The sequence below is a fragment of the Martes martes genome (assembly GCF_963455335.1).
Source record: "Martes martes genome assembly, chromosome: 9".
Classification (NCBI taxonomy): domain Eukaryota; kingdom Metazoa; phylum Chordata; class Mammalia; order Carnivora; family Mustelidae; genus Martes; species Martes martes.
Genome location: NC_137896.1, coordinates 102,775,337 through 102,915,387, shown reverse-complemented (window position 1 = coordinate 102,915,387; position 140,051 = coordinate 102,775,337). Strand labels below are relative to the sequence as shown.

The window sequence follows — 140,051 nt, the reverse complement described above, 5'->3', positions numbered from 1 at the left end:
CTCTCAAGATGCTTCTCTGCAACCTCAGCTGACAATGCCCTCTGTGAAGACACCAAGGGGGATGTTGACATTGGCCCTCCAGTAGTCTCAAAGACCATCCGTCCTCAGGTGGCAGAGCAGGACTGTGTTCCCCGCAAAGTGGCCAAACACGTCATTCTCTCCCACCGCAGCACTCCAGAGTCAATGACAGCACTGCTTGCTCTCATAATCTGACAAAATCTCTTAAGAAAGCAAATCTAGCTTCTACCTCTAACCTCCACTCCTGGGGGTCCAAACCACAAACCCGGAAGTTTCAGAGAACAGTCATCTCCTGTTATCTCCATCATCCTCCCATTCTCTTCTGCTAGCATTTGAGGTATCCCCTTGGTCAGAACATGGAAGCCCTGGTGTAGACTCCTACAGGCAGCCACTTTACTGCACTTCTGCCATGTCCTCCAAAGAAGCATGGATTACCTTGAGGCCTCCCGAGGTTGCATTTTGGATACAGATACAGGTGTATCCAGTATTATGAAGTAGATCTCTTCTGTTGGTGTACTTACCCAGTAATTAGCAAAATTCTCCATATTTAATTGGTGTGCCAAAAAAATGAATAAAATCCCTATTTGTCCCTTTTAATCTATTTGTGACAAAATATACAAGTTTCTGCATTAGCTATTGCTGCATAACAATATTGCCACAAAATGTGTGGGTTAGAATAATATATATTTATTATGTCACAATTTCTGTGGGTCGGGAGAGAGACGTATATGGATCTTCTGCTTAGGCAAGGCTGCGATCAAGGTGTTGCTTGGCGTATGGTCTCATCCAGGGCTCTGTTGGGGAAAGTTCTGCTCCCAGGCTCACTCAGAACTCAGTTTCTTGTGGTTATAGGACTAAGGGCTTCAGCATTTTGTTGACTGTCAGCAGGAGGTTGTCAGAAACTAGAGGCCACCCACAGTTCCTTGCCACTTGGAGTTCCCCAATATCATCAAAGCATGCAAGCCAAGAAGGCAACAGCGCTTACTAGCAAGAAGTCAGTCACAATACCACAAAAGTGACATCTAATCACCTTTGAGGGTTAGAAGGAAGTCACCCTCAGGGGTGAGGGAGCATTACATAAGGAAGCAGGGAGCACTGGAGGCCTTCTCAGAAGCAACCCACTGCTGTCTCCAACATCTATCTGGTAACTATAAGGCCTTAGACTACCCAGTTTAACTGAGAGTGAAATGTATGCCAGGTTCTTCCTCTCTTCTGAGCCCTTGCTGCTACCCTCCTCTGCCCTTCCTCTCTGGGCCTGCCCAGGGCCCTATATCTGCCTCTCTACCAGGCCTGTACTGGGCCCACAGCTAACCACATCCCACCCTCCAGTTCTCAACAACTTCATAATCTCAGAAACTATGAGAGGACTTTGGTTAAAGCCAAGTTTTCAGTGTTTTAACTACTGCAGAGGAGAGACAGACTGCTTCTCAAATGCCTGAAATCATATGTGACTTTTATAAATTTGAAGAAAAAGGACCCAAAAAGTCAGGGGACCATTACCAGTTCATTTACATGGTAAGTGAATAACAAGAGGTACAATTAATGAGCTATAACATAATGCTTTCTGAACGTATTCAGTTTTCTAAAACATAGTTCGCAAATGTGAAGTCAACTCAAGGATAGAGGTTAGGATTTATATTTGAAGTAGAGTGACCAATCATCCCAGTTTTCCCAGGACTGGGGTTTCCCAGGACACAGGACTTGCAGTTTTAAAACCAGACGTCCCACATCAAATGAGACTACTGTCACCCTCAATTGAAATGACAAAAGACAGGCTTTATACACAGCTGAGCAAACCCTTACTTTCTTGGATCTTGGGTATTGGGACAGTTCAGGGACATGAACCCCTATATATAAAACAGCATATAAAATACAGTGTCTTCTCCATTTCAAACACATGGCTTGCCTGGATGATCCAACTTTATGTCTCACAACGTCTTTGCAAAAAACACTTGAAAGATCAGGAACAATTTTCAACATTGCATTGAGCAAAGAGGAAGCCTAAAAACCTAGGAAATTAGGGGTTTTATTCATTTAATCAAAGCCTGTCCCATCTTAAAGATAAGGTTCATATTTCTGATCAAAAATTTTTCTTTATCAAACAGATGGTTTACAATATTTTGATTACACAATTTGAATGTTAGCTTTTCCAATAATGACCCATTTTCCCCAAGAAAAACACAACAATCAGACAACTATAATTAGAGATTAAACTGAGAGTAGGTGGCATGTGGAAACTAAATAATAAAAGATTGTGTTCAACCATTTTTTTTTCCAAAGGCAACTCAGGTTAGTTTGATTAGTACGTTTTATAACAAGTTCTTGCTTCTCACTTCTGATTTTATTTTATTTATTTATTTTTTTATTTATCTGACAGACAAAGATCACAAGTAGGCAGAGAGAGAAAGAGAAGGAGGAAGCAGGTTCCCTGCTGAGCAGAGAGCCCGATTCGGGGCTCAATCCCAGGACCCTGGGATCATGACCTGAGCCAAAGGCAGAGGCTTTAACCCACTGAGCCACCCAGGCACCCCTCACTTCTGATCTTAACCAGCAATCCTTTACTGGTTTAGGCCTCTGAGTCTCTTTGCTATTACTATACTTGCTAAACTAGTAGGCCACAAGACTTGACATGGTGACGGTAATGGACTTCTTCATAATACAGTGAATATGTTATTGTACGGTACAGAATGGCTACCTGAAGTACAAATGGCAGCAAGCAGTCACTCTGTGGAGGGGACAACAGTTCCCATAAAGTAGCAAGCAACAATTAAGGTAGTGCTTTCTAAAAACCCTCCATGATAAAAGTATTCTTAGCCATCATTCATGCCTAACCGATCCCAGGTAGGGAGAATTTACCAAGTGAGGGTGACTAGTTGATGCTGGTTGAGAAGAAGTAACACCATATTCCGAGAACTACACAGCTTGAATTCTCACTTGCCTCTTTAATAGTTTCAGGGTCTATGTATAAGTGTGTATTTATATGTATATGTGTGTATACATATGTATACATATATACAATATATGTATACATATATAGTCTTTACATTTCCACCTCTGCAAAAAAAAAAAAAATGCTTTCCAATTTCCACAGGTAAATATGTGCTGTGTATCATTCTCTATAGCTTTTTTTAAAAGATTTTATTTATTTACTTGACAGAGAAAGAGATCAAAACTAGACAGAGAGGCAGGCAGAGAGAGAGGCAGAAGCAGACTCCCTGCTGAGCAGAGAACCTGACATGAGGCTCCATCCCAGGACCCTGAGACCATGACCTGAGCCCAAGGCAGAGGCTTAATCCATTGAGCCAGCGAGGCACCCCTCTCTGTAGCTTTTTAAGAATTCTGAAGGGTGTGAAATTTTACCCTATCTGCCTGCCACAGTTCCATGAATGCCAGTGGAAGCCAGAAAACCACTGGGTCAGAGATGAAGGATAATTTATTGCTTGCAGCTGTAACAGCCCAGTAGCCACATTATTGTGCCAGTGCCCTGAGCCCCAATTCCCAGAGTGGGGCGAGGAGGGCCACATGACAGCTGCATACACATTGGGTTGCATCACGGGAAAGGAACAGTGAGATTAGAAAAACCTTTAGTAGTGGGCAGTAAGAACATCTGCCCTTTGCTCAAAAGGAGACACAATCTCTGTCTTTAAAGGCTATAAACAAACCTGCCCTTTGCACCAGATACAGACACTATTTCTATCTTCCAAAGGAACAAGGTCAGACTGCCCCCTTGAAAGGCAAGCAGAAGTGTCTCCCAGCATGGCAAAGTACAACTCTATCATGGATCAAAGTTTCTTCCATACAGGTAAGTTAAAAGACACAGAATCTAATTTCACAACAGTTATGTATTAGTCATTTCTTGCTCTGTAACATTACCAGAAACCTAGCGGCAATCCACATTTATTATTATCTCACAGTTTCTATAGAATATTAAAATAACATGTTTGTTATTTTATACCACTAAATTTGGGGTCACTTGTTGCACAGCAATAGACATTTGGAACAGACAGTCGGTGAGGAATTAACACACATCTGAGAAAACTGTAGTAGAAATCTGTAGAAATCTATACTAGCTCCTACACCCATCCTCCCCCAAAATTCATATCCACCTAGAACCTCAGAATGTGACCTTATTTGGAAATGGGGTCTTTGCTAATATAGTCAAGTTAAAGTGAATTTATACCAGACTATGGTTAAACCTAATCCAATGATTAAAATCCTTCTGAAAAAAAAAAGAGAGAGAGAGAGAAAGAAAGAAAGAAACTTTGGACACAAAGGCATAGACACACGCAGAAGGAAGATGGCCATGTGAAGAAGGAGGAAGAGATTGGAGTCATGTTGCCAAAAGCCAAGGAACACCAAAGATTATTGGCAACCACCAGAAGCTAGGAGAGAAACATGGGATAGTTTCTCCTTCAGAATCTCCAGAAGGAACCAACCATGTCAACATTTTGATTTTGGACTTCTCACCTCCTGAACTGTGAGAGAATAAATTTCCATCATTTTAAGCCACTCAGTTTATGGTAATTGTTACAGCAGCCCTAAAAAATTAATACAGCATCTAACACTAAAACAAAAACAATAAAAAGCAACTTGGAGTAAAGGGAGAATATAGAGAGAGAAGACAACTTCTCAAAAAAAAAAAGTAAGATTTTCAAACAGATAAGAGAAGTTAAATGATATGGTAATGTGAACTAGGAAAAGTATACCATAAAAAGGAATAGCCAGAACAAAAAAGAATTCTAAGAAATTAAAAATGTAGTTACAGAAAGAAAAATATTCACTAGAACAGTTATAAAGTGAAGCTTTCCCAGAAAGTAGGACAAAAGGACAGGAAAATGGAAAGTAGGTAAGAAAATTAGAAGAATGGCCCAAGAAATCAAAATTCAAGCACGAGTTCCAAAAAGAGAGAATAGGAAAAAGAGCACAGAATCAATAAAACCACCGAAATTGTCCAGAGTGTGATTTACTTATTAAAAGGACCCACCTTTTTCTCATTCCCACGGTGAATGAGAAAAGATGTACACCAACTCTTATTTCTGAATTTCAGATACATTTTTGAAGAGATAAAACAGATCTTCTACACAAAGTGTTAGTAGTCAGAATGACTTCAGACCCATGGTAGACTGACTGCATTAAGGGCCCTAATTAAAGGCCTCCCTATATCCCTAAGCTTTGCCATGTAACTTTTTTTTTTAAAGAATTTTTTTTATTTATTTGACAGACAGAGATCACAAGTAGGCAGAGAGGCAGGCGGGGGCGGGGGGGGGGCGGGGGCGGGGCAGGGTCCCTGCTGAGCAGAAGGCCTGATGCAGGGCTCAATCCCAGGACCATGAGATCATGACCTGAGCTGAAGGCAGACGCTTTAACCCAGGTGCCCCTGCCATGTAACTTTATAATCCCTTTCTACTCTGACTATGGCCTTGGCCATATGACTTACATTGGTCAAAAGGACAGTAGTGGAGAGAACACTTGAAAAAAAAAAAAAAAAGGAAATCAGTGAGGTAACGGATGTGTTAATTAACTTGATGGAGAAAATCCTCTCACAATGGATACGTACATAAAATCATCATGTCGTACACCTGAAATATATTACAATTGTAGTTGTCAACTATGCCTCTCAATAAAGTTGAAAAAAAGAGAGGGTGGGTTATAGGGGAAAAGTTAGATGCACAGATCCATGGATAGGTAGAGTTGAGAAACAGATACACACAAATAGGGTCAATTGGTATTTTTAAATCAACTTTATTTTTTTGAACAGTTTATCAGAAAAATTGAAAAGATAGTTCAGAGAGTTCCAGTAGATCCCACAATCTGTTTCCTCTGTGATTGATATTTTACATTTATCAAGTGTAAGGTAGGTACATTTATGAAGATTAATGAACCAATATCAATACATAATTAATTTAAAACCATGCTTTATTCAGATTTCATTAGTTTTTACCTAAAGTCTTTTTTCTGTTCCAGAATCCCATTTAGGATACAACATTACATTTAAGTAGCTGTGTTTCCTTAGGCTCCTCTTGTTTAAAAGAATTTTTTTTTAAAGATTTTATTTATTTATTTGACAGAGAGAGAGAGAGAGAGATCACAAACAGGCTGAGAGGCAAGCAGAGAGAGAGGGAAGCAGGCTCCCTGCCGAGCAGAGAGCTGGGATCTCAAAACCCTGGGATCATGACCTGAATTGAAGGCAGAGGCTTAACCCACTGAGCCACCCAGGCGCCCAGGCTCCTCTTGTTTATAACAACCTTGACAGTTCTGAGGAGTACTGGTCAGGTATCTTGTTTAATGTTCAACTGGAATTTGTCTGCTGTTTTTCTTCTGATTAGACTGGGGATAAGGATTTGAGAGAGGAAGATTATAGAGATAAAGTGACATTTCATCCCATCATATGTATACCAACCACATGACTTAGTACTGATTTTAACTGTGGTCCCCTGGCCAAAGTAGCATTTGTAACTTATTACTTTATATACTTTAAAATTACTGTTCCCCCTTGAAGAAAACAGTATGTGCAGCCCTCATTTAAAGAGTGGAGCCAATTGATTTTTTTTTTTTTTACAAAGTTGCAAAACAATTCAATGGAGGAAAAAGTCTTTCTGACAATTAGAGCTGGAAGAATTGGATATCCATGTGCAAACAAAAAAAAAAAGAGAGAGAGAGAAACTTGATCTGTACTTCATACTAGTTATTCAAAATGGATCAAAGACTTAAATGTAAAAGTAAGGGGTACCTGCGTGGCCTAGTGGGTTGAACCTCTGCCTTTGGCTCAGGTCATGGTCTCAGGAATCTGTATGGATCCCTCCATCGGGCTCTCTGTTCAGCAGGGAGCGGGCTCCCCCCAATCCCCCCACCTCTCTCTGCCCGCCTCTCTGCCTACTTGTAATCTTTCTCTCTCTGTCAAATAAATAAATAAAATCTTTAAAAAAAAACGTAAAAGTAAAACTGTAAGACACTCAGAAGAGCAGAACATAGGTGTATATTTTTGTGACTTTGAATTAGACACTAATTTCTTAGATATGGCACCAGAAGCCCAAGGAATAAAAAAAAATTAGACTTCATAAAAATATTTATGATTTTGTGTTTCAAAGGATACTATCAAGAAAGTGCAAAGACAAGCCATGGAATGGGAGGAAATGTTTGCAAGTCATACATCTGCATTTATTATCTAGAATATGTGAAGAACTCAGGCGCCTGGGTGGCTCAGTTGGTTAAGAAACCCCTTCGGGGGGCGCCTGGATGGCTCCGTGGGTTAAAGCCTCTGCCTTCGGTTCCGGTCGTGATCCCAGGGTCCTGGGATCGAGCCCCGCATCGGGCTCTCTGCTCAGCGGGGAGCCTGCTTCCCCCTCTCTCTCTCTGCCGGCCTCTCTGCCTACTTGTAATCTCTCTCTCTCTCTGTCAAATAAATAAATAAAATCTTTAAAAAAAAAAAAAAAAAAAAAAAAAGAAACCCCTTCGGGACGCCTGGGTGGCTCAGTTGGTTAAGCAGCTGCCTTCGGCTCAGGTCATGATCCCAGCGTCCTGGGATCGAGTCCCACATCGGGCTCCTTGCTCGGCGGGGAGCCTGCTTCTCCCTCTGCCTGCCACTCTGTCTGCTTGTGCTCACTCTCGCTCCTCCCTCTCTCTCTCTCTCTGACAAATAAATAAATAAATCTTTAAAAAAAAAAAAAAGAAAAAAGAAACCCCTTCGGCGGGGCGCCTGGGTGGCTCAGTGAGTTAAACCCTCTGCCTTCAGCTCAGGTCATGATCCCGGGGTCCTGGGATCGAGCCCCGCATCAGGCTCTCTGCTCAGTGGGGAGCCTGCTTCCTCCTCTCTCTCTGGCAGCCTCTCTGCCTACTTGTGATTTCTGTCAAATAAAAAAATAAAATCTTAAAATTAAAAAAAAAAAGAAGCCCCTTCGGCTCAGGTCATGATCCTGGAGTTCCAGGATTAAGTCCCGCATCGGGCTCCCTGCTCAACGGAGGGTCTGCTTCTCCCTCTGACCCTCTCCACTCTCATGCTCTCTCTCCCTCTCTCATTCTCTCTCTTTAAAATAAATAAATAAAATCTTAAAAAAAAAAAGAACTCCTATAACTCAACATAAAAAGACAATACAATTTAAAAATGGGCAAAGGATTTGAAAAGACATTTCTCCAAAGAGGATAAACAAATGGACCAAAAAAATGGACATGATAAGATGATCAATATCATTAGTCATCAGGGAAATGCAAATCTCAAAACAGTGAGATACCATTTCACACCCATTAGGGTGGCTGTAACCCAAAAGTTGTACGATAACAAATGTTGACGAGAATGTGAAAATATTGGAACCCTCCTACATTAGTGGTGAGAATGCAAAATCGTGTAGCCACTCCGTAAGACAGTTTGACACATCCTCAAAAAATTTAAACCTGCAGTTACCATCTGACCCCGCAATTCTACTCCCAGGTATATACCCAAGAGAACTGAAAATATATGCTCACATAAACATTTCTACATGAATGCTGTAATAACAGCATTATTCATTATAGCCATAATATTCATAATTAATTCATAATTAATAACATCATTATTCGTAATAGTGGAAGTAACCCAAATGGCCATCAACTGATGACTGGACAAACAAAATGTGGCATATGCATGCAATGGTGTATTATTCAGCTATAAAAGGGAATGAAATCTTGATACATGCTACAACATGAATGCACCTTAAAAATACGATGCCTAATGAAAAAATTCAGTCACCAATGGCCACATGTTGTGTAATTCCATTTATAATGAAGGCCTGGAATAGGCAGAGCTCTACAGACAAATTAGTGGTTGCCAGGGACTGGGGGTTTGGACAGAGGGTGAGGATGGAGGAGCAGAAAATGACTGCTAATAGGTATGGGGTTTCTTTTGGGGTTGATGAAATGCTCTAAAATAATGATGGTTAGGGTGCCTGGGTGGCTCAGTGGGTTAAGCCTCTGCCTTCGGCTCGGGTCATGATCCCAGGGTCCTGGGATCAAGCCCCGCATTGGGCTCTCTGCTCAGCGGGGAGCCTGCTTTCTCCTCTCTCTCTGCCTGCTTCTCTGCCCACTTGTGATCTCCATTCAAATGAGTAAATAAAATCTTTTAATAAATAAATAAATAAAATAAATAATAAATAAAATAATAAATAAAATAATAAAAAATATAAATATAAAATATATAAAATATAAATATAAAATATAAAATAATAAATAAAATAATATAAAATATAAAATAATAAATAAAAATAAATAATAAAATAATGATGGTTGCACAAGTCTGTGAATGTACTAAAAACTGCTGAATTATATAGTTAAAAAGGGAGAATGTTATCCTATGTGAAATATATCTGAATCAAGCTCTTTTTTTTTTAAAAGAAATTCTTAGATAAGACACTAAAAGCACAGTCCAAAAAAGAAAAAGAAATAGTGAATTGAACCTCATCAAAATTAACACTTTTTGCTCTGCTAAAGACATTGTTAAGAGAAAGAAAAGCCAAGCCCAGATTGGAAAAGAATTTTGCAAGTCACATCAGTGACAGATAACTTTTATCCAGAATATATAAAGAATTCTCAAAACTTAAAAAAAGGAAACATACCACTTTATTCCTTGATAAAGCTTATTGTACTTAAATGAAATCTTCATCGTGATCATGGTTATAAATTGATTTATCCAATTATAACCTGGTAAAAAAGAAGACAGATTCTTAGTGAAGCTATGCAAAAAAAAAAAAAAAATTATGGTTAGGAAAGAAGAGAACTGGGTAAAGACACTTTGCATAATATTTAACCAATGTTACCATTATTCTGAGCAGTTTTGTAGATAAAGCTAACCAAGCTATATCATTAATCATAACATAATCTTTACTATACGTTTTCATTGTTAGCTTATAATCTACTTTATACTCTTTATGGGATTGCTTATTCTGAATTCCAAGGGGTCAGTTAGTACAAGATACTATATAAAGGATGTCTCATTACAGTTTGAACAAGTATGGCAGTAAAATTGGTGGTTAGAGATGAAGGAAAAAGCTTTTTGATATGTTCACTAAAAGTAGAATATTACCCATAATTAAATCAAAAGTAGGTTTCGCGGCTCCTGGGTTAAGCAGTGTATTTTCATGCATTTTTCTGCTTCAGGACTAAGAAGTCTGCAAAGCCTACCCCAGTCCTTTAGTTCAGGTTGACAGCAGTCTACGCTGACAATGTCAGTCCGTTCTGTATCTATGGTACAGTCCTTGACTGTGGTTCTTTTGGTGTTTCTTCCAAAGACCATTTCATCTCAGGCAAGAGGACCCTAAAGAGGAATTAATAGCTAGATTACCTCTAGCTATTTTGTTCCACACCCTTAGCTGTAGGCTTGTCTGGGCAGCTTGTGGCTGAAGTTAGCGGCATAGCTTTTAAGATTTCATAACACTTTATTGTTGCCCATGGAGCTTTCCCCTTAAATTGAGAGAAAAGAGAGATGCAGAAAGGGTTATTGACAAACAAGCCTTTGCAAGAGATTGTTACCTTTTGTGAGGAAAGGTTTTTTTTCTCTCTTGGACTCCCCCTTTTTTTTTTAAATTTTATTTATTTATTTATTTGACAGACAGAGATCACAAGTAGGCAGAGAGGCAGGCAGAGAGAGAGGAGAAGAGAGCCCGCTGAGCACAGAGCCCGATGTGGGACTCCATCCCAGGACTCTGAGATCATGACCTGAGCTGAAGGCAGAGGCTTTAACCCACTGAGCCACCCAGGCGCCCCTGGACTCCCTTTTTAAGATTTATTTACTTATTTCAGAGAGAGAGAGAAGGAGTGAGAGGTACAGAGGGTGAGGGAGAGAGAACCTCAAGCAGACTCCCTGCTGAGAGTGGAGCCTGACACAGGGCTTGATTCTATGACCCTGAGATCACCATCTGAGCTGAAACCAAGAGTTGGACGATTGACTGACTGAGCCACCCAGGCACTCCTTTCATACTCCCTTTTTTTTTTTTAAGATTTTATTTATTTATTTATTTGACAGGCAGAGATCACAAGTAGGCAGAGAGTCAGGCAGAGAGAGAGAGGAGGAAGGAGGCTCCCTGCCGAGCAGAGAGCCCGATGTGGGGCTCGATCCCAGGATCCTGAGACCATGACCTGAGCCGAAGGCACAGGCTTTAACCCACTGAGCCACCCAGGCACCCCTCATACTCCCTTTTAAAATGTTCACCCATACGGGGGCACTTGAGTGGTTCAGTGGGTTAAGCATCTGCCTTCCGCTCAGGTCATAATCCCAGGGTCCTGGGATCGAGCCCTGCATCGGGCTTCCTGCGCCGTAGAGAGCCTGCTTCTCCCTCTCCCTCTGCTGCTCTACCTGGTTGTGCTCGTTCTCTCTCTCTCTCTCTCTCACTGTGTCAAATAAATAAATAAAATCTTCTTAAAAATAAATACATAAGTAAAATAAAATTAAATGTTCACCCATACAAAAAGAACTACAAGCTTAGGTTTTACAGCTCCAGCCAAGGGTTAACAGGAAATCTGAAACTGAAAACACCAATCCAGCAGCTCCAACACACACACACATGCATGCGCACACACAGTCTTTGCACTCTAAGTGGTAAACAAACACATCAAAGAGCACAGAGAATGCGAGGAGATGACAGAAGTACAAGTATCCAAGTAGATGATCACAAGCTATTATCGGGGCACCTGAGTGGCTCAGTGGGTTAAGCCTCTGCCTTCAGTTCCAGTCATGATCCCAGGGTCCTGGGATCGAGCTCTGCATCGGGCTCCCTGCTCAGCGGGGAGCCTGCTTCCCCCTCTCTCTCTGCGTGCCTCTCTGCCTACTTGTGATCTCTGTCTGACTTGTGGTCTCTGTGACATAAATAAATAAAATCTTCAAAAAAAAGATTAAAAAAAAAAAGCTATTATCAATCAGATTCTGTTGTCTGCTACAATCTGCAGATTGTAATCTGTAATCTGCAGATCACCAGACAGCAGCCATTCCTGAGAAACCACCAAAACAAGACCCCTGTAATTTCAGAATGTGGTTCAGCAAATGGAATCTCATATCCTTACCATCCCCATTTTGCCAACAAACTATAAGAACTAGAAACTTCTTATTTTCAGAATGGTTTTGGCAAGCAAAATGGAGTCCTTTACGTGAACTAGTTCAGTTCTCCCTACAACTACAAAGGCAAAACACTTTGACTACTAGTATTTTGCACAAGAAGCTAAATGGAGTTGCATACAGGCATCAGCTCTGTTTCCCATTAAACTATAAAATCTAGATTTTTTTTTGAAGATTTTATTTATGGACTGAGACACAGCAAGAGAGACACAGGGAGAGAAGGAACACAAGCGGGGGCGGGGGTTGGAGAGGGAGAAACAGGCTTCCCGCTGAGCAGGGAGCCCGATGCGGGGCTCATCCCAGGACCCTGGGTTCATGACCTGAGCTGAAGGCAGACACCTAACGACTGATTCACCCAGGTGCCCCCCAAATCTAGATTTCTATGCTTCTGCTATGTTCTGTAGCCTACTGAATAACCCTCTACATCCACCGTCTCAGTGTTCCCCAGACTTCAAGTGTTGGACACTTGTACATCCAGAATGCTTTTACACTGATCTGAGACTCTGCTAAGCACCATCTGAGTGCCTCAGTGAATTCTAATGTCTAGACACTTACACATCCCAGATGTTGTTCAGCATAGTGAAGGAGTATTTTATCAACACCATCTCAGGTTTCCAAAAGTTACAAGGGTTGGACACTGGTGCTTCCAGTTTGTCATTTACTCCTCCAAATGCAGTCACTTATGTGCTCCAATACTTGTACTTCCCATATGTTGTTGGCTGTGATTTGAGCCTTTTAAACACACAATTCAAATTTGCCCTCCCCACCCCCACCACACACATGCAAACACGTGCAGATACATGAACTGAACAATTTCCAATCTGTTCAGCACGTGGAATGAGGTACCTTAAATGCCCCACTATCATGCCCCCAAAAATTCAAGAACTGAGCACTTGGCTTTCTACTGTGTTATTCAGCCTGCTGGCTGAATGAAGTATTCCAAAATTCTCTCGGCCCCATAACAAATTATAAATGCCAGACAGAGTACTTCCACTTTTTTTCCACCATGGTGAAAACATACACCACCTCATTTTTTTTTTAAAGACTTTAGTTATTTATTTGACAGAAAGATCACAAGTAGGCAGAGAGGCAGGCAGAGAGATAGGGGGAAGCAGGCTCCCCGCCGAGCAGAGAGCCCGACTCGGGGCTCGATCCCAGGACCCCGAGATCATGACCTGAGCTGAAGGCAGAGGCTTAACCCACTGAGCCACCCAGGTGCCCCACACCACCTCATTTTTATAACAAAATGGAACACTTGAATACTTGTACTGCTTCTCTTTTCAGGACACCCAATGGACTCTCTCACACGCCCAACATCACTTCCCCAGTGAACTGCAAAAGCCCAACAATTCTTTTATACAATTGTTCAATACATTGAGGGGCATCTTTAAACAGTACTATCCCTTTTCTTAGCTAGACAATTTTACTTTCAGTAAGTTTTGCAGTCTAGTGAATGGATTTTCGCACAAAAGAGTTCCCAACACCATGAAAGGAAATGCCTTTATTTCACTTTGGTAATCACTGTGCTGAATGTAAACTTTTACTTGTACCATTTCATTTTGCAATGACTACAAAAGCTATTGTACCATGTGGGCCTGGAGTCAGCTTGAGTTATTTTGCTAAAGTTCCTGTATGGCCCTGATTCCTGGTCAGGGCATGAAGCATACTGATTAATAATGTTGCTTTGTAATCATGGGTTTGTAGAGGTTCAAGCGGATTTGAACCAGCTTGTCAGCCTTGTTTATTGAAAACAGTGAGACAGATGATTTGCACCTGGTCTCAGCAAGACCCCCCCCCAAGAGGACTCTGCTGTTGAGGCTAGTTATGCCTCAGAAACATGTCTAGATGACCAAACAAAAATATAAAAATTCCTAGCTGAGCCTCTATTTCGGGCTCCCTTTTCCCCAGCTGTTTCAGGTGGTTCCTGATCCAAAAGAGAAAGTGCATCTTGCCACAGACCTTGCAGAAGGGAGGACAAAGGATCCTGTACCTGGCCTCTCTGGACCCCTTCCCATAAACTAACCTTTAACTGTGATGCATATTCTTACTTTATTGTTGTTTCTATCCATATTCTCTTTTTGTAACAAACTGTCGGAATTGGATCTGGTGAGTCTCCTTTAGCAATGGATTTCTGTGTAATTGCCAGTTAGCAGTTCTACAAGTACAGTGGCACACTCGTGTTAGATTCAGTATTCCTAGTGGATTACCTTCCCTACAACACAGGCCTCCAAGAGCTATACACTTGTACACTTAGTATATTGTTCGGTTCACTGAATGGAGACTCTTCCACGCACCATCTTTTTTGCCCAGGAAACTACAAGATGCTGTGGTTTCTTTCTTTCTTTCTTTCTCTCTCTCTCTTTTTTTTTTTTTTTTTTAAGATTTTACTTATTTATTTGACAGAGAGAGAGCACAAGCAGGGGGAGCAGCAGAGAGATAGAGAAGCAGGCTCTCCACTGAGCAGGGAGCCCGATGCAGGACTCAGTCCCAGGACTCCGGGATCATAAACTGAGCAAAGGCAGACTCTTTTTTTTTTTTTTTAAGATTTTTATTTATTTATTTGAGATAAAATGACAGAGACAGAGAAAGAGCACAAACACGGGGAGCAACAGGCAGAGGGAGAAGCAGACTCCCTGCTAAGCAGGGAGCCAGATGCAGAGCTCGATCCCAGGACTCTGGGATCATGACCCGAGCCAAAGGCAGCCACTCAACCAACAGAGCCACCCAGGCATCCCCAAAGGCAGACTCTTAACCAACTGAGCCACCAAGGTGCTCTGATGTTGGGTTTTCCTTAAGATTTGGGGCACTGGGGTGCCTGGGTGGCTCAGTCAGTTAAGCATCCAATTCTTGCTTTCAACTCAGGTCGTGATCTCATGGTCAAGAGATCAAGCCCCACATCAGGTGTGGCACTCAGCATGGAGTCTACTTGAGATTCTCTCTCTCCATCTGCCCCTCCCAGCACTGCGCCTGTGCACGTGTGCGCTCTCTCTCTCGAAAAAAAAAGAAAAAGAAAGAAAGATGTGGGGCACTCTAAGTTGACTATCTTATTGTCACCACCCAGTTCCCCAGCAAATTTTGAGAACTGAGCACATACATATACATGTTGCTCAGCATACTGAATAGAGTCCAAGAAGTCAGGGAGCTTGAAATACACAGTGTTGGAATGTCATTATATGGTATATATAATCACAGTATCCCTAAAAGGATACTGTGAAGGAGTGACTGTGGTCCAAGTACTGATATCTTCAAGGAATGAGAGAGAAAGCCCCAGGGGTCTATAGATAACTGCAGCAAACAGGGCTGGTAACGTAATGATCAAAGCCATAAACTTTAGAGACTTTAGAGACTTTCAAAGCCAAAGACCAGGGAATGGTCTTAAGGCAGGAAGGAGAACCCCACCTCAGCACTCAGGAACAAGAGGGAATGTGAGTGTGCAAGCCAAGGTTCTGCTAAGGAAATCCAGGGAACTGTGACTGGAAGACCGTGAATGGCTGCTGAGTGAGTGAGTCCAGGCTATGACTAGCATGAGGGCTCATGGGACTGGCTCCCTGAGGGAGGTTTTGTGCATATGTCCTAGGTATTGATATTATATCTGAATTGAACACTTGCTCAGTCGATGTCTGTGAAATGGTGAATGAATGAATGGCTCCCTGGCACTGAAAGAGGGATGAAGCCATTACTCAGTACATCCTCACTCAGAGTATCCTGAGGCCAAGCCAGGTGTGTAAATACTATATTGGGTGGTCTGCACTATGTGAAATTGGACAAAAGGAGACCAGCTCTGAATTGGGGGCCCATGTGTTAGACTGGAAGTAGGAAGGGGAAGTAAATTACAAACTGCATCTGGGGACAAGGCTGAAACGGTAAGTGTGGGATACCAGGAGGACAAAGAGAAGTAGGGTTTGGGTTTCCAATGGGGTGGTTGAGAATGAGTCCCTACATATTTCATATGTGCTCATGGGGAGTTCAACTGGAAGTTTTTGGGTTTTTTTTTTTATTGTGCTATGTTAGTCACCATAAAATATGTCATTAGTTTTTGATGCAGTGTTCCAAGATTCATTGTTTATGTACAACACCCAGTGCTCCATGCAATACGTGCCCTCCTTATGTACCCCAATGTTCATAGCAGCAATGTCCACAATAGACAAACTGTGGAAAGAGCCGAGATGCCCTTCAACAGACGAATGGATAAAGAAGGTGTGGTCCATATACAAAATGGAATATTACTCAGCCATCAGAAAGGATGAATACCCAACTTTTGCATCGATTGGAAGTCTTAAATCTAGTCACTGTTATGTTGAACACAGTCAGTTCAGATTGTCATCACACTGCCCCTTGATTTGGGGCATAGCCCTCTACACTTGAAACACTGGGGGTAGTCTTCCCTAGACCCTGGATGAATGCAACTACGGGCCCTTGACATTCCTTCTTTTTCTTAGGTAATTAACAGTAGGGGCTCCTCCTTGTTATACACAGACTCTTAGTAAATGTAAGATACGTAGAGGGCATTTAAGTATGGGTTCCACAGTGGTGTCGCCCTGCTGAAGTTGTACACATATAGCATTTGGGGCCAGAGGTCCTATTAGCATGGAAATATTGGTTTAGTGTGGGGGTCTAATTTTTTTTTTTTTTTGGTTCAAATTTCCCTTCACATATTTGATCACTTGAATAATTAAGACATGAAATTACAATGTCATGGACTTTCCGAGATGGCAGAGGAGTAGGAGACCTTAGTTTTGTCTGGTCCCAGGAATTCATCTAGATACCTATCAAATCATTATGAACACCTGTGAACTCAAACGGAAATCTAAGAAAAGAACTGCTACAATTCAACAAATAGAAAAGCAATCACATTCTGCAACAACATGGTGACAAAACTCACTTCAAAAAGGAGAACAAGGGGCGCCTGGGTGGCTCAGTGGTTTAAGCCTCTGCCTTTGGCTCAGGTCATGATCCCAGGGTCCTGGGATCGAGCCCCGCATCGGGCTCTCTGCTCAGCAGGGAGCCTGCTTCCCCCTCTCTCTCTGCCTGCCTCTCTGTCTACTTGTGATCTTTGTCTGTCAAATAAATAAATAAAATAAAATCTTTAAAAACAAAAAACAAAAAAACAAAAAGGAGAACAAGAGGTAGTACTAACTGACTGCTAGGGACCTAATCAGTATGGATGTAAGTAAGATGTCAGAACTAGAGTTCAGAATAACAATTATAAAGATACTAGCTGGACTTGAAAAAAGAAGACAGTAGAGAATCCCTTTCTGGAGAAATAAAAAGACTAAAATCTAATCAAGTCAAAATCAAAAAGGCTATTAATGAGATGCATTCAAAAATGGAGTCTCTAACCGCTAAGATAAGTGGGGCAGAGTAGAGAATTGGTGATATAGAAGACAAAATGATGGAGAATAAAGAAGCTGAGAAAAAGAGAGATAGACAACTACTGGATCATGAGGGGAGAATTCAAGAGATAAATAATACCATAAAATGAAACAATAATAGAATAATTGGGATCCCAGAAGAAGAGGAAAGGGTGGAGAGGGGCAGAAGGTAATTGGAACAAAGTAAAGCTGAGAAGTTCCCTAATCTAGGGAAGGAAACAGGCATTCAAGTCCAGGAGGCACATAGAGTCCCCCTCAAAATTAACGAAAATAGGTAAACACTTCAACATACAATATCTCAGAGATAAAGAGAAGATCCTGAAAGCAGCTCAGGATAAGAGGTCCATAACCTACAAAGGTAGAAATATTAGACTGGCAGAAGACCTATCCACTGAGACCTGGCAGGCCAGAAAGGACAGGCATGATTATGCAGGATACTAAATGAGAAAAATATGCAGCCAAGAATATGTTATCCAGCAAGGCTGTCATTCAGAATAGAAGGAGAAATAAAAAGCTTCCAGAACAAACAGAAACTAAAAGAATTGTGATCACTAAATTGGCCCCACAAGAAATATTAAAGGGAATTTTTTAAGTGAAGAGAGAGCCCAAAAGTAATATAGTCCACAAAGGAACAGAGTGATCTTACAGTGATTTTACAGGTAATACAATGGCATTAAATTCATATCTTTCAACAGCTACTGTGAATGTAAATGGCCTAAAACCCCTAGTCAAAAGACACAGGGTATCAGATTGGATTAAAACAAACAAGACCCATCAGTATGTTTTCTGCAAGAGACCCATTTTAGACCCAAAGACACCTCCAGATTGAATGTGAGAGGGTGGAAAGCCATTTATCATGCTAATGGACATCAAAAGAAAGCTAGGGAAGCAATCCTTCTATCAGACAAATTAGATTTTAAACCAAAGACTGTAATAAAAGATGAGGAAGGACACAATATCATAATTAAAAGGTCTATCCAACAAGAAAATCTAACAATTGTCAATATTTATGCCTCTAACATGGAAGCAGCCAATTATATATACCAATTAATAATAACATTAAAGAAACACATTTATAAGAATACAATAATAGTAGGGGATTTTAACACTCCACTCACTGTAATGGATAGATCACCGAAGAAGAAGATCAACAAGGAAAGAAGGGCTTTGAATGACACACTGGACCAGATGGACTTCACAGGTATATTCAGAGCATTCCATCCTAAAGCAACAGAATCCTCATTCTTTTCAAGTGTACATGAAACATTCTCCAGAATAGATCACACAGTGGGTCACAAATCAGTTCTCAACTAGTACCAAAAGATTGGGATCATTCCGTGCATATTTTCAGACCACAGTGCTTTGAAACTTGAACTCAATCATAACAGAAAATTTGGAAAGAACTCAAATACATGGAAGTTAAAGTGCATCCTACTAAAGAATGAATGGGTTAGCCAGGAAATTAAAAGAATTAGAAAAATTCATGGAAACAAGTGAAAATGAAAATACAACTGTTCAAAACTTTGGGATGCAGCAAAGGCAGTCCGAAGAGGGAATAATATAGCAATACAAGCCTTTCTGAAATAGAAAACTTGAATAGACCCATAACCAGCAAGGAAACTGAAGCAGTAATCAAAAATCTCCCAACAAACAAGAGGCCAGGGCCAGATGGCTTTCCAAGGGAATTCTACCAAACATTTAAAGGAGAATTAATACCTAGTCTTCTGAAGCTGTTTCAAAAAAATAGAAATGGACAGAAAATTTCCAAACTCCTTCTCTGAGGCCAGCATTACATTGATCCCAAAACCACACAAAGACCCCACCAAAAAGGTGAATTACAGACCAATATCCCTGATGAAAATGAATGCAAAAATTCTCACCAAGATACTAGCCAATGGAACCCAACAGTCCATTAAAAGGATTATTTACCACCACCAAGTGGAATATTTCTGGGATGCAAGGGTGGTTCAATATCCACAAATCAATCAATCAATGATACACTACATTAATAAAAGAAAGGACAAGAACTGTATCATCCTGTCAAGAGATGCAGAAAAAGCACTTGACAAAGTACAGCATCCTTTCTTGATTAAACCTCTTCACTGTGTAGGGATAGAAGGAGCATACCTCAATATCATAAAGGCCAAGTACAAAAAGCCCACAGCTTCTCAATAGGGGAAAAACTGAGAGCTTTCCCCCTAAGCTCAGGAACACTGCAGGGATGTCCACTATCACCCCTGTTGTTCAATATAGTATTAGAAGTCTTAGTCTCAGCAGTCAGACAACAAAAAGAAATAAAAGGCATCCAAATCAGCAAACAAGAAGTCAAACCCTCACTCTTCACAGATGACATTATACTTTATGTGGAAAACCCCAAACACTCCAACCCCAAATTGCTAGAATTCATATAGGAATTCAGCAGTGTCCCAGGATATAAAATCAATGCACAGAAATCAGTTGCATTTCTATATACTAACAAGGAGACAGACACAAGAGAAATTAAGGAGTCCATCCCATTCTACAATTGCACCAAAACCCATAAGATACATAGGAATAAACCCAACCAAAGAGGCAAAGGATCTTTACTCAGAAAACTGTAGAATATGCATGAAAGAAACTGAAGCAGACATAAAGAAATGGAAAAACATTCCATGCTCATAGATTGGAAGAACAAATATTGTTAAAATGTCTATGCTCCCTAGAGCAATCTACATATTCAAAGCAATCCTATCAAAATACCAACAACTTTTTTCACAGAGCTGGAACAAACAATCCTAAAATTTGTATGAAACTAGAAAAGCCAATAGCCAAAAGAATGTTGAAAAAGAAAACCAAAGCTGGTGGCATCACAATCCCTGACTTCAAGCTCTATTGCAATGCTGTAATCGACAAGACAGTATGGTACTGGCACAAAAACAGACACATAGACCAATGCAACAGAATAGAGAAGTCAAGACCTTCAACACTATGGTCAACTAATCTTCAACAAAGCAGGAAAGACTACCAATGGAAGAAAGACAATCTCTTCAACAAATGGTGTTGGGAAAATTGGACAGCCACATGCAGAAAAATGAAACTGGACCATTTCCTTACGCCACACACAAAAGTAGACTCAAAATGGATGAAAGGCTTAAATGTGAGTCAGGAATCCATCAAAATCCTAGAGGAGAACACAGGCAGCAACCTCTGTGACTTTGGCCGCAGCAACTTCTTGCTAGACGTGTCTCCAAAGGCAAGGGAAACAAAGGCAAAAATGAACTATCAGGGCTACATCAAGATAAAAAGCTTTTGCTCAGGAAAGGAAAAAGTTGAAAAAACCAACAGACAACCGACAGAATAGGAGAAGATATTTGCAAATATCCTACCAGATAAAGGGCTAGTATCCAAAATCTATAAAGAACTTACCAAACTCAACACCCAAAGAACAAATAATCCAATCAAGAAATGGGCAGAAGAGGGGCGCCTGGGCGGCTCAGTCGTTAAGTGTTTGCCTTCGACTCAGGTCATGATCCCAGGGTCAAGCCCCGCATCAGGCTCCCTGCTTGGTGGGAAGCCTGCTTCTCCCTCTCCCACTTCCCTGTTTGTGTTCTCTCTCTCACTGTCTCTGTCAAATAAATAAATAAAATCTTAAAAAAAAAATGGGCAGAAGACATGAACAGACATTTCTCCAAAGAAGACATCCAAATGGCCAACAGACACATGAAAAAATACTCAACATTGGTTGGGATCAGGGAAATGCAAATTAAAACCACAATGAGTTACAACCTTACACCAGTAAGAATGGCTAAAATGAACAAGTCAGGAAATGACAGATGTTGGTGAGGATGCGCAGAAAGGGAACTGCTGGTGGGAATGCAAGCTGGTGCAGATGCTGGTGCAGACGCTTTGGAAAACCGTATGGAGGTTCCTCAAAAAGTTGAAAATAGAGCTACCCTATGACCCAGCAATTGCACTATGAGGTATTTATCCAAAGGATACAAATTTATCGATTTTTTTTTGGAGGTTTTATTTATTTTTTATTTTTAAATTACTAAGACCTAAGTTTACAAAACATACATATTCTAGAATACTTTTCTACAAACATATTGATTTAAAGGGGTACCTGCACCCCAGTGTTTATAGCAGCAATGTCCATAATAACCAAACTATGGAAAAAGCCCAGATGTTCATCAACAGATGAATGGATAAATAAGAAGTGATATATATAAATGGAATACTACTCAGCCAGCAAAAGAAATGAAATCTTGCCATTTGCAATAGCATAGATGGAACTAGAAGATACTAGGCTAAGTGGAATAAGTCAATCAGGGAAATACAATTATATGATCTCATTCATATGTGAAATTTAAGAAACAAAACGGAGGATCCTAGGGGAGGAGAGGGAAAAACAAAACAAGATGAAATCAGGGAGGGAGACAAACCAAAAGAGACTCTCTTTTTTAAAAGATTTTATCTATGTATTTGACAGAGAGAGAGCACAAACAGGGGGAGCGGCAGGTAGAGAGAGAGGGAGAAGCAGGCTCCCCTCTGAGCAGGGAGCCCGACACAGGGCTCAATCCCAGGACCCTGGGATCATGATCTGCGCCAAAGGAAAATGCTTAACTGACTGAGCCACCCAGGCACCCCCATAAAAGACTCTTAAACATAGGAAAGAAACTGAGGGTTGCTGGAGGGGACTGGAGTGGGGGATAGGGGTAACTGGGTGATGGACCTTAAGGAGGGCACGTGATGCAGTGAGCACTGGGTTTTATGTAAGAGTGATGAATCAGTGATCTCTACCTCTGAAACTAATAATACACCATATGTTAATTAATTGATTTAAATTTTAAATTAAAATTTAAAATTAAAATTTAAATTTAAAAATTAAAATTTAAATTTAAAAAACTGAAATATTTAAATAAATAAATAAATTCCAATGTCTTTTAGATGCATGGCATGTGTGAAATTAATACAATAGAGCTGATATCCCACATTTTAGCTATGTTTTCCTATTTGTGGAAGTTACAAAACATAGCTGCAAATTCTTTGACACTTCCACCATCAAGAAGTGAAAGGGGGTTTATGGCTCTTCCCTGTGAGAGTGGGGTTGTACCTGCTCCATCAAGAGAGTCTGGTGAAATACAACCAAATGACTTCTGAGGCTATAGGTCTTAAAAGGCCTTACAGCTTCTACCTTGTTCACCAGAGCGTATGGCTGCTCTTGGTGGCCCAAACCACCATGCAAGACTCCCAACTACACTGAGGCCATCATAGAGGAGCCTCATTAAGTGCTCTGGTCTGTGACCTTAGTCTTCAGGTCATCCCAGCACAAGTCCCAGCACAGGCCTTTAGATCAGAGGTTGGCCAAGTTTTTCTTAAAGGGCCAGATCACAAGGTCATATGATCTCTGTCACAACTAGTCAACTCTGCTGTCATAGTACAAAAGCAGCACAAATGGCTGTATTCCAAGAACCCTTATTTGCAAAAACAGGTGATAGGTTGGCAGGCTGTTGGTTTGCTGACCCCTGTTCTAGATGATTCTAGTCCCCAGCTATTTGAGGCTAAGACCCCAGCAGAGACGGGAGAGCAGGGATAAACTATCTTCCCTGTACTCTGTCCAAATCTCTGACCCACAGAATCCATGACTCTAATATAATGGCTGTTGTTTTATCCCCACTATCTTTGGGGTGATATGTCACATAGAAATAGATATTGGAATGTTATATGCAAGGTAGCCCTCACCAAGAAAGAGAGGTTTGAGCAAACTTGAAGGAGTAGAGTTAACCAAGAGGGTGTGAGTCTGGAGGAGGAGCATTCTGAGCAAACAGTGTAATACCCTGTGCTGTCAGATTGTCTACTGTATATGAACCACAGTAGGAAAATTCTAGAACGATCCTGCTGAGATGCCCTGGTGACCCTGCACATTTCCACATAGGCATGTAGGCAGGGCTTGATTGTAGTGTTACCCAAGTCTTGACAGATGGCTGTATGATTACTCCTGGAACAAGAGCAGGGAAGCCTGGTGAGCAGCTTTTAGAAGGCAGGAACGTTGTGGCAAGCCTGTTTTTCCTTCTTCTCCATAGTTCTAGGTGAGCACAGGACTTTTCATCTCCTTCCCTCCATGCCTCCCCCTCCCTTGAAGGATACAGCTGCAGGCCCCAGTGGAAGTCCATACAAGCGCTTGGCAATAGTTTAGAGTCCACTGCTCTAGAGCCCCCACTGCTCGAGTGTGTGCATCTGGCCCCTCTGTTTTGGTGTCCTCCTATGGGGCTGGGGACACAAGGAGCTGACACCATGCTGATTTTGCTTTTGCTGTCAGTATAACCACCTGCCTAAATCCGTTTGGATTTGTTGTCTCTTTACAGCCAAATCTATCCAAAGAGGCCAGCCAGCCTAAGGTTCAGGGAGTGTTTGACAGCAAACCAGCATAAATAGAACTGGAGCAAGGAGATGAGGTCCCCTAGAACTTAGTAGGTCTTCAGCCGTTTCGCAGCAAGGAAGCAGGAAACACTGTAGAGTTTTGAGAGTTTTGAGCAGAGAAATGACAATGATCTGGCTCACGTTGTCAAAAATAACTCGGGGCACCTTGGTGGCACAAGTAAGCCTCCCACTCTTGGTTTCAGCTCAGGTGGTGATCTCATCAGGGCCATGGGATGGAGCCATGAGGCCCTGAATCTGCTTAAGATTCTCTTTTCCGGCTCCTGCTGCCCCTCGCCCTCCCTCAAAAAAATAAATAAATCTTTAAAAATAAGATAATCCTAAAAATGATTCCTTTAAGAAAATATGTAAGTGTAAGCTCCTGTTGCAATTATTAGTAAAAGTGGCTTAGATCTCTTTTATAATGGACTTTCTTTGAGGCTTCCCTCTTGGTCCTCCACACTTTATAGCTTCCAGCTGCTTTTCCACTCCTGCTGTGCGCTTTTCCCTTGATGTTCATCTCCTTTCCTGAGCCTCATCTCTCTTTGACTCCTCACGGGGGCGCAGTAAAGGATTCCGGGAGGCAACGCGCTCCTCGACGCCAGGGCCGAGTCTCACAGCTCCGGCCAGGTACCCAGGGGGGCGGCGCTCAGTGGAAAGCGGTGCCACGGTCGCCTTCCCCTCTGGGAACGTCGCCGCCAGGGTTTTCTGTGTCTTGTACGTCTGGACTGCGGGATCGCCGCGGCCCCAAGGTGCTGCACCCTCCTCTTGGGTCTGGCTAAGGCCTCGGGAGCCTTCCACTCCCCTCCAACATTTTCCCCTCTTGCTCTCTCTCTTCCATCCACAAGTGGTAGACTCCGGGCCCGCCAGAGGTCCGGGCTCTTTCTCCTCCTCACCTCCGGCCGCCCCTCCCCTCTTTTTCAGTCCCCTCCCTTTCTCTCCACTCCCGCCCCCCATCCAGGGCCGCCCAGGCTCGGCCCATGGCCCGCCCCTGCCCGCCCCTACTGTCCAGCCCGGTCCCCTTCCTTCCCCTTGGCTGCCCGCCTCTCCGCCCGCCCTCCTTCCCGCCCCCTCCCCACCCCAACTGGCTCGGGTCCGCTCGGACTCGGCCCCCGGCCCGCCCCTTTCGGCCGTAGGCACCTCCTGCCCGCGGCTCGGCCGGGCACTTCGGGGTTAGCTGTCCTGGCGGCGGCGTTGGGCTACTTTGGTGGCGCGCTGGATCCAGGACGGGCCAGGTTTAGGACGTCTGTCTGTCCCTCGATCGGGAGAGAATTCCCAGACGCGCAGCCCCGGGATGAGGCGGGCCCTGCTGCCGCTACTGCTGTGGTTCTTCCTCCCCGCGTTCTGGAACGGAGGTGAGTGCGCGGGGCCCAGGGCCAGGCGCTGAGGGCCGGGGGCTGGCGCCTCGGAGCTCGGGGAAGGGTGCGCGCCAACGGGGGCGCGCCGGGCTGCTGGGCAAGTTTGCAGACACCTCCGCACGCCCCAGGAGTGCCAGAGAGTGGAGCGCAGGGACCCCAGCAACCCACTGACGGAGCACTCAATATGGGTCGTGGGTGCGCGTCCCGGTGGAGTCAGGTAGGGGTGGGCACCGGGGGCTCCCCTTTACCGCAGAGGAGGAAATCGAACTCGGCCCGACCCGCTGCAGGTCCCGAAGTTTTCGCTCCAGAGGAATGTTGGTCGCAGATCTGGTCGGGAATGCGCTGAAAACTTTCCCCTAGACACCGTTGCGTGGTTGGACCCCGGCTCTGGCAGTAGTTCTGGGAGCCGCGGGCCCCATCTCCCGAGGGAGACTAGCAGCCTGGGGAAGTTGGGATCACATTCCTGGTGCTGCGATCGACTAAGGACGGGAGTCCGCCAGAGAGGTACAGCGGTCCAGTCTGCTCCCACTGGGTCCTTATAGGTAGTGTTAGTACCTTTTTGCAAGGACACCCTGTGAGTGTGGGGACCCTGGACTTAGGGGAAGCATTCTTTTAACCCCTATTATTGCTGAACAGAATCTAATGTGCTTGGACAGCGTCTAGGTTTGTCCCGATTCGGTCACATTCCAATATAAGGTTCTAGATTGAAAAGTGGAGGCCAGGTAAGGAGGGTTCCATTCTGCATCAGCAGCCTGTTTGGAGGCTAAGTAGCAAGTTAAAAGTTTGATCGCTGATGCATTTCAGTTTTAATTAAAACCTAACCAGGTTTTGCCAAAAAAAAAAAAAAAAAGAAAAAAGAAATGGGGGGGGGTTATTTTGAATAAACACATTCTTAGTTAAAAGTTTTCTATTTCCATTCAGCATGTGGTTTTTGTCTCTTTTGACCATGAACATGGCTGAATAGCTTTTACCTAATAACAGTCAAAGATAGTTTTTAAGAATACTTGGAAAGTTCAATTTATAGTTAAGCAATTTACTTAAATGTTTTCCTTTGAGATTTTCGTTTGAAAACTCAGTTGCTCAAATAAAAAATTCTTAAGCAGTGAACCCTCTTGTTACACATTAAATTATATATGCAATTTATAATTTGGGGCCACATAGCAATTTGAAGCAAACATCAAAAGCCAAACCAATCAAAGAACCAAAACAATTCCATTCTCCACCCCCACCAAACCCTAAAAAATTCTTCAGCATTTCTGCCAGATCCCATTTTTCATAATCTGCTGCAAATCTGTTCTATTTTGTTACTACTCAGGACTGACCATAAATAGTCTTGGAGGTATCATGAATGTGGTGAAAATTATGGGAAAAGCAACAGAAACGACAGTTTTGGTGCTTATAAGATATTTTAAAATGGTGTATTTCTCTAATGTTTTTAAAAACCAATTATCAAAATCCTTTTGTAGCAGACAATTAGCTTTAGTCAGATAATCCTAAAAGGTCTGCTAAACCCACCAAGCAGGAAAAATGAAAATTTTTTTCCGGTTCTTCTACCTTTTGCCTTTTTTTTTTTTTTTTTAATAAGAGAAAGAGAGAGAGAGCTGGGGGGTGGGGCAGAGGGGGGAGAGAGAGAATTTTTTTTTTTAATGTTTATTTGAGAGAGAAAGAGTGAGAGAGTATGAGCAAGGAGAGAAGGCGGAGGGAGAAGCAGACTCCCCACTGAGCAAGGAGCCTGATGCAGGGCTTAATCCTATAACTTTGGGATTCTGACCTGAGCTGAAGGGAGATGCTTAATTGACTGGGTCACCGAGGTGCCCCAAGAGAGAGAATCTTAAGCAGACTCCATGTCCACCCTGATGCAGGGCTCCATCTCATGATCCTGAGATCATGACCTGAGCCAAAATAGAGACTCCAACCCTTAATCAAATAAGCCACCCAGGCACCCTACCTTTTGGGTTTTATCTTGGAATTTATCAGTGAGATGTCTGACAGTGTTATATCTTACCTTGTGAAAGCTCAAAGGTTGGGATTCTCACTGGCAGAATTAGAACAGAAGTAAGAATGCTATGGGTAGAGACTAAAAATCGAAATTAGACCCTTTGTCCAGTTTTAATTAAGATTTTAGCAGAAGTTGGAGAGAAAGAGGGACAAGGTGAAGGATGTGTGTATATGCAATGGAGGGGAATGGATAAATAATTAAAATTTACATATCACTTTAACCCCGGACTCCCCCCTCCCCAACACACACACACAAACACCATCCCATGAAGAAACACACACACACACAGAGAACTGAAACTGCTGAACCATGGTCATCAGACTTCCCAATATGTCCTTTCTGCTCAGTCTCTGTATGGGGGAGCCAGTGAGCAGGGAAACCAGGCAAAGGTTGGCTGTCTAGAGGGCCAGGGAGAGGATAGAGGGAAAGATATCAAAGTGGATAAAAGTGAAGGACTCAGCCCATCATGAAGCAGTACATGCAGCTTAACTCAGTCCTTAGAACAAATTGGTTAAAGGTTAAAACCCTTCAACATCAGCATTTCCCTCCCAAGCTTATGGGATGCGGGAACCCATATTACAATATATTGTAAATATTTTCCCCCCGGAGAACTTTAAGTCTTCCTGCTGTTTACAAGCTTTATGACAATGGGCTCAAACGCTTTTTAGAAGTAAGCAGGACACATTTTAAAAATAAATAGTTTTTAAGAAGTCTTTCTGATCCCCTTTTTGAAAGTGATGACTGGAACACAGATATGTTTAAAATTAATAATAACGTCTCAGTTTTATTTTTAGAAATAATTTCCAGATAATCAGAGGAGCAGGGCCAGTAAGTTACAGTCAGAGCTGGTTATGAACAGGTTGAATCTTTAGTTCCCAGTGAATTGGGAACATGTTACCAGGTAGAAAAGCTGAGCCAGGATATTGATTCCCCTTACCTATAGAACACATGTGTGTAACCGCGGCTTCCTACATAATACCCAGAATGAAATTAGAGAGATGAATTGGATTGTGTTTGTGTTGTCCCCTTCTTTAAAATTCTCCAGCAGCTTCCCACTCCTCCCAGGGTTTGCAGGGATGTGAAGAGCCCACTCCCTTTGCCCCATTTCCACTTGTTCTAACGTTCACACTGCTCCAGCCACAGGCATCTGTCTAGCACATTTGCAGTGGTTGTTCCCTCCAAATGGAATCCTTTCCCCAAGATTTCTGCATGCTGGCTTCTTCTTGGGTTTCAGCTCAGATGTCTTAGAAGAGGCCTTCCCTCACTCCCACCCCAACCAGAGTTACACAACACACACCTACTCTCTCTCTCCATTGAATTTAATTTCCCAAGAACACTTTTCACCACCCCACGTGAGATGGCACGATGCTTTCACCCACGTCAATGCTCAGTGAGTATCTGGCTGGTGTCAGAGGGCCAGGCCCCTGTGGGTCTCACCATGTTCCCCTCCCCCTTCTCTGCTCCTGCTGGCTCACCCAGACATAGAATTTGTTGCAGCTCCCATGCCCTTGTGCTTGGGGCTTGGTTGATAGAAAACAGTCTTATATTTTGCTGTGATGCCAAAGTGATTTTGTTACTAGAAAACTTAGGGCATTGAAAGAAGATCAATTTTTGGACTATATTAACCCAATAAAGCAATATTGACATTTTATATTTTCTTAACTGTTCCAGCTAGAGGGGAAAAAAAAGGTCAAAAGCTGATTTTTTATGTTAACACAGGATAGCAGCTCCCTGCCAGAGGTGGGTTGCCTGATATCCTGTTAGTTGTGACCCGAGTGCCTTGCCTTTGGCCCATTGTCATTGGTTTGCTGTTACCCAAACTGCATGGCCTTGGGTTGGTATGCATCTCAGCAGGAGGTTAATGATTATGAAAATGGGAAAAAAGCAGGTTCACCACAGGAGTTTCTTGGGACTGGGATGGAAATGTTAAGGTGGGGTGGGGGCTGGGTAGGCAGCAAGCCGGGCTCCTTGTCCCACCCCGCTGGCTGATCTTTGGGGAGCCCTAAGGGCCATGGGTAACTTGGGACCTCAGTTGCCTCTCTGGTACCGTGGGTCTCTTCACTAGTCACAGAACTGGCAGGAGGATGAAAATGAGCTAAGGGCACGTGGTAAATGCTCCAAAAATACTAGCCGTCATTGCTTTTGGTTCTCCATTCTTCTGAACTCAAACTTTGGGGTAATGTTTCTCCCAGACAAAAAGTGTTGGGGGGAAAGGTTCTTTTCTCGCTGAAATGTATCCTGAGTTGCAGCCTGAAATACGAGAACAGAGCTGTGGCCCACCCCCTCGTCTCTGTGTTTTAGGGCTTTGTTCCTCGTCCTTGCTTGCAAAACCTAACGCCTGTCACTTGTGGCTTGTCCCGTGAGGCAGGGCCTGCCTTGCCACCTCTCCCCCGACCCCCCTTCGCCCCGTTACCTTCGCTGGTTGACTTCAGATTTAACATACTACGGGAATAGCTTCCTGTCATGTGCCTCTCAGGAAGGTATAAAAATGCAGTCCAGTTCCTGCTCAACTTTTCCCACAGAACACTACTCCAGAGTGGGTGTGGTTTGTTGTTATTGTGGCGTTTGTTTTGGTTTTCTTGGTTTTGAATGTAAAGCATCCAGATAATCCCTTTCCCTTTTATCTGCTGTAACTAGGTTTCCCCAGTGACGCCTTCTGGCTGCAGCGGATACAAAATGAGGCTTTGTCTCTTGGATTTACTGTGGATGGTCTGAGTGTGTGCGCTTGCGGGTGGCCCGTGAGCACAGGGTGGCCCGTGAGCCCAAGGGAACCAACCGGGAGCTCCAGAGGCACTCCCGGCTCCTGGACACTTACTGTTTAGTGGCAGATGTGAGCCAGCACCCAGGTACCCTGAGGGAAGCCCTGAACTTCTCCACATCATCTACTCCGGGCATGTGCTGACCTCTGATTGGGAAGTAACTTACTCTGTCTCTTCACCCGTGTTTTAGTCCTTCGGCCTCCAGCTGAGGGCTGAAAATGCCTCCTGGCTGGGGTTGAGAATTCCATTAGGATCTGTGGCCGTGACCTGCTGGGGAAGCCCTATTTCTGGTGTTTTATTTATTTACTTGAGTGATAGAGCTCTTGAAAGAGAGGAGAGAGAGAGAGAGAATATGGGAGAAGCAGACTCCCTGCTAAGCAGAGAGCCCCATGCGAGGGCTAGATCGCAGGACCCTGAGATCACCTGAGTCTAAGGCAGATGTTTAACTGAGCCACCCAGGCCCCCCAAGTTTCTGGTGTTTTGGAGTGATAAATGGGGCACCTGGGTAGCTCCTTTTGTTAAGCGGCTGCCTTCAGCTCAGCTCTAGATCCCAAGGTTATGGGATGGAGCCTCTCATGGGCTCTCTGCTCAATGAGGAACCCACTTCTCCCTCTCCCTCTGCTGCCCTCTACTTGTGTGCTCGCGTGTGCATGCTGTCTCTCTCTGTCAAATAAATTAATAAAATCTTTTTTAAAAATTGATAAATGGAGAAAGGATGATTATGTCTTATACATGTCATAGAAAAACCTACAGAGTTCTTTCACTTAATGGTAAAATGGATTTTCCATGCGTCTTGGGGGTGGTTGGGGAGGACCAGACAGGGAGAGAGAAAGAGAGAGAGGGAACAGATGTTGATGTTATGTTTGGACCAAAATCTTACAGAAGTTTTACACCAAAGACTAACAGTGTTGGAGAAACTTACGCTTGGAGAAAACCCATTTCATTTCATCTCAATTTATAGACTCTCATGACAGCAAATTCTATGCTCCTGTGTCTCCTTGTATCCAGTGATTACTGTGTCTTCTGGATGTTTCTCAGTCGGTTCCTTCAAAGGTGCTGTCTGGCGCCTGTAGAGTGAGCCAAGGCCCCAGCCAGATCTAATCTTCACACTGTTGGTGTCCTGCCCTAGCTCACTCGGTAAGGGGGCTCGCCTTCAGGACATAGGTCTCAGGTTGGCATTTGACAATCTCTTTTTGTATAATCTGCTATTTTGGGCTCCATTTACCTCAACATTCGGGGACAGTAAACGTCAGAATCTGCCTTCGCTGCCGTCTTGCCTCTCATTAGACACACAAAGGAAAGCCTTGTTTATCTTGGAGAAGCGATTGTTTTGCTATTTTAAGCTTTAGGGCTTGTTCTAGCTCCTGAGTAGACTGGCCTCATTATGGTTTTTGAAAATGTATCTTTTTTTTTTTTTTTTTTTAAACAAGTCAGAACAAGCTATCTTAGCGGAGAATATTAGAACATGGACTCCAAGTTGCTGGAAGTTGTTTTCGGTCCCGCACTACTTAGTGAATGCACAGTGAAGTCATAAATATTCATGGGCTCCCAAGTGCTGCCTGTTTGGGGGGCTGGTTTTCCACTGGCTCTAGTACAGGGCAGGCTGCCTCCACACAGGAAGTGAAACCCGCCCTTGAACCTTTTTACAATTCTGCCTCATGATCTGAAGATTTGTTGATGAAAACAATGCTCTTTGAAAGTTTGGGGGCAAAGAAAAAAGGAAGCTCATTAGATTTAGCATTCCGTCTAAAGCATTCATGGAAAAATATAACCTCTGGGAATCTAGAGAGAGATGTTCTCATCCCAGTTTTGATACTAACTTGCAGGGACACCTGGGGTATGGTGCGCCATACCTTTTTGGAAACTCCACATCCCCACCTTTCAAATGGAAGGGCAGATGGGTGATTCTGGCTCCCCTTCTGGGCAGAAAACAGATTCTGTCTGAAGAGGAGAGGTGGGGTGGGGACACGTTCTCTGTGTGGTTCCAGACACAGTGCCTTAGTAGGAGGGTGAATGAACCTCCCAGCCCTGTGCCTGACTCTGGCCGTGAGTGTCCTCAGGCATCAGCCTAGAAATGGCACCAGAGGCAACACAGAGTCTTTCTTAAAAATGAGTCATACCAGTGGGTTCTATCCTGTGGGCGGCTGCCATTCCCTGACGCCTGAGCTGTCTGCCCCCGTCAGGTAGCCCCTCCAGCTACGCAGATGCGTATTTCTGAGAATACTGGACCTGCCCAAACAAATTATGGCTTCTTTTGATCAAATCTGCAGGGAGTATGGACTCTTGGGTTCTGGAAGACATGGGGATGATTATATAGTCTTTCTAGAAGGGCTGGTCAGAGTAGAGCATGTCTCCACAGGGTGCACAGCAGAATCCCCAGGGTCCAGGGGGGGAATTATATCATTTTAAAAAGTCTGTTCATGACAACCCATAAGAGACTCTTAATCTCACAAAACAAACTGAGGGTTGCTGGGGGGAGAAGGGTAGGGAGAGGGTGGTTGGATTATGGACATTGGGGAAGGTATGTCCTATGGTGAGTGCTATGAAGTGTGTAAGCCTGACAATTCACAGACCTGTACCCCTGGGGCTAATAATACATTATATGTTAATAAAAAAATTTTTTTTAAAAGTCTGTTCATTTAGTATCATGATGTAATTTTATATTTGGAAATTAAATAAGTATTTTATAATGTGAATTGTAGGATGTAAAGCTCATAAGCATATTGGCTAGGAGGACAAGGACAACCAGCTAGGAAGCTGTTTCAAAATACAGAAACCCAAGCCCCACCCAGGGCATATGGACTCAGTCTTTAGGGTACAACCCTAACCACCAGGAGTCCAAGCCATTCTAAGCTCACTTCTGGTGACACCCCACCAATGCAATGCGTCTGACTCTTGAGGAGGACTGGGATACCTCACACCGTCTCCCATTGAGGCCCCCCCATTGCTCCCCACTCCAGTCTCCTTGTCTCACCTCCTCTAGAGAAAGTCACTCCCCCAACGTTAGGTGTCTTAATTCCCACACATCTCTTTACCCTTTGACAACACATAATTGTATTGGTGACACTTTACAGTGTTGTTTGACACCATGGCAGGTAGGGTCTACTTTGGGTTGCATGTAACAGAAAACCTCACTTCAGTGGCTCAGCCAAAAGAAAGGTATTTCTCTCTTCTTACAGGCAGTCTGAGGGTAGGTAGGCTGGGTTGGGACAGAGGCCCCATGATGTGGTCAGGGGCCTGGCTCTTCCTGGCTCTTTATTCTGTTATCTGTAGTATGATGACATACTACATGTTTTTAGTTTTAGAGCTTATCGCCTCCAAATGGATGCTGCATCTCTGGGCATTTCATTTGCATTTCAAGAAGAAGGAATTGGGAAGGACAATATACAGCCAGTTTCATACCAGCTGAGTCTGCCCTTTTTAGGCCGTAAGAAGGTGATAGCTTTATGCAAAGCCCCAAGCTGTTGACTTCTGCTTGAGTTTCCTTGGCTGTACCCAGCTGCAAGGAAGAGTGACAAATCAAGTGTGTTAGCAAGTGGCTCCCTGAGTGAGATCAGGTCCCATTTGTAGGAAGAGGAAGACTGAGCATTGAATAGGACACCAGCAGCTGTTGCTATGCACTTGTGATAAAATTTTATATGAATAGTGTGCTTTCTGGCAGCTTGCTTTCTCATTCTGTGTTAAGTTTCCTAGACTCAACTGGGTTGAACAGTGTCACCCTGGTTTACTTATCTTCATAAGGCAACTAGGTGGATACACCGTAGTTTATTTATCCGGGCTCCTTCTATTGGGCATTTAGACTTTTCTGCGTTTTTCTTTTACAAGCAATGTTGCTGGTGTGGAAATGGGGTTCGGAGCAGACAGTCAAGAAAGCATTCTTGAGATGTCTTCGGTGCAAAACTGGTTTTAGTAAAGCACAGGGACAGGATCCCTGGGAAAGAAGAGCTGCTCTGAGGTCCTGAGGAGTGATCCAGTCTATACTTTCAAATTGGGAGGGGGTTAGTGACAGCACAAGCTTCCCAGGTATTTTGGGAACAAGGTTTCCAGGACCCTGAGGGGGCTCGCTATTGTTAGGAAAAGGTCTTTTATTGCTGTTTAGTAAAAACTTCAGTCATGAGACCCTTCAGATGTGTATCAGTGGGTTGTAGGCTTGTGGGATGACTGCCAACGTATATCTTGGGGTAGAGACAAGGAAGTTTCCAAAGGAATTTCCATTTGTTTAAGGTAGACTCACAGGATCCTGGGAGTGGGGGGTGCCGCTCAGGCTGAGATTGCCTTTTGCCCTTAGCCAAGTGTCAGCATCAAGGCTGAGCTCCCGGAGGAAAGTCACTCTGCCTGTTTTAAGGATTTGTCAATGGGCTGTAAGTAGTAAGGACATTTAATTTTTTCTTTGGCCTTTGTTCCCCACATCAGTGCCGTGAGCATTCTTGTTTTTAATCTTTTCCTTAGGGAGGTTTAATTTGCTATAATAAAACGCACAGATTGTAAGTGTTGAGTTTGATGAGTTCTGACAAATATGTGTCGAAACCACCACCCAAGTTAAGATAGCCGTAACCTTGTGTGTGTGTGTGTCTCACCATGAACATGTGTGAGTCCTTAGCGGTGGAAATGCTGAGTTGTGGGTTGTAGGTTGTAGGTAAGAGGAATACGTATTCTCATCGTATATTGCCAAATTGTTATTAGAGTAGAGAAAAACCTTTCTTCTGCACATCTTATAGGTAGGTTATTGCTGTGTGAGATCTCAACTGAGGCATTTCTTCAATACCGAAAGAATAACTCTAGATAGGTCTGGTACTGCTGCTCGGGGCTGGCTGTAGCCGGTTGCAAAGCAGGCTGAGACCATCTTAGCAGCACCCACTGACCTTCCAGGCTCACCACCCATCACCCCATCCCCACCCTTGCCTGGCATCAGGCACACCGGAGCCCCGTTCTGTCCAGCCCTCAAAACCAACCACAAGCAGGGGCTTGGGAGCTGGAGCCTGAATGCGGCTGGTGAAGCGAGGGTGGGTGGGACCAGGAGAAGTCCCTTCACTCCTTCCCACCCGTGATGATCTGCACAAGTTGCCTAGCACCTGTGAGCTTCAGGTTCCTTACTACAAGCTGGGGGCAGTGGTAGTCCCTGCCAGGGATCAGAGAGGATCGTGTAGGGGGAGAGACTGGCAGAATGTGAGTAACCGGAGATAAAACAGGTGCTACAGCTTTTCCCTCTTCCCCGATAGAAGATACTAAGCATAGTTGGATTTTTAAAATTAAATTTTTGGGATAACTTTAGATTTTCATGCTGTTTCTAATAAGAAATAATACGGAGAAACCCCCACGTACCCTTTACCTAATTTCTGCCAAAGGAAACTAGTACAATATCACAGGCCGGAAACTGACATGGATTCACTCCACCAGCACAGGAACCCTCGTGGTGCCCTCTTAGAGCCTACCCATAGCCCTCTGCCCTCTCACCTCCTTAATCCCTGGCAATCGCTGATCAGTTTTCCATTTCTGTAACTTTGTCATTTCAGAAATGCCATACAAATGGAATCAGACTGTATTAGCTTTCTATTTGCTGCCATGACAAATTGCCACAAACTTAGCTGCTCGAAACAACAAAATATCATATCTTACAGTTCACTAAGTCAGAAGTCTGACATGGGTCTCACTGGGGCTAACATCAGGGGGACAGCAGGACATCCTTCCTTCCTGGAGTCTGTAGGGAGAGGCTGTGTCCTTGCCTTTTCTAACTTCTAGGGCCCGCCCATAGTCCTTTGCTCCTGGCCCCTTCCTCTATCTTCAAAGCCAGCAAGCATGGGTTGTGCCCTTCTGGCATTGCAACACTGACCCCAAGTCTTCTGCTTCCCTTTCTACTTTTATGGGCCCCTGAAATTACACATTCTCGACAGCATTTGGTGATGTCAGTTTTTAATTTTAGCCATCCCGACAGGTATGAAGTAATACCACATTGTGGTCTTAATTTGAATTTCCCTAATGGTTTACGATGTTGAACCCATTCTCATGAGCATATTTGTCATCCATATATACTCTTTGACCAAAGGCTTCTTCATGTCTTTGCCCTCTTCTAATTGGATTTGTTTGTTTCTTACTGAGTTCTTTAATAATCTAGATACTAGTGCTTTGTCAGATAGGTGGTTTGCAAATAATTTCTCCGGGTCTGTAGTTGTTGGTTTTTGTTTTTTCTTAATGGGGTCTTTTGCAGAGCAAACATTTTTAGTTTTGATGAAATTCAGTCTATTACTTTTTTTTTAAAGATTTTTTTAAAAAATTATTTATTTGACAGAGATCACAAGTAGGCAGAGAGGCAGCCAGAGAGAGAGGGGGAAGCAGGCTCCCCGCTGAGCAGAGACCCCCCCCCCCCAATGTGAGCCTTGATCCCAGGACCCTGGGATCATGACCTGAGCTGAAGGCAGAGGCTTTAACTCATGGAGCCACCCGGGCGCCTCTACATTTTCTTTTTTATGTATTGTTATGCCCCAGTAACGGACCCAGACTGATACAAAGCGAAGGTCAAGCGAAGCTTTATTTCACGCCAAGCATCAAGAATCTAACCGAACGTTCGGGGACGCACCTCTTACAAGAGGTGCTCTGTTTCACAGTCTAGCTTTTAAGGGCAAAGACCATGCAGTAGGGCCTGGCCACGCACAGGTGACCAATGAGATTGTAACACACACAGGAAACTCCGCAGTGATGCTAGGTGACCAATTGAATTACAATTTACCCTAGTAGACATTTGAACCAGCCTATTACACCTTGATTAGGATTGGCACCAAAAAGGTTCCCAAAGGGCAGGGGCCCATACTCCTTGGTAGCTAGGGAGACAGTATGCAACCCACCACTGATGATGTCTCCACCCAGCCTGACCCACCCTTGTATCTGGGCTTTGTTACCTGGAACTGGTTTCGGGGACTTGTTTTTAAGTGAATCCCCTGGGGGAAGGGGAGCAGGGACAGTTTAAGGGTTAAACAATAAGGTTTTTGTTTAACCTCAATGAAAGCCTCTTGCTAAAATATAAAATAGGTCCTTACAGTATCATACTTTGGTGGCAAGTGTAAGACTCTTTGCCTAGCTCTAGATCCTGAAGATATTCTCTTCTATTTTTTTTCTAAAAGTTTTACGTTTTACATTTTTATCTTATGTATTAGATATTAGTTCATTTTGAATAAAGTGTAAGACTTAGGTCAAGTTTATTATTTTTTTGCCTGTGGATATCCGCCTGCTCCAGCATCATTTGTTTAAAAAGCTATCTTTCTTCCATTGAATTGCTTCCGACCTTTGCCAAAAAGCAATTGGATAGGGGCACCTGGATGGCTCAGTGGGTTAAAGCCTCTGCCTTCCGCTCAGGTCATGTTCTCAGGGTCCTGGGATGGAGCCCATATTGGGCTCTCTGCTCAGCAGGGAGCCCGCATTCCCGCCCCCCCCCCACCGCCTACTTGTGATCTCTCTGTCAAATAAATAAATAAAATCTTTTTTTAAAAAAGATTTTAAAAAAGCAGTTGGATATATTTATGTGGGTCTGTTTCTGGTTTTCTTGTGTTCCATTGATCCATGTGTCTGTACCTCTGCCATTACTATCCAGTTTGATTATTACAGCTATGTAATAAGTTTTGAAATTGGGGAGACTGATTCCTCTCATTTTATTCTTCTTTTTCAAAACTGTTTTAGCTATTCTAGATACTTTACTTTTCCATACAAATTTTAGAAGTACATTGTTTTTATCTACAAAAAAAAAATCTTCCTGGTATTTTAAGAATTGTATTAAATCTTTATGTGCTTTTTTTTCTGACATCAAATACATAGATTCAACAACAAATTCTCCAGTTCTCTGACCTTGACTAGATGTCCTACGGTTTAGTTCAGTTCTGACACTACCTACCTAGAGTTAGCCTAGACCTCATAGGTTAGAGGCTCAATCTCATAGGACTGCTCCCCACTTAAGACACCAGCTCAAAGGAACTCTCTAGGCTACCTACCTTCTGCCCAGCTGATACAAATTCAGGGGTGCACATGCTATCCTTTCCCTTTCACATTTGGTAATACAGTAGATGGACCTACAGAACTCAGAAAAGCATTGTTCTTATGATTACAGCTTTATTAGAAATGATACAATTCAGGAATAGCCAAATGGAAGAGATACATAGGGCAACCTGTAGGGGAAGAGGTTCAGAGCTTCCGTGCCTTCTCTGGTTGTACCTCCCTCACAGCACGTTGATGTGTTCACTAACTCAGAAGCTCCCCAAGCCTTGTTGTTTTAGGAGTTTTACATGGGGTTCTATCACATGAGCGTGATTATTTAAATCCTAGGCCATTAGTGACTAAACTCAATTTCCAGCCCCTTTTTCCTACCTTGAGGTTGGGTGTGGGGCAGAATATTCTAACCCTCTAATCCCATGTTTTTCTGATGACCAGCTCCTATCCCGAAGCAATCTGGGGGCCCCACCCTAAGTCACCTCATTAGGGTGAACTCAGATGTGTTCTTTATGAATAACAAAAGATATTTCTATCACTCGGTAAGTTTGAGGGATTTTAGGAGCTCTGTGCCAGAAACTGGGGACAAGGACCAGATCAATGTATTTTTATTATACCACAATCTGTACATTACCTTGAGGAGAATTGATATCTTTACTTTGTTAAGACTTCCAATTTATGAGCCCAGTATGTCTCTCCATTTATTTAGAACTTTTTTTCATTTCTCCTATCAGTGCTTTGTAGTTTTCAGGATGTGAGTTCTCAATGTACTTTGTTAGATTTATACCTAAGTATTTCATCATTTGGGAGTTAATTGTAAATGGTACTGTATATTTAATTTTGATGTCTGTGTGTTCATTACTTAGTATATAGAAGTAAAGTAACTTTTGTGTATTTATCTTGTATCCTATGACCTTGATGAAATCAGTTATTAGACCTAAGGACATTTTTTGTGATTCTGTGAGATTTGTTAGGTAGACAATCATATCTGCAAAATGGTGACTATTTTATTTCTTCCTTTCTGATCTTTTCATTCTGATGCTTTTTATTTATTTTTCTTGCTTTACTGCCTTGGCTAGAACTTTCAGCACTATGTTGACTAAGAATGGGGAATGCAGGGGCACCTGGGTGGCTCAGTCAGTTAAGCATCTGACTTGATCTCAGCTCAGGTCTTGATCTCAGGGTCATGAGTTCAGGCCCTTTGTTGGACTCCATGCTGGGCATGGAGTCTACTTAAAAACAAACAAACAAAAAATGGAGTAAGCAGACGTTTTGCTTTGTTTCTAATCTAAGAGGAAAAGAATGAAGGTTTTCACCATAAAGTAAAATGACAGCCGTTGGGTTTTTGTTGATGCTCTTTATCAATTTCAGCAAGTTTTCTCCTCTCTATTTTCTTAAAAACTGTGAATGGGTATTGAGTGGTTGTGGGACTTTATTAAATGATTGATATGATTATGTGATTTTTCTTCTTTAACCTGTTAATGTGGTGGATGATATTGATTGATTTTCATTGATTTCATATACTGATCCAACCCTCTACCCATGGAATAAAGTCCACTTGATCTTGGTATATAATTCTCTTTATATGTTGTTGAATTCTATTTGCCAATATTTTATTAAGAAGTTTTTGCATCTGTATTCAAGAAGGATGTTGATCTGTACTATTTTTTCTGTACTGTGTCTAGTTTTGGTATCAGGACACCAGCTTCATAAAATATATTGGCTTTTGTCCACTTATAGTTTCTGGAAAATATTATATAGACCATGTGCTAATTCTTCTTTAAGCATTTGGTATAATTATCCAGTAAAACCATTTTGGCCTGGAAATTTATTTTTTGGCAAGTTTTCTAGATGATGATTTTAATGTCCTTTATAGTTATAGAGATATTCAAATTATCTGTTTCATATTGGGTGAGTTATAGTAGTTTGTGTCTTTTGTGGAATTAGTCCTCTATTTCCTCTATGTTGTCAGATTTGTGTGAGAGTTCTTCGTAGTTTTTAATTATTAACCTTTTGATGTCTGTACAATGAATAGTAATTTTCCTTGTTTCATTCCTGATAGTAGTAATTTGTGTCTTCTCTTTTTCTTTGTAGTCTTGCTAGAGATTTATCGGTTTCACTGGTTATTTTCAAACAACCAGTTCTTCGTTTCATTGATTTTCTCTAATGCTTTTCTTTTTTCAATTTCATTTCCTATAAATACATTATTTTTTGTTGTGCTCTTCTTTTTCTGTGTTCTGAGGTTAGACTACTGAATAAATTCTCCATCAGCACTATGTTGTATCCCACAAATTTTGGTATCTTTTATCTTTTTTTTTTATTCAGTTCAGTATATTTTTGTATTTCCCTTAAGACATCCTCTTTGATCCATAGATTATATGGAAGTTTAGTTTGCAAGTATTTGAAAAATTTCCTATTACCTTTCTGTTATTTCTAATTATTTCCATTGTGGTCAGAGACACAAACTGTATGATTTTAATTCTTTTACATTTCTTGAGATTTGCTTTATGGCACAGGATATGGTTTATCTTGGTTTATGTCCCATCGTCATTTGGAAAGAATGTGGATTCTGCTGTTGTTGGATGGAATGTTCTATAAATGTAGAGACTAGATTCTTTCCATTGGCAATGTCATCCAGTTTTTCTATAGCTTTGCTTATTTTCTGCCTTGTTCTTTGATCAGTTTTTTTTATCTTTTTTTTTTTTAAGATTTTATTTGTTTATTTGACAGAGACAGCAAGGGAGGGAACATAAGCAGAAATGGGAGAGGGAGAAGCAGACTCCCCACTGAGCAGGGAGCCCGATGCAAGGCTCGATCCCCAGGACCCTGGGACCACGACCTGAGCCAAGGCAGTTGCTTAACAACTGAGCTACCCAAGTGCTCCTTTTTGATCAGTTCTTGAGAGAGAGAGATGGTGAAGTCTCCAACTACAATTGTTAATTTGCTTTTTCTCCTTTCAGTTATATCAGTTTTTGCTTCATTTATTTTGCTTTGTTTGGTACACGCTCCTTTATGACTCCTATATCTTCTTGGTAGATTGAGTCTTTATCATTATATAATTTGCCTTTCTGTCTCTGGTAATTTTCTTTGCTTTGAAATCTACTTTATCTGATATCAATGTAGCTATCCTGCTTTCTTTCTTTCTTATCTTTTTTTTTTTTTTAAAGATTTTATTTATTTATTTGACAGACAGATCACAAGTAGGCAGCGAGGCAGGCAGAGAGAGAGGGGGAAGCGGGCTCCCCGATGAGCAGAGAGCCCGATGCGGGGTTCCATCCCAGGACCCTGGGATCATGACCTGAGCTGAAGGCAGAGGCTTTAACCCACTAAGCCACCCAGGCGCCCCTATCCTGCTTTCTTTTGATTAATAGTTGCATGATACATTTTTTTCTATCTTTGTGTTCAACTTGCCTGTATCATTATATTTGCTATGAATTTCTTATAAACAGCAGATAGCTGGATAAGGTTTTTTAATCTGCTGTGCCAATATTGCTATTTTAATATACTTAGATCATTTACATTTAATGTAATTATATATTAGGCATTGCTCTTTCGTCAGTTCAAGGTAATTATAAAATCCCTACCTCCTTTTAAGTTCCTTTATTTCCCTATTGAAAACATAATTATCTTCTTCATATATAGAACTATATCAGATGGTGTTACAATTATTCTTCAACCATCAGGCATAATTTAGAAAACTCAGGAAGAAGAAAGTCTATTGTATTGACCAATATTTTTGCTTTCTGTTTTTTTCTCGCTTCCTGTGATTCAGGTTTCCTTCTTTTATTGTTTTCTTTCTGTTTAGAGAATTTCCTCTAGCTATTTTTTTTTTTAAAATTTTTATTTTTTTATTTATTTGTCAGGGAGAGAGAGAGAGAGTGAGGACAGGCAGACAGAGTGGCAGAGGGAGAAGCAGGCTCCCTGCAGAGCAAGGAGCCCGATGTGGGACTCGATCCCAGGACGCCGGGATCATGACCTGAGCCGAAGGCAGCTGCTTAACCAACTGAGCCACCCAGGCGTCCCTCCTCTAGCTATTTTTTAAGAGTAGATCTGCTGATGACAAATTCTTAGTTTTCCTTCATCTGGAATATTTTGGTTTCCCCTTCATTTCTGAAAAATTCTGAGTTGACAGTTCTTTCCTTTCAGCACTTATGAAATGTGCCACTTCCTTTTGTCCTCAGTGGTTCCTTATATGAATTATACTGCCAGTTGAATTGTTTTACCTCTATAGGGGAGACACCATCTCTCTATCTCAGTGCTTTGAAAACGTTCTCTTTGTCTTTACTATTCAGAAGTTTGACTAGGATGTATCTTGGTGTGGATATTTTTTGGGTTTATTATGTTAGTTTCACTCAGATATTTGATTTTGTAGGTTTATATTTTTTGTCAGCTTTAGGAAGCTTTCAGCATTATTTCTTCAAGTGCTTTTTCATTCGTGCTCTCTTCTTTCTCCACTCCTTTCAGGACTCTGATAATACAAATGTTAGATCTTTTGTAATAGTCCTGTAGGTTCCAGAGTCTCTGTTCATTTTTTTTTCCCAGTCTCTTTTCTTTCTGTTGTTCAGATTAGATAATTTTCTATGGTTCTGTCTTCCAGTTCATTGATTCTTTTTTTTTTTTTTAATATTTTATTTATTTATTTGACAGAGAGAGATCAAAAGCAGGCAGAGAAGCAGGCAGAGAGGGAGGGGAAGCAGGCTACCCCCCGAGCAGAGAGCCTGATGCGGGGCTCGATCCCAGGATCCCCAAGATCATGACCTGAGCCGAAGGCAAAGGTTTAACCCACTGAGCCACCCCGGTGCCCCAGTTCACTGATTCTTTCAACTGCCCGTCCCTTCTGTTATTGAGACCACTCATTGAGTTTCTAACTTTGGTTATTGTATTTTTCAGTTCAAAAAGTTGCATTTTTAAAAACATATATCTTTTATTTCTTTATTGTGACTTTATTTCCTTGTCAAGGTTTCTATTTTCAAATGTTTCTTGTTCATACTTGCTCATTGAAGTATTTTCATGATTCCTTTTTTAAAACCTTTTATAGGGCACCTGGGTGGCTCAGTGGTTAAGCATTTGCCTTCCCCTCAGGTCATTGGTTTCCAGCAATTGGGATCCAGCAATTGGGATCTATCGGGAAGCCTGCTCCTCCCACTCCTGCTTCCCCTCCTTGTGTTCCCTCTCTCTCTGTGTCTCTCTCTGTCAAATAAATAAATAAAATCTTCTAAAAAAATAATAAAACCTTTTTCAGATAATTCTCTGTCACCTTGCCGTTGGTATTTCCATTTGAGATTGGATGTTTTATTGAAACCTGGACATTTAGGGGTATTATATTAGGAGACTCTGGCTCTTACTTTTATCTTTTGTTACACTGGGTTTCCTCTCAGCTGCTCTGGCTGGCAAAGAGGTGTGCTGCCTCTTCACTGCCTGCTGGGGGTAGAATTCTAGGTTTTCTGTTCAGCCTGCATTGGCATCTGAGTGTAAGTTACTGCTGGTCAGAGGTGGGGTGGGAGTTCTGGCTGCCCATTAGGTTTCCACTGACATCTCCTGTCTGGGAGGGGATGCGGTGCCTTAGTACTTCCTGACTGTGCCCCACCTTACCTCCACTGACACTAGGGGAAGAAGAGGGATGGCCTCACTGGCAGCAGTGAAAACCCTGATTATCTACTAGGCCTTCTCTGCTGCCACCCTAATGGGGATGGGGAGGGATGCCTCATTAATGCCAGGCGGGAGTGGAAGTCTAGTCTCTCCACCTAACCTTTGATAGCATGGGTGGGGATGGGACCATAGGTTTTTCTGGGTGGTTTGCCTGGAGGAGAACAATTTTTTTAAAAATATTTTATTTATTAATTAGAGAGAGAGTGCACATGAGCAGGCGGAGGGGCACAGGGAGAAGCAGGCCCCCCGCTGAACGAGGAACCCAATGTAGGACTTATTCCCAGGACCCTGGGATCATGACCTGAGCCCAAGGCAGACACTTAACCGATTGAGCCACCCAGGCGCCCAGGAGAACAGTTTTATTTTCTAAAAAGTCTTCTGTATGAATGGGCTCTCCCTTTCCTGGTGTTTTGACTCAGGAAAAAAGGCTTTTTGGGGGTTTTGTTTTTGTTTGTTTATTTGTTTGGTGGTGATGTTCTTTGCCTGATAACATTTCCAGATTGAGACATATGGAGCCAGAGGGAAACCCAGAGAATTTATCATCATGGTGGGCCAGCTTCCTGAAGTCCTGGGTTCATCTGCCTTCTCTCCACTTTTCAGAGTAGTTGTTGTTGTTGCTGTTGTTTGTTTGTTTAATGTTTTTTCTGCTGTTTTTATGTGTACTTAGTTGGAGGAGTAAGGAAAAGTATATCTGTTTTGGACAGAATTCTCTTTGGCAAACTTGTTTGGTGTTCCAGAAAGTCACATTTTATTTGTTTTGTTTTGTTTTGTTTTTAAATTGTATTTATTCATTTGACAGACAGAGATCACAAGTAGGCAGAGAGGCAGCAGAGAGGGAGAGAGGAGGAAGCAGGCTCCCTGCCGAGCAGAGAACCTGATGCGGGGCTTGATCCCAGGACCCTGAGATCATGACCCGAGCCGAAGGCAGAGGCTTTAAACCACTGAGCCACCCAGGTGCCCCCAGAAAGTCACATTTTAAAGATTTTTTTTTTTTTAATTTGACCGAGAGAGAGATCACAAGTAGGCAGAGAGGCAGGCAGAGAGAGGAAGGGAAGCAGGCTCCCTGCTGAGCAGAGAGCCCATGCTGGGGCTCCATCCCAGAACCCTGGGATCATGACCTGAGCCGAAGGCAGAGGCTTTAACCCACTGAGCCAACCAGGTGCCTTTTGAGCTAAAGGCAGAGGCTTTAACCCACTGAGCCACCCAGGTGCCCAGAAACTCACATTTTAAAAGGAAATAATTTTTTTTAAAAGAATGGCTTTTTATTTTCTTTTTAAGATTTTCTTTATTTGAGAGTGAGTGTGCGCGTATGTGTGTGTGAGCAGGAGGGTCAGAGGGAGAGAGAGAATCCCAAGGAGACTCCCATGCTTCTGCAGAGTCCAACACCCATGGCCCCAAGATCATGACCCTAGCCAAAATCAAGAGTCTGACACTCAACTGACTGAGACACCCAGGCGCCCTAAAAATGGCTTTTTATTACTAGGCATTCAGGTATTGGTGGGCTGGAACGTATATGTTGGGAGTAGCATGGTGGAGGAATTTAGGAGCCTGAGAGTCTCTGCTAGATCTTCCAAGAGCCACCACATCTGGCCCTGGGGGAGAACCAACCTCAGATACCCGGGGGACAAACTGCTTCACCACTTTGGCCAGAAAGTGTTCCTTCAGTCTTCCATGACACTTGGTGTGCTGCCCAAGGGGAAGGAGAAGGAAAACCCTCAGTTAAGTAAACATATGTTCATATTTCCCTGCGAGAGGTTGAATGGTCTAAGTCAGCGTAACTGGTCCCATATGTTCAGCATTGATGGTTCAGATATGACTAGTTGCACTTTTGAAATGACAGATCATTTGTTTCATGTTATGAAAGTCTTAACTGGGGGTGTGCTGGTGGCTCAGTCGGTTAAGCATCTGCCTTCAGCTCAGGTCGTGATCTCAGGGTCCTGGGATTGAGCCCCTTGTCCTGCCCAACAGGGAGTCTGCTTCTCCCTCTCCCTCTGCCCTCTCCCTGTGCTCTTCTCCCAGCTCGTACTCTCTCTCTCTCTCTCTCTGTCTCTCTCTCAGATTAATAAATAAAATCTTAAAAAAAAAAGAAAATCTTAACTGCCATTTATTGCATGTCTGTGCGTGCCAGGCACTGCATGGAATTTTATGTGCGGTATTCTGCTATTCTGAAAGAAGGAGGTGTTACAGATAAGGACGCTGAATCTCACTTGGACGAGTGACTTGCACAATGTCATCTGGTCTCTGAGTGGCTGAGCTAGATGGGGCTAAACATTGCTTCTTTGACTCCAGAGTTCTAGGTACCACGCTCCCCAACCACAGGCATTCAAACCTGAGTCTTCTGGGTGGGGTTCTCAGGTGGAACCCTTAACAGCCCGTTTCCCCAAGGTGATTTGGGATACTGGATCCATTCCCTTAGAGGAGGGGTCTAACCGGGGCTACACATTAGAATCACTAGAAGATATATATTTTTTTAAGTCCGGATACCCGAACTGTACCCCAGACCATTAAACTCAAGCTCTGGAAGAAAAGCAGGCATCAGAACTTTAAAACCTGCCGTGGAGATTCCGATGTTCTGCTAGTTTGGAAGGCATGCTGGAGAGTTAGAAGGCAATGATAAGGAGTTACAGTCAGATTCTGGACCTCTTTTCTGGTTGATCTGGTGTTCCTCTTCAGAAAGGATTTGAGGGGTGCCGTCCGCTTGGGAAGCTTCATTTACAAAGCACTTCTACCAAGAAAAAGTTAAATACCCAAGTCAGGAAGTGGGGTACAGGTTAAAGGGGATCACGAGGAGCTGCTTAAAGGCCTTTGAGGACCTTGGGACTTCATTACAGAAGTGCGTGCATGACGGGAAAGGGCGCAGATGGGGCTCTGGTTTTTTCTTAAGCCAGAAGCAATACCAGGAGGAGTGGGGAAGGGATCCTGGGTCCATCATTGTTGCCCAGAGGTCTGAGCTCCTCTACACCCTCCAAGCTGGGGCTCAGAGAGGTTGAATAGTTTGCTTGATGTGCGGGGTCCCTGTTTGCCCCCTCCAGACCCACTCTTCACCCTGCTCTGTATCCCAGCAGGCCAGCCTGTGGGAGGGCAACCAGGAACTCACTCCCTGGCACTCTGGCTCCAGCTAGTTTGAGCTAAAGGATACTAAGTTACATATATTTGACTGAGTAGATCTCTGTGTACTGGCATATCCATTGCTTATCTGAAATTCAAGTGTAACTGGAACGTCTTGTTTTTTATCTGGCAACACTATGCCTGTTGGGGTGCGTGTGGAAAATCTGATCTGCCCACACCATGTTTTATACCCGACTTTGCTTTCTTCCCTCTGGGCAGGCATGCCAGTGGGTTTTTGCTGACATTCCTTCTTTTCTGCTGTCACACCACAGCTATGACCTCTCCGTGCACAAGCAGCCAAACCATGTACTCCCCTTGCTTTCCAGTGAAGCCCCTGCTAGAGGCCGTTCTGCCCGGCCAGCTACCCAGTTACTGCTAACTGGGCTTTGCTGCACTTGGTACAAAAGAGACTGTTCAGGAGTCAGTGTCATCCCGTGAATGGTCTTTTTTTGTGTGTGTCACTTTTCCCAAGCGGTGGAGTGCATTCACCCCAGCAAAGCTAACGTTTACCATTTACAGTTTGGGACAATTGAGTCAAGTGATTTCAGGGTAAAGGTTTTTAAATTTTTCCCTCATTAAGTATTGTTGCTGCTGCTCTTTATCAGTTGAGAAACCTTCACGTTTACATAAAGTGAAACAAAACAAAGTAGAAAGTTTCTGTTTGTTCTGTGTTTGGCCTCAGCCAGCCGCAGGGATGGGGAAAGAGCCCTTAGACTAGATGGCAGGAAAGCTGCCCAGGGTCATGGTTCAGATATCAGCCAAAAGGATGGGGGTGGGGGAAGGGAGACAGTCCAGGTGTGGCCCTTTCTCTTGGAGGGGGACACAGGGCACTGCAGCGGGGGGGAGGGGTTGTGGGCCCCAAAAGCCTTTTTGTAAACTGCAAACTCACCGCTGAAGGAGGCCTTTCTTCCAGCTTGTTGGGGGGCCACTTGATAGCAAAGCCACAACAAACAGCCAGGCAGATAGGCGGCCTTAGTTCCTGGGCAAAGGGCATCCTCCCCTCTTGTCTATCGCTGCTCCCCTTGACCACGTATGCTTTGCAGGTGGGAAACAAAGAACCCACAGGAGTTCTAGGCTAAGCCCTCACTCTTGCCTCCTCCTCTGGGCCTCCTGATTCTGAGGCTGAGCTTCAGGGAGCTCACTTGAGGCCTCTGTTTTGTTGTTTGGGGAAGTATAGAAAGAGCCGGGCAGTGGGTCCCACAGGCTAGCACTTGAGTCCTGTGTTTATTTCAACACTCAGGCCAAGGTGCTACCGCTCTCCCTTTCCGGGCACCCAGGATTGTAAAGCAGATTGATGGCACCGGACACCCAAGGCAGGGTTGAATTAAATAGGGCTGACCAACCTGCACTCTTCCTCCCGCAGGCCTGCCCCCCGACCCTGCCCAGTCATCCTCTCATGGTTTAGAGGGCCTCCAAGGCCCGGGTGCTGCCCAGTGCACCCATTCCACCCACTACCCCGGACCTGCAATTTTAGCGGCTTCCGCTTCCTATATCCCTGCGGCTGTAGTCCCAAAGCTTGGAGAGGAGGAAAGGAGCTAATATTACGAAAGCATTATGGAGACCAGCCAGCCCTGAGAAGATACCTTTGAGCCCAGAGCCTTCTGGCCATCACAAGCTAAAAGTTTCTTTTCTCCTCTTATTCGCAGGTGCCAATTATGCCCTTCCAGTGTTGCTGTTCCCTATGCACTGACCTCTCTGATTAGTCCCAGCACTCAGTCCTACAAGGCCCAGGCCTAGCCTCAGACATCCTACTTCAGGTGGCCAGCAGGCCCCAGGTGCAGATGCTAGCCAATGACAACAATGTCAGCCAAAATCTGTAGAATGTTCTAGCAGACCATGGACATCTGGCCATGTCCTACCACCGAGGCACTCTTTGTAGGAGATCAGAGAGGCTAAAGGGCTTTTCTGAGGTCATGTCTCAGGCAGCAGGGGACTTTCCTGGGCAACCACTGAACAGTACTAACCACCAACCAGCCCACCTGCCATCACGCACACTCAGCAAGCATGCAGCCGCTATTTGTGGACTTAAAGGTGGGATGTGTTAGTTGATGACACAGAAAGTAGACTGCTAGCTAGCATTCCCCAACTGACCAATTGTGAGTCTACCGGACTAAGGTCCCTAAATGTCTGGCCCACTGTGGCTCATGTGGTTGGTGGAAAGGTGCTGCTTCAGAGGCATGCCAGCATCCCATCTCCGTCCCACTCCCAGCCACAGGAGTGTCCCTGCCTGGACCACCTCTATTCCTTGCTCAGCCTTCAGAACTCTGCCCACATCACACCCATTTAGTCCATGGAAGTTCACTGTGCATTAAGTCCGTGTCATACATCCTGCTGGGCTCAGGCAATGGCACCTCCAGCTTCTGAGGAAGCTGTAAATTTGTTCAGAAAAACAAGGCAAACCTGCATGAAACAATGGACATTGTATCTACCCAGTTTATTTGTTGTATGAATAAATACTTGTTAATCATGTCCCATAAGCCTGTCCCTGCGCTTGGCGCTGGACGTCCATGAGGGAGACACAATCCCTCTCTGTACAAAGCTGATGTCGGAATCTGGTCAAGGGCTGAGTGGTAATGAGCAACCGGCAGGGATGCTCCATCAGCAGCTGGAGGGCTGGATGGGCGTGGCCCCCTGCAGCTGGCAGTGTAGCTGCGGGAACAGCTGGACAGCTACTCTCTCACCTGGCTGGGAGGCCAGTTATCCAAGGCTACTTAGTAGCAGTCACTTGGGTACGGTTGAACTTGCCACTTCATTGACTTATCCAGTGCACAGAAGGAAACAATCTGGAAAGGGGAGGAGCGGAGGGTGAAGTTTCTTGTGAATTACACCTAGATTACAGCAGGAAGCAGCTGGCTTTTCCCTGTGTGCCTAGAGCGGACCAAATTGTCATTCAGTCTCTGTGGGCTTTAATAATCTCTCACACTGATTAAACATTGTCTCCAGTGTGTGTCCGTTTAACTGGCTATCATGTTGCCTTTTGCTGTTTTAAGGATTAGTTAACAGGAGCATGTTGGTGAGAATTAGAAGGTTGGTTGTATAAACAAGGCTTATTGGTCTGGTCTCCTCCTTCTGTCATAACTCCCCCCACCCCCCAATAATTTTAAAGTGGTCCACTTCTGTAAGGAAAAACAGGGGGAGGGGCATTATACAGGGAAATAGTCGAAACAGTGAAAGGTTAGTAGCTTAACACGTGATCTCTGGTCATTGCCCTGTCTCTTGGGTCCAAAACCTGGGATTGGTATTTTGCCTTTTTTTCATATTATCCGTAATCACTCAGGGCTCCCTGTCTGCACTGCAGAGTTCTAAAGCACCGTTGACACAGGCTGTTAAATAAATAGCAACCCCGCCAGCGGCCCCCACAGTTGTGCAGTGGGAACCTCACCATCCTCACTGTCCGTGAGGAGTTGTTCAGCCCTTGCTCTCAACCCCTATAAATCAGCCCCTCTCAGGTATTGGAGAGTGGCAGGTTTTTACTGATCCGCAATAAAATAAGAAAATAGTAAGAAACAGAGGCGCCTGCGTGGCTGTGTTGGTTGAGTGTCTGACTCTTGATTTTGGCTCAGCTTGTGATCTCGGGGTCCTGAGATGGAGCCCCGCGTGGGGCTCCCTGCTCTGTGCAAAGTCTGTCCCTCTCCCTCTTATCCTCCCATGCTTGTGCTCTCTTCTCTCTCTCTCAAATAAATGGATGGGTAAAATCTTAAAAAAAGAAGGAAGGAAAGAAAGAAAGAGAGAAAGAGAGAAAGAGAGAGAAAGAAAGAAAGAAAGAAAGAAAGAAAGAAAGAAAGAAAGAAAGAAATAGGGATGGCTGGACGGATGGCTGGATGGCTCAGTTACTTAAGCAGCTGCCTTAGCTCAAGTCATGATCGATCCCAGGGTCCTAGGATCAAGCCTTGCATCAGGCTCTGGCTCAGCAGGGGTTCTGCTTCTACCTCTCCCTCTGTTCTCTCTCTCTCTCTCTCTCTCAAGTAAATAAATAAAATCTTAAAAAAAAAAAAAGGAAAAAAGAAAGACTAATAGCTAACAGTTACTGAGTGCCGATTATGAGCCCGACATAGGAATTCGTCCTTTCTTGCTAACAGCAACCCTGTGGGGCACCATTATTGCCATCCCCACTTCTCCTGTGAGGAAGCTGAACCAGAAGGCGCCTCCTGGCCTGTACTCTTCTTACAACAGCCAGAATCATGACCACTCCAGAGAACTCCCCTGTGTTCTGAGATTACATCCTTCCTAAGAACTCAGTGTCAGACTGACCTTTCTGTTGCAGGACGGTGGCGATAGTGAGTTTGGCCCCTCGCCTCTCCCCCATCCTTCCTGCTTCCTGGCGGCTCTGCTGGTCAGGTCTTTGCTGTCTTCCTGGCAGGTTTCCCACCTCCCGGCCTCCTCCTTCCTGCTCCTCTTGCTCCCACTCAGCCGGATGTCAGTGCCAGGGTCAAGTATGGCTGTGACCTTCCCTCTCCCCTGCTCAGAAACCTTCCAGGAATCGCTACTGCTTCAGGCAGGACTCGGGCTCTCCACAGTCAGCCTGTATTTACTCGCTCGATCACTTTGGTCCAAACATGGGAACGCCACCCTATGGCTACATTCGTGTTCCCAAACTATTAGGGCCTCCTTTTTCTCTTCAGTTTCCCACCACTCCTGCCACTTGAAACCCTGTCCAGTTCCCCTCCCTCCTCTAATTCATGCCTTTACTTATTCAACACACCTACTTTGAGCATCATCTGTGAACTGGCTACAGGGCAGGTACAAGGCCTCTTGGGGCTCTCAGTCCAATAGGAGAGAAAGAACTGAATGAGAAATCATAGGAGGTGTTACAAAGGGGAGGGGCCCCAGCACCTAATGGAGGAGGGCTAAGTAGTTGGAGGGACCAAGGAAGGCCTCTCTGACACTGTCAAGAACCCCCTCCCCTCACCCCAGTTAGCTCTATCCCATTTCCCCTGTAACTCCTGGGTCCCTCTGCTGCTCCCCCTCTGGGGCAAGTGCCTTTCTGTCCCCCATTAGACTATCACAGCAAATCTTAGACCCAGTGCTATGTAAGTACTGGTTGGGAATTGAATCATTGTGCTCACTCCTGGCAATTCAACTCATGGAGCTTAGCTATCTTTTCAGCCATCGTAGTGATTACAGGTTGGGTTTGATCACCTGACATCATCTGAGTGGGTGGCTGGGCCTTTAGTTTGTTTGGTGAGCTGCTTAGCTCATAGAAAACTGAAGACTGTATCCAACTGTAATCAGGGGTTATTTTGCAGGGTTGGGATTACAAAACAGGTTTCCATTTTATATTTTCTGTGTTTCTATAAATATTTGAATTTTCCACTACCAACTTGGGTTACCTTTATCATTTAGCATTTTAAATGTCTTCAAGTAAATTAAACAAACCAAAGAATTATTTGCTTCTCCCACTCCACTTGTTTGCTTTCTGTTTCAAGAAAAACAAAGTTATCCAGATGTACCACTGACTTCCCACTCCCATGGATGTCAGTGAATAAGGACCATGGACAAGTTTGCTGACCTAAGAGGCAAAGGTGAATTGTAAGTGCTTCAGAGCCTCAAGAAAAAGAGCGTTCTTGTGGACGGTCTGAAGGCATAAAAGAAACGGCCAGAGCATTCATAACTGCAGAAAGTGTCCCCAAATTCAGAGGAGATGGTGGAACTGGATAGGACCCAGGCAGAGCTTTGCCGTTCCCTGCTAAGAGCCCAGGCCTACCCTCATGCATAAGATTTGCCTGGCATGGGGGCAACAGGAGAGGCAGGGGCCCCTCTCTGCAGAGTCGCCCTGACCTCCACTCCCTGGAATAAATGAACACTCCCATCACAGCACACTCATCTGTCTGGATGGCTGGGCTCAAGGCCAGCCTGCTGCTGACCCACATAAGCCTCCTGCAAAGCTTGCAGAGGGCCCCTGCTCTCCCACAGCCACTGAGACCTCAGGCTAAAGGGAAGCAATGAGCTTTCCCCAGTTTCTTATAGTGAAATCTCTTCTTCTCCAACCTGGCATTCACCCTGGAGGTAGTTCTCAAATGCATCAAGTATGAGAGCCGACCTGGGTTGAAAGAGTACATAGAGAAGACTTCCTAACAGGAGCTGTGACCTTCAGCTGAGGAAGATGTGCAGGCCAGAGTGACTTGTAGGGAGGAAGCCAGAGGAGCAAGTTCTCAGATCCTTTCTTCTGCCCCCCAGATCTCCTGTTTGTATCTCCATTGGCCAGATAAGTGCTTAGTTCACTCCTTATCCTAAACATTATTTGTTGCTTATCTGAAATTCAAGCTTAACTAGGCATCCTGTGTTCTTATTTCCTAAATCTGGCACAGCCCTAAGCAGAGACCACCCTACTCTCTCACACACACACATACACACACAGGAGCCCAGGAGGGTGTGACATTCTGAGTGTGGCAGAGGGACAGCCACTGAGTGGGTACCCCCAGTCACTTACTCACAAAATGCCAGACCTGTGAATCTCCCATTCTTTGCCTGTCTCAAGCACTTGAGGCCAACATGTTTGAATCCATAACCACCAGCAGAGAATGTGTGCTCCAGAAGTGCTATGAAAAAAAAACAGAACAACTACTATTGTGGGCCAGTATTTTTAGAAATACTCATAGGCCAGATGAAATCAACATTTCCAGGTCCATTCCAGCAGGGGAGCATTTTACTGGAAGCTCCAAGTCATTCCGTTGTAGGTCATGTCATGAATGACTGATGTTTTCCCCCATACCTATAGATGGGTCACGTTGAGGCGCAAGAATTGTAAACTCCTGTCTTTGTGACCGGTAGTAGCCTTTGCAAGATCACTGGTTGGATTTGTGGCATGGTCTGTGACTGGGAACACAGTGAGAAAAGTGATCTCAGGGGCCATCGCCTTCCTGCCATGCTGTTGAGTTGGGTATGAAGGACTTTGAATGAGTCACAGTTTTGGAAAATGGGTGGAGATGGTCAAAAGGTGCAAAGGTCCAGTTATAAAATAAGTAAGTCCTGGTGATGTCATATACAGTAGGGTGACTATTGTTAATAATATTATATTGTAAAAAAGCCAAAATACTGTATTGTATCCTCTCTGCCTAAGAGAGTAGGTCTTTAAAGTTCTCATCACAAGAAAAAAAATTTTGTAACTGTGCGTTGTGATGGTAGTCAGCTAAACTAACTAGATAAACATTGTGCAATATATACAAATATCAAATCATTATGTTGTGTACCCGAAACTAATATAATATGTCAGTTGTATCTCAATTAAAAAAAAAAAGAAAAGTGAATTTTTGAATGGGTACCTGGGTGGCTCAGTCGGTTAAGTATCTGACTCTTGATTTCAGCTCAGGTTATGATCTCAGGCTCGTGAGATCGAACCCGGCACTGGGCTCCATGCTGAGCATGTAGCCTACTTAAGATTCTCTCCCTCTCCCTCTGCTCCTCCCCACGCCTGCCTCTCTTATACTTACACGTGCTCTCTCTCTAAAAAAAAATTAAATAAATAAAATAAATTTAAAAAAGGAAACAATTTTTGATGGGGGGTGTTCTAGTTCTTAAACATTCTTTAGGAGATCAGTGAACCGATGAATGAACTTGTGAATGAGAATATACATCCAGACGTGTGTTAAATACGTTCTGCTCATGTTTTCTAAGGACACTGAGGATACCCCAATTCTCTCTCATCGTGGCCTTAGAGATTGGGAACCGATTTGGAAAACCCCATTATTTAAAAGGCTTAAAGTCAGGGACACCTGGGTGGCTCAGTGGGTTAAGCCTCTGCCTTCGGCTCAGGTCATGATCTCAGGGTCCTGGGATCGAGCCCCGCATCGGGCTCTCTGCTCAACCGGGAGCCTGCTTCCTCCTCTCTCTCTGCCTGCCTCTCTGCCTACTTGTGATCTCTCTCTATCTGCTAAATAAATAAATAAAGTCTTTTAAAAAAAAAAAAAGGCTAAAAGCAGATTTCTGTTTTGCAGCTGTGGCAGAGGTGAGGGAAGAAACCAAGCCTGACCTCCCATTGCCAGGAGGCCTGCAGGCTGACCACGTGCCATTATCCCTTCCTCACACCAGTGGGTACCAGCCTGCCACGATGTCTTCACCAACCCAGCCTGGACGACCACCTACAGGGAGTGCAGCCCATGCCGGGGTGACCTCTGCTGGGTCAAAGCTCCTACCGCCTCTGGCATTTAATCATACAATTGGCCACATAATACTCTCTGAACATAAGGATGTCAAATTTAACTGCTCCATCAATATACCTACTACGTACCAGGACATTGCAGTTATTTCTTGGTGGAAGGATGAGAAGGAGTTGGTCGGGGCCCATCATGCCATTACTCAGTTTTATCCGGATGACGAAGTTACAGCAATAATCGCTTCCTTCAGGTATGTGTTCTTTCTTCCTTTCCTTTTTGAATGTTGTTATGTTATTTGTGATTCAAAAGTAAAAACCTCCTACGTTAAAAGACGGTTTTTTGGTTTTTGTGTGAGCAGCCCTCCGGGTGCCGTTAGAGTGCAGATTCACAGCGGACAGTCTGTGTGGTTGATCTCTTTTATGTAGATCTTGGCCCCATTCAAACTGGATTATCAGAGGCTCTGCCTTCTGGGGAACCACTTCCCCCACCCCGACCTGCAAGTCATGTCAAGCTCCCACTTGACTCAAGAGCTCTCCCAGTGAGTGGGAACACTGTTTTTTGTTTTTTTTTTTTAAGATTTTATTTATTTATTTGACACAGAGAGAGACAGTGAGAGAGGGAATGCAAGCAGGGGGAATGGGAGAGGAAGAAGCAGGCTTCCCGCCGAGCAGGCAGCCCAATGTGGGGGTTGATCCCAGGACCCTGGGATCATGACCTGAGCTGAAGGCAGCTGCTTAACAACTGAGCCACCCAGGCACCCCAGGAACACTGTTTCTTTCCAGGTGTAAAGAGACATCTAAATTACCCTATGGGCGTGGAGCTTTGAACACATTCCCATCCCTTTCATTGGCCTTATCCCCCCTCTCTCTTCCACCTGTCCCCAGCATCCCCTGCTCCTGCAAATCGTGGTGCTGACATTAGCCCTCATGCCTGTTGGGGTGGGAAAAAGCTGGAAAGTCTATAAAGACTGGGGAAATGAGACAAACCTTAAGCCACCTGGGTCACTGTCTCCGTGTTCCACTCTGTTTTGGCAAGGGCCAGCCAAATGTGTTGCGGAGGGGGAGGGTTGGCAGGGCTAAGCCAAGTCAGCATGCACATCTGGAAGAATCTGTTGTCCCGAGGATTGCGTCATCGTATTTTCAGCATCCTGCAGACAGCCAGCTGCTTCTCCTCTCCACCCTCCCTGTTTTATTTTCTACTCTCTCCTCTTTCGCTAGGAGGGGTTTGGGTGTTTTGTTTTGTTTGGTTTTGAGTCAGAGTCTCCTTGCATGGACAGCTTTGGAGTTCAGTAGACCTGTGGTCCTAGAAAGCTCCAAACGAGGTCAGAGGCACACAGTTGGAGCAAGTGCCTTTTTCTCTGGGATTCCTCCACTCCGAGCAGAGACCTCTTTGATCTGGGACATTTTCACTTTCTCCGGCCTGATACTCATGGCTGTCCGAGACAATGTCATGTCTTCTGGTGAATCATTTTGTTTCCTTTTCAGAAAACTGCTTCAGAGATGCCACAAGGCTAACAACTCCGGTTCGAGTTGAGTGTGTCCATATACTTCCGCAAGATACACCCCTTTTTTTTTTTTTTTTTCGTATTTTTTCTAAGTTACAGGCTTGGTTAGCATCAAAGCAAAGAACACAGCTCTCACATTTTCCACTGGTTGATTTAAACTCAGGCTGGGTCTCTTGGGCTGCCATTCTCAGCCAGTGGCTGAGACCACTCAGGGGACTTGACTACATATTTTTCTCCATCAACTACAAAACACAGATGTTTTACCATGCTATGGACACAGCTTCTGATGAGAGATCACCATTTAATAATGAATAAGGAGCAGTTTATATTTTCTTAAAGATTTTATTTATTTGAGAGAAAGTGAGTGAGAGAGAGCGAGCGAGTGAGCATGAGCAGGGGGAGGGGCAGAGGGGAAGCAGACTCCCCGCTGAGCAGGGAGCCGTGCAGGGCTCTATCCTGAGACTCCGGGATCTTTACCTGAGCCCAAGGCAGATGCTTAACCCACTGAGCTACCCAGGTGCCCCTAAGGAACAGTAAGCTTAAAGAAACAGAAAGCTGACACATTGGGCTCATCAGGTATCATTAGGAGGAAAGCACTACCCTGCTGACTCTCTGGGCTGGGAGTCCTGAACAGGGGTCCTGCCACTGGCCAGCCAGGAGACGATGGGGTAAGCTGCCTTCTTGCCAAAAAGATGAGTTTGGACCCCATGACCAGCAGCTTCAGGTATGTCCAAAGGGGCCATGAGATGATATCAAAGGACCTAAATTGGAGAGTTTTTAAACTTAAAGTAGATAGTGGTGTATCTTGGATTTGTGTCTTCAGAGTTCAGAAGGGGACCTGGGTCATATCTTTAGAACTTTAGAAAAAAGGTTATACTTTTGCACGGATTCAGCTTCATTTTCATAAACTCATTCTGAAGTGGGGGGGGGGGAATCTTATCAGACTTCCAAACTAAGCCATAAAACAGATATAGTGCTCAGAATTCTTGTAAATGGTGGACGCTGTGCTGAATTGAGTAGCTTGGGGGACAATACCAAGTCTAATATCTTTCAACTGTATTAAGGTCATGTTCAGGTGACCCAGGAACTGTATAGTGATTCATTATCGTGAATTAATCAAGATTGTAAATATTTGTGTAATTTCTTGGCGGGAGTGAAGGATGTTGGAGACCCTGAATTTGATATCTTACAGATGAGGATCCTGAAGTCCCTGTGAGCAGGGTGACTTGTCCAGGGTCACTAGGGAATAAGCCGTCACCCTTAAGCAGGGGGCTTGATTTGCATACCTGTGGTGTCTTCTGTTCTTACATCTCATGGGCCCTAAAACAAATCTACTCTGGTTCCCAGTAAAGAGTTAAAGATTAGTGCTAGGCTTTCCATGTGTGGAATTTAATCAAGAATTCATTAGCCTGTAATTTTGTTGGAGTTGCCATTAATAATACCTGTATGGACCACATGTATTTAAGGGAATGGACAAAATACAGATGTGTGTATATTGGCAGAGGTCAGAGGAATTATGGAGAGAAACACAAGGTATTTCAAGTCAGAACATGGAGCCATTATTCTATAAGGTGTTGTTATAAGAAAGGCTGGGATTCACATGAATTATGAAAATGATGAGGTCTTCAGATTGAGGCCCCCACAGCACTTTGTATCAGCATGTATCCTTTAACTAGGAAGCAGTTGGCGGTTGCTAGAGACTGACAAGATTGTGGATGTGATTTAACTTTCTTAGTCTTTCTCAGTTCCACATTTCCTCTTCTATATTGGACAGACCCTACACTTAGACACTCCCAAACGCTCCATTCTGAAAACAAGTGTTAGTCAAGTGTCTGGTCTTTGACCCTAAAACAAGACCCTTTTTGGTTGAAGGTGTACATTAAGGTGTGTGCGCACTTAAGGCAGTGGAGTTTTCCCCTCTTATTTCTTCCATTGCTTCCACACACCCCCTCCCCACCCTTTTCCATGGTGGCCCAATGCCATCATGGCGCCCTCTCCCTTCCAAAGGAAGAAAAGACCGTAAAGTAATTTACACTAAGGAAAGTGTTCACATTCACTGGTAACGTCGTTTTAGACACGAGGAGTAGAGATTTGTTTTTCCCCCAAATCACCACACAGCCCCTGCTCACCAGTTATAAAAACAGCCAGCCTTGCTCATGAAGGTGTTTACAGGCACCTTACTGGTTGAACAGCTGCCTGAATGAACATCTGGACGTTGGGGTAAGGAGGGTAGAGCTGGTCTGTGTCCTGCATGGACCTGTGAACAGGATAGAGGGGAAGAGAGAACTAAGGTCAGGGGCAGAAGTACTAAGATAGTGTTAATACGTTAAGGTGGTGTTTCCTTCAGATTATAGACTTGGCCTTGAAGGGGAAATCAGGGGAAAGGACCTGACATCTCCCAAGAGTCCATTCATCTTTCAGTCAAACCTCAGTTTACTGAAACTGGGGGATGGGTGAGAGGGTAAAAATGACAGATGTTCACATGCATTAAGTACAAGTCCCCTCTACTTGGGCAAGACTAAAGGAGATGTAACATCATGAAGTAGAATGTTCCTGAAAGATTTTAGAAACTGCTTGGTCTTAGTTCCTGTAGGTATATATTTTCAAGTTACTTTATTTTATTTTTTTAAATTTATTTATTTGACAGAGATCACAGGTAGGCAGAGAGGCAGGCAGAGAGAGAAGAGGAAGCAGGCTCCCCACCAAGCGGGGAGCCCAATGTAGGGCTTGATCCCAGGACCCCGAGATCATGACCTGAGCCGAAGGCAGAGGCTTTAACCCACTGAGCCACCCCGGTGCCCCTCAAGTAATTTTAATAGTGATATATGTACTTTGTTAAATACTTAGAAAATACCAAACACATACAGAGAAACTGTGGCCCACAACCCCGAGGAATCTTTTCCAACCACATATAAATTTAGTATTCCTGAAATGAAATTGGCATTTCATGACACAGATGATTATGTATCTCATTTCGTTCACCTAACGTTATGAATGTCTTCCTGTATAATTAAAAGTCTTCAAAATATTTCAGTGGCTCTATAAAGCACTGTGCCCTGCTGTGGTAAAATGGAAACACATGTAGAAGAATGTAAATGAAATTGTAAAGGGAAAACCTTAAAGATTATTTTCAAAATTGCAATACCCCAGGCACATACAGGGGAAGAAATAACTGATATAGTACTTCAAGTCTAGATGCCCTCTTGAGCTGGGTCCATTCTGTACTAATAATTCACATTTTTTTCCTCTTTCACTTGAATGTCTATTATAGGTGTAGGAAATCCTTGGTGTCTGCTAGTGGATTGCGGTATTCCTAATTAATGGCTTGGGGTTTAATCCTGAAAATTGCACTCCCACCCTGCATACCCCACATTCCTGACTGTTATGCCCCAATAACGGGTCCGTGATTAAAGGAGCAAGACTGGTACAAAGCGAAGGTCAAGCAAAGCTTTATTTCGCACCAAGCATCAAGAATCTAACCGAACGTTTGGGGCTGCACCTCTTGCAAGAGAGGGCGACCCTTCTCTGTTTCACAGTCTAGCTTTTAAGGGCAAAGGCCATCCGGTTGGGCCTGGCCACACACAGGTGACCAATTGAATTACAATTTACCCTAGTAGACATTTGAATCAGCCTATTACACCTTGATTGGTGCCAAAAGGGTTCCCAAAGGGCGGGGGCCCATACTCCTTGGTAGCTAGGGAGACAGTATGCAACCCCCTACTGATCGGATGTCTCCACCTGGCCTGACCCACCTTTGCATCTGGGCTTTGTTACCTGGAGCTGGTTTCTGGGACTTGTTTTTAAGTGAATCCCCTGGGGGAAGGGGAGCAGGGACAGTTTAAGGGTTAAACAACAAGGTTTTTGTTTAACCTCAATGAAAGCCTCTTGCTAAAATATAAAAATATAAAATAGGTCCTTACACTGACCTCATCCTGAATGGTGTGCAGCTCAGGCTGTGTTTCTCCACAGCTTCTTGCTTTTCTCCTTTGCAGGACTTTAAGTCACAGGGCTGGGCTCTCCGACCAACCATATGCTGCCTCATTTGCATTTCAGCTTGATACCAACCTGAAACTAGCTCATCCATTTGTGCAGATCCCAGGATGCTGCAAAGCCAGGGTCTTTCCCTGGAGTCTTTCAAAGAGGGTATAATTTGGGGGTACACTCTGGCTTTGGCGGAAACACTGAACGGTCGGGTAAAGCGTTCCAGGCCATCACCAGCCATCAGACCAGAAGACTGGGGAGACCAGCTCTCAAGTAAAAACAAAAGCTGCTGTTCCTGTAGGCAGCCAGCACCTGCAGATTTAGTTTATTGGGGTAATTTGTGGCCGAGGGAAAGGATTTGGTATGTTTTCCGTGTGGCCTCAGGATTCCCCACTGGGAATGAAATTCTAGCTTAGTTGTCGGAAGCTAAACCTGGAAGGACTTTATTGGTTTCTAAAAGTTGGGGTTCTTTAAAAAAATTTTTCCATTTTTAATTTTTTTCTTGTGGTAAAATATACATAGGCCACAATGTACTGTTTTAACCCGTTCCACACGTACGGTTCAGCAGCACTAAGTGCATTCACTCTGTTACACAGCCCATACCACCAGTCCTGCCCAGAACTTTCTCATCCCCTCAAAGGGAAACTCCATGCCCGTTGAAGCCTAATCCACATCCTCTTTTCCCCCAGTCCTTGGTGACTCTATTCTACTTTCTTTCTCTGCAACTACTCTAGGTACCTCATATAAGGGGAATCGTGCAATATTTGCTCTTTTTCTGTGTTTCTTTTAAGAACACTGTAGCACTTAGCCGCTCCTGAAGAGCCATTCCAGAGCAAGGCTGTCTAGCTGTGAGAGGTCTGCGGGACAGGGATTCTCTGTGGGTCCCTGCAGCTGGCCCTGGGGCTCTGTCCAGGTGGTTCCTGTCTAGACGCAGTGGCTGAGTCCGTGTGGTGGCTTTGGTTTTCCCTGATTCAGATGTTTGTATTTGACCAAAATCTGACACGATTTTTATACCTTCTTGGAAGCGATGCATACACATGGTAAATAAAATACTCCAACAGTTCAAAATCCTCTCTTCCACTCCAGCCTCCAGCCGTTCCCCAGCGAGGAGCTGTGGTTATCCACGTCTCTGGTATCTTTCAGAGAGATTCAGTCCATATGAGTCGTGTATGTGTGTGTGTGGTGTGTGCGTGCCTGGCCCCAGAGTTCATCTGTTAAAATGTTCCAGCTCTGGTTAAATCAATACCCAGGAGTCAGCGTTTTTTGTGGCTCTGTAAATACTGTTTTCAGCTGAATCATGTAGTAGGTTCTGATTACATCTTACTTCTTTATAGCTTTTTGATTTTCCTCAATTTAAGAGCTTCCTTGTTGGTTAGTTTGCTTAATTTTCTAAGTATCAATCTCTCGTTTGTCCCTAAACTCTAAAAGCATCTTCTCGCAAAGTGATGAAATTACTAGGCATCTTCTCGCGAAGTGATGAAATTACTAGGCTTGATTTTTTTCCTAGGAGTTTCCTGTCCTGGAAATGTCCCTCCTCCTGCTCCAGTCAGGGCAGCTTGCCCCCCAGCCCTGGGGTACAGCTCAGTCATGCTACCATCGTGGGGGCCCTTGTTGCTCATGTTACCACCAGGAGCCCCAGGTTCCACATACCCTGACCCCCAACCCCACCTCTTGGCTTTGATTCCCTCACTTTGGCACAGAGCCCACCCTCTGCTAGTGTGGATTTTGCATGTCTGAAAATGCCGTTGTTTTTTCTGCCTTCACCTTGAGGTAGTTTGGCTGGATACAGAATTCAAAAGGAAAATAAATTTCCTGTTGTCGTTCGGAAGTCATTGATCTATCTCCTTTTCGCTCACAGATTTGTTCTTGAGAAGTGTGGTGCTGTTCTGATTCATGGGTTGTGCTGCTTTACTTCTCTCTGGAAGCTTCTGGGATCTCCACTTTATCTTGGAGTGGTGACATTCCCTGGTGAAGCCCCTTAGTGGGTCTTTTCTCTCCCAGTGTGCTGCCCACCTAGGGGCCTGATTAGGAAAGACCCAGATCTCCAGTTCTGGGGCATTTTCTTCAGTCATGCTCCCCTTCCTGTGTTCTTTCTGGAACTCCTCTTACTCAGTTGTTGGAATGCCTAGATTGCTATTCTGAGCTCAGAGCCTTCGCTAGGGAGCCTCCAGAGACTGCCTGCTGTTTCCTTTAGGGAGAGGGAGGAGCTGGGGGACAACCGCTCCTGTGTCCACCTCCCCACTCCCTGCACTATAAGTAAGATGGCTACTGGCTTGCTAATTAACGCAGGCACATAGCCCTTCTCCCCACAGGATTGGTCACCTTTTCCTGATACGAGTGACTCAAGTTTTGATCGTGTTCTCTTTGCACTCTCCTTTTCTATTCCTGGCCTGGATTTTCCTTCTTTGCTGATTGGCTTAAGGTACTCCTAGACTTTTTGTGCCTTTTGTGACTGACTTCTGCAGCCCACGTTGGGCTGTTAAAATATTAACTTATGCCTAATGCTTTCTCTCAATTCTCAGGGGCCTCTGCACAGATGTACTTTGCATCCTCGGGCTGCTTTCCTGGGGCTCTGCCCTGCAGGCCTCTGTGGCCTTCACTCTCCCTCTGGTCCCTGGCTTCCTAAGTTAACATGGCAAACCTGCTACAACACCAGGGTCCCAGACCCCAACCCAGAGCCAAGTTTCAAAGGCATGGCTGGCCTCATCCTGTCAGATCTCATCATCAGTCTGGCCCCTGGGTCTTGCCTCAAGAAAAGGATTCCTCTTATAAATGAACTTGTGAAATATGTGGAAAGGACCCCCCCCCACCCCCGGCCCTTCAGTAGCCATGACCTTGGTATTTTTTTGGAACTGCAGAGGAGACTAGACAGGTCAGCCACGTAGGATCTTCAGGAGCTTCCAAGAGCAGGGTGCACCATTCAGCTACTAGCTGATACTCATGATGGACAGTGCCCCATTCTAGACACATGCTTCTCTCCTTTTCTCTTCCTGCCACCATGACATTCATGGTTTATCAGAAGAGTGTCGGCTAGGCCCTTATCTGGAGCTGTGAGGTCTCCTCCCATGTTCTCCTGGTGACCTATAGACATTGTGACTTTGGTTCCTGCCCTCAAGCATGGAGAGACCTGGCCTTTCTTTGCCCTTGAGTCTTTCCTAAGTGCAACATTCATTCATTAGGGGCAATTCCAAAATTATACCACTCCTACACAGGAATGAGGGGAAAGGTGAAGACCGTATTCTAAGTCAGTGGGGCCGCTGCTCAGGTTGGCATATCAGGAAATGCAGGTAACAGGTGAGAGTCACGTTATTCGGTCCTGGAGCTAATAAGGCAGTAATGTTAACCCAGGCAGCTCTGGTTCCCCTGGTTCTGAGTGTCACCATTGTTGTTGTTTTAAGACTTTATTTACTTATTTGAGAGAAAGAGAGGGAGAGAGAGCATGAGCAAGAGAGCACAAGCAGGGGAAGCTGCAGAGGAAGGGGGACAAGTAGACTCCCCACTGAGCAGCGAGCCCGACATGGGTCTCGATCCCAGGACCCTGGGATCATGACCTGAGCTGAAGGCAGATGCTTCACCAACCGATCCACCCAGGTGCCCCTGATTGACACCACTCTTGACATATATTTTAGTTACTCTGCTGATCAGAAGCGAAAAGAGATCTGCAAAATGGCATTATTGGGGAGAAGTTGTAATTTAAAATTCCTGGGGCACCTGGGTGGCTCAGTCAGTGAAGCGTCTGCCTTCTGCTCAGGTGGAGCCCCACATCAGGCTCTCCACTCAGTGGGGGGCCTGCTTCTCCCTCTGCCTGCTGCTCCCCCTGCTGTGCTCTCTTTTGCTCTCTGTCAAATAAATAAATAAAATTTTTTTTCAAATGTTCCTTTTTTATTCTAAAAACGTGTGTTCAACCTCCAGGCGTAGGCGCCTCACTGTGGCAGCTTGGCTCCTGACCCCCTGTGCTGTGTTTATCCTGGCAACTGCCGCCTGTTGCCTATGGGACCCGTGGGCCAAGATGGTGTCTCCTCGCACCTTGCCAGCTTCCTGCTCTCTTTTAAGCGTTAAGTCTCCGTCCTCAACAAGGACTTTATTTTGCTTTGGGATAAATAAGTTGTATCAGGGAGCAAGCTGCTGGAAAGGAAGATGGACCCCTCCAAGGTTTTCTTCTTTCACTTTTCTTCTTTGGCCATGACCTTTCCTCTGTCTGGTGAGCCCAGTAGAAGAAGTCAGCGTCTTTGGGCCAGGGAAGGTGTCCTTCCTTGGAGGGTGTCTACGAGCATTTCAAAGAGTTCCTCATTACCTCATCCCTTCCCACCTCTAGCTAAGGACTGCTATGGTGTAACTTCCTGCTTGTAACATGCTGGAAGGGTGGAAAGCAGGATTCTCCAGCTCGTAGAGCCAAGGCCACCTGTTTATAGCAGATACTTTACAACATGTCATGTTCAAACTGTAGTATAAGGAAACAAAATAAAGGTGATCTGTAATCAAATAATATGAACGCAAACGGGTGCCTGGGTGGCTCAGTCAGTTAAGAGGCTGCCTTCGGCTCAGGACATGATCCCAGGGTCCTAGGATCGAGCCCCACATCGGACTCTCTGCTCAGTGGAGAGCCTGCTTCTCCCTCTCCCTCTGCCTGCTGCTCTGCCTACTTGTGCTCTCTCTCCATCTCTCTAATAAATAAAATCTTTTTAAAAATATTTTTTAAAATTTAAAAAATAAATATGAATGCAAACATACAAATGCCAGGCGTGACCACTCCAGGAGAGAGGATAGAGTACACAGGGACTGGCATCCTGGTACTCCCGCACACACAGGGCAGCTGCAGATGGAGAGGTGCTGTCAGTGATCTGAGTCATGGCCAAGTTCCAGACACCACAAAGGGATGGTGGCCCCCATGTTCAGGTAATTGCAGCCCTAGGAAATTAGGTGGCTGTTAAAACCAGACAAAATTCTTTGTGTGTTTGTAAATGGAACTGGGTTCTAAACTCAGAAAGTCATCTAGGATATGGAACCGTTGCCCCTGACCTCTGAAAGTGGCCCTTGGCCCCTAAAAGCCATGGTGCCCCCTAGTTTTTGTGCCCACCTTACAAATTTGCAGAATGCCTTGATGGGGCAATACTGCCCAGTATAGAGAACCCTGGTATATAGCCTACCATTAAAGGCAGGACGAGTAACAGAACACGCATTAGTTGTGGTTCTTCAGAGAAACAGAACCAAAGAGGGAATGAGAGAAAGTTATTTTAAGGAACTGACTAATGTGATTGTGGGTGCTAGCAAATCCAAAATGTGCGGGGCATCAGCTAGAGACCCAGGGAAGAGTTGGTGTTGCAGTCTTGGATCCGAAGGCAGTTTAGAGGCAGAATTCCCTTTTCCTTGGGAGGACCTCCATCTTTGCTCATAAGGCCCTCAGTTGACCAGTGAGACCTACCCATGTTATGAAGGATAATCTTCACTCAGAGCCTGCTGATAGAAATGTTAATCACACCCGAAAAGTACATCTAGAGTAATGTTTGACCAAATGTCTAGGTACCATGACCTAGCCATGTTGACGTATAAGGTTAATACAGCATATGACAAGGAAGTTGAAGAATGTTCTGTTCCTATAACAGGAACCCAAGGGGTAGTCACTGTAAATATCTTTATTTGTTTTCTTTGTAGCATAACCAGTGTGCAGCGTTCAGACAACGGGTCGTACATTTGTAAGATGAAAATAAACAATGAAGAGATTGTGTCTGACCCCATCTACATTGAGGTGCAAGGTAAGTCCAGAAGCCACAGGGTGGCCTATATTAATTGCTTTGCATGTAAAACTCTAGAGTTGGGCATGCCCATTTATTACTCTCTATGCAAACTCTACAAATGCGTAAGCACTGAAATTTTACAAGGGGATCCTCTTTTGAGACTTTAGGTAATAATGGATGAATGACGTGAATTTGATTCTCAGAGTTTTCACTCTATCCTCGGCAATAGGTCTGATATAAAAACAGATTATGGACCTTCCTGTCCTCAGATTATTTACGATTTAGAAACCTGGAGACTGTTTTTCAAAGTGAAATGCATTCCACTCACCAGTTCTCAAGGCTGGCGTCCGAGACCGCTCACCTGGTCTAGTGGTGATTTGCCTTGGAGGATGAGTGGTTTTCCTGAACTGGGTCAGCAGCTAGATCCGGGACTCATTTGAGGCCCTAGGATTTATTGGGTACATGATTCAGTGCAGTTCCATGCCGTGACATGAGACGGGCTCAGTGGAGGCACGAAGTGAGATATGGACTAGGAGAGAGGGTGGTCTCTGCCCTCGAGGAACTTGGACTGCAGTAGGGAGTGTGAGCCGATGCCTAGGTGAGCCCAGGTCCCGAGGCCCCGGGTCTCCGGGTACACATGCTTGGTTTCTGCAGTGGCAGGGCCTATCAAGGAAGGCTTCAAGGAGGAGGCACCTCTATTATCACCACATCTGATCATCCCTTACCAGCCCACAGGCTGCCTCCAGGGTCCTGCATCTCAGCTTTCTGAGAAACCCTGCCAGCAGAAGCACCCAAACAGCTTTCTTTTCTGCTTTCTCCTGACCCTCATCCCCCACAGGCTTTAGAACAGTCTATTGGCTATTCAGGGAAGTTCAGCTAGAACCATCTCCCACTGAAAGGCTGCTCTGCTCCCCATTCTTTTGCAAACCTAAACCTCATATCCACTAATGCTGCAGGAGGCCTGAGGGAGGGACCCCTCAGAGGAGTCTCCTTTAGAGCTTTGTTCTAGGCCCATCCCAGGCTGGACAGCTAAGCCTCCTCAGGATTATGTCAACATCAGCCCACGGGTGGAGATGGGTTGGTAGTGTTCCTGTGTTTGCTGTTAATCTTGGAAAAATGTCGAGAGGACATTTAACTTGTCAGAATCCCAGCAAAATACCCAGGGCAGGAATACATTAGGTCCAAATGGAGTTCTGCAAAACTTCAAAACAGGCAAAAAGGACCCCATTTTGCCATTCCCATATCATTCCTTCTGGGACCAGGAATATCAGTTCCCAATCCCAAAATAATACAGTTTAAATCTCCAGTAACAGTTAGCTTGCCCTGTTAAATTTTTGGCACATGCCCCAAATGAGTACGAACTGGGTTTCTCTGAGGTATTTCCAAAGTTCCGTTCCTTGCCGTCTCTCTGAGTTATACTCGAAGACTTTAGGATTATAATATGTGACTGTGTCTATACTGTTCTGGTGAGAATGTACTTTGAGAACCGTCCAGCCCTGCACCAGTGGACAGATCTTCAAATTCAATATCTCTCCTCTTAAAGTGTCACACAGAGTAGATTGTCCTCAAAAACAGGCGGACCTGTTACGTGGCTTTGTTTTTACTGTGTGTGTATTTTGGGAAGGAATACTGAACACGTGCCAGCCTGTGCCAGGAGTCTGAGCAACACCTGGTTTCAACACGGGCAGGCCTCCCTCTGGTCAAACCAGTTCTGAATCACCTTCACAACCCGTATGGGAAAGTATCCTAGAAAGCCAACTGCAGCTAGTTGGGGAGGCATTAGCTTCTCTTCTTCCTGAGCCAACTTTCAGAAGATGAAAACTGGCCAGGGGCATCTGGGTGGCTCAGTGGGTTAAGCCTCTGCCTTTGGCTCAGGTCATGATCTCAGGGTCCTGGGATCAAGCCCCGCATCGGGCTCTCTGCTTAGCGGGGAGCCTGCTTCCCACTCTTTCTCTACCTACTTGTGATCTCTCTCTCTCTCTCTGTCAAATAAATAAAATCTTGAAAAAAGAAAACTGGCCATTCCAGGTGTATGAAGAAATCTATTGCCAAGTTCCAGAACAGTCTCTTCCCCTTGGGACTCGGCCTTTGCTTGTAGATCTAAGACATTTTTTCACTAAACTCTTTCTCTGCAGGACTTCCTCACTTTACTAGACAGCCTGAGAGCATGAATGTCACAAGAAACACGGCCTTCAACCTCACCTGTCAGGCCGTGGGCCCTCCTGAGCCCATCCACATTTTCTGGGTTCAGAACAGCAGCCGTGTTCACGAACAGCCGGAAAAGTCCCCCTCTGTTCTGACTGTTCCTGGTAAGTCCAAGTCATGTGATTTCTTTAATGTTTGCTCTTAAACAGTGGAAGGGATCAAGAGTTTGGTGCCTGCGGCTGGCGCGGTAGAAGACAAAGATAGCACAGGGGTGGCAGCTGGGATTAGGGGCTGGGGACGGGGAGAGGGAGGTGGGCATCTCAGGAGAGAGAGTTCACGAGCCGGGTGGGAAGTGGGTGAATGCCCTGAAGAGTGTCCATGCTTAAGTAAGCAGAGTGGCCAGGACCCCTGAGCCCTGGCAGCAGGAGCCCTGCAGGCTGTTCTCAGTACTGGGAACATGGGGGCGAACTTCTGGAAACAGTCTTCCTGGCTTCCTTCCCACTCCAGGGCTCCTCCCCTGCCCTCCACAGCCTCATTCCTGGACCCACAGCTTTTCACTCTGAGACATGCTCCCCCCTGGGGGAGTTCCTCTCTGACCCCGGCTTCTATACCAGCTGTGTGATAATGACCTTGAGCTTTGTGTCTCCTGACCTTCAGGCTCATGTACTCAACTCCCTCCCTGGCAGTTTCACTTGCTGGTACATAGGCATCTTAAAATGAAACTCTTGATCCACCTCCTCTGTAGAAGTTTTGCCTTAGAATTCCCCATCTTAGTAAATGACACCGCCAGCGGCCCATCCTTCCTCTTCCTCATTTTTCATGTTGAATGCATCAGCAGGTTCTATCCATTCTGCTTCTACTGTGTGTCCCGAGTCTGTTTTTCCTCCCTCCATGCTGCAGCACCCCATCCACATCACTGCCAGCTCTCGCCAACACCAGTGCAGGGGCTCCCTAAGGGGTCTCTGCTTCCAGCCTTGGCCTCACTCTAATCCATCCTCCATGGCTCCCTGTTGTCTTAGACTGTCACTCTGAGTTATTCCTGCCCCTGCCATCAGCCCTGTGTGCTCTGGCCACCACCCAACTCTCCAACCCAACCCCACCCACCCCACCTTCTCGTCCCTGCTTATTAAGCACCAGTCATCCTGATTATCTGTCATTTCCTCACACACAGGGCCCTCCTTCCTGCCTCAGGACCTTTGCATTCTCTTTTCTGTCTACCTGCAGTGAACACTTGCTCTTTGTCCCATGACACAACTCCAATAGCACTTCTTCCAGGAAGCCTTCCCTGGTCATTCAGCTATTTTAGATCCTTCCCACCTCTTTATTGACTCCTAGTCATGTGTTCCAGTGGACTCCATCGTTGCACTCATCACAGTCTATCATCACCCACTTATTTGTTTAGCCTCTTGTCTGTCTTCTCAGAAATTATATGCTCAGCCCGAACAAGGACTTTGTCTGTCCCAAGGCAGTGCCCGACTCACAGTAGCACTCACTGAATATTCATGGTGACAACAGACCAGCAAGTGAATGCCAGCCTCTGGATCACTTTCCTCACTCCTCACTGCATAAGGAACATTATGGTTTTCTCTGCCTCCATCTGAATTGTCTTCGAATTTCTCCCAAGGAGTTGATAATCAAGCTCCTTCTTAGTTCAAAGTCAATTTGAGGAACCTCCATACTGTTCTCCAGAGTGGCTGCACCAGTGCTTGCATTCCTACCAACAGTGGAAGAGGGTTCCCCTTTCTCTTTATCCTCACTAACAGCTGTTGTTTCTTGTGTTGTTGATTTTAGCCATCCTGACTAATGTGAGATCGTGTCTCATCATGGTTTTGATTTGTATTTCCTTGATACCAAGTGATGTTGAGCATCTTTTCATGTGTCTGTTGGCCATCTGGATGTCTTTTTTGGAAAAGTGTCTATTCATGTTTCTGTCCTTTTCTTAATTGGGATACTTGTTTTTTGGGTGTTGAGGTTGATAAGTTCTTTGTAGATTTTGGATACTAACCCTTTATCAGATATGTCATTTGCGAATATCTTCTCCCACATTATCAACTATGGAGAGAGCCCATATGTCCATCAACTGATGAATGGATAAAGAATATGTGGTGTGTATACACACACACACACAGGAATATTACTCAGCCATCAAAAAGAACAAATCCTGGGGGACCTGGGTGGCTCAGTCAGTTAAGCATCTAGCCTCTTACTCAGGTCACGATCTCAGGGTCCTGGGATTGAGCCCCTTGTTGGGCTCTCTGCTCAGTGGGGAATCTGTTTCTCCCTCTGCCCCTCCCCCTGCTTGAGCTCCCTCTCTCTCTCTCTCTCACATATAAATAAATAAAATCTTTTAAAAAAAGAATGAAATCTTGCCATTTGCAACGATGTGGATGGAGCTAGAGTGTGTTATGCTAAGTGAAATAATTCAGAGGAAGATAAATACCATATGATCTCATGTGGAATTTAAGAAAGAAAACAGGTGAACATCATGGGAAGGAGGAAGAGAAAAAAGGGAGAGAGGGAAACAAGCCATAAGAGACTCTTAATGATAGAGATCAAATTGAGGCTTGTTAGAGGGAGATGGGGGGGATGGGCTAGATGGGCGGTGGGCATTAAGGAGGGCACTTGTGATGATGAGCACCAGGTGTTCTGTGTAAGGGATAAAATCACCGAATGCTACTACAGAAACCAGTATTGCACTGTATGTTAACCACCTAAAATTTAAATTTAAAAAAATTTTTAAATTTAAAAAATAAAAATAAATAAGTAATTTGAAAAACCCAAACAAAGTCCATTTGAAAACTATACCCCCACCCTTTCTAGGATGGTGGCTCTGAAGTCCCATAAAGAAAGACTTGTTTTCATTGAGGCGAAATTGACATACAGTTAGGTGTGTAGAACTTAAATGCACAGCTCAGTGAGTTTTGATAAATGTAGACACGCATGGAACCACCACTTCAGTCAAGACCCAGAACATTGCCGTCACCTCAGAATGTGCCCTCATGCTCCCTTCCCATCAGCCTCCACCTCTCATAGGCAGTGGTGTTCTGACATCTGTCACCATAGATCAGTTTGCTAGGTCTTGAACATGGAATGAGTGGAATTGTAAAGTATATATATTCTTTTGTGTCCGGCTTCTTTCCCTCAGTGTGATGTTTTTGGGACTCCTCATGTTGACATGTGAGTAGTATGTTGTTATTGCCAATAGTGGTCTATGGTACGGATGTGCGCCATTTTGTTTGTGTGGTGAACGTTTGGGATGTTTATGGATAAATAAAGGAGCTACAGATATTTGTGTGCAAGGCTTTGGGGAGACACAGATTTTTATTTTGTCTTGGATCATACCTGGGAGAAGAACATCTGGATCATATACTGGGTATATGTTTAACTTTTAAGAAAACCACCAAACTGTGTTCTAAGTTGTGCCAAGCTATATTCCTAGCCCCAGTGGATGAGTGTTCAGTTGCTCTATCCATGTCCTTGCCAACATTTGATACGGTGAGGGTTGTTTTTTTTTTTCATTTTAGACATTCTAGTGAATATGCAACAGTAAATTTTTAATTTGCATTTCATTTCCCTACTTTCAAATTTTAAATTAGATTTAGAAAAGATTTGAGTGGGGTGTCTGGGTGGCTCACTCAGTTAAGCATCTGACTTCGGTTCAGGTCATGATCCCAGAGTGCTGGGGTCGAGCCCCGTGTTGGGCTCCCTGCTCAGTGGAAAGTGTTTCTCCCTCTCCCTCTGACCCTCCCCACTGCTTGTGCTCTCTCAAATAAATAAATAAAATCTTAAAAAAAAAAAGACAAGATTTTAGCATTTTTTTATTGTGCTTGTGGACCAGTCATATATCGTTTTCATGGAAGTATCACTTCGGGTCTTATGCCTGTTCTCATAAAAATCTTAGAATCAGCTTGATAGCTTTTGCAAGAGTCTGTTGTGATTTTGTTTGCAGTTGTATTGAATTTATAGATCAGTTTGGGGGGGATCGCATCTTAATAATATTGAGACTTCCAATCCAAGAACACACTCTGTCCATTTATTTAGGTCTTCTTTAATTTCTCTCAGCAATTTTTTATAGTCCTTAATGTAGAGGTCTTATATGTCACTTGTTAAAGTTATTTGTAAATATTTTATGTTGTCGATGCTGGTTAAGTAGCAAATTTGAATTCATTTCCCAATTGCTTACTATTAGTATATAGGAAATAAATGGATTTTTGTACGTTGATCTTACATCCTACAACCTTGCTTGTTAAGTTAATGTGTTAGTTTCTAAGAGTGTTTTGTTGTTGTTGTTGTTTTGTAGATTCCTTAGATTTTTTTTTGTAAACACTGTCACCTGCAAATAGGTGTCCAATCTTGCATTTTTATCCCTGCCTCTTTCCTTATTTTACTAACTAAGACTCTAGCATAATGCTGAATAAAAGTGGGAAGAGTTAATATCTCTATCCCAGTCACCAGCTATGACAGAAATTGGATTTTGGTCAGTGCCCTTCCTTAGGTTGAAGAACTTTCCTTCTATTCTCAGTTTGCCAAATTTATTTTTTTTAATCAGATGATCACATAGTTTTTCTCCATTATTCTCCTACTGCAGCAGATTGCACTGATTTGATTTTCGAATGTTAAACCAGTGTGCATTCCTCGGCCAAACTCTACTTGGTCATGATGTATTGTGGTGGAATCAGTTTGCTAATATTTAAAGACTTTTGCGTTTACGTTTACTCTGTTTCACTGCTAGACCAAGGTAACACCAACTGTGTGTACTGCAATCCAGTTCTGAAACTGACTTCCCAAAGTCTGCCACAAGGCTCACTTCAGGTGCCAACCACAAGTGTCAGGATGGGGGGTAGTGTCCCCAGACCACCAGCACTTCTTACTGACTGGCTATAAATTGGAGATTCCCATGACCCCCTCTGGTTTGATAATTTGCTAGACCAGCTCACAGAACTCAGGAAAATGCTGTGCTTAACAATTACAGTTTTACTACAAGGGGTATACCTGGGGTGATGTCTGGGAGGGTCTTGCATGCAGAGAGCTTCCATGCCCTCTCCTGTTTGAATCAAGCGGTGTCACCCTCCTGGCATATCCAGGAAAAGGACGCTCTACTGAACTTTGGGGTGCAGATTTTTTTACTGAAATCTCCGTGCATGGGCATAACTGATGAGATCATTGGCCGTGGGTGCCTGGGTGGCTCAGCTGGTTGGGCAGCTGCCTTTGGCTCCAGTCATGATCCTGGAGTCCTGGGATTGAGTCCTACATCGGGCTCCCTGCTCAGCGGGGAACCTGTTTCTCCCTCTGACCTGTCCCCTCTCATGCTCTCTCTCTCTCTCTCTCTCAAATGGAAATATTTTTAAAAAAGAGAGAGAGAGAGAGAGAGAAAGAAAAAAAAAAAGGAAAGAAAAGGGGTGCCTGGGTGGCTCAGTGGGTTGAGCCTCTGCCTTCAGCTCAGGTCATGATCCCAGAGTCCTGGGATCGAGTCCCACATCGGGCTCTTTGCTCAGCGGGGAGCCTGCTTCCTCCTCTCTCTCTCTCTCTCTCTCTCTGCCTACTTGTGATCTCTCTCTGTCAAATAAATAAATAAAATTTAAAAAAAAAAAAAAGGAAAGAAAAGAAATCATTGCCATGTGATTGAACACAGTCTCCAGACCCCTCAACCCTCTCATCACATGGCTGGTCGTTCTGGTGATCTGTCTTCCTCCTGAGGTTTTCCAGGGGCTATTCTACACTTCATTAGTGTAACAAAGCTACTCCTGTCACCAGGCAGTTATAAGGGACACAAGCTAAATTCTTTATTGTACAACAGTGCTCGTGAGGGGAGTGGTCTGTAATTTTGTTTATGGAATGTCAGTTTTTGGTATCAGGGTATTCTTGTCTTCATAAATCTAGTTAGTACGTATCCCTACCCCCTCTATTTTCTGAAAGAGTTTAGTAACATTGGTGTTGTTTTGAAAAGACATGCATAAATTTCAGTGGACACTCCAATATCGTGTTTGGGACACAATATTTCTGGTAGTGTAGTTTGCATTACTTTTTTTTTTTTTTTTAAAGATTTTATTCATTCACTCGACAGAGATCACAAGTAGACAGAGAAGCAGGCAGAGAGAGAGAGGAGGAAGCAGGCTCCCTGCTGACCAGAGAGCCTGATGCGGGGCTCGATCCCAAGACCCTGGGATCACGACCTGAGCCGAAGGCAGAGGCTTTAACCCATTGAGCCACCCAGGCGCCCCTGCATTACTTTTTTTGATGAAGGTTAACATGTTGATTAATGTTGACTTTGAGGCTAACTGAAATCCTCACGTCTTTTTTCTCATTAATTACTGCAAAGTCAAAGCTCTCCTGTTTCTTGTATCTTTAATTATTTTTGGAAGTTCAGCCTACCATTTTTCCTTATAAAAATGTAAACCATTGTCTCAGCCCATGGAGGCCAGTTGGAACCCCCATCCTCTCCTTCAATTAACAAATCAGCCTCTTGCTCTGTGCCAGCTGCCTTTTGTGTCTCATCCAAGTTGTTGATGAAAATCTAGATTCCATCCTAACCGAGGGCAGAGTCCCGTGACCTGCTGATAAAGGCAGACTGAGTTGACATCAGCTCATTAAATCAACTTTCTTGGCTACTGTTCAACCACTTGTAAATCTGCCTGCTTTCATTTTCCTTCCATTTATTTCTCTTTCTTATCTTCTGAGATGTTATCACTACATTGGGCTGGTAACTATCACAGAAAGTCTGGAAATAGCTTGAATTCAATTCAAAAATTAGACCTGACTTCTGGGTGAGCTAAATAACTAGGTGCAACAATTTCCCACATTCTTACATGCACTAGTTTGATAGCACTCTTTTTTTTTTTCTTTTTAATATTTTACCTATCTAGGGGTCGCCTGGGTGGCTCAGTGGGTTAAGCCTCTGTCTTCAGCTCAGGTCATGATCTCAGGGTTCTGGGATCGAGCCCCACATTGGGCTCTCTGCTCAGCAGGAAGTCTGCTTCCTCCCCTCTCTCTACCTGCCTCTCTGCCTACTTGTGATCTTTCTCTCTCTCTCCATCAAATAAATAAATAAAATCTTAAAAAAGAAAGATTTTATCTATCTATTTATTTGAGAGAGACAGAGATAACAACAGAGAGCATGAGTGGGGAGGAAATGGAGAAGCAGGCTCCCCACTGAACAGGGAGCCCAACCCGGGGCTCCATCCCAGGACCTTGGGATTGTGACTTGAGCCAAGGGTAGATGCTTAACCAGCTGAGCCACCCAGGTGCCCCTTGATAGCCCTCTTTTAAGTTTTGTGGTGGATTTGTCTCTCAGTGATTCTGTACTACCAGGATCAGTGTATTTTTTCTTTATGAAAATAGGGACAAGGTGCCTTCGTGCCTTAGTCAGTTGAGCATCTGCCTTTAGCTCAGGTCGTCCTGGGATCAGGCCTCACATTGAGTTCCCTTATCAGCGGGGAGTCTGCTTCTCCCTCTCCCTCCTCTTGCTCATGCTCTCTCTCATTCACTCTATCTCTCAATAAATAAATACAATCTTTTTTATTTTTTATTTTTTTAAAAAGATTTTATTTATTTATTTGACAGAGAGAGAGAGAGATCACAAGTAGGCAGAGAGGCCAGCAGAGAGGGGGAAGCAGGCTCCCTGCTGAGCAGAGAGCCTGATTCGGGGCTCCATCCAAGGACCCTGAGATCATGACCTGAGCCAAAGGCAAGGCTTAACCCACTGAGCCACCGAGGCGCCCCAATAAAATCTTTTTTAAATCAAAGAAAATAAAATAGGGACAGTTTATCAATCTCTGTTCATCTGGAGGTTTTCCTCTATTGCATGTTTTCTTAGAAGGTAAAAGTGTTAAAAAAAAAAAAAAAGGAAGGTAAAAGTGTGTTTCTGTGATAAGATTTGACAATTCTTTTAATACCCAAGACTATGTATAATTTGTCTCAGCTTGGAGAACTGATGTATTTCTAAATGGTGATATACTCTCACAACTACAACCTATTTGGGGTTGCAAGTTCATTACAATTTTTATTTTACTTTTTTTTAATTTGAAGTTTTTTTCTTTGATAGAGAAGATAGAAATAAAATAGAAATAGAGCAGCTTATAGCCTAATAGTGTGGGTTTTTTTGTTTATTTATGTATTTATGTATTAGAGAGAGAGCATGTGCAAGCACGTGTAAGCCAGGGATGGGGGTGCAGAGGAAGAGGGAAAGAGAAAATCTCAAGGAAATTGCACACTGAGTGTGTAGCTGGATGGAGGGCTTGATCTGAGAACCCTGAGATTATGACCAGAGCTGAAATCAAGAGTTGGATACTTAACTGACTGAGCCACCCAGCGCCCCCCAACAGTGTGTTTTTAAAACAACCTTTATTGTGATGATATTTACACAAAGCTACACATGTGGTTAACTTACATAGAGGTACATGAATGGGCATGCATGTGTGCGCACGTGCATGCACACACACACACACACACACGAGTCTGTGTATAATTGATGAAATCTCCGTAAGCTCTGTGGGCGGGACCAATGTCAGTTTCCTGGTTTTGACAGTGTGCTGTGGTTATGTAAGACGTTAACATTCGGGAGGTAGGGTGAAGGATACGCTGAACTGCCCTGGATGTTTCTTTACATCTTTTCATGAATCCATAATTATTTCAAAATAAAACGATTTGAGGGGATCCAGGTCGTGAGGCTGGGTGTGGAACCTGCTTAAGATTCTCTCTCCCTTTCCCTCTGCCTCTGCCCCACTCTCTTAAAAAACAAAACAACAGTTTTTAAAAATTTTATTTCACATAATTATTAAATGGTTTTATATCTAAAATGTAGAAAATTCAGAAAATGTAGTTTTACATCTTATTATACATGTACAGTTACAACAAAACAGATTTGTTTCTGTTTAAACTTTTTCTGTAACTGTATTTGTTTGGGTATATATATATATATATATATATATATATATATTATGATTTTCCTTCAAATTAGAATGATAATACACATGCAGACTAATTTCAGCCTTTTTAATTTTTTTTTTAAAGATTTTATTTATTTACTGTGGTGCCTGGGTGGCTCAATGGGTTGAAGCCTCTGCCTTCAGCTCAGGTCATGATCTCAGGGTCCTGGGATCGAGCCCCGCGTCGGGCTCTCTGCTCAGCGGGGAGCCTGCTTCCTCCTCTCTCTCTCTGCCTGCCTCTCTGCCTACTTGTAATCTCTGTCCAATAAATAAATAAAATCTTTTTTTAAAAAGATTTTATTTATTTACTTATTTGAGAGAGAGAGAGCAAGTGTGTGAACAAGCGTGACTGAGGGGAGGGGCAGAGGGAGAGGGAGAGAGAGACTCTCAGGCAGACTCCAAGCTGAGTGCAGAGCCTGATGTGGGGCTCCATCTCACAACACTGGGATCATGACCTGCGCCAAAACCAAAAGTCAGTCACTTAACCAGCTGAGCCACCCAGGCACCCTTATTTCAGCCTTTTTATTACCCAAATAATACGTGAACACATTTTCATTGTAAAATATTCAAACCATAGCAACATACCAAAGCAAAATGGGCAAGTCTCCCTTAAATCTCTATGCGTTCACTCCCCACATAGTTGTCACAGACAGTGTGTGTGATAACACACAGTGTGAGCCACTGGTTCACTTCCTTCTAGGCTCTTCTCCTTTAAATGTTCTCACATATGTACATACACACATAGATGACCAAGACATGTAGATCTTTTATGTAGGTACTCATGGACCTCTCACTGTTTATGATAATCGCCTCATTGCATGAATGGACTATAATTTATTTAACCACCCCCTTGTTGATTAGCATATAGGTGGTTTTATTTTGGTGGTGGTTGTTACTTACGTGGACATCTTTGTATCCATATGTATTTCGTGGACATCTTTGTATCCATATGTATTTCTTTTCTGAAAACCTTTCTGGACAGCTAGTCCTTGTCTGTGTTTCTACAGTGCCTCTTCCATCAAGTTTGTACCTCTTCCCCATGTGGAAGCACAACCATCTACTGTCTCCCCACCCTGAATTATTGATCAGTGTTATTATTACATATTAGTTATTCATTACCTCAGCCCTGCCACCTATCACAGTGCCTGGCACATCAGAACTGTCGGAATGAATGAATGAACTAATGAACAAATGAATTATAAACAGAACTTGAGTCAGAGATCCCTTGACTGGGACAAAGGAACATAATGACAGTGAAGTAACTTGTATTTGCATAATTGCTTTTGCATTTAAACTCCTTCTCATTTATATTTCTAACCAGTTCTATGACATTAATAGAGCAGTTTTTTCACACCCATTTTGTAGACAGAGGGCTTAAGGAGGTCTGTGGAGAAAGGGCCAACCATGCAAACTTTTGACACACCGAGTTAGAGCACGTCAGGGATCTGTGGACTATTCCAGGCACCTCAATTTTGTAACACTGTTAAAGAATTTACATTATTCTTACTTACATCTGTGTTTAATTTTGAGGATGCGGTAGTGAGACCTGAGCCCACTTCAGAAGTTCACAGTTGAGGAACTAGGTGCCATTCTGACCGGATATGCCTGGGGTGGGGTTTATGCTTCACCTGCTGCTGCAAACCTGGGAGTGTTTGCAGGGAGAGGCCATCCCATCTTGAAATTAACCACATTGAAATTAACCAAGAAGTAAACTTTTTCCGAGATCACTTCTACCAAGAGAGTGCTAAGTAGGACCATGGTTTAAAGAGTCCTGATTGTTGAAACTTGCTTTGAGCAAGCACATTTATGAACAGGAAGGCTGTATGCTTTTTTTCTCTTGATACCAGTTGGGTTTTTTGTCCCTCTGTGACATAAGAGCTGTCTTTAAGAGACACAAGCAAAGCAATACTTTGTCTAAAGGGCACTGTTCTGAGTCAACAAAGCCAATCTCAAAGATTGCATGCTGTGTGATTCAATTTATATAACATTCTCAGAAATGACAAAGTGATGATGATTAATCAGGGTTTAGCTTAGGTAGGATGTTCCTAAAATATGAGGGAGCTTTTTTTTTTGGTGCTGAAGTAGTACAAACCTTACCTGAAATAAAATTTCATAGAGCTATACACCACCCCCCACACCACCCCCCCAAAAAGGAACAAAAATTGGTAAAATCTGAATATGGTCTGTATTTGAGTTAATTGTATTGTACTGACTTTTGGTTTTGTTCACTGTATGATTATGTATGATTATGTAAGTTCTGTATGATTATAAAGATCTTATCATTAAGGGAAGCTGCTGAAGGATGTACAAGAACTCTACTAGTTATGCAGTTTCTTGTAAATTGAAAATTATTCGAAAAACAAAATTTTGTTTTGTTTATTTTTTAGAAGATTTTATTTATTTGAGAGAGAGAGCATGAGCTGAGGGAGGGAGGAGCGAAGGGAGAGGGACGAGAATACTCCATGTGGAGCACAGAACCCAACACAGAGCCCAATCTCACTACCCTGAGATCACAACCCAAGCCAAAATTAAGAGTTGGAGGCTCAGGGGTGCCTGGGTGGCTCAGTGGGTTAAAGCCTCTGCCTTCGGCTCAGGTCGTGATCCTAGGGTCCTGGGATCGAGCCCCGCATCGGGCTCTCTGCTCAGCGGGGAGCCTGCTTCCTCCCCTCTCTCTCTCTGCCTGCCTCTCTGCCTACTTGTGATCTATGTCTGTCAAATAAAGAAATAAAATCTAAAAAAAAAAAAAAAAAAAAAAAAAAAAAAGAGTTGGAGGCTCAGCGGACTGAGCCACCCTGCACCGCACAGTTTTGTTTCTATTTTTTATTTCAAGATTTTAACGATTTTATCTATTTTTTTTTTTTTTTTTATCAGAGAGAGCACAAGCAGGGGGAGCAGCAGGCAGAGGGAGAAGCAGACTCCCCACTGAGCAGGGAGCCTGATGCGGGGCTGCATCCCAGGACTCTGGGATCATGACCCAAGCCGAAGGCGGACGCTTAACGGACTAAGCCACCCAGGTGCCCCAGTTAAGGCGTTTTTAATACCCATTTTCAGATCAGGAAAAAATTTGGAGCTAGTATGGGACCTGCTTGCTTAGGGTTTCATCTCCATGTGGCTCCTGCAACAATCCTGGATCCTGATAAAACACAAGTTGGATTATATTGGTCTTCTGCTCAAAGCTTTGGGTTTCCCATCCTACTTAAAGAACAAAGCAAGGCCCGTTTCCTTTGCCCAGAATTCACCTCCCCCCATCATTAGCCCATTCACTCACTCAGAGTCACTACTCTGAGGACATTACCCTGAGCCACCTCTGTCCTGAATATTTAAAATCACAGCCCACTTCCCAACCCATCCCTGGCCCTCTGATCCTTTTCTGTTTTTCCATGGCATTAATCACCTTCTGATAGAGCGTGAAGCTTACTTATTTATCAAGGTTATTCCTTCTTACCCACTACCCTTTGTGAGAATACGAGCTCTGTAAAAGCAGGGATCTCTTTTATTCATGGATATACCCCAAGTGCCTGAGAAAATGTCTGACACCTAGTAAGTACTCAGTAAGTATGTGTTGAATGAATGAATTCAGGGCAGAGAGTGTGTTCCAAGTTAATAGGCAACTTCCTTTATGCAAAATGTCCTTCCGTTGCTTTGCCTCTTTTGCTCTAGGGAAAAAAAAAAGAAGAAAGAGAGAAAGGGCTGCTTATCCAGAACTTAAGAATTGGCCCAACTGGTGCTCTTAGAAGTTGCTTTCTTAGCGATTCTGATTGTCCTTCCCTGGAGGGAACATCCTGTTACTAAATGTCCTTTAAAAATATCTTTCAGACCCCATGTCAGAGGCTGTCTTTTTTTTTTTTTAAACGAGCAGACCAAGCAAGAGGGCCATGAACGTCAGGAGTTGGGTGGGATGTGACCGAGTACACAGAGGGGGTGGCCCACTGGAGGAGGACATGGCTCAGAAAGACGGGAGGCTCCGGTTACCAGGGTCACTCCGGAGAGAGTGGGTAGTAGGGTGGGGACTTAAGGGGGTGGATGGCTTTTTTTCCCCTGGAAAGCCACAAGGGCTGGGGCTATAAAACTTCAAGGTCTATTCCAGTCTGGGTATTGTTCACCCAGACAGAGAAGTGGAAAGGAAAGTGAGAGGCAACAGTCTTTCCCAGCACACGCCAGTTGCCATATCCAACCCAGGCTCTTCCATGAGTCTCTAGCCCAGAGGCTAGTGCCATTAAACCAAGGAAGTATATATAACTGAATACATTAAGCAAAGAAGACTGTATTTTGCCTTCAGTTTTGGCCCATCCACTTGGGGAGAAAGTTAACTTTGGTTTGAACCAGTTTCCCCTTCTGGCTGCTGCCGTCCGTTTGGCCTGTGGGCATGAACCACTCCAGCGCATGGACAGAACTGCTAGAATAGGTGGTTTGGCTACTTCTGGGGAATTCTTACTAATGCTGATGTCTCCTGCCAGAGAATTTGCCAGAGATTGTCTTCCTGACTTTGTGTCCACTTTGAAAAGAAACACAAAAAGGAAAAGCGACTTCCCACTTAACATCATGTTCCTGATAAGCAGTTTCACTTTCAGTGTTGATAAACCTTGCAGCTCTGAAGAACAGTGGGCCCCAAGTTGTCTTACTTAGGGATCTATAGCCGGTCAGCGGATCTCATGAAAGGAATCGATCTCACGAAAGGAATCCGTCCTCTTGTTTTTTTGTTTTTTTCAGCTCCTGGCAGGCCTGGAATGTGATCTGTATCTTGTACTCAAGTGTTTCCCAAGAGTTTTGACAAGAGTCATTAAAGTCAAATAACTGTGTCTAGCTCGACTGTATAAAAAATATAGTTTGCATAACAACTCTCTGTATTTTCTGATTGAGCCAAAGCCAGTTTTTCTAAATATAAGCCAGATTTTGCGCATTCGTGGAGACTGGTGAAATGGGCGTCTTATTTGAAAGCTTATGACTTGGAAGGCTAAAGGTGATTCTTCAGCATGAAAACCAAAGTGTCACAGGTTGGACTGTGAAATAATGGTCCCCAGCATGGATGCCAGGCGGTGGCTTTGAGGGAGGAGGTCTTGGTCCACTCTGGAATGTATTCGTCTTCCTTGTAGAGTTAATGCCTGACAAAGTGCCGGGAGTCCAAATCTCTCCTTCACTTTGCGAAAGAAGAAGGACCTCTTCCTGACTTATCTGGAGTCAACTACAGGACATCAGTTCTCAAATGCTTTGGTCTCAAGATCCCTTTACAGACTTAGAAATTATTGAGAACCAAAAAGGTTTTTTATGTGAGTTCTATCTGTTGATAAGTACTGAATTAGAAACTAAAACAAAACCTTTAGAGCATAAAAATACATAAGAACGTACTCAGTTACCTGATAGAACTACTAACATCATCACACAACATACAGCCTCTAGAACATTCTGGAACATTGTATCACATGTTCCTAAGAGCATGAAAGTGGAAAGGAATTTCTTATCATTATTGTTAGTGTTATTATTTTTATTATTATGACAAAAATAGTGTTCATCATTAGGGCCCCTAAGAGGGCCTCTGAGATCCTTTGTCTAGGAGTCTCTAGACCACACTTTGAGAGTGGCTGCTGTAGTGTATTGGCTCAAGGTTAAGAAATTTCCAGATCACTACCTAAAAGATTCCAAATTTTGTTCAACAAAGGACTTGCCCTCCTAGTAAAATTTTACTGTTTATGTTTAAGAATTATATACATTGTCAGATCATCTGAGTGTCTCAGTCAGTTAAGCACCTACCTCTTGATCTTGGCTTAGGTCTTAATCTCAGGGCCATGTGTTCAAAAAGAAAAAAAAAGAATTATATATATTGTCTTGTTGGGTTGTGCCCTAATAATAGTTGTGAAGATAATCGATCTAGAAGAAATCTTTTTTCCAGTTTCAGTACGTATGTGTATTTTCGTTGCCAAGAAGTGTTGTAGGGTGATGAATCATGACTTCCAAACCCACATAATTATGCCATCTGGATAAAATTCTGCGGGGGAAGTAGAAAATCATGATGGAACACTTCTGGCTGCTGAGAGAAAATTGTTTCATTGGATAATGCTGGGTCTCCCATCCCAGTTATGGGTACACTATATAAGTGCCTTTAAAGGAATTTCACTTTAAAATGTCAGAGAACCTGAAATTATATTCTTTGCAGCCCTTTAAATCATAAAAAATTTAAGGTGCAAACCTTAAAATTTATGAGAGACTACATATATTTTTCCCAAAGTTATTTGGGAGGAATACAAGCAGAACATAAAAGACCCCTGAGGCAGGGTATTCAAGGGTGTCCTTTTATAGATGTGGATACTGGGCTTGGCATAAATATTCCTCTTCAGTGAAACAAATATATGTTTTTTAAGCCGTCGCACAAACTGTTAGCAATTTCGTCTGTCACTCAAAAGGGAGGGACCAAAAATGTGAAGTGATGGTTCCTATCTGAAATTTTAGTTTCCTTGCTCTTGGAATTGTCAAGAAAATCGAAGCCATTTAATTAGGATTTTCCTCCATTCTGAGGGAAATACTCCTCACCTCAGAAAATGAAAATACTTGAAGTATCTGTCCTATTCGACAGAACATTATTTCAGAGCAGTAAAAAGTCACCATAGAATTGTAGGACAGAGATGCACAGCTTCGTTTTTTCTTGAGAGACCCTGTCTAGTCAGCAGAACTCAGGCGCCTGGACTAACTTCATCTGGATGGAAAAGAACAGAACCCCACCAGCACTGGTTTTTTGGTGCACTTCTAACCCTCAAGAGAAGAGCCAACATAAAATAGGGATCAGGTTTGCATTTCTTAGAACTTCTCCCAGGCAGTTCTCTGGCCACTTGGCCCAGCCTTGGGCTGGCCTTCCCTTGGCAGCTTGTTCCTCCCTGCTTTTTCAAATTTTTAATTACTGTTAGTGACAAGCTTTGAATTTTAAAATTATCTGTTGGAGAATTTCCTGTACAGTGGATAGAAGAAAACAGAGTAAGGTTTTCAGGCAGGAAGTGAATGGAGGTCTAATTTCAAGAAGTTTTTCTTTCTCTAGTTCATGATGTGAATTCTGTGCCAAAGACACCTTTGTGCGCCAGAGACAGAGAAGTTTCCAGAATCTACTAGATGGTACATATGACTGTGCTTTAAAAAAATAAAAACAAAACCAAAATTTTTAATTTTAGAATAGTCTTAGATTTTAGGAATCGTGCAGATAATACAGATTTTCCCATAAACCCCACTTACACGTCCCATTAGTAACATCTTACATTAGTGTGATGTATTTGCTATAATCAGTGAACCAAAGAACATTATTATTAACTCAAGTCTATATTCAGATTTCCTTAGTTTTTACCTAATACCCTTGTATGGTCCAATGATTTCATCCAGGATTTAGTGGTCTTGTCTCCTTCGGCTCCTCTTGGTTGTGACAGTTTCTCAAACTTTCCTTGTTTTTAATTGTCTTGACAGTTTTGAGGAAAAATGGTCAGATTTCTTATGGAACACCTCACCGTTTGAACTCTCTGATACTTTCCTCCTGATGAGACTTGGGTTGTATGTTTTGGGGAGGAAGATTGCAGAGGGGAAGTGCCATTTTCATTACATCATATCAAGGATACATTCTGTCAACATGACTTCGTGGTGTTGACCTTGGTCGTATGGCCAAGGTAGTGTTTATCATTTTCTCCACTCTAAAGTTTAAGAAAAATAAATAAAGTTTTGCTTTTATTTCCTTTTCATACTGTCCTCTTCGGAAGGAAGTCACTTTGTGCAGCCCATGCCTAAGGGGTTGGGAATTATGATCCTCCCCCTTGAGGGCAGAGAATCCACATAAATTCTTCTTCATAGGACACTTGTTTGTTCCTTCACATTATTTAATCATTTATTTATCTCAGTATAAATACTGAGAATCCACTTGTGAATATTTATTTTATACTTTGGTTTACAATCCAAGGCTACTTCATTTATTTTCTTGCTCAAACTGTTCCAGCTTTGGTTATTAGGAGTTCTTTCCGTTGGTTTCTATGTCTCTGTCATTCCCCCATCACTCTGCGTGTGTGTGCTTGTATGCGTGCGCGTGTGTGTGTGCACACCACGTGATGTTTGTGTTAAATTTGTTCCAGGCTCATCTTACCTGTTTCCTGCTCCAATCTGAGAAATCAGCCATTTCTCCAATGAGTTCTGGTTCCTTTTATTTTTTTATTTTTTTTAAGATTTTATTTATTTATTTGACAGAGAGAGATCACAAGTAGGCAGAAAGGCAAGCAGAGAGAGAGGAGGAAGCAGGCTCCCTGCCGGGCAGAGAGCCCGATGCGGGGCTCGATCCCAGGACCCTGAGATCATGACCTGAGCTGAAGGCAGAGGCTTAACCCACTGAGTCACCCAGGTGCCCCGAGTTCTGGTTCCTTTTATTGGCAAATAGTATTAGAAACCAGTATCTAGATTACCTCTCCTTTCTATTTAAAATTAATAAATCAACTAGTTTTTTAAATTTCTAAGATGTTTTCAAACCTCTGAAATGATAGAATTTTTCTTCATTTAGCACTAGTGTCTTCAAGTAATATTATCATCTTGTGTTTATGTATTAATTCTTTATGAATTGTGACTTTTTTCAGAATTTTTTAAATTTATTTTATTTATTTATTTGAGAGAGAGAGAACAGGAGCAGGGGTAAGGGGTAGAGGGAGAGGAAGAAGCAGGCTCCCTGCTGAGCTGGGAGCCTGAAGCAGGGCTCGATCCCAGGACCTGAGATCATGACCCAAGCTGAAGGCAGACACTTCACCAACTGAGCCACCCAGGCACCCCTAATTTTCACTTTTAAAAATGGATTCATTACGACAGACCACCTGAAATTAAGCACTGTGACTTTCATCCTGCTATGTCTGGTCTCCTGAAATGTCATTAGTATGTGATGCCGTATGTACTTGTGGCTAAGCAGCATGCGACCGTCCAGATGAGCCTCAGGCATCACTCTTCTTGACATTGGGGCCAGTGATTAGCATACCTCCCTGCAGAAATTTAAGTCTAAATATTGCTGCTTTTGTTACCTAACATCTCACCATCCGGGAAAAATAAAACACTTAAATAAAGAACAGCTGCCTTTAGGCCCATGGTTGACTTGCTCCTGGTAGCTAGGGTTCAATCCCGGGTTTGTGTTTCAGCCACCAGCATAGTTTTAAAATTAACTTTGCATTTATGGCCTGAAGCCATGAACCAAAAAGTAAAAGAATGCTAAAACAACCCTCGGATTCTGGTGAGCTGCAGCCTGTTCTCTGTGAGCCTGGTCTCATGACTCCCCTTCCATTCCAGGTCTGACGGAGACAGCCGTCTTCAGTTGTGAGGCTCACAATGACAAAGGGCTGACCGTGTCCAAAGGTGTACAGATCAACATCAAAGGTAAGCACCATGGCCACGTCCCTTGAACGTGTTCTGGGAGCTGGTCAGGGGACGCAGCAGGTGCTCTGCAGCCAGCTATCTGAGTTTGAACCCTGTCTTCCCCAGGGACTTTCTTTGTGACCTTGGACAAGTCACTTAACCTCTCTGGCTTCAGTATAAAAGAGGGATGATTACATATTTCTACATATTTTTGAGGCTTAAATGAGATAATGCAAGTTAAAAGCACCCAAAACAGTACCTGGTGCATAAGTCTTTGATAAATATTAGCTCGTTTAGTTCTGCTTAGTCTAAGAAAATAGGCTGAGATGTCTACCTTCATCTTCTTAGCTCCTGTTTTCACCTTGCCCTCTCCCACCTTGAATTAGTCGCTATTTCCCCTTGAAGAGCCCCCAGGGGTGGGGGCAGCTTAGGGCATTGATTGAAGGAATGGGCTCTGTCCTTCCCAGGCAGCTGGGGCTGACACAAGTCTCCCCTAGCTGCTGCCCTAAGAGGAGAGAAGGGAGGGGAGAGCCCAGAGCTCCTATGTCTCTTCCTCCTAATGTCCTTGTTGCCTCGGAGCTGGGCCATAACATAATGGGAGACCTGTCTTGGAAGGTCCCCATGCTAGTGGAGACATACCAATCCAACTGTCTGCCTCTTCCTCCTCCCTCTGTGGGATCAAAGTTATTTAAACCCAAAACTTGAAATTAAATACTGTCATTTTAACCCTTTTCAAATCATCTTTCTTATTTTCTGTCATAGAAACTCAAGCGAATTTTATGTTTTAGTATTTGTGTTTTTTTAAATATTTATTTATTTGAGAGCATGAGAGAGCATGAGTGGGAGAAGGGGAAGGCAGTGGGAGTGGGAGAAGCAAACTCCCCACTGAGCAGAGAGCCCACCTTGATCCCAGGACTCCAAGATCATGACCTGAGCCGAAGGCAGATGCTTGGCCAATGGAGCCACCCAAGCACGCCTATTTGTTCTTATTTTAAATATTGAAAAGCAAATACTGGTTCCATATTTCTTTTGGTCTTAATCTTGAGGGAACAACACAAGGGAAAAGCAGAATGTGTTTAATAATGAGTTAAAAGTTAGGTAATATATTGGGGTGCCCGGGTGGCTCAGTGGGTTAAGCCTCTGCCTTAGGCTCAGGTCATGATCTCAGGGTGCTGGGATCGAGCCCCACATCGGGCTCTCTGCTTGGTGGGGAACCTGCTTCCTCCTCTCTCTCTGCCTGTCTCTCTGTCTACTTGTGATCTCTCTCTGTCAAATAAATAAATAAAATCTTAAAAAAAAAAGATAATATACAGCTGGGGACTCAATATTACAAAAGAAGTTATACTTTAAAAAGATGCTATGGCGGCACCTGGGTGGCTCAGTTGGTTAACATCTAGTTGGATCTCAGCTCTGGTCTTGATCCCAGGGTTGTGAATTCAGGCCCCACATTGGGTTCCACAGTGGGCATGGAGCCAATTTTTTAAAAGTAAATAAATAAAATTAAAAAAATAAAAAAGATGCTGATGTTTCTTTTTGGTGCATCAACTAGATGAAGGGGATGAGGGGACATTCTCTAAAAGTTCATTGGAAGAAAAAAAAGAACAAACTGAAACTTACTCCTGGAGGAACTGTATAACTTCCTTCCTCATTATGAGTCTCATTATTACAGTTTTCAGAAGCAATGTTGGGAATTTCAGGAATTCGTGGGTAGGCGTAAATTTATAAAGACTATTTTCATGAAGTGTAAACACCTTAACATTTAAACATTTATAAAATGAGAGACACTTTTTAAAATTTTATGCTTCACCCAGAACTTAGCTTTTTTTTCTTTTTTTATTTTTATCAGTTCTCTTTTGAAAACTTATGTTTGGTTTTCATTATTTAAACATTTATGTCAAAGCCACCAAGACTCCCTTCTTCTAATCTGTTACTAACTATAATATATGTAGCCAAATTATGATCTGGAAAGGCATACATTTTAGGACAATTCTATAAGTAATCTAATTAGGGAAGTGAGTCAGACAAAGTGCTGATTCCTTGCCACTCACCAAGCTGTGTGTCTACAAGTAAACAGAAACTCCTGAATATGGTACCTGGCGCACTTCTCATGGTCCCAGCTCTCCTTCCCCGATCTTCTGTTCACGCTGTCATTGCTTCCCCTCCAGCACACCTCCTCCAAACCTCCTCCATGTGTTAACCTTCTTAATCTTCCCCACAGCCCCATGGAACAGTGCTATTACCATCCCCACTAACAGAAGAAGGAACGGAGTTTAGAAAGGTCATTTAACCGTGATCCGGGCCACACAGCCAGCCAGGCAGTAACCAGACTCCCCCGTCCCTGCTGGTGCCCACACTAATGTGCTTGCTGCCGCCTGCCACCAGCCTCCAGTGTCCTACTGAGGGACACGCGATCCAGGCTCAGACAGACCTGAGTTCAAGTCCCCGTTCTGCTGCTTACAAGCTCTGTGATCTTCAGCACGTTTTTACCTTCTCTGATTCTCAGTACCCTCATCCATAAATGAGGATCATGATGAGACCACCTCTCTGACAGGGTTTTAGTGATGACGAAACAAAGCAAAGTCCATAACGGGCTGACCCATTGTAAGCCCGTGAAAACAACAGTCATCATTTTTGCTTACAAATGTGATTATGACTCTTAATTGAGAAGTAAAATTAGCCCAAAATAAGATCCCCAAACTCCAGATCCTTCTTAGATTTGAATTAAGATATGTAACCACATCCCACACGTGGCCACATCCCACACGTGGCCACATCCCACACATGGCCTGGGTCGTTGCACACTTTATGTCTCCAGTCCCAGCAGTTACAGTTGGCTCTTTTGCTTGAGCTGATTTCTTACCTGTTTCCTTGGCCTGGATAGCTGCTCCCCACTCTGCCACACACCCACACTCATGCTCCCATAGCACCCTTCTCTTCTCAGCACGGAGCCCTCTCATTGCCAGGTAATGTGGGTCTCCACTCCTCAACGAAGAGCTGCACAAGAATAGGGCCATGGCTCTGATTGGGTGGGGTGGGGGTGGGGGGGATGGACGTAGAGCTCCAGCACCCAGCAATGTGCCTAAACGCAGGAGGGCAGTGACCACGAGCTCGGTGAAGGAAATAGACATCTCTTTATCCTTTTCCAGCTAAGATCTCACTTCATCAGGGGGCAGGAAAGCAGGTCTGTGCTCCACTCCTCTGGCTCAGGCAGCACTGTCCCATCACCAGAAGACCTGTCTATAAGCTAATATGCTTAGTCTAAGGCCTAATGTGGCTTCTTTTTCAAACTTGGGTCAAATTTTCCTAATTTTAAGAAACGGAAACAAGCATGATATTTTGTTTGTTTGGTAGCTGTGGCCACCTGTGGTTTATAACTGTGTTTGTGTGTGTGTCTTTATTTTTGTGTAGCAATTCCCTCCCCACCAACTGAAGTCAGTGTCTACAACAGCACCGCACACAGCGTGCTGATCTCCTGGGTCCCGGGTTTTGATGGATACTCCCCATTCAGGAATTGCAGCGTTCAGGTAAACCAGCAGGATGAAGAGAGAACTGGCTGTTTGGTGCTCTGAGGGTCTACTTGATCTTTCTTCCTCCTTGACCTTTCTTAGTGTTGAGGCCTCCAACACCTCTGTTCAGAAGTCCACTGACCCCTTCCCCACTCAGTGTCCGCCACGCACGCCCCGTTTTGTGGTGTTCTGCCCCAGGATGCTGTTTCCTTTCTCCTCATGGTGCAGGGCCCAGCCAGAAGGGAAACAGGTTTCCAGGATAGAACGACATGAGACCAGAGGGAATTAATTTTTAAGGTATAAAAAAACACATCCCTAAATTAGTACTGGTTTGTGATCAGGAGTTCTGTGAAGCCAAGAACTCCTCTTCCTGGCTCCTCCTGGGCCAGTGGCTGTGAAGGACAGGCAAGCATGAGATAGGTCATTTTTGCTGTCAAATGTAGCACCTTGGCCCCTGGCTCCCAGGACAGCCTGGCCATTACAGGTCTTGCAAAGTCTTTCCCCTTTTTTAACCACTACCCAAAATTGGTGTGAAAGAATGCTATGAGAAATACAGGCCAGCCATCCTAAAATGGTACCTTGCCATGATGGAGGCCCTGCTTTGAGTGTTAATTTCATCAAAATGGAAAGGGTAGCAGTAACACTATCATTTACTGAGTGTTCACAATGACCAGGGACTTTGCAGACATTATCTTACTTAAAACCCACAGCAGCACTGCAGGCTCAGAATGCTCACAGAACCCATGAGTGGCAAAGCCAGAAGGTTCTGATGCCAAAAACAGTGCTCAAAACCATCCCTTCTTCCATGTCTTAGAAGAGACATTATTTCTGGGAGCAGGTAGTCGAACATGTATGGATTATCCACTGAAAACATCAATGTCTTCTACCCTGCATGTTGTCACACAGTAGGGTCAGAAATTGTTCTTAGTTTCATAAATGTCGGGTCTTAACTAGCTGGAAACATGTTAACCTGCACCTGCCATTCATGCCCGCTCAACTTGAAGCAGTGACTTCTTAAGAATTTTATATGTTGACAACCAGATGTTTTTAATACCATACAGAATTAGTTTCTCTGTTTTTATTGCCTCCCACTCTTGTCTAACAGCTGTTCCTTCTCTGGAAAGTGAAAACATTCTATTATCCCAAAAATAGCCTCCACCCTCACCCCACCAACTCTAGCTTTGCTTGATTCTTGCCCCACTTTATTTGTAAACCTCCTAAGGGCTGGTAAGTGTTAGGAATTATTGTGTCTACAAAGTCCTCACCAGGGATACCTGTTTTTTCTGGGCAGCTTTTTCTGAGATCTATTTCACAGACCACAATATTCACCCATTTAAAGTGTATAATGTTGAGGCGCCTGTTAGGCTCAGTTGGAAGAGCATGCAATCTTGATCTTGGGGTCGTGAGTTTGAGCCCCATGTTGGGTGTAGAGATTACTTAAATACACTTTAAAAAATAAAGTGTATAATGCTCTTCGGTATGTTCACAGAGGTGTGCAGCATCACCATTGCCTAATTGTGTCTATATTCATAAAAGCTATTGTTCTATAGTTTTCTTGTGTTAGCTTTTTCTGGTTTTGTTATCAGGGTGATACTCGTCTTACAGAATCAGTTGGGAGGTGTTCCCTCGACTTCTATTTCTTGAAAGAGTTTGTGGAAGATTGATATGAATTCCTTAAATATTTGGTCGAAATCACCAGTGAAGCGGTCTGGTCCTGAGGTTTTCTTTGTGGAGAGTTTTTTGAATACTAACTCAAGTCTTTTTACTTGGTACTCATCTACTTAGATTTTCTGTTTCTTCCTGAGTCAGTTTTGATAGTTTGTGTGTTTCTAGGAGTGTGTCCATTTCCTCTGGGTTATCCAATTTGTTGGTATACAATTGCTTATAATATTCCATCATAAGCTTTTTTATTTCTTTGATGTTAGTAGTAATGTCCCCTTTCATTCCTGATTTTAATATGAGTTTTCCCTTCTTCTGTTTGCATTGGGTTAATTTGCTCTTCCTTTTTTTTTTTTTTTTTTAATTTTTTAAGGTAGAAGGCTAAGTAATTTATTTGAAATTTCTTCTTCTTTAGTATAAGCATTTATAGGGGCACCTGGGTGGCCCAGTTGTTAAGCGCCTGCCTTCAGCTCAGGTCATGATCCCAGGGTCCTGTGATCGAGCTCCTCATCGGGCTCCCTGCTCAGTGGGAAGCCTGCTTCTCCCTCTCCCCCTCCCCCCTGCTTGTGTTTCCTCTCTCGCTGTGTCTCCTCTGCGTCTCTCTCTGCAAAATAATTTTTAAAAAATCTTTTAAAAAAATATAAGCATTTATATCTAAGTACTCTGTTAGCTGCATCACATAGGTTTTGGTATTTGGGGCTTTTTTCCCCATTCATCTCAAGTTTTTTGGTTATTTTCCTTGTAACTTCTTTCTTTCTTTTCCTATTGGTTATTCAGGAGTGTGTTTAATTTTCACATACTTGTGAAAATTATAAAAGTCTTCTTCTTTTGCTTATTTTTAATGTTACTCCATCACGTTTTGAGGCTATACTTAATCTGAAAAAAGATTTTCAGTCTTTTACATTTAGTACAGTTTGTTTTATGGCCTAGCATTTGTTCTGCCCTGGAGAATGTTCCGTGTGTAGGGGAAGGTATATTTGGCTGTGCTTGGGTAGAATGTTTTACATGTCTTGTAGATCTAGTTAGTTTGTAGTCTTGTTCCCTTCTTCTGTTTCCTTGTTGATCCTCTGCTGAGTGCTTTTATCTGTTATTGAAACTGGGGAATTAGGGTCTCAACTGTTGTTTTTGAGTTGTCTTTCTCCCTTCAATCCCATCAGTTTTTGCTTCTTGTATTCCAGGGCTCTGTGGTTGGAACATCCAGGGCCTGTCTCCCTCTATAGATATAGCTATCTACAGACCTAGAGATCTAGAGATCTGTAGTTGTGTATGTATAACCAAGACATGAACAAGCCCTTTTTAAAACCGCTGCTGAGCTGTATGAAGAGTCCAGGAGGACACGAGGCTCCTGCTCACATGAGTATGGTTGCCTTTGGGGACACTTTGAGCGCAACTTCTGCCCCCACCTTGAGAGAGTTGGTCTCAGGGTGGAGAGGAGGGTAGAGTAGGGTGGTAGGAAGGTCTGAAAACATCAGGTCACCCCTGAAGGTAGAAGATGGTCACACACATCTGCTTTCTCTCTTTTTGCCTCAGCTTTGGGCAGCCATGGCATGAGCGACGATCATCCAGTCCCTGGATGATCAGTCCGGTCATTGCAGGCCCTCCTTGCCCATCTTGGATCCTGTGGTGCCAGACATGGTTATTCTGTCTTTTCCCCACCAACCTCCCTTCACCCATAAGAATACAGTTATTTTACAAGTTAAATTCTAGGAGCGATGTTGCGACATACCTGTATTTATAATTATTTGTTATCTGAAATTCAAATATAATTGTCTATCCTGTTTTCTCTGACCGGTCCTAGCAGGGTTAGCAGGAGTGGCTGTAGAAGTGAGTCGTCTTTATTCTGCAGGTTAACAATGTATTCCCCTGTCTGAAGGAACCAAGCATAGTTTCGTAGCATGTCCCCAGTCCCTTACAATTTTAAACTCTGACTTGGTAACAAATGAATGTTTTGGACAAGATTCAGATCTACGCACTAGCAGACACACCCTCTCACTTCCTTTGGTCCTGATGTTAGTTCCTTTCTTCACCCATTTTTGGGCTGCATACACCATTTCTATTTTTAACTCTCCCACGTACTTCTTGCTATTTCGTGCCCTCTTTTCCCCTAGGACCCACTGAGAAGGACTGTTATAAAAGCCCTGTCTTCTTCCAGCAGCGCGTTCTCGAAGAGCGTCCCTGTGCCTGGAAATGCTCCACGCATTGCTCCGGAAATGGGGTGGGGGTGGAGAGCCAAAGGTTTCCTCCACCTTAGTTTCAGGGGTTGGTCACCAGGAAGTAGGTGCATACTCTATAAAGTGAAGAAACAAAAAGTAAGTTCTGCCAGCGGCCACCACCAAGATAAGCACGTAACTCTTTGTTTCTCTTCTGGTGGTTCCTCAGGCCAACTGGTACTTTTGTCACCCAGTGGAGTCTGCGGGTCTGAGTCAGAGGTGAGACTTGGCCCCCACGCCCCGCCTCGCGATATCCGCTAGGGGATTTAGAATTCCGAAATATTATTTATGGCCCCTTGGCCTAAATTTCAACACATATATCCTGAAATAACAGCGTTGCGTATCCATGCCCCATGACTGCAGGCCCATTATTATTAGGAATATGTACAGGGTTTAAGATTTTTTTCCTCCAGGGGCGCCTGGGTGGCTCAGTGGGTTAAAGCCTCTGCCTTCGGCTCAGGTCATGATCCCAGGGTCCTGGGATCGAGCCCCACATCGGGCTCTCTGCTCAGCGGGGAGCCTGCCTCCTCCTCTCTCTCCGCCTGCCTCTCTGCCTGCTTGTGATCTCGCTGTCTGTCAAATAAATAAAAAAAATAAAAAATAAAAAATAAAAAAAAATAAAAAAAAAAAAAGATTTTTTTCCTCCAGTTAGTTTTGGTTACTTGTGTTTTATTCAGTATCATTTTCTCTTTTCTGATTTTATAAGTACGTGTATATTGTAGAGGTTTTGAAAAACATGTAGTGTGGAAAAAAAAAGCATTCTCCCTTATTCCCATTTCTAGAAAGGAAATATGCTTAAGGAAAAAGGTAGAAGTTTGGCCTAGATTTTTTGCTTATATGTACACAGGACATCTGGAGAGGGATGTGGGGAGACTGGTAGAGCTTACAGAGGGAAAGATGAAGGGAAAGAACTCCGAGGAAAGGGCAAAGATGCTTTAATGAGATTTGGAGAAAGGTTTGTTGGGTGAGGTGCAAATGCCCCTTCCCTATATCTTTGCACCAAATAATGTCAGAAAATGCACATTCTCTGCATATGCTTTTGGACTTGAATTTATATTGGGGTTGGAGTAGGGGTTAGAAAAGAAAAGAGGACATGCTAGAATTTACCTCAAGGCAAGAGCAGAGTTTATCAGGTTGCATAATGAAAAGAAATACATGGGGCGCCTGGGTGGCTCAGTGGGTTAAAGCCTCTGCCTTCAGCTTAGGTCATGATCCCAGGGTCCTGGGATCAAGCCCCGCATCGGGCTCCCTGCTCAGCAGGGAGCCTGCTTCCCTCTCTCTCTCTCTGCCTGCCTCTCTGCCTACTTGTGATATCTCTGTCTGTCAAATAAATAAAATCTTTAAAAAAAAATACAAAATAAAAACAGAAATCCTGTATCCCAGCCCCTAAAGTAGGATTTGGGAAATGTTCTCTGTAAAGGGCCAGATAGTAAATATTTTAGGTTTTGGTCCCACACAGGATGTCGGTTGTCTTTGGAGTGTGTTCTCTGAAACAGCTGGAAGAAGAAATCAAGAACTGAGATGGTTCTGAGAAAGGAAGGGCTGTTTCATCTTATTTCCTCTTATATATTACCATCATTATAATATTATAAGGGTTGTCATTTGCTCTGTTACCTGCCACAGTGTGAATGCTTGTTTTAGGCGTTTTACGCGTGTCCTCGATGGGTGCTCCAGTAGCATGACTAACCCACAGTAACGCTGGTGGGGAAATTAGTGTGTGGCCCGAAAGGAAGCAGGTACTTCCCCTCAGTGGAGAGGAAGGGCCACGTGTACTGAATGCAGCAGTGCTCCAGGTCTCGCATTCCCACCACCTTACTAATGCTTGGTCTACATTTTCACTCCTCACTTAGGTCAAGGAAGTTGATCCGCTGACTAATGGCTCGGTCATGATTTTTAACACCTCGGCTTCACCACATCTGTATCAAATCGAGCAGCTGCGAGCTCTGGCTAATTACAGCATTGGCGTGTCCTGCATGAATGAAATTGGCTGGTCTGCAGTGAGCCCTTGGATTCTGGCCAGCACGACCGAAGGAGGTAATTCCTGGAGTTCAGAATAAATATTGCCCCTAATGGCATGTGATTAAACAAGTCCTTCCTGGTGGCCTTGAATTAGAGTTTCAACTGCTTTGTTTGGTCTTTGTCTCTGGACCATTTTATTTTACTGCTGTAGCCACTGAAGAAGATATTTCCTTCTATTTAGTGACAAAACTTACACTTACTATGAACAGATAATATGTTCTTTTACATAGGAAGATAATCACAACACACTTTATGGCATATATTATTTTAAGTTAAAATATAATAATATAAAAATTATTCATTGTAGCGTCGAGGTCAAGGAATAATGAACGTGGAGCGCCTGGGTGGCTCAGTGGGTTAAGCCTCTGCCTTCAGCTCAGGTTATGATCTCAGGGTCCTGGGATCAAGTCCCGCATCGGGCTCTCTGCTTAGCGGGGAGACTGCTTCCTCCTCTCTCTCTCTCTCTGCTTGCTTTTCTGCCTAATTGTGATCTCTCTCTGTCAAATAAATAAATAAAATCTTTAAAAAAGAAAAAAAAAGAAATAATGAATGTGAAGATGGTTCATGTTTACCAAACACCACGTGCCCCGCCCCACATTAGGTGCTATGCATGAATTATTTTACTAGCTCCTCAGAGAAGCCCAATGAAGTAGGTTCTCTCTATGCTGTTTTGCTCATAGCAAATTTTATTTATATCTTTAAACTTTAGAGAATTTTCCATTGTGCTGTTTTTGATTTCTGAGATTTTTGTTATTATCTATGAATATTGTATTCCTGTTAAATTCAGATCCACAATTTCTGTTCTTTCCCAGTTGAGAGCTCTAGGTTGTAGAACGTCTTTCCTGCCCTTAACTTGGGCCTCACCTACTTACTCAGTGCTCTAGTCGTAATAGAGATGGGGGAGGAGGGCGGACAGGTCGAGATCAGAAATCTTCAGGGCGTAACCCTTGCACAAAATGACTCTCTGGTGCCAAAATTATATAAGATGTCTTCTTCTCTCAAATGATAAAGAAAAGTCTTTGAGAACAGTTTTTATAGGCTGTGTTTCATTTTCATTCAGTTCAAAAATACTTTCCTCACTTCTTTGACCCATTAGTTATTTAGCTATGTAACTTAGTTTCCAAATATTTCGGGGTTTTGCCCGAAATCTTTGTATTCCTGATTTCTGATTTCACTCTGCTGGTGCCTAAGAACATAATCTGTATCACTTACTTTGAAATATATTGAGACTCTTTCTATGGCCCAGAACACATCTTTCCTGATAAGTGTATGGTGTGCTCTTGGAGAGAATGTGTGTTCTGTTCTTATTACATGGAGTAGTCTATAAATGTCAGCTTGGTTGAGTTGGTTGAAAGCGTTTTTCAAATTACATTCTTACCGCTTTTCTGCCCATTTCTATCAATTATTTAGAAAGAGACATTGAAATCCACAGTTACAATTTTGGGTTTATCCATTTCTTTTTGATACTGTGGCCGGTTTTGCCTCAAACATTCTGAAGTTCTGTTATTTTATGCATAGATGTTTACTATTACTCTGCTTTCCTAATAATTGACCACCTTCTCATTATGAGATTGTTTCATTTGTCTTTGGTAGTATTATTTTCTGTAAGATTTACTTTGATATTAATATAAGCCATTTTAGCTTTCTTTTGAATATGTGATATATCTTTGATTCCTCCTTATTTTTAATTTATTTGTATCTTTCTGTGTAACACGCAGTGATCCAAGTGTTTTGGTTGGGACACCCCAAAGTGTCAATGTTGGTTTTCTTTCCTCTGGGACCACTCATTTTCTCTAGCAAAGAAGTCCCCTGTTTCCCGCCTTAGGAATGTAAATATGGCTGCTGATGCTCTAGAGCCTTGGTTAGGAAGAAGAGTGAGGCAGAGTCCTCCTTGTTCAGTGTACAAACTTCCACTTATTTGCCCAGTTGTCTGTCTGGCCTCTCATTGTGCCTTCATTCTGCCAGTGCCCCAAGGCCAAAGGAGACCAAGGTGGCTTCCTGTCTCCAGGGGATTTGGTGGGAGTCCCTGGTAGGCATGTGGGAGTAGGTTAGAGGCATCTTGAAGACTAGCTACTTCCCAGTCAAACTTTCAATCTTCTGGTACTGGGGCCCACAGCGTCTGAGCCTCTCCATGTCCTTTGGGGAGTACAGGCTTGCTGAATTAGTTACACCTTCTGCGTCTCTTTTTCAGCTTTCAAGTATATGTTGACATTTCTTTTCCGCTGTTAACTCTGCTGTACCTTATGAGTTTATACTGTTTTAAATTCCTTACTGTCATCATAGAGGGGTTTCATGAGGAGCAGACATAAAGACATGTTGAGGGGCCCCTGGGTGGCTCAGCTGGTTAGGCGACTGCTTTCGGTTCCGGTCGTGATCCCAGAGTCCTGGGATCAAGTCCTGTATCAGGCTCCCCCTGCTCTGTGGGAAGCCTGCCTCTCCCTCTCCCTCTGCCTGCTACTCTTCCTGCGTGTGCGCTCTCTCTCTCTGTCAAATAAACAAATAAAAAATCTTAAAAAAAAAAAAAAAACACATGTTGAATTGGCCACATTTATCCAGAAATTCTACAACTGATTTGAAACTGTATGGCTCAGTTCATAACATAGCTTTAGCTGTGTGACATTTCCTAAGCAGAAATGAAGGTTAGAGTACCTTTTTGTTTTCCTTTTAGGCATATCAGAAATATGTAACTTCATCTCCCCTAAATACAACTATAGGCAGTGGTTTGGCATATATTACAGCTGTTTTTATTCTTTCCATATTTATATAAAACATTTTTTTATTTCTAAAGTGGATTGTTGTTACATACCTTTTTGCAGTTTGATTTTTCCCTCCATTAGATATTTTTTCATATCCATACACCTGATCTACCTAATTCTTTCAGTGGCTGGGTAGCAAGTGTTCCATTGGAAAATGTATCAGAATTTATTACATCACAGTTATTGACTGAGCATTACATTTATTTCTTTGTCTCATTATTTTGCTTCAGTAAATGTAATACTTTCTACAGGAGAATTTTTTAGATTAAATTCATGGAAATAAAATACATGGTCAAAGAGCATATTATTTTCAGGTGGGTTTTTTTTTAAGATTATTTATTTTTAAAGATTATTTATTTATTTGAGAGAGAGAGAGACCGAGTACAAGGAGGGAGAGAGGAAGAGGGAAGGAGAGGGAGAGAATCAGAAGCAGACTCTGCACTGAGTGCAGAGCCCTATGCAGGGCTTGATCTCACACCCCTGAGATCGTGACCTGAACAGAAACCAAGAGAGTCAGACACTTAACCAACTGAGCCACCCAGGTGCCCCCATGTTATTTTCAGTGTAATAGAGAATAGTCGAGTCCTTGTTCCCAAAAAGTAATCTGGTAATGACCTTGACCTGTTTCCCAAATTATTTTGTACATATATATAATACATACGTACTTTTTTCCCTAAGTGCTATAACTTTTATCCTTGTATCCTCACGAGAGATTAATAGATAAGTGGGTATGTGACTTAAACAGAACTTACTATAAACCAGAAAGTGAAAACCAGAGTTAAATTTTACATTTCGACATCCAGGAATTACCATTTCATCCTCTGGTCTTCAATAATGAGATGTCTTACACACACGTATATGTATGTGTGTGTAAGACATCTCATTATTGTATATATATCTCATTTATTACATACATATACATATATACATATATGTACATATATACATATATATACATATGTATGTGCCTATATACATATGTATATACATATATATACATATATATATTACATATATATAAGACATTTCATTATTTTACACACACACACACACACACACACACACATTTTTTAAAACATTTTTTGACCGATTAGCTCCGTTCTCAGACCATCCGTAACCTGCCTTTGGACTTTAAAATGGTGGCTCCCTTTAAAATGGTGGCTCCCTGTCTTGTACATCTCACATGACACAGAACTGATCTCTAGTCCATCTGGTTGACCTTCCACGTCACAGGTGGAGAACTGGAGAACCCTGTTCAGGTTGATCCCCGGAGGAGACCAGGAGCACCACAACCTCCTTCCTTGCCTTTCCTTGTCTTTGTGATTTTAGTTTGGAAAAGTGCTTACTTTTTAAAAACTTCTGTGGTATTTCAGGGGCACCTGGGTGGTGCAGTTGGTTAAGTGGTTGAGTGTTGGTTTCAGCTCAGGTCATGATCTTGGGGTCCTGGGATTCAGCCATGTGTTGGGCTCCACACTCAGCACCGAATCTGCTGTAGGATTCTCTCTCTCCCTCTGCCCTCCCCCCGACTTACTCTCCCGTGCTCTCTCTCTATATAATAAATAAATAGATCTTTAAAAAATAATAAAACTCATGTGTTAATTCAATGCTCCTTAGGTGAAAAGAGGGTGAAAATCTGCTATTAATCTCAGATTTTGAATGCTTTCCATAGAACATTTGAAAACCAAACATACGGAAACTAAGAAGAGAATGTACCTCTATGTACTTTTCTCTGTGGTCCCTCATTATTCTCTCTTCTTTCTTTTGTAGCCCCCTCAGCAGCACCTTCGAACGTCACCGTGTTTCTGAATGAATCTAGTCATAAGGTGGACGTCAGATGGGTCAAGCCTCCAATTAAGCGGCAGGAAGGGGAACTGCTGGGCTACCGGATCTCTCACGTGTGGCAGAGTGCAGACACTTCTGTAAGTCTGAACTCTGAAGGAGTTCCCTTGTCTCCTTAGATTTCCTCATTTAATCCTCTTGTAGAAGCTTTCGTTCTGTTGTGAGAAGACCAGGAATTATCGAATGAGGCTACCTTTCACTGAAGAGTTACAAAATTCCAGGGAATCTTTGGGGCTTTTCTCAGCAGTAGGGACGATGCCTGCATGTAGGTGGGTAGGCAGCTTCTAGAAGGGCCCCCTTCCCACTTGGGAAAGGAACAGAATTGAGGTGACACTGACTTCTTTGTGACACAGTGTCCTTGGAAAGGCAGAAGCACTGACTTCATCATCAGGACCGTCTCTTTACCACCATCATGCAAAGCCGACTTTTGCCTGATCATCCTGGTCCTGGGGATAGAGCAGATGCTAGCATCCTTGCGGCATTTGTGGGAGGGGCATCTTGTGAAAGTAGTGTGGCTGCTTAGCGGGAGGGAGGGACAGAGTCAAGAGCTGCCCCCACGGATGACGTCCAAGCTGTGTTTCAGTCATTTTCCACCTCACGTCATCCAGCCTCTATAAGAGAGAGAGAGATCACAAGTAGGCAGAGAGAGAGGAGGAAGCAGGTTCCCTGCTGAGCAGAGAGCCTGATGCGGGGCACGATCCCAGGACCCTGAGATCATGATCTGAGCTGAAGGCAGAGGCTTAACCCACTGAGCCGCCCAGGCACCCTGTGCGTCATCCAGCTTTTACCAAAACTGCTCTTTCCCCCAAGCACAGTGGGAATTTCTTCTCCTTCTTTTCCCAACTCAGTTTACCTATCAGGAAGCAGACTCTTGGAAGCAGTAGGTGATGGGAGATAGGAAAAAGAAAAGAGCTTGAAGTCCATGACTTTTTGTGCCTCAGAGTGATGACAGAATGTTGTTTGTACAAGTCAAAGCCCTGCTTAGGAGTGTTGCAGCCATGAAAGAAGCCTCTCGTCTCTTGGTCTTTGAGCCTAAGGCAGGGTGCAGGGTGCGTCTTTGATTAACAGTATTTCCACAGTGGCTGAATCAGGGGAATCAAGTGCCGCTCTCAGAAACAAGCCCCTTTCACAATGCTAAATTGTGAACAGTCCCTGAAGGGCCGATCATTGTATTTCGGTTCAGTAGGATTTTATTTTTCTCTGGTTGGCAGAAGATAGTCATAATCAGCAGACACTTGAGAGGTCTAAAAAAACCCCACGGTTTTGTTTAAAGAGCTGCAGGTCATCCTTTTGACTTCTTCTGGCATGAGTGAAGACTGCTTGTTTGGAGGGGACGTCTGGAGCTGAGGCGTGCTGAAGGGCAAGAGTGAGGAAAGCCTCACGGATGACGCAGCGGAGAGCCTCGTGCCCTAAATGCCACCCCCGGCCCGCTGCACTGCGCATGCTTGTTGCCCTTTGTTCAGAACGGTCCCCCCTGTGGTGAGAACAATACTGCCACAGTCAGGGCTGTGACCTTTCCAGTCATTACCTCCTGGAGATGCTGGATCATCCCAGTGAGAACATCATTTGCATTGTACCCAAGCTATACAAAAGACTCAGTGGCTCACTTTCCTCAGGATCACATTCTCTGTCTTTCTTTTTAAAGGTTTTATTTATTTATTCATTTGACAGACAGAGATCACAAGTCGGCAGAGAGGCAGGCAGAGGGTGCGGGGGAAGCAGGCTCCCTGGACCTTGAGATCATGACCTGAGCCAAAGGTAGAGGCTTAACCCACTGAGCCGTGGCAGCTTAGCTTCAGGCTTGTGGGCTGCCACTGGAAGCAAAGAAAAACACTGAGGGAAAAGCCAACCCTGGGAGGATCCTAAAAACCCCTGCCCAAAGTGAAGTTTGAAATGACCTCTGTCCTTGTCACCTCTGTCTCCTGAACTCCCTTCATTTCAGGAGGGCAAGACTTAGACACAGGGTCGCCTGGGTGGCTCAGTGGTTAAAGCCTCTGCCTTCGGCTCAGGTCATGATCTCAGGGTCCTGGGATCGAGCCCCACATCAGGCTCTCTGCTCAGCAGGAAGCCTGCTTCCTCCTCTCTCTCTGCCTGCCTCTCTGTCTACTTGTAATCTCTGTCAAATAAATAAAATCTTTAAAAAAAAAAAAAAAAGACTTAGATACAACTTCATCTCTCAAAACTGTCTTTTCATTTCCAGTTTTGGAAAACTCTATCTAAGGGTGTATCTTCTCTATACAAACAATGGAATCAGATATTTTTGGAACATATTCCCAGGTGTTACTCTAGGAAGGGTGGGGTTTTTTGTATGCAATTTCAGAACTTTCTTAGAAGTGATCCTTGGGGGACACCTGGGGGGCTCAGTTGGCTAAGCAGCTGCCTTCGGCTCAGGTCATGATCCCAGGGTCCTGGGATTGAGTCCTGCATTGGGCTCCTTGCTCAGTGGGGAGCCTTCTTCTCCCTCTGCCTCTGTCTGCCACTCTCCCTGCTTGTTCTCTCTCTCTCTCTGACAAATAAATAAATACAATCTTATTTTAAAAATGTAAAAAAAAAAAGATGTGATTCTTGGGTGGATTATTGTTTATACCTTTGTTATCCCACCTGTTATGTCACTTTCAGACTAAGAAACTCCTAATATTTACTGTGTACACAGTTACTTGATCTGGATGAAGATACCGACTTTTTTTTGTTCTGTTTTTCTTTACATCCCTTGCATTCCAAATCTAAGCTCAAAATCTAAAAGTCAAGAGCAAGTACAATCTAGTCTCCTTGAAGTTGGGTCCACGTCTCACTCATCTTTGTACCATCTAAGCAGAGGACCTTGAACTTGTTTTCTAGGCATTTATGACACTGGGCTCAATGCATAGACCTGGCTGACATCCATACCAGATGGAGAGTTTCTGTGTCTGATGGGACAGCCTTTTGATGAGCGTGGACTAGTGTTTCCCATCCATTCCCGCTCCTATCAATTGTCAGTAGAACACGAGAAAACATTCTTTTCCATGAGAGAAGAATTCAGTGAGCAAATAAGCTTATAAAATATTCCATAGTATACCCCTTTCTGGAAGATCCAGAGTGTATACTGGCAAGTTTAAGGCTCTTTGATGTTTTATGGTAAATAAGTCTGTTTAACTTGGACCCAGAATTGCTCATAGGGTAAACAGAGGCTCGTTTTTATATGTGTTATCCTTACAAAGCTCATTATTATGGGATTGTGGCTCTAATGCTGGCTTAATTGTGTTTGGAAAGGGTAGAGATATTAGATCAGAAGGGAGTTTCAAAGCAGATTATTAGGAGCCTAGAGAGAACAGGACATATAGAAGCAACTTCTTTTTAAAGACCTAGAAGAGCCACAGTGCATTCAAGGATTCCTTCCTCAGGCCTAGACCACTGCTTCCTGACAATCTGCCAGGCTGGATTCTGGCATGTGCCCCCTGCCTCTTCCTTTCCTCATTGCTCCCTGTCACTCACTGTCAAAGGAGGGCAGAGCATTTGAGCTGATACCCTATGAAGGTATGAGGAATAGGTGGGGTTCTTGTAAGATTGGTCAGCCAGGTGTCTGGAACACTTAACAAAACCCAAGGAATGGGGCGCCTGGGTGGCTCAGTGGGTTAAAGCCTCTGCCTTCGGCTCAGGTCATGATCTTGGGGTCCTGGGATCGAGCCCCACATCGGGCTCTCTGCTCAGCAGGGAGCCTGCCTCCCCCTCTCTCTGTGCCTGCCTCTCTGCCTACTTGTGATCTCTGTCTGTCAAATAAATAAATAAAATCTTTAAAAAAAAAAAACAAACAAACAAGGATTGATCAAGGATGGTACACGTGGCCTGGACAAGAAACTTAAATTCCATGAATTACTCAAATAAACTTCTTCTTTTGGGGGACTAGCTAGCCTTGATTATTTTCTCTGATGTACCAAGACTTGAAAGATACTGCAAAGGTCACTTCTGTAAGAGGACCTTCTATTTATGAGGAAAGATGATCCACATATAGGACCTTATAGGTGATACGGGAATAATAATGACCACCATGGGTTACTTACAGTGTGACAGACTGTGTGCTAACTCTGGCACACAGAGGAATTCATTGACTCCTTACAAAAACACTGTGAAAAAGATATTCTTACTGTCAATGTTCATTTGAGAAAACTGAAGCTCGGAGATGTTGAGTAACTTACGCAGAGTCACAGAGCTTGAAATTGGCAGCAGTGGGGTAAGAACCTGGGCTGGACTGACTCCAGAGCCAGTGTTTTTCCGAGCCCGCTACTCCTTCCCACATGCCCTTGGCTTTCTGCATAATACAGTGTGTCTCGCTCAAATTCCACTCTGTGGCCTCTTAGCAAAAAGAAGTAGGAACAGAGCATGTTTGAAGAGTAAGATGTGAGTTTTGCATGGACACCTGTGAACGGGAAGCCTGCTGAACAAGTCACTTTTGTTGTCGTAGCAGCACAGAAGCTTTGACCTAGTGTTCCTCCCCCATTGAGTGTTACTATTCTTTGAGGCAATAAGATGGGCCTTTTTTTTTTTTTAATAAAGATTTTATTTATTTATGACAGACAGCACATGCAGGGGGAGTGGAAGAGGGAGAAGCAGTCTCCCTGCTGAGCAGGGTGCCCTACGTGGGACTCGATCCCAGGACCCTGGGATCATGACCTGAGCTGAAGGTAGATCCTTAACCTACTGAGCCACCCAGGCACTCATGATGGGCCTTATTCTAAATTACGGTTATGAATTCCAGGGCTGTGGATTCTTACAGAGTTGGGAGATATTAAAGTCTTTGGATTACTGGAAACGAATACTGACTGTAGTAGCTCTGACTGACTCTAGTGCCTCACAGGAAAAAAAAGAAATTGTCTCCAAAAATACGCTATCACTTTCCCCAACAGGCAGGGTCCACATGTTTTCTGTGTAGTTGTAATCAGGTGTTATATTTATTACCTAAAAAGGCTCTTAGATTTTAAGTCCTCAAGGATACAGGCCTGTGTGGGTGTGGATGAAGGCTCACGGAATGAGAAATGTGCAGTTAGCCCATGGCGTGTGCCCCAGGACCGGACCACCTCATGCCGGGACCACCTCATGCCGGGGAAATGGCCACCCCTCCTGCACTCCGCACCTTGACGGTGAAAGAGATAATCCCCACAGGGGTGCCTCCTACATGTGTGATGTTAAATGGATTTCTTTGTCAGATTTCAAAATCAAAACGAAAATAAATACTTGGGAATATGGATATGGTCACACCTCTCTTTACATATTTGGCATCAATAGAATATGGATAAATTACATGCATTTTTAAGAAAGATCATTTTGAGGGCGCCTAGGTGGCTCAGTCTGTTAAGCATCTGACTCTTGATTCCAGCTCAGGTCATGTCTCAGGGTCATGAGATCGAGCCCCACCGTGGGCTTCATGCTGAGTGTGGGACCTGCTTGAGATTCTCTCTCTCCATCTGCTCCTTCCCTCCCCAGTCCCATTCAAGCACACACACGCACACACTCTTATTCTCTCTCTCTCTCTCAAAAAAATAAAAATTAAAAAATGGAGCATTTTTAAACTATTGTTTAAAGATATTCTTAGAGAAAATTGTTACACCACTACTAAAATATTTATCATATATCTTTCTCATCACTACTCCAGCATTTATTAGAGCTCCACCCCTAAAATGGAAAAATTCTTTATGTAGTTCCAAAACATATTACCTGCAAGCAGTGGCTGGCATCATTTCCATACTTCACGATTCAGAATCTTAACAGCAGCAACCATGATGATCACCACTGTTAATGCACTTAAGGAACGGGAGCTGGAAATTTCCAAGTTCCTTCTCTGGGTTTTCATTTTGAGTTGTAGGCCCTTAGCAAATCAGTATTATCAACTACTATTACATTATTTCCAAAAGGACAATTTTGATTTAGGATTTCTCCTCTTCTAGGGATTTAATTCTTTCACAGTTATGCATGTCCCCTAATTTTGAGATAATTCTCACAAATAGATATATTTGAGTCCTTGCACATGGAAAAGCATGAAGCCGGAAGCAGGCCTGATGGCCCTCGTTGGACATGACATTTTTTGCACTTTCAGGAGCTGTTAGGTAGTAAATTGTGAAGTAGACATGTTATTTCTCAGCTAGATGGACTCACTACAGGGCTCCGTGACTGTGGGTCTGGACCATGGAGTTGTTCTATTTGATGATCTCTATCCCCCAATTAAATAGAGAATGCCAACAAACTCGTAAGCAAAACTGAGTTTGCCATAAATAAAACGCTCTGTTTCTTTAAAAAAAAAAAAAAAGACTGCTTGATTATACCAAAAAAATTGTTAATTTATTATTTTGTTTACTTAATTAATTAAAATCAATGACAAATCTTCTTGGCACCCAGTCTGGGGTGGGGGGTAGAAAAACAAAAATATCTTGAAGCTCTGTTTTCTCCTTTCATCCCTTGTCTGAGGTTATTTCTGAGTCCTGATGGACACTGCCTGGTAGATGTAGAAAGTCTCTGGGTGGCTGACCAAGGTACCCCCTTGTTTGCCAATGTTGGGACTGCCCTCTCCCTAAGAGCTGAGCCGTCCCTATCCTGCATCAGTCAGAAGTGATTAGCATGAGGGGCTCCTGGGTGGCTCAGTGGGTTAAGCCTCTGCCTTCGGCTCGGGTCAAGATCTCAGGGTCCTGGGATCGAGCCCCGCATCGGGCTCTGCTCAGCAGGGAGCCTGCTTCCCCCCCTCTCTCTCTGCCTGCCTCTCTGCCTACTTGTGATCTCTCTCTGTCAAATAAATAAATTTTAAAAAAATCTTTAAAAGAAAAAAAAAGTGATTAGCATGAGACAGGGTGACCAGGGAATAAAGCTGCCACCCCAACCAGGCCTCTGCTCTCTGTGATCCATGGTATCTGTACCCCACCCACATGGTGTGACATTTCTCTCGGTCTCTCTGTGAAATCAGAGAAGTCTCCCAAAATGCAGAGATTAAAGACCGGTTCCTGGGGCCTCATTTCAGCCCTTAGCAGCCCTCCAGTTCCCATTTGAAAAGCCAGTCCCCAACATAAAATTAGTTTCTTACGCCAGAGGACAGCATCGTCGAGGTTTGGAAACAAAGGGGATAGTGTCACAGAAGCACTGAGGTCTGGTTATTTTTTTTTTCCCCCAAAATCATTTTACCTATGTTTTCATGGCGCATGTTGCATGGCAGTGGTTATAAAATAAAATAAGTAAAAGTGAAACCAGATTTTTGAAAATTGAGAAAATTGTGCATATATTACACTGGAGGGGGAAAAAAAAAGCAAACAGTGCCTGTGGCCTCCTCAATGTAGATTTTAGCCAGAACGCTTGTAATTGCAAGGAACAGGAGCCCATTCATGCTGGCTCTAGGGACGTTGGCAGGAGGTCAGTGTCAAGGTACAGTGTGGCTCTTGGGTATTAGGCTGTGGTGGTTCTGAGGGCAGGGGTCTCGAGGAGGCATCCGGCTGCCTCTGCTACATGCTCCTCCCGTCCAGAGGCTTCTTTGCTGACCATCCTAAGTGCCATGCCCTCACAGCCTTAGCTGACTCAGGCCCCAAGCCCTGAGGTTGCTGCCAGCCCCTTCTGGGTCCCTGCCCACCTTTTGGCTCTGTCAGCTGTGGCCTGAATGAGGAAGGGAAGCGGTGGAAACACAGCCACTGCTCTCCGGCATGCGGGTGGGACGACTTCCCTGAGAGGAACTGTGGGCAAGCCGTCGACGTGCCCCTGGCGCCTCTGTATTTCATTCCCCTTCCTTCCTTTTCTGTCCCCAGAAAGAGCTGTCTGAAGAAGTTGGCCGGAATGGCAGCCGTGCTCAGATTTCTGTTCAAGTCCACAACGCCACGTGCACAGTGAGGATTGCCGCTGTCACAAGGGGGGGCATCGGGCCTTTCAGTGACCCAGTGAAAATGTTCATCCCTGCACACGGTGAGAGCCAGGTTCCTTGCCGGCTGATAGGCTGTGTCAGCCCTGGCAATGCACAGATGGCGAGAGTGACCTGTGGGATGGGCCTCTGGTTTAAGGATGAAACACAGAGATGGAAGGAAATGTTGTCAATGATAAACACAACGTTTTATCATATAAAGATATGCTAACACACTTCACAGAGCGCTGCTACCTGTGAGTCCTCCCTCTACCATTACTGCTGATGGTATTACTAAGTCACAAGGGAGAGGAGTCCTTTCGGAATACCAAATTTGACTTGCCCTGTTGAGTTTAGTTTCAATGATGTCGTTGGACAGGCAGTATGGCCAGTTCTTAGCTCTCTATAACGTGCACTGTTTGTTTATGGGCTAGCGTTCATTTCCGTGTTTTAAGCTGTCTGGTTATTACTCATCCAAGCCTTGCTGACATGATTGGTATAGAACAGAAGCTGTCCTTACACAGCATGGGGCTCACCAAGCTGAATGCTCAGCCTGTGTGCCATCTTTTGCATGTTGTTGGAGTACCCTTTGGCAAGCTACCCCTGTGATGCCCCATGTGGCCCCAAACGTTTCCATTAGACCAGGGGAGCCCCCTTTGTTCTGACTCTCACTCCTCTGGGTCACTTGATATTAAACTGCTATTATAAGCTCCATGCACAGGCATCTCTTTCAATATGATTTTTGCATTTACAAATTGGGTCTTTGTACCCGCAGCAGACAGAACTTGTGCGTGGACCACTGAGTTCCTGAATGTGTGTTCTGGTGACCCTCAAACATGCTGAAAGGGAGCCATATTACAGTTTCTGCAGCCCATGGGCTCTACATCTAGGGAACGTTAGTAACTGGTGATGGCAAGTAAGGTATGTTTCCCTGGTAGAAATTCAGAGACAATGAGATTCTGATTCTAAGGGCATAGGTTAAAAAAATCAAAGTTTAAGAGGACAGAGCTCTCATCTTCGTACATGGGAAACTCTCCAACGTCTTATAAAGCTGTGCCCTTTCGACAGTCCCTGCTTTGCACAATTCCAACATGTATGCATTTCAGCTACCACAGTTGGGTTAAATCACACCGGTTCCCCAATGACATGGTCTGAACTTGAGTTACCATCATGTAGTCTCTGTAATTGCACGAAGCCTACACTTCGCCGCCAGCTGTCCCATCCACAAACCCCTACGTAAATAACAGATGCGCATCGTGATCGTGACTAGTCTTGTCACTTGTCTCAAAGTCTCTCAGTAGTTGCAGACTGCACTCCCATGATTCAAATCACACGCATCTAGGAAGACACTTGACACTTGATAAAAATAAGTCCTGGAAAGAGGGAGTCGGTGAACAAAGACGGAAGGCGGCAAAGAAAGGAAGGGTATCGGCGTGAAGTGAAATTGAAATTGAACGCGGAGTGTGGAAGACACAGCTGGCTGTGGGAATGCAGACACGGCTGCCATGTGACTGACTAGCTCTGCGGCCAGAGAACGCGGTGAAGGTGACTTTATGACATGACCTGAGCAGAGTGGCCGCGCCAAAAAGAGGATGATGGCCCCAAGGAAGCTGTGCAAGCCACAATCTTCACATAAAGGAACGCTCAGAGATAGTTCACCGCTTTGAAAGCACTAAGGGTAAAATGTGGGGAACAAATCCAAACCCAGAAAGGAGTATGAAAATTCTTTAGGGCACAGAAAATATATTCTTGCCATATCTTAGTTCTTAGTTATGTGACCAGAAGAAGAGAAGTACTATTCAAACTACTCATGATAAGCTTTTCTACAAAGAAATGTAGTCTTTGAATTCTCAACATTTCTGGTGTTTTAAATTACAGTAGACCATTATAGTACAGCATTACCATTGTCTCCAATTCCTTATACATTCATAACTGACATGATGAGAGTCCCCCTTTAATTATGAAGATCGCTGTGCGTGGTCTCAGCTCTCAGCATCAGAGTGAGGACTGTCTACGTATGCAGACCATGGAATATGAAAGGACTAAGTTCTAGAGGTTTTAACTATCTTCTTTCCCTTTTACGAGCCAGTGTTTCTTACATATTTTGGATCCCAACAGGATGTTTTCAATGGATCCTATTGGTTTTTTACTAGGTTGGATAGATTTTGCTCCCTCATCAACCCCAGCACCTGGCAACACAGATCCTGTGCTCATCATCCTTGGTTGCTTTTGCGGATTTGTTTTTATCGGGTTAGTTTTATATATTTCTCTGATCATCAGGAAAAGAATCCAGGAGACAAAGTTTGGGTAAGTCTCCCCATTTTAAAATGTTTTGCTTGGTGGTATCATGTGCTTGTTCTGCCAACGGATAATGCCTCTCCTGCTGGCTCAGCTCCTCACCCCTGTACTCAGCTGGGGGTCCTGTCTTATGTACATCCTGGGGGCAGGCAGCTTCCTTGCTTAGGCTGGTACAACAGAGGCAGCCAGCAATGGAAGCCAGCCTTGAAAGAGGCTCATTTACGGAGAAGAGCATCACTAGGCCTTCGGTACTCAAACTTGATTGCTGTAAAATGAGGATTTTTGTTAGAAGTCTTAAAAATAATCATAGTTATTTTCTTAAAAACAAATGAAATGTATGTATAGACAAAAACACCAGAGGGAAATTCACCAAAGCATTAGCAATTCTGGATGGTATAAGTATAGATGATTCTGTGTTTTCCTTTTTTGCTGTATTTTATGCATTTTCTGTAACGATCAGTGATTTTTTCTAAGAGAGAAGAACTTTACATTTTCACATTCAAGTGTAGAAGAGGCTCTTATTCTGATTTTCTATATATCTGACTTTTGGAACAGTAGTTAAGTATCAACAAAGATGGGCAGGCATGTTAAGGCAACCTATGAGAAGAAGGCTAGGTGTGCAAATTTGTTTCTGACTCTGTTTTCTACTCCAGTGCCTCTGTGATGAGTTTGGATTTCCATGAAATCCCGTTTATCACTCATGGAGCAGAGGAAGTATTCTGTAAGAGGCAGGTTGTTGACAGCCTGGAATGGGACAGAGTGAGGGAGGGTGAGTGACTGTTTTGAAGGGAGCTGAGCAACCTTTGTTCGTTGCTGCATCTTAACAATGCTCCTAGAACATTCCACCCCAAAACTTTCCATTGGCATAGAGAGGGGGCTTGAGACTAGAGGCTCAACTGCCCTTTATTTGTATCCATCCTAGTCAGGATACTATCCTTTAGTACTTATTAATTCTGTCCTTATAATTATTATATCTTAGTATGTAAATTCTAAGAATGACTATTTTAAGAATTTTTTAAAAATTTTATTTGCGAGAGAAAGAGAGCACAAGCCAGGTGGGAGGGGCACAGGGAGAGAGAGAAGCAGACTCCCCACTGAGCAGGGCTTGATCCCGGGACCCTGAGGTCATGAGTTGAGCCCAAAGGTAGACGGTTAACTGACTAAGCCACCCAGGCCCCACTAAGAATGACTATTGTATTTTTTTTAAGATTTTATTTATTTATTTGACAGAGAGAGATCACAAGTAGGCAGAGAGGCAGGCAGAGAGAGAGAGAGGGAAGCAAGCTCCCCACTGAGCAGAGAGCCCAGTGCAGGGCTCGATCCCAGGACTCTGAGGCCATGACCTGAGCCAAAGGCAGAGGCTTAACCCACTGAGCCACCCACGTGTCCCAAGAATGGCTATTTTAAAGAAGTGAAAAACTCTGATCTAAATCCTGAACATGTAGTTGACTGATGTACATCCCAGAGTCTAGATGTTGTTTGTGAGCTCATTGTGAAACAGATGCAGAGAACCTCTGCAGAAGTTTTAAGAGTAGCTCAGTAATATGTGAAGGCCTTGTTGGTGAGAACCTGGGCTCTTCAAGAATGAACGAAAACAGGCACTGCTCCTGCCCTCATGGGTGCTCACAGCTGATGGAGAATCAAGCAGTAATCACACAAGTAAATATAAAACGGCAACTGTGTTAAATCCTGTATAAAGGGATATGTAAGAGTGTATAATGGGAGAATTTGACTGCATTAGGAAAGTCAGAAAAGACCTCCCTGCAGAGGTGATCCCTGAACTAAAATATGAAGAAAGAACAGGAGTTAATTAGGTGAAAGACAAAGGGAAGGATCGTTACAACCAGAAACAGCAGCACATGCAAAGGCCCTGTGGTGACAAGGACCCTGGCATACAGAGAGGAAGGCACTGCCCTAAAAGACATGATGCTTGCATTCTAACATTAATTCTGTCACTTTAATGAGACATGGTTATTTTTCTTCCTTTCCTTACTATATTCATTGGAAATAAGTCAGCGTGCACAGCTCACGCTTACCAGGATGAGGAGTTACACTTCCTCCACCTCTAAAGGGCAGAGTATCTCCATAAAATATTTGGAATTCTTCTGCAGAGGTTTGTCTCTACACCTCATTTATGTATTCAGTCACAAACATACCAGTATGGACTTGGGGGTATTCATTTTATACTTTGAATTATAATCTAATACTACTTTATTTTGTTGCTCAGACTGTTACAGCTTGGGCCATTAGGAGCTTCTCAGTTGTTCTGTGTTGTTGGTGGTTGGACAGAGTTGTTTTGATTTTGCTAAAGAGACCTGAAATAGAGCTATTTCCTAGTGGGAAATGTCTTTGTCATAGAGGCATTTTGAACAGGCAGTGGCTTGATGACATCCTTGTCGAACCAGCCCCTGTCCTGGGAGCCCTTTTCTTACAATATGGGATGTCTTCATTTCTGTTCACCCAGGAACGCCTTTGCAGAGGAAGATTCAGAATTAGTCGTCAATTATATAGCAAAGAAGTCCTTCTGTCGGCGAGCCATCGAACTCACCTGTAAGTTAACATCCATTTCCCTTTTCTGGCAAAAGTTAAAGTAGTTGAGAGCAAAGAAAGAACAACGAATTCATCAGTAGATCTCTAACAAAAGCCAAAGGAGTCGAAGAATGGATATTTTTTTTTTTTTAAAGATTTTATTTATTTAACAGAGAGAGAGAGAGATCACAAGTAGGTAGAGAGGCAGGCAGAGAGAGAGGGGGAAGCAGGCTCCCTGCTGAGCGGAGAGCCCGATGCGGGGCTTGATCCCAGGACCCTGAGATCATGACCTGAGCCGAAGGCAGAGGCTTAACCCACTGAGCCACCCAGGTGCCCCAAGAATGGATATTTTTAACATGCAAAAGGTCTTCAGAAACCAGAAACCGGCAGTAGCTAGTCAGACATCGTCGCCATGTGCGCCACTGTTGGCCAGTTTACTGGAACTCTCCAGTGGGCCCTGTGGTAAAGTGGCCGGGTTTAAAGACTCCTAACACCACAAACAGGAACTCACCACAGTGATAGGAGAAGATGTGGTCAGAAGTCAGGGCTTCAAAGAAAACAGCAAAGCAATTGACATGATATCTGAGCTTAATTCTCGCTTTTCTGTGGCAACCCATTCAGGGAACAATTTGCCAACATACTTCATAACAATTATGGTTTGAGTTTTGCTGAATCGCAGTGGAGCCTTCTAGTTTGAAGAGTGAGAATAAACGGACAGCTATGTTCTTGAATAATTAAGAAACAGTGTAGACAGTACAGATAAAAGGTTGATATCCAGGATCTATAAAGAACTCCTCAAACTCAACACACACAAAACAGATAATCATATTAAAAAATGGGCAGAAGATATGAACAGACACTTCTCCAATGAAGACATACAAATGGCTACCAGACACATGAAAAAATGTTCATCATCACTAGCCATCAGGGAGATTCAAATCAAAACCACATTGAGATACCACCTTACACCAGTTAGAATGGCCAAAATTAGCAAGACAGGAAACAACGTGTGTTGGAGAGGATGTGGAGAAAGGGGAACCCTCTTACACTGTTGGTGGGAATGCAAACTGGTGCAGCCACTTTGGAGAACAGTGTGGAGATTCCTCAGGAAATTAAAAATAGATCTTCCCTATGACCCTGCAATTGCACTGCTGGGTATTTACCCCAAAGATACAGATGTAGTGAAAAGAAGGGCCATCTGTACCCCAATGTTTATAGCAGCAATGGCCACGGTCGCCAAACTGTGGAAAGAACCAAGATGCCCTTCAACGGATGAATGGATAAGGAAGATGTGGTCCATATACACTATGGAGTATTATGCCTCCATCAGAAAGGACGAATACCCAACTGTTGTAGCAACATGGACAGGACTGGAAGAGATTATGCTGAGTGAAATAAGTCAAACAGAGAAAGTCAAGTATCATATGGTTTCACTTATTTGTGGAGCATAACAAATAATATAGAGGACAAGGGTAGATGGAGAGGAGAAGGGAGTTGAGGGAAATTGGAAGGGGAGGTGAACCATGAGAGACTATGGACTCTGAAAAACAACCTGAGGGTTTTGAAGGGGCGGGGTGGGAGGGTGGGGGAACCAGGTGGTGGGTATTAGGGAGGGCACAGATTGCATGGAGCACTGGGTGTGGTGAAAAAACAATGAATACTGTTACGCTGAAAATAAATAAAAAATTGGAAAAAAAAAAAAGAAAAATGAAAAGAGAAATCCTTCATGTTATTTGAAGTTTCAAATAAATAAATACCAGAAATTAAAAAAAAAAAAAAAGAAAGAAACAGTGTAGAAAGTAGGTGCAAATATCATCAAATTCGAGCTTCTGGATGCTTGCCAAAAGCAAAAACAATAAAACAAATATATAAGATAGAAAAGGGGGCTCTGAAACAGAAACTTGTTCAAGGAAGAATATTTTTTATTTTTATTTTATTTTTACTTTTCTTAACTATGGCACAAACTGAGTCATTTGCCAATGTTATTGAATTGTTTAATTCGTCTTATTAGTAACACCTATTGTCAGTGCTGCATATTGATACCTTATTGTAGAAGATCTTATTCTCCACTTTCCCACAAGTACTCAGTTTAGTACTTTTTATGTCATTATAATGAGGTTCCATATCCCATAGGTAGAATGGTAGCTTGTTCTCTCAATGTTTCTTATGGCTGCCGGGCCTCTTTCCCCGGTGTAGGACAGGGGAAATAAGCCGATGGCTCTTTTGTATGCTGTGGTTAGGGATAAAATAGCAAATACTCTACTAGAAAGTACCTACTATCTTCCTTATTCCTTTAAATCAAGGGCACCTCCCCCCCCACCCATGCCCTCACGAATCTGATTTCTGGCCGCCGTTACTGCGTGGTGGGAAGAGAAACATGGTTCTGATTTTTATAATCCTTCAGAATTAATCTTGCCCTAAAGAATTCGTTTTCCTCACTTTAATCATAGGAGAATTAAGGGTGATGCTTTATTATAGGCTTTTTGTGGGGAGAGCCACGCGTACAAAATGAAGAAAATGTTTAACTCCTTGATAGGGCTGTATGTATCATTTTAATTCTGTTCAAATGAAAGGGAGCACACTGACAATTCTTAATACAGACTCTGTTCCTCCTTTATAGTGCGTAGCTTGGGAGTCAGCGAGGAACTGCAAAATAAACTAGAAGATGTTGTGATTGACAGGAATCTATTAATTCTCGGAAAAATCCTGGGCGAAGGTAAGCAGTTAATTTCTTTTAAAATGTGAGGTAAGAAGATAAGCTGTTTATAGTATTTTTTATTTATGTATTTATTATGTAAAGCACCATTTTGTGACTTTAACTTACAATGCAGATAGTTCTATTTTATAATTTATTAAAATGAAAAAGTAAATAGTGGTTTTTGAAACTCAGATTAGGCATATGAAAAGGACCTCTACGGTGCCTTGCACAGACAGTAGGCCCTTAAAAAATATTAATTCCCTTCCTTCATTGAAAAAGCGTGCAATTCATTGGTCAGTTTCCTCTTTACTCTAAATACCTCTGGTTCTTGAGTTTACTGTCTTGGGCACTTTCCTAATTAGTTAAATAGGAACAAAAGTGAAACTATGTAGTCAGTTTGTCCAACTGATACTAGGATGAATGATCATGGTATTAAGAATTTCTACTTTATAAATGTCAGTAACATTTTCCACGTTGTTCTCTAAGTGTATTGGATCAGTTATAATGCTTAATAAAATGACGGGCTGAGCCGAGCCTGAGCCAAGCAGGCTTGTGACAAGCAGGAGTCACAAGCAGCTTATGACAAGCTTGTGCATGGCCTGTGTCCCTGGTTTGCGAGTGTGGGTGACCCCATCGGGCTCTGCCTGGCTGCTGCATATGGGTCACTCTCCGGCCACGTAAAAACAGCAGTGGGAGAACTGTAGCGTTTCTGTGGTCCGGGAAGATTCTCCACAATCTGTATAGATGTCGTCTTACTTTACAGGAGAGTTTGGGTCTGTGATGGAAGGAAATCTTAAGCAGCAAGATGGGACCTCTCTGAAAGTGGCCGTGAAGACCATGAAGTGTGAGTTACCGCTGATGAAACACCTTACCGCCGGTGTGGGCAGTTGGGGTAGTAACCTGGTGCTCTGTAAGGCCAGTCAGGGGGTTCGTGTGTCATGCTCTCAGTCACTGATGGGTCCGGAGGCCATCCAGAACACTGTGTGGTCACAGAGGGAAAGTGACCATCAGGAGCTCTTCATATCTTCATGGAATATACTTTATACTCAAAGAAGTTATGTTTGTTATTTACACCACGCCTTCCTCTCTGTCTCGTTCTCTCTCTCTCCCCCTTCCTCCATCTCTCACCTAGGAGAGCAAAGGACTACGAAATAAAGCATGGATTTCAGGGTGCCTGGGTGGCTCAGTGGGTTAAAGCCTCTGCCTTCGGCTCAGGTCATGATCCCAGGGTCCTGGGATCGAGCCCCGCATCGGGCTCTCTGCTCAGCAGGGAGCCTGCTCCCCCCCATCCCCTGCCTGCCTCTCTGCCTACTTGTGATCTCTGTCAAATAAATAAATAAAATCTTTAAATAAATAAATAAATAAATAAACTAAAGCATGGATTTCCAAGACAAGGCTGATCTGGTGGCAGCCTCTGACTCCAGGGGTTGGTCTGGCTGATCTGGCCAGCTTGGTGGGACCACTTCCTCACTTGAGGATGGTTGCACAGTCCTCAGGAAGTTGTGGGCTGCCTGGAAGGGACATTTCCCAGAGAGAGGATAGATATTTATGGGTCAAGGGTATATGAAGAGCAGTGATCCCAAGCTGGAACGTCCAAACAAGCTGGGACGAGCGCCTGCAGCCTGCAGAAAGGGCCTTGTAACTGGTCACAAAGAATCTGCTTTTATCCTACGAGTACCAGAACACCAGTAAGAGTCTTAAGCAAATGAACAAAAGCAGATCACATTCTAGAAAGTTCACTTTGGTGGCAGTGTGGAGGAGAATGAATTACGGCATTGACAAAAGGAAAGACAGATGCTAGTTAGGGCGCTCCAGAATCTGTGCAGTTGCCAATCTCGATAAGGAAACGAGGCTCAGAGACGTGGTGACTTGTCGAAGTCAGATGGCTTGAAGGGGAGAAGGTTGTGCTGGACCTGTTCATCACCGCACGTTGACCAGGCTGCAATGGCTGAACGTGACCGCATTTGCCCTCGTGCCCTTTCCCAAGAAGGGCATTTCCAGGGCCTGGGGAGCCAGGATTGTATTTTACTCTTCAGGTCTCCAGCTGAGCACCCACAGAATAGACCGTGATTTTTTGGCATTTTGCCCACAGTTGTCCTCACGACTCATATGGAGAGACACTATTTGGTGCTTCGTTTGTTAATGTCTTTAACATTACTTTCTCGTTCACCTCCTGTATCCATTCAATATTATTTTGGATCAAGGAGTAAAATCGGTTCCTTCCTAAAATTTAAATTCATTGTCTCCTGGGCCTTATAACACAAATTAGATTATAAGCATGTAGCGAGACTTTTTAACCAGAACTGGAGGCTGAAGTTTTAATTTCAGGGACAAAAAGGAACACTAATAACCAGCAAGTCACATGGACTGGTGCTTTCTGCTTTCCAAAGCCTTTTAGGTCTAGAATAATGGCCAATACTTATGGAATACTCCCTGTGTGCCAAAGGACGTTGCAATCATTCTTACCTTTAATCAGCAAGACAGGAAGAGGAAATCAGTACGACTGAGAAGTAGATTCAAATGTTATCCTCTGAAAACCCAGACACATGAAGTTAGAGTGGTCCTTGGAGCTGAACCCAGAACAGGGCCAAGTCAGGGGGCTGAGCCACATTCAGCTCCGTTCCTGCCCCTTGTGTTATTTTATTTGAACCTGGTTCATGTGAAGGCTCTTTCCATTGTCCCCATTTACCAGTGGAAGGTGTAGGGGACCTTGTAAAAGGCCCGGCCTGGAATCTGTTTCCTCTCTGGCCTTGGCTGTGCTCTTCTTTGACTGATTTGAATCACTTGCATAAGAATTGCATCTGTGCTAATTACCAAAGGTTGAAAGAACGGTCTCTGGCCTCTGCATCCCAGGCTCCCATATTTGCCAGGAGTGTTGGTCCCTTGGGGAGGGGTGGGATGGGTGGCATTTGCAGGTATACCCTACTGAGGGGAAAGGTAGCAGACATTTTGCAGATCTCTATAATTTTTTTTTTAACTTTTCTTAAATTTGTCTTAATTTTAGAAGAGAAAGATTAATGTATACAAAGCCCATAAAATGTCCAGACCCTATGCTAGAGACACGCATGTGTGATTTCAGTCTAGACTTAGTGTTTTAGCAAATTCCCAAAGGCATGCCCGGCTTTATGTTTTTCTTTGTTTTCCTCATTTCTTTGTTTTTAAAATACATATCACATAAAATGTACCATCCTAACCATTTTCTTTTTAAAAGATTTTATTTATTTATTTGGCAAAGAGAGAGAAAGAGGGAACACAAGCAGGGGGATTGGGAGAGAGAGAAGCAGACTCCCTGCTGAGCAGGGAGCCCAATGCGGGGCTTGATCCCAGCACCCTGGGATCGTGACCTGAGCCGAAGGCAGATGCCCAACGACTGAGCCACCTAGGCGCCCCAATCCTAACTATTTTTAAGAGCACAGTTCAGTGGCATTGAGTTCATTCACACTGTTGTGCAACCACCCCCTCCCCCGTCCACCTCCAAAATTTTTTCATCTTGCAAAACTGAAACTCCATAGGCATCAGACAACTTCCCATCTCCCCTGCCCCCGCTTGCCCCTGGCTACCACCATCCCCCTTTCTGTCTCTCTGAATTTGACCTCTCTAATTACCTCATAAAAGTGGAATCACACAGTACTTACACTCTTACGACTGGCTTGTTTCACCTAACATAATAGAGAATTCGAGATGTCTCTCTCGAGTTGTTTTAATCCCAAAATGGTGTGGCGTGGAAGTTAGGACAGCATATCCAGTTCACATGGCATGATTGAGCAACTAGCCTTGCAAGACAGAGAGAAGCATGTATTCTGGCTTTCTTTATGGCAAAAATAATTGCAACAAATCAGTTGCATTTGACTTTCAAGGTTATTGGCTTTTTTTTTTTTTAAGATTTTATTTATTTATTTGACAGAGAGATCACAAGCAGGCAGAGAGACAGGTAGAGAGAGTTGGGGAAGCAGGCTCCCCGCTGAGGGGCTCGATCCCAGGACCCTTAGATTGTGACCTGAGCCAAAGGCAGACACTTAACCCACCGAGCCACCCAGGCGTCCCCTGTTGGGTTTTTTTGTTTTGTTTTGTTTTTGTCTTAACAAATACACTTTAATTTTTAGAGCAGCTTTAGGTTTCTAGAAAAATTGGGCAGAAAATACGGAGTTGCCATCTGCCCTTCTCCCTTCACAATCTTCCCTATCATTAACATCTTGCATCCCAGTGGTGCATTTTTTACAATTGAACATCTGTAACCCATGTGATACATTATTAACTGAGGTCCATAGGCTATATTAACTTTCACCCTGTATTGAACATTCTGGGTTTTGACAAACATGGTGTCCTGCGTGCACCATTACAGTATCACGTGGAAGTTTCCCTGCCCTACATTCTGCTGTGTGCCCTCTGTCTGTGCCTCCCCAGCCATCCATGCTTGACAACCGCTCATCTGTTTATCGTTGCTGTAGTTTTTCCTTTTCCTGATTTTACTTTTATAGAACAAAATTGCCCTTACCTCCTTGCCCTTCACTGAGTAAATGATCGGGGCCTACCATTTTCCATCCTCTCTCCTAGTGGACAACTTTTCTCAGCGAGAGATTGAGGAGTTCCTCAGTGAGGCTGCGTGCATGAAAGACTTCAGCCACCCCAATGTCATCCGACTCCTAGGTACCGCAGAGAAATGTGGGACTGGGGGGCAGCGGGGCTCTGCTAATCCACTCCACGCCAAAGGAAAAGTCTCTGGGGCAGATAAGTTTATACTTTGTATGACCCCACAGTAATTGATAACATTGAGTTTTTTACCCCAAAGGCTTCTTACAATTTTATTTTCTGAGGCTGATGGTAAAAATGGGCTTGCACGTCTTGGACACCCCAAGGGCTCAGGAATGTTTAGTGTCCACAGAGGTCTAGGTGACTGTGGGTGAAAACGGGGGCCCCCACTTTACTCCAAGGCAAGACAAAAGCTTATGTTAAACTGTGTTATAATTTGTATTGATTTAAAGTTATCTGTGAATCAAATACCAGTAGGGTAAAGCTGTCAAAGTAGACAAATTCCATAGATCAATCTTTGAGAAACAATTTATTAATGTATTTTCAAGTATGGTTTGGTGGGATCTAATACTGCCAGCATCACAGGACACAATTTAATAGAATTTGGTTTTGTGGCCCTGTGGCTATCAAGACATTGCTGTATCAGTGCTACAATCCCGAGACAGAACAGCAACCTAAAAATAATTGAATATTTCGCTGACTTCTTTTTTTTCTGTCTTGTGTCTGGATACATGCTCAATTCTTTGGGGAACTTTTAAAGTTTTATTACGATCAAAGCTGCAGAGAGATATGAAAAATCATGCTTGGATACCAAATCATTTCAAAGAAACCATGTTACTCCTTTGTAGCTATTGATTTTTGCAGACTCTGAGAACCATCGTGCTTTGCGATGATGGGCCATAATGTGGGAGAGCTTTACCAGCCTGCCATCAGGTGACAGGCCCTAGTTCCAGCTTTTAAGGATAAATGGTGTTTGCTGTGTATAACTGTTAAAACTTAAAGATGTGAATTTTACCTACTGGCCCTCAAAATTCTTTTTATAGTTTTGAGCATTTGATGGCCCCAGGCTTTTTCACCTGATCAGGTATTAACTATCCCAGGAAACTAGTTTGCCCTTGAATTCTTTCGCAGTCACCGCTCACTTAGGCTCAGTATAACAAAAACTCCACAGGTGTCTAGATGGCTGTGCTTGTTAACTGATTAATTTTTGAGACCTCTCATGCAAAGATTGTTACTACTCTGAAAGAAAAAAAAATTACCAAGAAGTGGACCCAGCATGTGTTCCACATTCTAATACGGCTTGTTTGTGATTTATGGGTTTTTATTTTATTTTATTTTGTTCATTTGTTAATTTTTTAAGGAGGCCCCATGCCCAGCATGGACCCCAACACAGGCTTGAACTCATGACCCTGAGATCAAGACCTGAACCGAGATCAAGAGTCAGAGGCTTACTCGACTGAGCCACCGAGGCGCCCCATGTTTATTTTGTTTTTAACTGTTACCTCGAGAGCACATGGTTTCAATTTGGCCAGTGCTCCTGCAGTGCTTTTCTGGTTACTGGTAACAAAGGGCTCTTTGTAACTTTCTCTGGTTTTAATTTCAGGTGTATGTATAGAAATGAGCTCTCAGGGCATCCCAAAGCCCATGGTGATTTTACCCTTCATGAAGTACGGGGATCTGCACACGTATTTACTCTACTCCCGACTGGAGACAGGACCCAAGGTAATTACCCAGTCGTCTTGCCTCTGAACGGCCCCCAGGCTTCCGTGACAAGGCCTGGGAAACCTCAGCAGCTAACCCTGAAAATAAAGGAGGGAAGGAGAGGACGTGTGGCCTCTGTTCAGTGCTCGCTATGCACCCTGGGGCTGAAATGTGGTTTTTGTCCTCACAGCAAGCCTGCGCATAGGTCTTACAATTCCCATTTTATGGGGGGATGAAGCCAGCTGGGCGCTCGTTCTCATGGCTCCAGCCTTATCGCTGTGGAGCCGGGTGGGCCCCACATGCTGACAGAGTGGCCTCTTTCTTTTGAAGTCTCCTCTTTCCAGCTCGTTCACTCTGAAATCACTAGAAGCAGGATCCATTTCATTCCCAGAGGAAGTTGCACTGAGCTGTTTTTCTGGACACTGAGCATGAATATACCCCGTCCACCTTTCAGATTATCAAGAGCCCCTCCAGCCTCTGGATCAGAAAGCCTGTCGTGAATCAGCAGGCTGGCATGCTTTCCTTCAACCCTGCCCCTAAGAGGGGCTGTCACTCCACAAGGCAAACACTGTCTGAATCCCGCAGCACAGGGGAATGCAACAGAAACAGGAGCTTAGGGGTGCCTGGGTGGCTCAATGGGTTAAAGCCTCTGCCTTCGGCTCAGGTCATGATCTCAGGGTCCTGGGATCGAGCCCCGCATCGGGCTCTCTGCTCAGCGGGGAGCCTGCTTCTCTCTCTCTCTCTGCCTGCCTCTCTGCCTACTTGTGATCTCTGCCTGTCAAATAAATAAATAAAATCTTAAAAAAAAAAAAAAAAGAAACAGGAGCTTAGACTGAGGCACCATACCCACCGGCATGTGGCCACAGGTCCCACACAGGTGACCGACCAGGGCCCCCGAGAAAGGAGGGGCATGATGTGGAATGTCCTCATCCCCATTACAGGGCAGAATTAGGAAAGTCCTCATCCCAAGAGACAGGCAGATCTGCAGGAACAGCCACTTACTGAATTTGGCAAGACACTTGAAAAACAAACACAAAACCTTGAGACCCAATTTAGGGTAAGCATTCTGGAACTTTCTTTCCTATGCCCTGCTGACGCTGTGTGTTATGGAGGTGAAAGGTTATTTCTTGCCTTCCTTTTCTTTTTCTTTTACTTGTTTTATTACTCCCAGGGAGGTATAAGTGATCTTTCTTCTTTCACTTCCCCTTGGTCTCATGCTCAGATTTTTGTGCTCTTCCTCATGACTTCTTTAAGTCTTCCACCCACACAGTCACTAGCCAGAGTTAGGAAATTACAGCCACATCTCAGAACTATTATAAAATCACTGAGGCTTCTCCAAAGAGGTGAAGGGCCTAATCCAAAATAGGGGACTCAGCATGACTGAGTATTTCTCTTCCCTTTTTCTTTTGTTTTTATTATTTTTTATTAGTTTTATTTTTATGTTTTTAAAGATTTTATTTATTTATTTGATAGAGTGAATGAGAGAAAGAGAGCATGAGGGGGGAGAGGGTCAGAGGGAAAAACAGACTCCCCACCAAGGAGAGAGCCTGATGCGGGACTCGATCCTGGGACTCTAGAATCTTGACCTGCGCCGAAGGCAGTCACTTAACCAACTGAGCCACCCAGGCACCCTTTCTTCCTTTTTTCCACCCGGAAGAAAGACGTAACATTATAAGAAGTCTAGAAAAGGAAAAAAAAAAACAAAACTACAATCGGCAACATCTTACCCAATCATTGGCATCTTCGGCCAGTCCCATCCCAGCTGTTCATTCCATGCCTCCGTGTTTCACGGGCTGGTGCTCAGGAGGTACGTGCCTCCCCGCAGGCCATCCACCGGGCTGACTCTTCTCCAGCGCTTCACAGAGGCTTCATTTTGCATATAGTGTTGCAGTAATGGCCCAGCAACCATAGGAGGTCCTTACTAATAATAGAATCTCAGGTGAGGAAACTGAGGCACAGATGGGGCAATGGTGGAGGCAGGACTGGCCCCCCAGGTTGCAGAGCCCCTGCTTTCGGCTCTTCTCTGATGGCCCCATCCCAGTGTGCACCCCTCCCCCGCAGAGAGCTTCCAGACAGTTGACTGTGAATGGCTACATGCCATCCCCTTGAATGGATTTCGTTTCACATTGATGAGCAATTTCACTCCCATTCAGTTTTCTGGTATGTGGTGGGATTTTTCTAATAATATTTGGAGGCATGGGAATTTCATGTTGCATACGAGTAAATTCGACAGTAAAAATATCCAGGCTCATATTCAGGGCTATTTGATGGCCAACAGTCCTCTGTTTTTACTTGTGACATTCAACCCTCCTATCTCATATGGCCCCTTTGGAAATAGAGTAGCCTCTTACTGAACTTTTTTCCTGAATCATTGTGGAAGAGATAGGGACCATTTTTAATCTTTATAAAAATCCTTTTTAAATTATCATACAGTGTTATTGACTCTTTTGCCCTTTCCGGTGTACAGTTCTGTGAGTGTTAACACATAAATGGATTCACATGTCCGTCATCACAGTTGAGATACAGAACAGTTTCATCACCCAAAGACACCTCCTCCTGCGACATCTTGGTAGTCATGCTCTGCCCCCATGGTGGACTCCTGGTAACCACTGATCTGTTCTCCATGACTATAGTTTTGTCTTTTTGAGAATGTTTTTGAGAATGGAATCATACAGTTTGTAATTTTTTGCTTCTTTTACTTAGCATTATGCCCTTGAGATCTATTTAAGTTAGTGCTTAGATCAGTAGTTCATTCCTTGTTTGATTGCTGTATATCTCCTAGTGCACAGACAGACCAGTTTGCTTATCCATTCGCCTGTTGAGGCACACATGGGTTGTTCCCATTTGGGGGCAAGGATGAACGAAGTTGCTATAAAAAAAATCATGCACAGGTTTTTGAGTGAACATAACTTCTTTTTTCTCTAGGGTAAAAAGTCCAGAGGTGAGGTGCTAGGTCATACTAGGAAAGGGTATGTTTAATTTTAAAAGAAACTTCTAGATTTTCCAGAGTGGCTGTACTGTTACATTCCCACCATCAGTGTATGAGAGATTCATTTGCTTTGCATTCTTGTTAGCACTTGGTATTATCAGTAGTTTTTGGGTTTGGTTTGATTTGGTTATTAGCTGCTCTGATAGATGGGTCGTGATATCTCATCATGGCTTTTATTTACATTTCTGTAATGATTAAGGACGTTGAGCATCCTGTCTTGTGTTTATATGCCATCTTTATATCCTCTTTGGGGAGGGTCTGTTAATGTCTTTTGTTTATTTTTTAATTGGGTTGTTGTTTTTCTTATTGTTGAGTTTTCAGAGCTCTTTATATATTCTAGATATAGTACCTTTCTCGGATATGCAGTTTGCAAAGATTATTCTCCTAGTTGGTAGCTTGTCTTTGTATTATCTCTTTTTTGTGTGTGTCTTCATATTATCTTAATGTGAGTAAAAATATTTAACTTTTGCTTAAAAAAATATTTAACTTTTGCTGATGAATCATGTTTTTGCTGTCATGTTTAAGAACTCTTTGCCTAAACCCAGATAAAAAAATTTTCTCCTATGTTATCTTCTAAAAACTTTGTGATTTTACGTGTTACACTTAAGTCTATGATCCATTTTTTAAATTCTCTCTCTTTTTTTTAAGATTTTATTTTTTTTATTTATTTGACAGACAGAGATCACAAGCAGACTGAGAGGCAGGCAGAGAGAGAGAGAGAGGAGGAAGCAGGCTCCCTGCAGAGCAGAGAGCCTGATGTGGGGCTCGATCCCAGGACCCTGGGATCATGACCTGAGCTGAAGGCAGAGGCTTTAACCCACTGAGCCACCCAGGCGCCCCTATGATTCATTTTTTAAATTAATTTTTATCTAAGGTATGACATTTAGCTTAAGGTTTGCTTTTATTTTTCATATAGATGACCAGTATCATTTGTGAAAAGACTGTCGTTAACCTATTAAATTGATTGCTTTCACATCTTTGTCAGAAATGAATTGGCTGTGTTAGTGTGGGTCTATTTCTGAGCTCTCTATTCTGTACTGTTAAACTGTGTGCCCATTCTTTGCCCCTCCCACATGGTCTTGAATACTGTAGTTTCATTGACGCATTTGAGTTGGGCTTTATATTACACACAAAGGAAGCCATCTGATCTGTTATAGATCCCAACTTACCTTTCCTGCTTTATCACCCCCATTCTCTCTGCCTCTTTGCTTTTGACACATGAGACAGACTCCTTTTCCTAAAACACATGTGTGCTCTCAGATCACTAGGTCTTTGCTCATTCTGATCGTGGCCATGTACTTCCTCTTAATTTGCCATTTTACTCCTATGCCCCTTTTGGGGATAGTCACAGTGACAGTGTAGAATATTTTTTAAATTTTTCCATGAGCATTCATCCCTTTGCTGAGGTTCTAGAGCAGGTTGCTTTTATCTCTGCTTGATGCCCGTGTTCTTACAGCCTGCCTGTAAGGTGTGTGTGTCCACCCCCATGAAAACTGGGGTCCTATCCTGTTCTGCCATCTCCTGTCTGCCCTGCACACCTCCAAACATACTATTCCCATGGAAGACGGAGTGGCACGTAGAGCCCAGCACCCCGACCCTGCAGAGGGGGCACATTTACATAACCTGGTCCACGCTAGCAGGAGCAGAGGGATCTCACACAGCGAAGCCCAGAGGTAGGACAGCTGCGGTGTTGGTCAGTTCTGCCTCAATAACATCACCTCGTGTCCACAACTGTTTGACCTTTCTGCTTTTTCAGCTGTAGCTGCCCCTCCCCATGTCTGATGGGGGCAGCTCCTTCAGGCCTGACGTCCTCATCCACCAGCCTCCAGAGACAAAAAGAGAAGTCTGCTCTCCTTCCCCTTCCCTCTCCCTCTCTTGTCCTGGAACAGTAATTTTTCTTTTTTATAACACCTTTACTGAGATATAATTCAAACACCCTACACTTCTGCCATGTAAAGTGTACAACTCAGAGGTGTTTGGTATGCTCAAATTGCGTAGCATGATTGTAGAGCATTTTCATCACCTAACAAAGTCCCATACTCTTTTGCAATCACTTCCTGATCTCCCCTCCCACCTTGTTCCCAGCTCTAAGCAACCTTTTTAAAAAAAATTTTTAATTTAATTTTATTTAAATTCAATTAATTAGCATACGGCATTTTATTAGTTTCAGAGGTCATTGATTCATCAGTCTTAGATGACACCCAGTGCTCATCACATCATGCACCCTCCTTAATGCCCATCCCCCACTTACCCCATTCCCCCACCCACCTCCCCTCCAGAAACCCTCAGTTGAAGCAGCAACCTGCTTTCCGTCTCTCTCTAGTTACCTGTTTCGGATATTTCAGGTCAATGGAATCATAGTCTGTGGTCTTTCATATCTGGCTTCCTTCCTGGAGCATGTTTTCAGGGTTCCTCCACACTGTAGCTTCTATCAGTACTTTTTGAGACCAAATAATACTCCATTGTCTAGCTATATTATGTTTCGTTTGTCTGTTGATCTGTTAATGGACTTTGGATTGTTTCCACTTTTTGGCTTTTGTGAATAATTACAAAAATTTTATACTTGAGCTCTTACATTAGGTCTTTGATCCATTTTGAGTTAATTTTGTATATGTGTTCAGGTTGGGGTCCAGTTTCATTCTCTTGCATATCCCACTCTTTTGTCCAGTTCTTTCGCCCACTGAATGATCTTGGCACTCTGTGCGAAGTCATTTGACATTGATTTGTGGGTTTATTTCTAGACTCTCAATTCTGTTTCATTAATCTGTGAGTCTGTCCTTAAGCTAGTACCATGTTATCTTGATTATCATTGCTTTCTTATTTTGAAATCAGTAAATGTGAGGCTTCCGACTTTAGTCTTCTTATTCAAGCTTATTCTGGATATTCTGAGTGCTTGAATTTTCAAATGAATTTTAGGATCAGTTTGTCAATTTCTACAAAGAAGCCAGCTGGGATTCTGATAGGGCTTATATTAAATCTGCAGATCAATTTGGGGAGTGTTGCTATCATAACAATATTAAGTCTTCTGATCCACGAACATAGGATATCTTTCCATTTATTCTGATCTACTTTAATGTTAATGTTTCATCATTGTCAGAGTATGTTTTGCATTTCTCCTGTTAAATTTACTCTTAAGTGTTTTATTTTGGATTCTTTTTGGATGAAATTATTTTCTTAATTTTATTTTCAGATCGATCATTGCTAGTGTATACAAATACAACTAATTTTTGTATCTCAATCTTATATCCTGGAACCTTGTTGAATTCATTTCTTAGTTCTATCACACAGTTACTTTTTAAATTACTTTTGGTCCCAGTCTGCAAGAATAACACAAATGTTCTAGGGGAAAATAACATAAATGATTAGTATCTAATATGTGCTACACTCATGATGCCGACAGGACTTCATATTCTTTAGCACCCAAATCCTTTCCTGGAAACTATCATCTGGAAACTCAAATGCCTCAGTTATACAGAAGAGAAGCATAAGAATTTCCTGCCTGATTTGTTTACATTTTTTTGTTTACTTGTTTTTAACAACTCCAGTATATAAAGGTAAAGGATAATTAAAGCATTTTGCTATATAGACAGGATGTAATTAACATATATCTTAGCTGGGAAATATAAATCTTCAAAAATTCAGCACCTTCGTGAACACCACTTTGGAAAACTCATGTTCCATAGAGAATAAGCCATGACAAATCCAATGCCCTGAAGAGAGTTTGTCATGGATGGACCCATTCATGACTGCCAGGAACTTGTGGTAAACCCTCTTCCTCAGGGCCCTTGTTGTGCTAAAATGTTTAGTTACTACACAGGGGTCTTCCTCAGTCATCACCTTCATCTTCAGTTCTGACAGGACATGTTCTCTCACCGAGCCTTCTGGACTGATCTGTACAGTGTAGACTTGACACTCACCAGAGGACTCTAGAGAAACAAAAACAAAATCCCTGAATACCTCTCCTCATGGTTCTTTGGTCCTGTGATAAGAGGCAAAGATGGTCCCGATTTCTGTCTGAAAGAAACTTACCTTTGCAAGTGTCTCAGAGTAAGATGATTGCATACGCTTGTATGACTGGAGTGGGCTGAGCGGGCTTTTTGTCTGTCCCCCGCTGAAGGCAGCCTGCCCCTCTTTTCCCCTCTTTTCCTGACACAGGTGTTCTGTCCCCCTGCCACTCTGAAGGACACAAAGGATCCCATTTGACGTTGTAACTTGGAAAAAGAAATACTCACCGTCCATATTTTTAAAGACAGGGAGAATGTGAAATTTGCCAAAAATTTTGTGGTTTGTTGTTGTTTTTATTCCTTTTTTAAAAACTTATTTGTGAGGTGAGTGAAATGAAAGTGAAAGGTTTGTTTCCTTTGAGAAATACAAACACTAAACAAACAAACACAAAAACTCTCTTTCTCCCCTCAGGTGGCAATAACTCTCCACAAGTTTAACTTTTAAAACATATTTTGTCTTCTTGCTTCTCCTCTCCCCAGCATATTCCGCTGCAGACACTACTGAAGTTCATGGTGGACATCGCCCAGGGAATGGAGTATCTGAGCAACAGGAATTTTCTGCATCGGGATTTAGCTGCTCGAAATTGCATGTAAGAGTCCTGGCCCAACCCAGGAGGGCTAGACTTCATCATGCGAGATAATTGGGGGGCCGGGTAGGAATAGGGGCTGGACTGTTGCTATTAAAACATGGGAGAGAGGCAGGTTTGTGAGGGGAGCATTTGGCTAGCTCTGGAGATGGGATTTCTTTGGCTCTGATGTATGACTGGGTCTCTTCACAACATCTGCCTCCACAAGTCTGGTTGGCTTCCAGAATGTTCTCTTGTAACTTTTTCACCCTCTCAGCTTGGAGTGTTGGGTATGACCTTCGTGATCCTTCCCTTTTGCTATTGGCTCACTTTAGACCCAGAATTACATGCAAGCCAGCTAGTCATGGAGGCAGTAAGGAAAATCGTAAGGGTTTTTTCTGTCAGGCTTCGAGATCCTACCTTGTGAACGTGTACTGTGAAACTACATGGAGGCTTTCCTCTTGCAGCAGAGAGATAAGGACTTATACAAGAATTCTGACCTCAGGCTCCCCCCCTCTCCATTCTGCTCCAGTAGGACCATCATTATGTGCTCTTGAGTCTTCAAAAACAATAACTAGTTCTCGATTTTTAAGTTTAATTATTCCAAGAAGAGAGAGTATTCTTTAAATGTATTATTGTTACTGTTTTTCTTGGTTGGAGATGTGACCATAGGGGCTGCCCCCCAACTCCTTACCTAGCCTCCCACCAGCCCCCTACCACTTGTCCTGCATTTTTAAGATCCAAAAGGGTCTTGTTTGCTTGTTTGTGGGGTTTTTTGTTGTTGTGGTGGTGGTGGTGGTTTGTTTGTTTTTTAAGACTTTATTATTTTATTTGACAGAGAGAGAGAGCATAAGCAGGGGGAAGGGCAGAGGGAGAGAGAGAAGCAGGCTTCCCACTGAGCAGGGAGCCCGTTGTGGGTCTGATCCCAGAACCCCAGGATCATGACCTGAGCCAAAGGTAGACACTTAGCCGACTGAGCCACCCACGCACCTCTTGTTTATTTAAGTGATTTTTATACCATGGGGGGAGAATCATGGAAAGGGCACCTCTCTTTGCCCTGAATATTTTCCTTCATATTTTTCCCATCAGGTAGGGTGACCAGTTGTCCACTTTGCCTGGGACTGAGGGATTTCCCAGGATGGGGGACTTTGTGGTTTTAAAAGCAAGTGTCAGACAGGCACAAAGCAGTCATCCTACCTCCAGACCACTCATTTCTCCTCCTCTCTCCTTCTTCTTGTCTAGGATCTGCTTTAACAGTCTGGGCTTATAAATGCAATTGTATCCCTTTCATTTTCCGCTTAATTCCTCAAGTACCCCCTGGCTATTGTAACAGGAAGTCCAGGGTCCCCCTGTCATAGCTTGTACTTCCTCACCTCCCCCAAACTGGCAGGAGCCAGTGCTGCTTGCAGACACCAAGCAGGAAGGCTGCTGGGCGTTGGGTGAGTCCCCTGGAGGGCCCTGGATTTGGGCTGCTGCTCTTTCTCCTCCTGTGAAGCATCCCTTCCCTCCAGGTGGCTCTCCTTTCTGTGCACAGGTGCCCTTGTTGCTCTAGGTCCCCACACGGACCACAGGGTGCAAGGTTATAACTCCCTGTCACTTGCTCTGCCATCGGTCCCAAAGCAGGACCCTCACAGGCTGCTGGGATCTCTTTCGGTCACTTACCAGGAATGTTTTCAGCTGCGTCTGATGCAGACCTGTGATTTAGGCTTTGCCTCTAAATGTCGCTGAGGACGTGAACTTGCCCTCTGCAGGTTGCGAGATGATATGACCGTCTGTGTCGCGGACTTCGGCCTCTCTAAAAAGATTTACAGTGGTGATTACTACCGCCAAGGCCGCATCGCTAAGATGCCGGTGAAGTGGATCGCCATAGAGAGTCTTGCGGACCGAGTGTACACGAGTAAAAGTGATGTGGTACGTGCGGGGCTTTGATTCGGAGCCCCACATTGCAAAGATGACGGCACGCAGGAAGAATTGACTTGAGCTGGTGTTGTAAGACATGTTACTCTTTGATAAATTGAGGATTGGGAGCATGTTCACACCTTTTGTTTAGTGCTAGATTCCTTAAATCAGGTAGAAAACTATATTCTGATGATGTCGCTTGACATTCAGAAGATTTGTTTTGCATAGGCCTTTAATTTATTCCCATCTTTTTTTTCTGCAATATAGTGACTTATTGCCCACACCTAAGATATTCACATGAAATTGAATGAGTTCGTCCAGTGGCTCTTATCAAAGATTCTGTGTAATTAAACCCTTACCCAGAGATTAGGAGACAAAGACACGTAACAACAGCAGGGGAACAGAGCATTACACAGAGCACTGACATGCGGAGAGAGGGCTCTCCACCTTTGCCAGATTTCCCAGAGCAGCCTTGGTACAACCAGAGAAGTGTGGCTCTCTGACCCGCGCATTACTGAAGCGCTGGGAAAGCAGCATGTCTCAGGAATAATTGTCAGCTTTGTGCACCATCCTCAGGCTTTAAGGAAATGCCCTTTCTACATGAAAAAGGCCATTCAGCCTTTCAGAAAAGACTTGCGTCCTAACTTGTTGTTGCTTTGTTCTCAGTGGGCATTTGGTGTGACCATGTGGGAGATAGCGACGCGGGGAATGACTCCCTACCCGGGAGTCCAGAACCACGAAATGTACGACTATCTTCTCCACGGCCACAGGCTGAAGCAGCCCGAGGACTGCCTGGATGAACTGTGAGTGAGCTTCTCCGTGTCACTGGGCGCTCTGCATGGGGCCGGCTGCACAGACCTGGGAGGCGCAGCCGCTCAGCAGGAGGGCTCACATTTAGCCAGATGGGTATGTGCGGAGGGTGGCACATAGACGTCCCAGGCCACGAGCCTTTCTTGGTGTGGGAGCTGGTGTGTGCACATCTCCAGCAAGCCGGCACGTGCCCTGATGTTCTGTAAGCCCCTCTAGTGACCGACCCTATAGACAAACAGGTTGACTCTCTTGCACATGAGGGTCTTGAACGATTACCTGTCCTCTTACCACTATGGTTCCTTTTCTATACAACACTTCAGACAAACCAATCACTGTGATACCCTCAGTTAGGAAGTCTGGAAATCTATGCCAGTGACTGAGGTCAGCCCGGTCCTCGAAATTGCTAGGGAGATACTCTTTTTTTTTTTTTTTTAAGATTTTATTTATTTATTTGACAGACAGAGATTACAAGTAGGCAGAGAGGCAGGCAGAGAGAGGAAGGGAAGCAGGCTTCCTACTGAGCAGAGAGCCCGATGCGGGGCTTGATCCCAGGACCCTGGGATCACGACCTAAGCCAAAGGCAGAGGCTTTAACCCACTGAGCCACCCGGGCGCCCCTGCTAGGGAGATATTCTAACAGCGTGATTCCTCAGCCCTGTGCGGAGACTGTCACTTGTTGGTCCAAAGCGGGCCTAGAAACGTATGCGTTAAAATCCTCCCTGGGAGACCGACCATGTGCTCAGGCAGGCATGAGAGCCCCTAGCTCCAAACGTGCCAGACCACAGGGACACCTGTCCCTGCAGACCCTCTCTCTTGGGGGCAGGCAAGACAGGAAGAGGCCCAGGACTTGCAATCAGACAGGCCGCTGCCTCCTAGCCAGCCACGTGTATGGCCATCACGACTGGCTGGACCTCTCTGTGCCTCATTATTAGGCACACACAAAAAAGTAGAGTCATGTATTCAGAGAGGGATTGGGAAGAAAAGTTAAAGAAGAGAACAGGTAGAATGCTCAGCTTGTGGGAGCATCACACAGTGGTACCAGGGATTAGTAGCATCCTTCCAGATCGATGTTGTCCAAATACCTTGCTGATACTACAAAAATAATTTCTTGGTGAAATTGCTTGGTGATTTGAACCTTCATGATGGAAATCACGGGAGTCTTGGGCTTGGAGAGGGCATTTTCAGCATAGTTAACAAGAACGTTTTAGGATCGTGGGCCTGCGTGGCTGGCATGGAACGTCATGATGGGGCTGTGGTGTGAGGAGGAACGTGGGGACACCCCTCTACACACACACATATACACGCACACACATACACAGTCACTCTGGCCCTGCTTCTACACGTGGGTGAGAAGACCTAGGTCAGTGTGCATTCAGGCCTCCCAGATCCTGTCCAAGCCAAGCAGAAGGAAACTTTATTGACCAGAGCCTCACCTTGCTTGGTGGTGGTTATTGTGGTTGTAAATACATAACATGAAGAACAGACACAGAAAACATAAGTCCTTAAAAATATCATGAAATCCTAATTAGATTAGATTTGGGGTTTTATGGTAGTTTTTAAAGGGACCGCGTCAATGACATGTTTGCGTCTGATAATGAGGAAGCAGTTACAGCCAAACAATACTGAATGAAGATTTTTGTTGCCTTTCTTTCTTAGCTTCTCTTGTGCTCCAGAAGTTGGCATTTGGCGATTATCTGGGGTTTTAGTGAGGTCTGAGCTGTGTCACACGCTGGTTTTGGGACATTTCACATAGAGCCAAGCAGGGAATGCTGAGTCAGTGAGAAGTTTTAGGTGAGAGCAACATAGATGCTGTGTGTCAGGGAAGTCAGGCAAAGCAGACGGGTCTGTGGTCCCCACATTACGCGCTTACAGGGGCTCTGGGGAACCAGACCCTCTTCCCACATCTCCCCTCAAATCTGGATGCTGGAGAACAGTGTATCCCAAAGAGGCCTCCATGTTTACATATCTGTGCATTTTCTTTTAAAAAATGAGACAGATCCTTCTGAGCTTCCCCTCCGTGTCTGCTGTCTAAACTTAGTCGAGGTGAGTTCATTCCTGTGTTGTGTTGCCCCTTGGTCTCTTTAAACTCAACTCTAAGCACTATGACAATGTAAAGAGCAGAGAACGCTCTGTGCCCTGCTCCCCATTGCCCAAGAGGCCACGCTGTGTGATGCCTCAGTGTCCTGTTTTCATGGCCGGCCCCTTTGTAGGCATAGAGCTTTGCAGATCTCCACCTCCCGGAAGCATCTGCAAGTGTTGTTAGAGGCTGCAAAAGTAAACAAGTGAAAAGATATTATTAGACACCTCCGTAGATGAGATCTGCCCATGTGTGAAGGACCACATGCTAGTTGAATTAGCCAAAGCGGGGGCTTTATTCTTTAGCCAAAGAATGAGCCACTGGCTGACTCAGTGGGTTAAGCCTCTGCTTTCGGCTCAGGTCATGATCTCAGAGTCCTGGGATCGAGCCCCGCATCAGGCTCTCTGCTCAGCGGGCAGCCTGCTTCCCCCTCTCCCTTTGCCTTCCTCTCTGCCTACTTGTGATCTCTGTCAAATAAATAAATAAAATCTTAAAAAAAAAAAAAGAATTAGCCAAAAGATCTACATCACGTGTTGAGTGTAAATACAGGAATCGCATATTTATGGAGTAGATCGCATCTACTCCATGAGTCAGATGATTTAAATTTGGGTTGTTTTCATATCCAGCGACACGAATATCAATTTTTTGAAAACAGGACAGAATCAAAATGAAATGATGGTATAACTCACTCTTCATCTCTGGCCTGTAGTTCCTAATTCGGTCATCTCTTTGTTTTATTGTGCTCATAATTCTTTTTTTTTTTTTAAAGATTTTATTTATTTGTTTGACAGAGAGAGATCACAGGTAGGCAGAGAGGCAGGCATAGAGAGAGGAGGAAGCAGGCTCCCTGCTGAGCAGAGAGCCCAATGTGGGGCTTGATCCCAGGACCCTGGGATCATGACCCGAGCTGAAGGCAGAGGCTTTAACCCACTGAGCCACCCACGCGCCCCCTAATTCTTAATTCTATCAGACGCTGGGAATGAAGAAGCTACCTGGAAGAGCGAGTTGTCTGTACAGAACACAGCAGAGGGGCGGTGAGCTCCTGAGCGTAGGAGTTGTCCAGTCAGAGGCTGGTTCCCCTACCGTCCACACAGCCGTGGTGGCATCTGTAACATCCCAGAGCCGGCTCTTATTTTTATTACAGTGTAACAATGACAGGGCTGCTGAAAAGATTCAGTGTAGTGACATATACAAAATGCCCAGCCCTGTGAGATAGACATCCTTCACCACTTTAGCCCTGCCCCAGGTCCCAGCTAACACAGCTCTCCTGGTTGTGGTCCCAGTTTGATGGTATAGAACTGGGGTCAGCACACTTTCTCTGTAAAGTGCCAAATAATACATATTTTTGGTTTTACAGCCCATGTGGTTCTGTAACAACTACTCAACTCTGCCATGGTAGCAGAAGCAGCTGTAGACAGTATGTCAACAAATAAATGTAGCTGTGTTCCAATAAAACTTTATTTACAAAACAGACAATGGGCTGGACTTGGCCCATGGGCCATATGGTTTTCCAACCTCTAGCATAAAGGGAGGACCTGAAATAATCCTGCTTCACAACATTAAATATAATTGCCACATAAGTTCTATATTCCCAGAGCCAGAGAATCACTTATTACATACCCATGGGACATTTATATAAACTGAACAAATATTATGCCATGAGCAAACCACAGTAATTTACCAGAAGTAGAATTAGTGTGGATTAAAATGTGACGGAATCAAAGAATAGGTGAAAACAAGGTGTGGACTGCACTCAGGGCTCCGGGTGCTGGACCGAGAAATAACTCACGCTTCTGTATGCTTGTAGGTATGAAATAATGCACTCTTGCTGGAGAGCTGAGCCCTTGGACCGACCTACCTTTTCCATGTTGAGGCTGCAGCTAGAAAAGCTCTTGGAAAGTTTGCCTGAAGTTCAGGACAAAGCTGATGTCATTTACATCAACACACAGTTTCCCGAGAGCTGTGAGGACCCTGGAGAGGGCCCCGCCCTTGCTCAGCTAGACATGAATATTGATCTTGACTCTATCATTGGTTCTTGTACTCCCAGTGCGGCTGTCAGCATTGTGACAGCAGAAGTTCATGAGAACAGACCTCAGGAGGAAAGGTACATCCTGAACGGGGGCAATGAGGAATGGGGAGATCTGGCTTCTGCTGCCCCAGAAAAGAACTGTGTTCTACCAGAGAACAGACTTGTAAAAAATGGAGTCTCCTGGTCCCAGTCCAGCACACTGCCCTTGGGGAGCCCAGCATCAGATGGACTTTTATTTGCCGACAACTCCTCAGAAGACTCAGAAGTCCTTATATGAGGAGAGCCGAGAGACATTCCCAACTCAAGGCAATTCTTCTTCTGCTTTGGGAGAATCCCTGTACACTCGATGTTTTTGGAATCTGTCTTCCTTTCCCAATCGAATGCCATGGTTCCTAAAGCACCAGGTGAATGTTGTCAAGTAAGTCATCGTGAAAAATACATAATATATATTTATTTAAAGAGAAAGTACATATATATGTATATGCTGGAAAGAGAGAAAAGATCTATTTTAATAAAAGATGACTTATTTCATGTTGCTTCCCTTGCAGATCTAAAATTTACCCTTTAACAGCCTCATCTCTACAGCTGTTCCCTGGTGTTAACATTAGCACAGAGTCAGTGTTATTTTTTTAAAGTCCTTTTCTTTTTTATGACCATTAAGTGTTAAAAATAACTGGTAAAATGAAATGATGTATTTGACTTTGCTTCTGGTCTTATGGAAAATCTGATATTCTTACATGAATCACCTATTTGCTAAGAATGATTTATTTAATATTTAAAGTTTTATAACTGATTAATTCTTTGATAGGACTTCTCAATAAAATATGAACGAGGAAGGATGTGTCGTACTTACTTGGAAAAAGAGCAGTCACTGACCAGCAGCCTCTGTGTCTTTGCAAAAGGAATTCCATTTAATGCCTGGCCCTCTGTGCAGTCGCTTTGACCAGTCTTGGCATTGTTCTATCAGGATATGGAAAAACCACTCCAGAGTCCAAAGATGAAGCACAAAAAATGTGGAAAAGTACAATCTGGGTGGAAAGATTTAAAATAACTTGTTAGAAGAGAGTTGGACAGGTGGAGCGCTTTTCTATTGGAGAGTCGCAACTTGCGGGAGGTAGATGTGGGCCGTGGGCACGGTCCACCCTGGCTTGCAACTCAGCGCCTCTGAGTTCACATCCAAGCTCTGCCAGGCAGAGTTCCTGGAGCACTTGCTGTGTTTCAAGCACTTTACATGAACGGCCCTATTTAATCTGTACAACACTACCATGGGTACCAATGCCATCATCACAGATGGGCCGGGAATCTGAGGCTGGAGACGCTGAGTAACCTGCTATAGGCCACATCTAGGGAGCGGTGCAGCCAGAATTCTAGAACCAAGTAATCTGATTCTGGCTGGAGCAGCACGTGATTCGGGGCTTTGCTCCAGAGCCCCTTGACTTTTTAATTGTATCTAATAAACACATAGGTAGCACTTACTGTGTGGCCACACATAGCACTCATTTCATCCTAATAACACCCCCAGCAGGTACGTACTACTGTTCTCTCCACTTCACAGATGGGCAGGCTGAGGCAGGGAGACCCTAACTTACTCTGCCGGTAAAGGTAAGAGATTGATGGCAGTGTGAGCATTGATCCCTCGGGCCTGTTGCTCCCCACTTGGGAGCAGCCTCACCCAAGCCAGCCTCTGAGGATCTGTGTGGGCGCTGGGCCCAGAGGGGTGGCCCCACAGCCTGGGTCCTGGTCTTGGCTGCCAACCCAGGAGCCCACTTCACTGTTGCTGTGAAATGCTCCATACAAGAAAGTTCTGAGTGTTGAAAAGGATCTGCATTGTAGAAAATGCTAGCATTACATTTTATCAGTGAATGAGCCAAAAAAAAAAAAAAAAGCCTATTAAAACCTATAAAGATAAATTTCTGCTGTTAGAAATTTTGGAATGGTTGTTGAAAAAATCAACAAAATATTTTATATCACCTACTTGTGCAAAGTTTCTTATTGATGGTGACTATCAAGAATATGAGTAGTTCGGGGTGCCTGGGTGGCTCAGTCGTTAAGCGTCTGCCTTCGGCTCAGGTCATGATCCCAGGGTCCTGGGATTGAGCCCCATATCAGGCTCCCTGCCCAGCAGGAAGCTTGCTTGCCCCTCTCCTACTCCTGCTTATGTTCCCTCTCTCACTGTCTCTCTCTCTCTGTCAATTAAATAAATAAATAAAAATGTTTAAAAAAGGGAAAAAAAGAATGTGAATAGTTCATCATTATATCCTGGATCGGGAACTGAGTGGCTAGTTCAAGCAAAAAAAATACCCATTGTAGTAAGGTATGCTCACATGCATAAGATAAATAAGCAAATTGAAAAAACTTATTTGGAAGTTTCATATAAATTTAACATGAAATACCTAAGTTAATATACTTTGTGCTTTATATTTCTGACTGTAATTGTACATTGTAAACACAGATAATAAATAGCTCATCGAATGCCCACAGCCCCCCAAATCCTGTCCAGTTTGCTCAGTCTGTGCCGTGTGGCTTGAGAAGGGCCAAGAAGCTTGGACCAGGTCCGCTCCAGAAGAGCGTGGAGAGGTGAGCGAGCTATGGCTTCTGGCTTTTCTTGAGACATCAACAAACACAGCAGAGAAACTCACTTCGTCTGCAACCCACAGCAATGGGACCAGGCCCTTGATTAAATGGGATGCAATGGGCAGCACCTTCCCATCCCTACTTCCTTTTCCCCAGAGGGAAATGAAGATGCATGACCATTATTCTGACATTTCAAATCTCACGGAGAAATGTTTGAAAGTTCTGGAAGAATAAGTTTCAGAGGACACCATCATTGGGAAACTCCTGCACATGAACTGAAAATAGCCTTTTAAATTCCCTTTTGTAAAAACTCAAATTACTCTTGTAAAGTGGCTCTTATGGGCAAAAGTGGGGGAGAGAAAACAGAGAGAAACAAATTGGGTCATTGTCTTCTGCGAGGGCAAGAGGGCAAGAGAAATAAACAAATACCAGAAATACTCGTGACCTACAGGTTGGGACTAGCTCTGGCTTGGGAGGGTTTTTCTTACTTCCTCCCACCCTCCCTCCTTCCTTTCCTTTTTTTTCCTTTCCTAAGTAGAAAGCAGAAGTGAAGATCAGAGCCTCCTAAACTGGGCCACACAGGCAGGGGCAGATGCTGGACAGGAACCAGTCATGTGAACGCTCCTTGGACCGTCTAGGCAGGTCACTTGGCTCTGCTGGAGCCCGAGTTTGTTTCCATAAGTGTACAGCACAAATCGCAATCCCTTCTCCTGTAACCCCCTGGGTGGTTCGGTAGGAAGAGAAGGAGACAAGGTCTTTGAAAGAACTTTATGTTTATTAGAGGCTTTTGCCAAATGGCAGCTTCTCCCAATTTTGTTTTTTATGCAGTACAAACTCACCAGTTGTCATATTAGAAATATTTTCCCGGATTGTGTTATCAACTCCCTCCAAGATGACACCAACTCAAAAATAAAAGAATTTCACCATTGCCAGGGATGCCCAGAGATGAGGAAGTTGGCAGAGTGAAGGAGACTCGCTGTCATCCCTCACCCCAGATTACTCTGGGGCTCAGAGGCAGGCAACTCTCTATACCCTGATGCCCAGAGGTTCCTCTCCTATCCGTCTCATCCTGGAATTTGACTACTT

The 140,051-nt window shown here is 43.7% G+C and overlaps 1 protein-coding gene across 2 annotated transcripts; it reads left to right on the top strand.

Annotated features, from left to right (window-relative positions):
- Positions 1–25,021: 25,021 nt before the first annotated feature.
- MERTK (MER proto-oncogene, tyrosine kinase) lies at positions 25,022–138,254 on the top strand. 2 transcript variants are annotated; one of them, XM_080812662.1, is made up of 20 exons: positions 25,022–25,217; positions 54,641–55,049; positions 65,937–66,037; positions 68,155–68,328; positions 86,368–86,454; positions 89,842–89,957; positions 95,659–95,842; positions 100,351–100,502; positions 108,174–108,327; positions 110,416–110,569; positions 113,025–113,110; positions 115,710–115,805; positions 116,551–116,631; positions 120,342–120,434; positions 121,921–122,039; positions 129,492–129,601; positions 131,329–131,488; positions 132,143–132,279; positions 134,282–134,328; positions 136,170–136,261. In XM_080812662.1, exons 1-19 carry the CDS (start codon positions 25,157–25,159, stop codon positions 134,289–134,291), a joined length of 2,484 nt encoding a protein of 827 aa, XP_080668788.1. In that variant the 5' UTR covers positions 25,022–25,156; the 3' UTR covers positions 134,292–134,328; positions 136,170–136,261. The 2 variants fall into 2 exon arrangements, with proteins under 2 accessions (XP_080668788.1, XP_080668787.1); XM_080812661.1 differs by lacking the exon at positions 134,282–134,328 and having other exon boundaries at positions 136,170–138,254.
- The last annotated feature ends 1,797 nt before the right edge of the window (positions 138,255–140,051 follow it).

What these genes read in the sequence shown, in the direction of transcription:
- MERTK (XM_080812661.1), top strand. Translation starts at nt 25,157, where the DNA reads ATGAGGCGGGCCCTGCTGCCGCTACTGCTGTGGTTCTTCCTCCCCGCG. An exon ending in TCAGGAATTGCAGCGTTCAG is followed by an intron (nt 89,958 to 95,658) that starts GTAAACCAGCAG and finishes CTCCTCACTTAG; the next exon opens with GTCAAGGAAGTTGATCCGCT. An exon ending in GGCCAGCACGACCGAAGGAG is followed by an intron (nt 95,843 to 100,350) that starts GTAATTCCTGGA and finishes TTTCTTTTGTAG; the next exon opens with CCCCCTCAGCAGCACCTTCG.